Genomic DNA, 131,786 nt, shown 5'->3' with positions numbered 1-131,786 from the left:
GTACAGACCCTCCTGTTTGGAGCACCAAGGACTCTGCTTAGCATTCCAGGGCCAGCAGAGGTTTTCCAGGTTCTAGTGGTCATTCCACATGCTGTGAAGTTCCTTAGACACAGTGGCACTCCTCCCTGCAAACACCAGAGGTTGTTGCTGCCTTTAGAAGGGGATGTCACAGAGCAGCAGATGGAGAATCCAGCAGTGTTACCAACAAAATCCAAACACAGTGTTATCTCTGTGCTTCAGACTCCCTGCTCTGGATGGTTGCAGCCACCTGAACCTTGGGCTCATTGGTATTTTAATATTTTAGTGAGATGGGCAGCAGGAGGCTGCAAGATATCAGCTGTCTTTGAAAAGCAAAGAGGGTCTGGAAGAAGATGATGGATGGGTGGTTGTCTTAATTCAACATTGTAGTGGCAGTGGTAAGATTGACTCCCTCCTGTCTCTTCCCTCTCCCACATGTACTTATCTGAAAGAATCACCAGGGACATCTGCATTCCTGGGCAACACTCAGAGGGTCTTTATCCAGCCTGCACACACAGACAGCACTTGCTCTGTGCTTCACCCATGTCCCAGGTGATGACCAGTTTCCCTCTGCTTCTTGGATGGATAAGGTTCTTCAAAACATCAGCACTGCTGTAATAAATCAGAGAACAGTGCATGTAGTTGTGTAGCTCAGAGGACTTGCTTGAGGTAAGTGACAATTAGATGAAATGCTGCTCTGCTCAGAGCTGGAGCCAGACCTTTTAGGGCACACACACAGGGTCCTTTTAAGAACTCTTCAGTCATCATAGAATTTCACACGTAATATGACAAGAAATTGCATTTAAGATGCTTTTAGTTCTGTTTGGGTCACTTCTAACACTGCTCTTGAGATATGAGTTATTTAACAACAATCTGTTTGTTTCTTTACACAATGCATGAATGCTTAACCAAAAAGCTTTCCTGGTCACTACAGTCTTAAATCTGGGAGAGATCTCTGTGCTCTTTCTTAATTGAACACCTAAACTAAAAAAGGGCTTGGGCTCATAGCATCTTTAGTAGAAGTAAATGTTAGATTTATTTAGCCCTGCTGACTTTTGAAATACAACCACTAATAGCATCTGTTTAAACACTGTCCTCCAAAATGGATAAAAGGTTTTACTGCTCAGCATTAAATCCTCCAGCGGGGCATTTTATACACGTCTCCACCCCTAGCACTGTTTCTCTGGCTGCACCAGCAGCACATTCCTGTGTGAGGGGTAACAGGGCACCCACACAGAAGGCATCTGCAGAGCGTGGCAGGGCAGGCAGAGCAGCAGCCCCGGTGCAGAGTGCTAAGCTGCTGGGCCAGCACAAGGGGCCAGCAGGCACCCACCTCACCCCAGCCAGGATGGGATGTGCCCACAGCTGGCAGTGGGCTGGGCATACTGAGTACCTGCTGGCATTGGGCAAGATGTGATACTCAGGCACCTGCTGGCATTAGGCAGACAGTGAGACCCCGGTACCTGCTGCATGTGGCACTGGGGCTCAGGACATGGGGATAAGGCTGCCCTCCCACATCAGGCAACCTGGCACACCTGTCCACACCAGGCTGTACGTCTGGCTGCAGCAGAGGAAGAGCAGCTTTGTGCTAGCTCTGTGCTGTGTTTCTTACCTGTAGCTGAGCTGACCTGCACAGAAGCATGATGGCCCCATGTGTGACCTTGTCACAGAGCTGCAGGATCTTCCTTTGGTGCTGGCTCTGGTTGCAGAGCGTTTCCTTGTCTCAGCAATATGTTACAGAAATAAGGGTAGCAGTGTGCGGTACTGAAACTGGTGTCAGATACATCTGTGGTAGAAACAACGTCAAAGGCTGCTGATGAACGTAATTCTACAATTACAAGATGTCTGCAGGAGTACCATTTTCCTCTCTGACCAGTTCCAGCCTCAAACTGCTCCGCAGGAAGTGGGAATGGGATTGAAGCACAGAGCTACGCCCCGTTAGGACCCTTCTGCTTTCACCTGAGAATTGCAGTGAATGGTTTTGACATTCTTTTAAATCCAGAATGCATCTGGCATGGCTGAGAGCAGCTGAAGCTGCATTTCCTTTTGCTATGCACAGAGAGGATGGGATGTTTCCCCACCACCAGCTGTTGTTGGCTGATCTGTCAGTGCGGATCTGGGGGCAGGAGGACACGTTTCACACCACAGTGCTGTGCTGGGTGTTAACCTTAAAATCAGCATGTGAGAGGTTGGTGTATGCAGGTGAGTTCACCACAGCTGCACCAGAAGACATTGGGATTCCTCGTCATAATTAGCATTGATTCCCCTTTTGTGTTGGGGCTGCATTGTTTGTGAACTCGTTAGGCTGTGACCCACATGTGAGCCTCACGTTTATGCTCTGCAGAAGTCAGCGCATTTGCAGGGGGTTATTATACTTCTGAGGCTGGAGTTTTTAACGTGCATGATAAGAAAACTGTTTAGAAATATTTCAAGAAAGAACTATAAAAACAGGTCCCAAGGATACTTTTTTTATAGCCAGAATCTGTTCTCCTGCCTAAATGTGACATACTAAAAAGGCAGCACTCTGTTTATGAAACCAGCATGGAATCGCAATGCCAGTGTTCATTGTTCCTGATGAATAGAGGGTAGCAACAGAGCTGATGGAGCTGATTTGGCTCAGTTATTGCTTTCTTCAGGAGGACTTGTCTCTTTTGTGCTGCATTATCTTCCAAGTGATGTAGCCCAATGCAATGCACCTCTGGAAAAAGGAAGAATTTTCACAGTACCGTGTAGGAGCAGTTCTGTTCAGAAGATGGAAGCATTACAGGGAGAAAGGGCTGCATGTCACTGCTGTGCTGTGTCAGGGCTGGCTGGTGGCCATCAGGCTGTGTCCCACCTGTAGCTGTAGCACAGCTTATGGGACAGGTGTGAAAGTACATTCTGTCCAAGCATCCAGCAGGTGTTGGGTTAACAGAGCATCTACTGGAACTGGAGCTTTTCTCCAGGTCTATGAGCAGAACGCTGCTGGGGGGAACAAATACATGAGCATCCTCATGCTTTTCTCTAAGACAAAATTATTTCAGGGGATTCAGAATGAAGGGGACTTTAAGATTCGGAGCATTTCGTTCCTTGTGCTTAAAGGATATAGAAAATGAATAAATAAGAATTAGAAGGGAGAAAAAGGCAGAAAACACAACAGGATCATCTTAGAGCAGCAAAATGGCAATTAGGCAGTTCAAAAGTCTCCCCCTGAAAGCAAATATGATATGAAAGTATAAATGAGTTACACAGAACCATTTCCTAATCCGAAATAATAAGCAGCCCCTATTAAGGAGTGAATCCTCTTGTCCTTACATGTGCTAAGCCCCTGGGATGTGGCTGCCCTGTGTCTTCATTACCCTCATGAACATCTTTATGTATAAGCTTAACTTTCAGAAATGATGCGGTTCCACTGGGACCGTAATTGCATGGTGCTGCAGTGTTCCGTTGTGTCCTCCTATATCCTCTTTCCCCTCTCCTTGTTTCTAACCCTTGGTATTATGTTATTCTAGGATGGGTTTTGTTGTTGTTGTTTGGTTTTTTTTGTTACTTCTTTCTTCTTTCTGCAGAAGTTCTCCGATTTGTTTCAGTTGATGAATCAAAGACTTGAGCTTCCTTTTAAGCACTAATTGGGAATGTGCTTTGTCCTTAAAATGAGAAATGTGCTGTGCATCCCTGTGCTGCTGACTGGGCTGAGGTTATTTACATGACTTACGGTTATATTCCTTTCTGTAGCTGCAGCACAACTTCTGACCTAGTTGCCAGGTATTACACAATTCAGTGCAATTTTAATATAACTAAATAAAGTCCAGCTTTTACTGCAGTTACAGAGCCAGTGTGTGAGCAGTGCCCTGGCAAATCATCCTTTGGCATCAATTCCACCCCAGCTGAGATGTGTGTGGTTCTCATGCTGAGCACGGAGCAGCCCGGGCTGTGAAGAGCCGAGGCCCCGCTTGGCAGTGCCAGGACACAGAGGAGGGGAGGGGTCGTCACAGAAGTGCAGGAAGCCCTTCTCGCTCCCCCTGACCACAAGTGAGCATTGCTGTTTGGTGAGGCACAGTAAGAGCATTGTGGGGGTTTTGTTTTGTTTTGCCTTGTATTTTGGGGGGATGACATTTGAGGCTGAGCATTTTCTAAGCTGGAGATGTCAGAAACACGTGAGTTAATGAGGCCTTCCTTTCAGGCACAAGATGATGCAGGGCTTTAGGGTTTTGGGTGGCCCAGCCCTGTGTGCTGCAGCGGATGGGGCATCATGGAGCTCCCAGCAGAGCACCCCGTGTTCATCAGCTCTCGCCACGGCTCTGAGAGAGCACAGTGCATCTGGTGCTTCTCGTGCCGTCTGGAGCCTTTTTTTATCATTAAAGTCAAAATGGAAATTTCAAAGAGGAAGGCAATTTACTGTCCCCACTCTTTGGCCAGGATTCATCATGGGGCCAATTAAAACAGTGCAGTACTTGTTAACAGTAATTCAGAGTAACTCTTCACTGCAGTGTGTGTTATTTAGCAGGGCACGCTGGGACGTACCCCAATCTTCAAAGCACCAAATGCGTGGTGTGTCCCGGGTGCAGCTCAGATCTTTGCCCTTTCACCATGACTTCCCAGGGCAGCTGAAGGGCAGCCTGGCTGAGTCTGAGTGGAAAAAATGACAGTTTGAGGAGAAGTTACACAGACTTTGTGTATTGTGTCCTAAGTAACTCCTGGGTGCAGAAGTGGAACTTCAGTTGGAATGCTGCTCTGGTTCTGTGCAGTTTGTGGCAGCACCTTTGCATTAGCCATTACTGTACATCAGCAAAGCCATGGCATGATTTAGCACAGAAATGGACATGCATTGTAGGGCTCATAAACTGGTGAAGCTCCAGTGATTTCACTCCTACTGTTAATGAACTGCTGGAATTAATTACAAATTTGATTGATGGTATTAACCTGTGTGTAGCTCTGTTTAACATGCACCCTGAATACAGGCATGTCGTGTATTACTTGTCCTGCCAGGCTCAGCCTGCTGGGGCCCTTGATTGCAAAAAGGGTGCACGTGGGTATGTGTTGAGGAGTTTTCTTAAATGGGGCGTTGTGGGCTGTGCTACGAGAGCCTGTCTCTGTGCACTCACTGTGCTGTATGACTACCTAAAAAATACTGCCATCTTCATACCTGTTACTGAAAATACTTCCCGCCTTCCGTGTGAACTTGTGAAGACTTCATTTTTCTTGAATCTCTTTTTCCTTTTCTTTTCCTTATCTTGAGGATAAGGAGAAGGCTGAAATCCTCAACGCCTTCTTTACATCTGCCTTCAATGGGCAGACCAGTTATCCTCAGGGCACTTTATGCCCTGATCTGGAAGTCTGGGATGGAATGCAAAATACAACCCCAGTGATTCAGGTGGAGACAGTTAAAGAGCTCCTCCTCCACCTGGACTGCCACAAGTCCATGGGACTGGATGGGCTCCACCTTTGGGTGCTGAGGGAGCTGGTGGTGCTGATTGCTGAGCCGCTCTCTACCATCTACCAGCACTCCTGGTTAACTGGAGAGGACCCAGAGGATTGGAGGCTTGCTGCTGTGTCTAGCATCTACAAGAAGGGCTGTAAGGAGGATCCAGGGAACTACAGGCCTGTCAGCCTGACCTCGGTACCAGAGGAAAGTTATGGAACAAATCACCTTGGGTAAGATCAGATGGCATGTGAGTGGCATCCAGCCAGCATGGGTTCATGAAGGGATCATGGTCATGCTTGACCAACTTTATTTCCTTCTGTGACTGGGTTACCAGACTGGTAGATAAGGGAAAGGCTGTTGATGTAGTCTACCTAGACTTTAGCAAAACCTTTGACACAGTCTCTCACAGTATTCTCCTGAGGAATACCTGGGCAGGTATACCCTCCTTTGGGTAAGGAACTGGCTAGAGGGCCATGCCCAACAGATAGTGGTTAATGGAGTTGAGTCCAGCTAGCAACCCATTACAAGTGGTGTCCCCCAGGAGTAGGTACTGGAGCCCATCTTGTTTAATATCTTCATTGATGACCTGGATGAGGGGATTGAGTGCGCCCTCGGTTAAGTTTGCAGATGATCAAGTTGGGAGGTGGTATTGATCTGCCTGAGGGTAGGGAGGCCCTTCAGAGGGATCTGGATAGGCTGAATAGCTGGGCTGAGGTGAATGGGATGAGGTTCAGCAAGGCCAAGTGCCGGGTCCTGCACTTTGGCCACAATAACCCCATGCAGCGCTATAGGCTTGGGGCTGAGTGTCTGGATGACTGTGAAGAGGAAAGGGACCTGGTGGTGGTGGTTGATGATCAGCTGAACATGAGCCGACAGTGTGCCCAGGTGGCCCAGAAGGCCAACAGCATCCTGGCCTGTATAAGAAATAGTGTGGCCAGCAGGAGCAGAGAGGTGACCATCCCTCTGTACTCAGCTCTGGTGAAGCCACATCTCGAGTACTGCGTTCAGTTTTGGGCTCCTCACTACAAGAAAGACATCAAAGCCCTGGAATGTGTCCAAGGAAGAGCAACAAAGCTGGTGAGGGGTCTGGAGCACAAGTCTTATGGGGAGCAGCTCAGGGAGCTGGGATTGTTTAGAGAAGAGGAGGCTCAGGGGAGACCTCATTGCACTCTACAACTTCCTGAAGGATGTTGTGATGAGGAGGGGCTTGGCCTCTTCTGCCAGGCAACAAACAGGACTTGAGGAAGTGGCCACAAGTTGTACCAGAAGAGGTTCAGTGTAGACATCAGAAAGGACTTTTGCTCTCAGAGGGTGGTCAGACACTGGAATGGAATGCCAGGGAGGTGGTGGAGTCACCATTCCTGGCAGTGTTCAAGAGGCGTCTGGATGAGAAGGTACCAGATATGGTTCAGTGGTTTGTTGTAGCTACAGTAATGGGAGGATGGTTGGACTGGATGATCTTGTAGATCCTTTCCAACCTTGTGATTCTATGATTCTATATGTCTGGAAACCCAGGTTTTGTTCAGCTCTGTGGGCAGTGCCAGCAGGGCTGCATTCTCAGTGCATCTGTGCTTCATGAGCTCCAGAAGGACATCTCATAAACTGTGCCATTATGGCACAATAATTGTCTTTAAAAGTGGCTGCAAGTGTGAATTTACTCTACTTATTTCTAATGGCCAGTGAAGCTTTAGACAGCAATTTAATCATTATTATTGCTATGGTACAGCTGCTCTCTGGAGGAGCTTAAAACATGTCAGAAAGGGAACCAACATAATGAGTCTGACAGAATTTCGTAAGGAGCGATTAAATTTAGGATAATGAGTTCCTCTGAATTTTTAATGTTATCACAACAATTCACTCCACTGCAGCCTGTTCATCTCTGGGTTCAAAACCAAAATGTGCAGTTGGGAATTGGGCTGCACAGGTATGTCTTGCTCCGGGTTTATTCCTCTTAATGTATGTATAAAACACAAGACAAAAGAGAGCAGCAGCATCCCCCCTCTCTGTGTGTCAGTCTGAGGGCTGCATTGCTGCTCTCCCCTCTACCCGAATTCAGTGCTTGTGACACATGGGAGCAGTGAGGCTGCAGGGACCTGTCACTCCTTTCCTGTGGTCACAGAGTCCCCAGCCCAGTTTTCAGTTGCATGGATTAGACTGCCTGATATTTGGGGCCTGAATGAGTAAAGGTAAATCAAACTTCATTGGGTTGGCTCTTATTTACAGGTTCTTTGGAAACACATGGGGAGGGGGGGGGGGGGGGGGAGGTGACTGAAACAATCTGCAATGACAGAAGAATAGCACTATTCTATTTGATTTTTATTTTGCTCTGATGCATAGTGGGGTTTCTCATACCCCACTGCAGCTTCTGGAGCTGGCAGCTTTGCAGGGAGAAGCTCCAGTGTCCCAGTCCTTCCCCAACCAAGTGTCAGCCTTGTTGCTTTTGTTGTGCTGCTGTATTCTGCAGGTTACAACCCGGGTAACTGCGCGGGAGTCTTCTGTGTATGCAGTGCAAAATCATTGGTAAGGGATTTTTTTCTGGAGGGCAACAGATATTAAAAGGTGGACTGGTTTTTGTATGCTGACAAGCTGGAAATTAGAGATGTTTTGTGCTGGTGCTATTAAAACAATAATAATAGAAAAGGCTGTCCAGCACATGAACAGACACTGGAACGTGAGGCACTCCTGTTCCGCTCTGAGTTCTGCTGTGTGTTAGGAAAGCTGTTCAGGCTTTGTGCTTCTGCCACTCTCTGCCCACAAAAAAAATGAGTGTCCCCATGGCACATTCCCCTGAACGCAGAGTTCTGACCACAGAAGAACTGACAGAAGGCATCTGACACTGTCAAGCAGTGCTTCTGGTCTCTCCTGATGGGATCTGCATCTATTTGTGTGGCACGGAGTGTAGTAATTCCCGTATCTCAGGTGCTGAATAATGCGACATAATTAATAAAGGTAATGACAGTTTCTTCACTGAATACCAATTGATGCTCTGCCTTCTAAGGGAACAGAGATTGGGAATGGAAAGCAGATGGGATGATGGCACATAAAGAAATTATTTCTTTGATGTAAAAGGCATTAAGGAAGTGCTTCATCCATAGCAGGTTGAAAAATGAATCAGCTTTCATAGAAGCCATAAAAATGTCTTAATCTGTCGCCGTTCCTTCTTTACTGGAGACATGAGGGAACTCAGTTCAACACAAAACTCCCCAGTGCCCGTGACCTTAAATGTCACTGCTTCACTCACAAGTTAACTGTGTTCTGGGGAGGCAGTTGCTCAAACAAGATTTTTTTTCCATCTGAAAAAGATGCACTGGTGAGAAAGGAGAAAGTGCAAACCAGCTCCAATGCAATGCAGTGAAATAGAAAGGACCCCCAGATGAGGCGGTTCCTCTGCCCTGCTCCACAGAGCATGGGTTGCTCAACCCCTCTTTGATATTTGGCATCTGAGTTGTGCTGCTGGGAATGAGCAGCCCATCTAACGGCTACTGCGTCTGGTGTGGGCTTTTTGTTGTTTTTTTCTGGTGTGCTGAAATGCCAGGGTAAAATCTGACCTGCCTCATTGATCAGCTCAGTATTAGGAAAAATAAGGATGCAGTTAGGATTTGGAAAAATTAGATTAAATACCCATTTCCTCATAGAAAGATATTAAGGCTCCTCCTGTTTCACATTAAGCTCCAAACGGGAAGGCAGGCTGGATAGCAGCCCTGTAATTGCTGCAAATGGCACAGGACATGCTTGGAAGCACCTAAAGAGCCCAACTTCAGCTATGTGATTCATAGCTGCAGGAGGGTCACATCTTCTCATGGTTTTACTGCAGACAGAATTGCCTTTGTCCTTGCTCCTTCTTTCCTGTTCAGCCCAGTCCTGCTTCTGGTTTAAATCTTAGCAACTTCTTGCTCAGACACTCTCCACTGCTGCCTCTCCTGCCCTGTGGCATTAAGGTTCTTTTCTATCCCCTCTCTCTGTCACACCTCAAAACTGTTTTATTCTCTGAGATCTCGGTGTGTGAAAAGAACCAGGGGGGCATGTTGATGGGAGATGTGGAATGCTGAGAGAGCCCTTGTGTCCCACGCAGGGCCTGCTGGTCCTGATTGTTTTAAGGATGTTCATCTTGGAGCCCTGATTGCGAGATGCCATCCCATCTGTGGGCAGTGAATTGTGCCATTTGATTCATCCCTGAATGAGCTTGGAAGTGCATGTGGCTGGGATAAACAGGAGTGAGCAGGGGAGTTGTTAGGGTTAGGTTAGCTGGGTCCACTGGTACCACTGACAGCCTATTGATTGCTTCCAAGTAAGGAAATAAAAGAGAACAAACCCAACCACCCGTGTTTCCTGGGATCTGGTGCTACAGCATCCCCTGTTACTCTGCCCATATGGTTTGCTATGAATTACTGATGAATTGGTATCATGATGTCTCACTGACAAAACTTATTTAATAGGTCCCCTCATAAATGGCCTTCCCATAAGGCAAAGCCGCTGTCCCAGACAGCACCCTTAGAAGAACACTTTTTTTCTTGGGGGAAAAAAAAACAACAAAACATATATATATAAAAAAAAATATTATATATATATATACATACTTTCCCCTACATGTCCCCTGACAAATGGAGCACGATGCCGTTGAAAAGCTTTCTTAAGATAAAACTATCAGTATATAAAAACAGTTTCTTAACGGAGGAAGCATTTGTTGGAAAACCTTCATTGGTGGTAGAGTGGGAGTAATTAGGTGCGATGTGATCTAATGACTCAAAACAACAAACAAGCTCTGGCGTAGCTGTGTAAGAACCCAGTCTGAAAGGAGCCGCGTTGCCGAGGAGCGATGGGACGGAGCAGCGCTGCTGCCGGGCACGGCCCGCAGCACGGAGGCACGCTGTGCTCCCTTCGTGCTTCCCTTTCATCTCTCGCAGCCTGTGAGCGCCATGGGGCGGCAGCCCTCAGTCTGCCCTGGTTCTGTGTATAGTTTTTGGATGTAGTAGTTAACCACAGCTCTTGGTATAACTGAAACTAATTCCTGTTTTCCTTTCGTCCTAATCCTTTGTATGCTGCTACGTGTGAATGGCGGTGTTTCTACACTGAACGAAGCAGAAATGAGACAGCCTTTGTGATGCACAGAAACAGGAGCTGCACAGCACACGTGTTCCTGCAGCCAAGGGCTGCTCTGCTGAATCCCGGGGTCAGTCTGTCCTGTGGCGATTTTCAGTACCTCCTGGAGACATCTGAAGATCAGGAGTTAATTTTCACGCCTCTTTTATAACCGCTTTATAATTAATTTCTCTGAACCTGTTTGTTTTTCTGCTGCTAAACACTTCAGTGCTTATATGTAAATTTTCAACATCTGAAGCCTTCTTCCCTTAGAAGAGAATACAGGGCAATCATCAGATAAAAGTCATTACATATTCAGAGCTATTCTGCTCCACCAATAATAAAATATTCTTAGGGGAAGGTGACCTTTCTACAATAGACTTATTAATGTCAGGACTTAAGAATTGTCTTCTCATTACGAGTCTTACAAAAAACATTAAAAAGAGTGAAGTTTGTGATCTTAGAGATATGTCAACGCTCAACCATTGAAGAAATTTTCACAGAATGTTATTTATATAACCTATTTTTTGCATTTTATAGGGCAAGTATTCCGAGTCAGTCTTGTTTAAAGGGAGCTCCACATTTATGACTGCTCTCTATTCCTGACATCAATCCTGCACCCCCAGTAAGGCTTCTGGCTCTAGGTCTGTAGCCTGGAGGTGTCCCACAGCTGTGGGGCTGTGCTCCTATGAGCGCCAGGGCAGATTTTAGATGAGGATATGTGGAACTCTGCCAAGAGAAAACCTGCAAATGCCATTTTGTCATCTGTAAACAAAAGCTGCTGGTCCTGTTATAAACATGGGAAATTCGGGTAATTTCTGCTTATTCACCACCAATTGACAACACCTTTTGTTCATGGACATGGGTGGAAGGAGGGGGATGCATTCATCCAACAAAGGCAGCTGTAGCAGAAATGCTAAATCAGGCTTTGACCAGCGGTGGAGCCCAGCTGCACACAGTGTACCTGAATGACTAGAAGGGCTGGAGTCAGGATCCACCCCTTCCCAGACCTCCATGAAGGGCTGGAAGTGGAGGTGAGGGTATCGTGCTGGGAGATCTGAGGAGATCCTACCTGAAGCCTGAAGGTAAGCAGTCTCTTGTTTGTTTCTGTGCCCACAGCTGTTGTATTTGAGCAAGTCCTCACTTGCTGCAGCCTTGGACCTTGCTACTTGTCTCGTTCCAATTAAGGAGAGAGGCAAGGTTCTTTTGTTAAATTATGCTCGGTGTGAGATTAAGAAGAGAAACATTCAAATGTTGATCCGACCAATTCCGATTAGGAATAACAGACAGCTGAGGGGATGGGGAAGGGAGAGCGGCGAATATCAAAATTAGGGTGATGGGGACGGGAAAGTGGGCGATAGGAAAGGTGGAAAAGGGCAAGAATTACGGAAAAGCGGGGAAAGTCACCTCCTGGATGCAGCAGCGTCCCGTTGCACGTTGTGTCGTTGGTCCAGGGAAAACAAGCGTAGGGGAGAGCAGCAGCAGAGTGGCAGGCCGCAAGCAGCAGCTCGGTGCAGTGCAGAGCAGGAGGTAGAAAAGGCAGCAGGGTCTCGGGGAACAGCGAGGTCTCACGGAGCTGAGTCTCGAGTAGCGAGGTCTCACGGAGCAGGGAGGTCTCACGGGCAGAGTCTCGAGCAGCAAGCCCAGGTGAATCCGTTGGCAGCCGTAGGACGACGTTGGAGGAATCTGAGGCGAGAATCCTAGAAGTTCTTCATGCATGCATCTTCTTCAGCATGCAGGTGTTCACGTAGTGAGGCATCTGATGGCAGAAAACCTAAATCCATGGTTTGTCCATGCTCTTTTTATCCTACTTCTTCCCAGCCTTCGGGACATTTCTGGTAGGCTTGGGTCAGAGTGATGTGAGTACCTCGGAGATGGCCCTCTTCCTTGAGATGGGCCCACACAAAAGACCACTTAAGGGCCATTCATCTGTATCTTATCTCCCTTTTGTAGCTCTCGGACTTGTCCATCTGTCACGTCACCCTTAAACAAAGGGGGTCTGGAACCGTGGTTCAGACTTGCCTGGACTTGTCCTTCTGTGTGTCTCAGACAAAGGGAGTTCTGGAACCTTGGCCAGGCTTCCCTGAACTTGTCCATTTCAGCAGACTTTTGAGACAGTAATGTAAAAAGCATGGCCTCTTACACTACTCTGCTGTCATTGCTGTGCTTTCTATGGTGTTGCAGCAGCTCAGCACCTTCTGCCCTGTGCTATTGCTTAGCCCACAGCCAGGCTGGAGTTGGTGTTAATAGCAAGATCCTATTGCCATTGTTCTCTACGTGCTGGGAGACCACGTCTGCAGAATTAGTCTCAATGAAGCCAGGAGACCTACCAGAGAAAGATGAGCGACAGTGAAAAGCTGTTGCCAAAAGACAGTTTTGAACATTTTAACTGAAATGTGTGACAGGATTTAGCAAAGGAAGAAAAAGAGAAAATGAGGACTTAATTTCCTACAGGCTTTTAGCATTCAGAAAGTTGAAAGGTGAGCCCATTCACCTTGTGGGTTGTGGCAATATATGCGAGTGACAACTTGGTTGATCTCTGCCATCAGGAGACATCTGTGCCAGGAGGACATCAGCTCATTCAAATGTCGTGATGTTTCTGTGCCATCCTGACCCCATGCACCGAGCTCAGGTTCTCTGTTGGAATCCCATCCCGGGACTTCCTGCTGCTGTTCTGCTTTCCACCTGCCCTGCTTTGCCCAGCAGCTCTGCTGACTGCTGTGCCAATGGGAACTCAGCCCCACTGCCTACACATTGGTATCTTTCCAAAATCAATATTTAAAAAAAGTGAAATCATCCTACTGGAATTGTGATTCAGACAATGATGGCATCAATATTAATGCAATAATTGAACTTTTAGTTGCTAAGTAACCCACCATCCCCACCTGAACCAAAACAACTGAAAGTGGAGAAAACCTCACGTGAGAAAGGTGTTACGGTGTGGGGGAGCCTTAGACAGAGGTACAGCTCTGCAGAATGGCCACCCATGGCTCTGCTGGCAGCCGGGTGCTTTGGGCCATGCTGCACTGCCTGAATTTGGTTAGCACAGACAATCAAACACAGTGAGGAATCTGTTTGGTTGTTGGTTTTTTCCCCCATATTTTTGAGACTGACTTTTTATTCCAGCAAATCAGTTTTGTGAGAGAAATCCCAGAGCCCCTTCCCCCGTTTGAAGGCGATCTAATGGGGCTCAGTGCTGTGCAGACCTGGCATTAACAGACTGGAAAGGGGCTTTTTTCAGCAGCTTCTAAACAACAGACTAAGAGCATTTAAAAGAGGGAAGGCTGTGAAAATACTTCCTTTGTACTGTTGTGTTCTTGTTTTTTGTTTTTTTCCCATTAGGTGTTATCTGGAGAAGCCCAAAGAAGTCTGTTTATCTAGGAAATAAGATTTGGTTTTAGCGGCAGAGGCAAGCAGAGGTTGGGAAGGGGTACAGAAGCCAGCTGGTGCAGGAGGGAGGGAGAAAAGAAGTCATTAATTATAGTTTGTCCTCACAGTAGCCAGCAAAGCAGAGGAAGGAACATGTCCTCTGGGATTCTCCAGCTGGCAGGAACATCTTTGCAGGGTGACTTGCAAACACACCAGCAAATGGAAAGAAAAATATCTATTCATTGGAGAACTGCAACTTCATGGATGTTGCTTTAATCTGAAGAGCTGCATAATGATGAGAAGTAGAAGAAAAATAAGATCACAATCTCCTGGAAGCTAGGAGCATGTAGGAGCATATCCAAAGTACTTTTATCTCATTTTCAGGGCTCACCAGAGCTTTCATGCCTTTTCTGTTTCTATTTTGCTCTACTTTTCTCCTCCAAAAAGCCAGTTCTATTTCATCCCGTGTGATCCCAGTGCTGAGCAGATGCCCACTGTGTCTGTGGTGGCTAACAGGATGTTTCTCTGTTTCAAGACAGCAGCTATCTCATTTTTCCACTGTTGTAATTTCCTCCATCTCTGTCATTAGCTCACCTAGTGCAAACAGTATAATGATCTGCTCGCTTCTCTCTCCATGATGATCATCAGCTGCTGAGAGCAGGCTGTGCAGCCCCCACTGTCCACTCCTGTGTTCAGTGTAGGTCAGGTGGGACTCCTCTGACCCGGGGAGATCCCCTGTGCTCACTATTGATCACCCGTGTGCAGACGGTCCCAGCCCAGAATAAGCAGATCTCTGAATCGCATGCTGCCTAAGGGCAGGCATCACCCTGGCAGCCTTTATTTGCACATGAGGTGGAACAGGCAGTTCTGTCACTCCTCCCCAGTCTTTTGACGCTCCTGTAGCATTACTTCTAAACGATTGTAGTCGGTCATCCCTCGGGAACGCTGGCCCAGCCTGAGTGCAGAGGCTCTCTGCAGTTTCCGCTCAGATTTACTGCCGCTAAAAAACGAGATGGTGCCCAGCTCTGCCACGCTGTCGTGTCGTCGCTCGGCTTCGTGGGCAGCTGCCAGAGTCAGGAACGGCCCACTGTGCCTGGGGGCTGCAGGGGCAGCACTGGGGCGGATTCGGCTCCGTGCGGAAGGGGGGAGCAGCGGAGTGCCGGGAGGTGTGGGGGGGACCCCGTGCTGCCGCCTCGTGCTGGGGCTGCTCTGCACGCTGCTGCCTCCCCGCTGGGAGCCGGGAGCGCCCTTAACGCCTCGCGGTGATTTCAGAGCGGCGGGCGCTGCTCGGACTGCCCCATCTCCGCGTTGCGCTGCGGCACTCTGGGAAACGCGCCCGTCTGTCGGTGCGAAGCTGCGTGTGTCCCTGCTGCAGGGCGGCAGCGCGCACCCGTGGATGCTGAATGTGCTGGGACTGAAGTTGAGGGCAAATTGTTCGTGGTGAATGACTTTGATCGCGGTCTCCGTTATTTAGCCTTAATCCCAACTTTGTACCGTAGGGGAAAGAATAAGATTCTCCCACTGCAAATATGTTTGGCTTCCTGCCCCGCAGCCCCTCCAGCATTGCCCCTGGCCCCGACCACCCCCGCCGCAGGGGCAGCGCACTGACTGCAAGCGCACGTTGCTGTTCAGCTGGGGGAAGCTTTGGCTTCATGGGTGATTTGAGCAGCTATTGTCAACGCGAGAACAAAGTCAGAATAACCATTCCTGCCAGGCGCTGTTACAAACAGAGAACATTGCATTCCTTGTTCACAGTTCCTGGCAGTTTATCACGTTCATTTGCTTGTATCCTTATGTGTCAACATTCTGATCAATTTCATTGCAGCTGCCTGTGGCTGGAATATTGCTATGGGTAGTTCTGATTGGGACTTAGGGTTATGAAGAAGTCATTTATAGTGAACATAAGTAAATACTTAAAAATGTTGGGGGAAAAATAGCAGCTGTAGAGCGACATAGTCATTATTTATGTGACAATATTCACTTGTACTCCATGTCAGTGTAACCTGCTGCTTCATGAGCCACAGATACCTCCTCATGCTCTCCTGGTGCCAAGAGACTTGCACATGCTGTGACACCACAGCAACTTCTGGCCAAGCCCACTGTCCTGCTACTCAGCAGCACAGCATCCATGAGCACGAGACAAAACCTGAAAGTAGCTTTTGGGGCATAACAGTGTTGGAAGTGTGCAGAAGGTAGGCACTGGGGGTGAGCCCCAGCACTGCTCAGCACAGCATAGCCCTGTGCTGCGCTCAGACCAATGGCCATTGTGCAACAGAGCACCCAGAGCAGCAGTAACAGCGCCTGGCAGTGGGCTCTGCTCAGCTCCCCAGCCTCACTGCATCATCTTGGGCAGCACTGTCACCTTCAGCCTGTTGCAATTTGTAAGGTCTGTGTGAGGAATGCAAATGAGAGGAAAACAAATTTTGTCCTCAGAATGAAGCAGCAAACAATTTTCATCACACACAACTGGGAGGCATGCAGAGACTCAGTGTGAGTCGCTGGATGTTTTCAGCCTGCAGGCTTTGCTCCAGCTGCTTTGCTGCGGCTGTTTCTGGAACTGCTCATTCATTTCTGCTGCTTCGCACAGTGATGTCTCCATCCATGTAATCACTACATCAAAGCAAGGCCGAAGTGTTGTAAGGGACTTGCACTGGAGGCAGCTGATCCTACCTATCACAAATCCAAGGAGGAAATTGGTATTGCAGTGTTCTCTGGGAGCTGGGCGCATATTGCAGTATCAGTGTTTTGGGGATTTGTTTGTGCTTGTGTTAAGAACAGTGCAACCCAACTGGAAGAACAAATCATTTCAATACTGAAATCCTGGAATAACATTACTGCAAAATGAGCCAGGACAGTAGGGAGGAGCCCTCCTTCCTGGGGGCTGTGCTGCAGGAGGAGCACAACAGTGTCTGCAGGTGCCAAAGGTTAAATTTAGAGCTGTAAATTGCCACAGTAATCATTCAGACCCAGAAGTTACACAAATATCCCTTGCTCAAGTCATTCCGTTGCATCAGTGTTGCTAATGCCTGGCTTTTCTGTGGGATCTTTTCACAGCAGCTCAGAGGACTCTAAAGTTACCTGCGTGTGGCCGTGGCAGCCTGCAGGACGAAGGAGTGCAGCGCAGGTGAGCCCACATCCATGACCTCAGAGCTGCTCCCAGAAGCATGCACCATCACTGTGCTCAGCATTCCTTTGTCCTTAGGATATTGAGCTGCATTATTTCCTGTTAAATGGATACTTTCACAAAGGCAATCATTCTAACCCAGTTCTAGCAGCTTTCCAATTACTTCTCATCGCATTAGTTTTCTCTCCTAAATTGTTTTTTTCTCTGAACATGGAGGCCGTTTAGTGGATGTGGGAAGGGTCTTCTTTTCTTTTCGTGCTCACCTGGGGGCTTTCCTGGTCCAACTCCACTAAGAACCCTGCAGAGAACTGTTAAAAAATAAATGCGCTTTGCTCAGACAGCAGGAATGGTACTCCCATCCTGAGCCTTGGAAACTCACTGATAAATGGCTCTATGTTACAGGAGGCTTTAGCATTTTGGTGTAGGAAAATACTTATGTATACAAACTTCAGATAAATGACAAGCTTCACCTTAATTATTGAAACAGAAAATTATATAAGAAAAGTACTTCATTCAAAGCAGGTATAATATTTAAAAGGGGTCAAAATTTTCACTCATATCTGCTGTTTAAGGTATTTTCTAGAGAGTGAACGATGCTTTTCCTCTGGTCCTTGCACCAGAACATTTCTGAAACCCATTACGTGGGTAAAGACTGCAAAGCTTTGGGATTTCAGTGTCTGATATATTCTTATTCAGTAAAGCAGCCTCGTTGCATAAAGATAGTGGTGTTGGTATGGGAACTGCTGAGTCACAGCCTGAACCACTGATGGAGCACCTGGGGAAAGGACCCGGTCAGCCCTGGGAGAACAGGTGGAGGCAATTCAGCTGTGTGACTGGAGGGGGTGGAGCCTGGCTCCTCTTAGGCCTCATTTAAGGGCTGACTGCCTCTGAAGGTGGGTCTCTTTCTGGAGGTTCCTCTTTTGCGTAGCTTTTCTGGAAGCTTAGATCTTCAGGGATAGGTGAGCATTCCTCTTTTTATAACACCTTCTTGTTGTGCTGGTCCTGCTGTTGCTATGTTATTTAATAGTGCAAATCCCACATGGGTTTCAGGCAGTGGATGGAAATTACATTTTTAATTACCATGTGCTCCATTCCTTCCTGTGCTTGGGGCCAGCAGCTGTGGGGCTGCATGAGGCAGCCTGACCGGCACATGGTGGGGGGAATGTGGCATTGTGAGAGCCTGTTGGAGCTCTGGGGCACTGCCCCACTTCTCTTGGAATTTTTTTGTCCTGAAGCAGACCTGACTGCTCCAGGAGGGGCTGCGCTGTAATAATTGCTGTTAACTGGGGGGTGATGCACTCCACCTAGATGGCTTGGCCTTCCATGTCTTCATTGATGGCAGCTTTCTTTGTGTTGAGGGGTGGAGCGCTGTGGGGTGCCGTGAGGCAGCGATGAATTGCCCACATGTCTGAGTGCTGGTCTTTTCCTCTTATCACAGTGGTGCTGATTCTTCTTTGTTTTTAGATGTGTAGTGGAGGCCAGCTCCCAATATGGCAGCTGGCAGGTAAGCGTGCGACTTGCTTGTTGTTTGTCTGCATCATGCTGTCACTGCTGAAGTTGCTGGGATGATAGAGGCAGCTAGGTCATTAAATGAGGACAGTGCTGCTTGCTGAAGGGCTTTAAGGTGGTAGGTGGGGTATTAGCATGTGTTGCTTATTCCTTTGTAGAAGTCAGAAAAGAAAGTAAAGAAAGATCAAGAATAGAAGAGAGGTTGCATTCCTGGAGAGCTGCAGTAGAGCCCAGGAGATGGGATAGCAGCACTGTGTTGTCCCAGTGATCAGGGAGGAGGATGAATCCACATTATCCCAGCAGCATATGCTGGTGCAGGGGGTTGTTGGTAGCTGTGAAGCACAGTACATCTGGTGTCGCGTTCTCTGGTAGCTGTGGGAGTGATGAAGTTGCTGTGTCAGTTTTCTTCTTCCTGTGCTCTGTACTGTGGGTTTGTGTCCCACACATTTGTGGTGTGGGGGCTGCAATCTCCATCCTATACTTCAGCATCTGTTTCTTTGGAAAACAGACTGCAATTGCAGTTTATACAGAATTGCTCTTTTCAAAAAGAGATGATGGGTCTGATTTGTACTAATTACAAAGTCACTCAACTCTCTGGGGTGTGACAATGCCATTCTTACTGTTTCTCCAGGTCTAATATTTCTGCCAGGCAGGGTGGACACTACAAAGCTTTCTTCCTTGACCTCCCAACCTTAGCAGTACAACAAAGAGCAGAGATAAATTTGTGCCACTGCGGGGGTGCATAGGAGGCAGGCTGGCTTTCTGGATCCTGCAGCAATTGTTTTCTTCGTGCTGCTGTGGAACACAATATGCAACATTGGGTGTGGGGGAGTGGTCATCCCATGGGTGTTGTAACCAGATCCCTGGAAGAAAGTGTTTTTTCTCTTTGAGTTTTTGGCCTAATTTTAATCTTCAGTAAATGTTTTCTCAGGAAAAAGTGGAAGGGAAAACATGAAGCAGAACTTGGCTATGCTTTTCTTGTTTTTGTTGGGAGCACTGCTGTGACCTCAGGAGGAGGAGCACAGAGTGGAGCAGCAGTAGCTGCTGTTTGAATGCTGGGTGCTGGGAGAGGCTCAGGCTGCAGTGTGCAGTCACTCAGCTGGGTGGGTGGAACTGCTGCTGGCATCCATCAGAGCTTCCTCCTGATGTCCCAGCATGCGGTTTCCCCCTGCCCAGGGAGTGCTCCTCACCACAAATGGGTTTGGAGCAAAGCTTTCCATTGGGGAGGTGGAGCAGCGACAGCCTTCCCATCTCTATGTTAACTATTCAGAAATCCTTGTTTAATTCAGGGCAGGTATCCCAGCTGTTCCCAGTGAAAATATGATCCCATCTTTTCCTCTTTCCCAGCAACTACATTTTTCATTTAAAAAAAATGAAATGCACAACATTCAGCAACCCTCTTTAACTAGGCTGGAGTTAATCAAGCTGACTTTATTAAGAAGATCTTTGCAACCAAATGAGCTGATTACCAGCAGGAAGAAACTTGGTTCATTATCTGATTCCAAAAGCTTGAATAATCTCAGCTATTGACTTTATTGTCAGGTGAAAACTATTTCAATTATTATTTCTAATAACTTTAGAGGACATCTTTAAAGTTCTTTGCTATGACTCCTACTTCAAATGCTACTGCAGAGATGAAAGGAACAAGCTTAACCCAATGAATAACTCATAAACCAGAAATATCACTGCCTTGCCTCAGAACATCACAGATCAGAGCTTGTCCCTTGAATATAATCATTGTGTATGCTATCTCTGGCCTTTATTGGAAGCGAAGCTTTTTTATGATATTCTGTCATTTATGGCAGTTCCTCCAGAGAGTTCATTAGGATGAACATTAATGTGGCTGAGTCTGGGAAACTGCTTTTCCTGACATAATGCCAACATATATTACAATGCTGTGCCAATGCAGCAGGGAAGCTTTATGGTTGTTTAATGCGTGTGTGTGTGTGTTGCAAATTGCATCACTTTTTAACTCTCTGTAAAGCAGTATCTTTTTTTTTCCTGAATTGTCACCACTATAAATATATGTAATAGGGCCTGAACAGCTGTTTTGTTCAGCAGTTATCTATGATGATTATGTATTCTTGGGTTAGTTTTCAACACTGGAGAGCTGCAATTAATCTACACTGTGCTTCAAGCCATCAGAGCAGGCAGTTGGATTTCCCCTTCATGTTATTAGTATTTCTTAGTGTTCTGTATACATAACAATCTGTATTAAGAACCTCCTGCATTATGTAGTATTAGTAACTTCAAGTCCCCAGGCAGGTCAGTTGCTGAGTGCAGGGCAGTATGCAAGGCAGTAGTGTTGGTCTATGTAGTGTAGGGTACGTGTAATGAATATATTACATTTATTGTTGCTGTCAGATGATTTAATATATCTTGTAAAGTAAAGCATAGCTGAACATGGTTTGCTGCTTCAGGAAATGGGTTTCCCTTGGCTTCTCTGCCAGCTCTCTGGGCAGTTTCTCCATAGACCTTCAGAACCCATACGGGTGTCAGTCTCTGCAGCTGCTGTGCCAAGTGGGACAAGGTCCCTCCCATCATCCCTTGTCCTTAGCAGTGAGAAGGGCTACAACTTTGGGTGGGTGCATTCTGTTGTGAAGTGGCACAGAGAGGGTCTGGGTGGCTGGAGTGGCTGCCTTGCAATCCAGGGCTGTGCTTCCCTCCTTGGCTCACTGTGCAGAGAGGCACTGGATGAGGATGGCTGTCCCTGCAGGTTGTGACCCACTCAGCAATGCTGCCTCCAGCTGCAGGGCCAGGGGCACATGGCCTGCTATGGGGCTGAGATCAGCCTGGGGTGCAGCATCTGCTGCTGTGTGCTTCCTTTGGCAGACGAATGCTGCAGCTGGAGCCTGCCATGTGCTTCTCCCCATTGTCCTGCTCCGATCTCCTTCCTTGGTCAGTTCCCAGGTATGAGAGCCATGCAATTACATTTTTAATCGTTTTCAGTTTCATCTTCTTGGTCCTCCTGTGCCCATTGTGTGGCACTGTTGTGGGAGGCAGCCAAGCTGTGACTGCCAACAATTAGGGAGTTTGGTGCACTCTCACAGTACTGTACAAATGGCTATTTCCCTGAATAGCCTGGGTGAGCATCACTGCAGCTGATGGGTACACTGATACGGCAGCTTTCAGGTGCTTTCAGGACATGATGGGAAGTTCAGTGCACTTCTAAAAACATTGGAACAGAGTTGCTTTGTGGGGTCTTGGCTGTCACACCAAGGTTTTGTTCTCAACTAGAACACAACAAAAGAAGAATCAGGTTTACAGAGCTATTAGCGTTTCTAAATGGTTTTGCTTTGTTGCACACAAGTCATTCTGCTCAATAAAATCAGAGCTTCCTTCAGTTGTTTTTTATGTGAATATTGATACACTAACAGAACAGAATGCTGTTCAGTGCCATCCCGTGTTCTCTAATGATGTGAATGATAAATAATAGCATAACAAATTTCAAAATAAGGAACTGTTTCAAAGCCAGCCTTATCCCTCAGTTCTGTGCTTAAATAAAGCCAAAGCAGAAGAAGAGGACACATTGAAGATTTTTCTATTTCCAGTCTTCTCAAAATACAGTTATTAATTTCAGCACTGGGTGAAACTGGTTTTGTTTCCAGCAAGGCAGTGCTTTGCAACAGTAAAAACACTGGTTTTGTGACTGATCAACTGCATGTGGGGACTTTGAGCATTGGGGCTCAACCCCATGGGGTGCTGCGTTGGGTGCAGTGCTGGGGCTGTGACCTCCAGTGCCAGTGTGCTGGAAGGAAGGGAGAGAAGAGAATCACAGAATTGCACAGAATCACAGAATTGTAGGGGTTGGAAGGGACCTCTAGAGATCATCAAGTCCAACCCCCCTGCCAAAGCAGCTCCCTACACCACGTCGCACAGGTAGGCGTCCAGGCGGGTCTTGAATATCTCCAGAGAAGGAGACTCCACCACCTCCCTGGGCAGCCTGTTCCAGTGCTCCGTCACCCTCACTGTAAAGAAGTTTTTGCGCACATTCGTGTGGAACTTCCTATGCTGAAGTTTCAGCCCATTTCCCCTAGTCCTGTCCCCACGCACCACTGAAAACAGACCAGCCTCGCCACTATGGCTCCCACTCATCAGGTATTTATAAACCTGGATCAAGTCCCCTCTCAGCCTTCTTTTCTCAAGGCTAAACAGACCCAGTTCCCTAAGTCTCTCCTCATAGGGGAGATGCTCCAGGCCCTTCACCATCTTTGTGGTGATCATATAATATCATAGAACTTCATCAGTTAAATGGTGAAAGTCTGTTTATCTGGCTGCCTTCATTCTGCTAGGAGCCTCCCTCTCTTCCCCTGAGTGCTCTTGCAAGTGAAACTCCTGCAAATAAAGCAGGGGATCTGCTGAATGCACAGTCGTGCATAATGTAGTGCTGTTGGAGCCTCCTGCACAGCTCACCATGGGCATGCAGCCCCATCAGTGCTAACGCCCCATTGTGGGAGCGGGAGTTCTGTGTGCTGCTGCTTTTCGGTGCGATTTGGGCATTAGACAGGAATTAAAAGCTGGTTGTCAGGAAACCTTTTAGTGGGTGCATCACCCAGCAGAGATTCATTTGTGTGTGTATGGTTGAAGTGAAGGAGTGTTGGTGAGCAGGCTGACGTCAGGGGGTGGCATAGATAAATAACAGCAGTTGTGTGTTTCACTCATAAGTCACAAAACTGATTTGGTGCTGGGTGAGGAAAACCCAGCATCCTGAATTCTCAGCAGAAGCATCTCACCAGACTGAATGCTGAGGAGAAATGCACAGCTGAGATCTGCCTGTCCTGGGGGGGAGGGCGTGGAAAATGGTTACAGCCAGTGTTAGTATTTACTTGGATTAATAGAATGTTGTGCAACATTGCCCGAATTAAAATCAAGGTTGTTATTAGTAGGTGGTTCATCCTGCTCTAACAGTGCAGAATAATTAATTCTTCTTTTTCACCCCAGAAACAGTAATTAAAGAGAAATACTAGGTAGCTGCACCTGTTTTTCATTATATGGTTGCCACGGTGAGTAAACCAAATCTTTTATTGATGAGAACAGCCACGAGTTTGAAAACTGAGTGAAGAGCACGAAAAGCCCTTGGAGGCTCCCGGAGACACGCAGGAAATCTGAAATTATGGCAGCATGTGGTGGCACATACTGATCAGTGCAGCCCACCAGCCACGGCTCCTTGTGGGCTTTCAGCTTCAAGTGCTCTCACCCCGATTATTTCTTCTTCTCCATCTTTAAGTAAATCAACAGGAATCAACACAGCACTGCGCAAATACTGCTGGGCACCTTTTCCCATCCATCTTTCCCAGTGCTTTTACTCAATTAGGTTGGTTTCTTTCCTTACTTTTTCATAGCCTGAAAAGCGAGGCGCTTGGAAGAAAGTGGAGCGGCAGGGCGAGGGCTGTTTTCTTCTCCTTATGTTTGACTGGCTGTTCAGGCACGAACCTGACTGATAAAGTAGATGCAGCGGATGGGCTGAGGATAGTCGGTGGCCGTCGGGCGCGGGCGGGACCGACGAGAGCAGCTTTGCGTATGGGAGGGAGGTTGGAGGTGGTGCGGGAAGTGAGGAAGGGGCTGAGGATGCCGCTGCCCTCTGCGGACCGGAGAAGCGCTGCTCGGGAGCGAATCGCGGCGCCGCTCAGCGGAGGGCGCTCAGAGGTGCGGTGTCCGAGCGTTGTGCCCGGCGAGCAGCGCTGCCTCCTGCTGCCCCGTGTTTCTGTAGCGTTCGCTCGCCGCTTTCCCGAGCTGCACGGCAGGTGCTCGGCTCCCCGCGTGTCAGTGGTCCCGTGCAGAGGCTCTGTAGGGATACCTGCACCGGGAACGCAGCACTGTGCCAGACCTGCTGCAATGTTAATGCAGTACTGTGTAGGGCAGCTCTGTGTGGGGAGCACCAGTGCTGCTATATAACTGGTCTGTGGTGGGCACAGAGCACGGGGTTATATACATCAGAGTGTATTTTTGTGTAGGAGGTGAGACCCGGGTGGTGCCAGCTGCAGAGCCTGGCTAAGACTGCTCACAAACAGTGGTTGAGATGTGACCACAGAGCATGGCCCAGCAGAGCCCCTCTGACCGCAGGGACCGTCTGCTGCAGTGGCACATCCTGGAGCAGGTCAGCAGTGCCAATGCTCCATAGCAGTCCTGTCTTCCACAGCAGCAGGGGATGCAGAAGGTCCTGCTCAGTGAGCACGCTGCTGGGTCACTGCATTGACTGCATTGCTGTGCTTGTGCAAAGCCATTGCTGTGCAGCTAATGGTAGCAGTGTTTACACCTGGTACTGTGGCTGAGACCTGAAGTCAGAGTGTGTTTGTGTGTGTCTGGTTGAGATATTTATGCTGTTTGCCAAGTTCTCTAAGTGGAAGGACATATGTGTCACTTGTTGTCCATTATTTATTGCTGTTCTCTTTTTATAGGCACATGAATATTTATTGACATTGATTAATATTTATTTCTAATAAATAATACATCACTTTGGTCCCGTATAGCCCACTGAAAATAGTGCAGAAATACACCAAATGTGTGCAATTAATGTGGCAGTGGTGGCTGCTTGGAGTAATGGGGGGACCTGGGTCTGTGAGTGCTGCAGTTGGAAGCGCTGCTATCAGCAACTGCCCTGTTCCAGTGCTCACTGTTAGCTGGTTTTTTGCTCATTAGGACTTGGAGAGCCCAATTGGGTCTCATGGGCTCATTGTACTGTTTGTAGTGCAGGTAAACAGTGCAAAAACGGAACTCTGAGAGAACCCACTGTCCTGGAATCAGTTAGCTCAGATAAGAGGGAAGAAGGAAACCAACATCAGAGACGAGCACAGCTTCTCTGTGGGCAAAAGTAGGTCATTGTGAGGCAGCAAAGAGCTGAAACAAAAGAAAGAAAAGCAAAAAGAGAGAAGAAAAAAGGACAGATTGCATCGCTGCATCAAAGGAAGGACTGGGGAAGGACAGCCCTGTTGGTGCACAAAGGGGCAGTGCTGTTGTGGGGTCTGTGCTGCAGAACGGGGGGGAGGGAGAAACACAGTGCCCTCAGTACTCCCTGCTCCATGTGGAGGGCTGGACATATTGTGAGGGTCACTTTCAGAGGGACAGCACAGGGACAAATGAGTAAGGGAAGTTTGGATGCATTTTCCCAGGTGCTACTTAGGAGCCAAGCTGAAGATCAGTCAATGTTGATTTTGTTATTATTTCCACAAGAAAGATACATTGGCAGAATTGCTGGTTTTCCTGGGTTATTTCTTGCTTTGCAAATCTACACTGTTATACTTATCTGAGTGGAAGTTTCATTAGGGAAATTGTGAAGGTTTTTCTTTTAATTAACAGGTATAATGCTTATTTGGTCAGACTGCAGCTGCCAATTCCCAGATGTTGTTGTGGCATTTGTTTAATTAAGAGCAGAATTACCTGCATGGTTGGAGATGGGCACCATTGATGTCTTTAAGTGGATGCTACGTGAAGGGCTCAGCCCAGGAGCTATTCCTGGGGACTCTCCTCCTCTCCTGGGGGGGTTCCAAAGGCTGGGAGAGACATGAATGCATTCAAAGTCTTATAACAAGAGGTGAGAAATGTGGAGAAAATGTGCTGCTATAAAGGACTGAGGCCTTTATGTACATTTGGACTGCATTGTACCATCAGCTGTTCCTGTTAATGTGTTTCTTTGCTAATGGCTCTGAGCAAAATACGTTCCCAGAGTAGTTTACAATAAGAATTAGTGCTATCTCTGCCCCATTGCTCTTTTCCCATTGATGATTAAAAGGGAGAAATGCAGAAATCCATTTCTGGGAGGGCTTTTTTCCTTCAACCACTGATCACTGTCCTTCCTTATGAAGAATAAAGCAATTAAAGATCACAGAAATTGCCCGTTTCTGGGAAGTCTGCTTTATTTACTTGCAATTTCAGAAGGTGATTTCTCTTTGTAAAAGGAAAAATGTTCAGAATTGAAAATCACGTCACTCGGAGCCCCTGCAGGAGTTTGCTCACCTGTCAGCTCTGTAAGCACACAGGTATGGTGGCCCTTTTCTGCTGGGAGACTGTCTGATTCTAGCTCTTGTCAGCATGGCTGGTGTGTGGGGTTAGCACAAGCAATGTCTGAGCTCACACCTCATGTGCTGTGCTGAAGGCATCCTGTGAGGAACCTGGTGCACACACAGCTTGCTGGCAGCAACTGACAGAGGGTCTGTGCAGGGAGGTGTGCATATGAGCCATGCAGTGCTGGGCCCTGTCCATCTGTGGGTTGATGCTAGTGCTGGGCCACATCCTGCAGAGAGACCCAAACAGAACCAACGCATTGGGGCTTTTGTTCAGCCCTTCTCACAGTGACAAACAGCACTGAGCGGCATCGCAGCAAACGTCTGTGAGAACTCTGGTAATGGATGTGCTGAGGCTGGGAAAAACCTTATTTTAGATAAGGTAAATAATCTTTTCAATTATCTCTTGCTGAAAATATTGTATTTTTGAAGGCATTCAAGAACATTATGGCACAAAATGCTGGCCTAATTACCATTATCACCTCTATTATGTTAGCAGAAGTATTCTGTGGGGTTGTCACACTGGTGCCTGTGCTGTCGTTGGAGCTGAGCTCCTTTAGACAGCTGTGCTGTGAGGTTTGCTCTGCACACTGCAGGTGGGGAGGGACCAACAGGGCTGTGCAACATCTGTGTTGTACACCCAGGCTGTGGCTCTGCTCCTGCCCTGCCAGCTGTGTGCTCACATCCTGCCGAGCACCCACTGCCCAAACTGTCAGGGAGTGCTGCAGCTGAACAGTCTCATTGGAGCTTTGTCTTTCTTGCAGCTCCTGCAGCAGTCATGTACACAGCTTCTGAAAAGGTTATGCATGCAACATTGTGTGATCTTGATGAGAGGCTGATTTGATACCATTTAAAATTCTACTTGTGCTGATGAGCCAGGATTTTGCTGATGCTGCAGATATTCTGTGGTGCAAATGTCGTTAGGTGTGATACTGCATGGCCTGTGGGAGGTGGGCATGTTGGTGTGTGGTACAGCCAGTCCTGCCCTGCCCCGATGGGGGCTGATGGTGACCAGCACCCACCGCTGGGGCTGCTGCACCCTGCGTGTCTCAGGCCTGTGCTGAATTGCACAGAGGTTTTTCCTTGGAAAAAATAAAACGTGCTCTGAAAGTAATGGCATCCTCTGCAAAACTGAACTACAAAATAAAAGGCAGCCTTATCTGACTTAATTTCCTTTTGCTTTGATAGGTTTTGAAATAAATTACTTATTTAGTGGATAGCACAAAACATCACATGGTGATATTTCAGACGTTCAAATGCCTTGATCATTTAATACTATTTTCCCTTTTTTATTATGCTAAAGGCAGGATTTTAATTAAAATATTTATGCAAATTCTGTTTGTATAATCATATTTGAGAGATGGTGTGGATCAAATTTTCCAGCCAATTTATCTAAATACAAGCTTTAAACTTTCCTTTTATCACTACCGCAAACGCCCTCTCCCTCAATTTGTCCTTAGAGGCATTTTCTGCAGGCTCTGTGCAGTGTTGGCCATGGCTTCCAATGAGGAGTGCTGCACTTTGACTGGGAGGGCTCCGGCCCTGCAGGAGCTCAGCACCTTTCCCCCCTCCTCCACCTGCTGACAGTGGCATGTGTGAATCCTCTGCACCTCGTTGCTGTGACGGTGCTCATTAGCAAATAACTCCGGGGTTGTCTAAATGAGAAAGGCAATTAGGTGGACCTGTGGAAGACAAAACACGTATTGATGAATGTAATGATGACACGTGCGGAATAATTTTGGGAGCAAAGTAGAAATCAAAAGAAAAAAGAAAGCAGGTGTCTTCCAGTTAGGGCATAAATCAACAATTACGAGCTCACTGACTGCTGTCTGAAATGCGCTCTGTGCATAGCACTCCAAAGGATGGAAGCCACCAATATTTTATATAATTAAAGGAAATTATATATCCAATACCTTTTAATATGATTAACAACTATTGGGAGAAGCTGTCTAAGTGCAGTGGTTAAGGGGAATATTAGAGTGCCATTTACACAGAGTTAGACGAGCAGGGCTGTGTGCCCAGCTGTGGGCTGGAAGCATCTGCCTCGGGCTGTTTGGTGTCTGTTTGGTGTTTCCTTGGGTCAGCACTGAGCTCACATGGATCCTCAGCACAGCACAAAGATGCCAGGCTGCACGAGAGGGATGTGATTTTTGCAATGAAAAAATAGATGCACTCCTAAATGCATTATGCAGAAGAGGAAAATTAATGTGGGGTTGAGCTTTTTATGAATTCACGGCTCAGTAGTCTGCACTCATTTTGGAAGCAGTGGAACAGAATGGGCTGTGCAAGGCAGCACTGGTCAGCTGCAGCCTGAGTCCCCTGGAGCAGGGAGAGGTGGGAGGCTGGCAGCAGGGCTACCTACAGCACTTGATGGGAGCAGGGCAGCAGCTGCTTTGGACCCTGCTGGTCACAGCCAGTCCCCAAGCTCGCTCCTGCACAGCTGCAGAAGAGGCACTGCAGTGGCTGGAGGCTCTGGAGGTCGCATTTGTGGCAGCTTGCTGGGTCCAACCCAGGGATGGCTGTGTTCTGTATGGCTCTGGCTGCAGTGGGCAGCTAGAAGAGAATCCAGCGTGGGGGTGCTGTTCCAGTTCTAAGTGGTGTTGATACAGCCGAGGATCCTGAAGGGGACAGAAAGCCAAAAATAAATAAGTAAAATAAATCTTCAGAGCATTGTGAAGGGACAGCAGTAGCAAGGAGGCCAGACCTGGCTCCAGCTGCACACAAACTAATGCTGTAGGCACATGGAAAACACAGTTCAGGGCTGAGCAGTGTTGGCAGCAACACAGGCTGTGCATGGAGTCGTACCTGTGGGGTACAGAGCTGAGCTGGTGGTAGCACAGCCCCACAGTGCCATCCTGTACAACACCAGCTGCCAGTCCCCAGCACAGCTGAGCTTTCCCTCTGGTCTACTTTCCTCTCTCTGGAGCAGGGTGAGTGCTCAGTGCATCTGTAGGATAACGTGGGAGGGTGGGAAAACATGGGAAGAAACACAGCTGCTGTAATCTTTCAGACATCTCTGACTCCTCTGATGTGTCTTAAAGCACTGTGTCTGCTTAATGAGGGTTTGGATCCATCCCACTAAATTACCTTAGCAAACCCCCCACTAGAACATAGTCTGAGAAGATGGAAATCAGTGCCTGGATGGTGGAACTCGCCTGCTCCTCTTATTTCAGGCAGTTAAATGACTGAGTAATAGATCCATAAATGAACATCTTATTAGCCTAATCCTGAATGGAGGAATACACAGATCAGCTGTTTGTTCCATGGGTCTCACACCTGCCATCCATCTTAGTCACAGGAGTGCTGCGTTCAATTTGTCAGTGCTGCAATGAGAGCTCCCTGAGAGGGACAAGGAGGAAGGGCAGCCTGAAGCTCTCCTGCTGCAACCCAGCAGTGCTCTGCAGAGCAGTGGTGCTCACCCAGGGCTTGCTCCAGTGCCACTCTTCAGCCCAGGGCTTGCCACGCTGGCCTGGCTCCACACACTCCTTTCCATGGAAAGGAAGATGAAAAGCATGGGCAGAGCCCAGCAAACAGCAGTATTATTTTATATATTATTCCTGCCATGCAGTCTGGGACGGGTGCACTGGGAGAGCAGCCTGTGCACAGTGCTTCTGTGTGCTGTGGGGCCTCTGCATGTTCAGTGCTTCAGAAACACCCTGCTGCCTCTGCAGCACCAGGCACCGCGCTCTGCACACCCCTGTGCTTCCCACCGCCCCTCTGTCACTTCTTGGCATGCAGGCTCTGTCCTGTTTCAGCTCCGCATACAGCACAGCTCCTTAATGTCACAGCCATGTGATTTAGGCTTTTGATCAGGAGAATATAGTGATCTGGAGCACTTTTAATGAACTGTGTATTTATCTAGGGAGTCATACTGCTTTCATCCTCAACATAGCTAATAACCATAGCTCAAAAGAGGCCACTGGCTCTGCATCTCATTTTCAATTTCTGCCTTTTAAAGGAGATAATGATGGAAAAAAATGGCTCTGGGGAACAGCTCTGCTCCCTGTGTTGCTCACAGGACGGGGAGGGGGCTGTGTGCCCAACCCCTGTGCCCAGGGGATGCTGGCAGTGCGGTAGCAGCTGGAGGTGTTTCCTCTGCACACTGCAGAGGAGCTGCTGGGGCAGAGGGGAAGGGAATGCTGCTTGAGGAAACAGAGGGAGGGTTGGCTGTGTGTGGGGCTGTGCGCAGGGCTGCCCCTGGTGTAACTTCTCCCATAACAAAAGGTAGTTGCACTGCAAAGTAAGTGGAAATTCTGAGGTTTTCGGATTGTGCTGCAGAAGCTGTGTCTGAAAACAAATCTTGAATATTCTTCTTTCCTCCTTTTTTTGTAATAATAAACATCATGTGTCGATTGTTGAGCAGATAACACAGTCTGCTGGGACTTGCCAGAAGGAAAATCTGAGGCAGGTTGTCAACAGTTCAAAGCAGCAGAGAGCATTCAGCAGTGCATCATGGTTTGTGTGGCAGAACTAATGTAATTAACAGCGTAATGCAGACAGCGTTATTACCAGTTCTGATCCAGTGGTGCTAATTACAGAGCAGTGTTAACATGAAAATGCAGTTTTAGTATGGCCCACGTAGCATAAGGAGCTGAAGCAATCCCATTAATGAAGGAGACCATATCACAGGCCAAAGCAGAGCTGTGACCTCAGGGCACTGGCACTGTGCCGCTTCTCCCTTTGTCCTATGAGTAGATGCCCTTATATTTGCAAAGCAGACAAATGATTTTTAAAAGGTGAAAGAGTATTTCTAACTTTGATAGCGTGATTAGCTCAGCTCAGCACAGCGTTACAGCTATCTCGCTCCTCTGTGATAACTCAGAGAAACAATAAATGTCTCCTTACAGCAGACTGACATTCAGTATTGAAATTGGTCTCCTAATCTTTATGTGATTGCTTTCTCTGTGATAGAAATATTGCCTTTTGCAGAGTATTTATTGTCTGCTTCTTTCCAAAGTATTGACTTTATGTAACAGTTTGATATACATCAGATCCTTTATAGATTTAATAAACTCCTCTGGTCAGTCTTCTGTTGTAAACACGTTGAGATTTATGGGCATCTTTGTGCAAAGCCCTTTTTTGCTCGAGTTCTCTCCTTGCAGCCATGGTGGCGGGAGCGCCGTGTTCATCCTGCAGGCGCTGCTCCATGCTGTGATGCCATCCTGGTGTGGGTCGGTGCCCATTGCTGTGTCCCTCCGTGCTGCAGGCTCTGGTGCTGCTGTGCTTCGAAGGTCTGTTCCTTGCAGTGCAGCTCTCGCCCTGGGCTCCCTTGGGGCAGTCCTGCAGTGCTGTAATGTTGAGTAAGAAGCAGCAATAGCTCTCTGTACAGGAATCAACTTTCCAGAAGTGGCCTTCAAGAAATCCAGCAGAGCTTCTAGAATTCACCCATTAAGTGCAAATACTCTCTCCCTTATAATGTATTAACCTTCCTCGGGCAACAGGAAAGCAGCTTTTCATCTTGCTGCTGAGTTATTAAAAGAACATGTGGTGAGAAGCTTTGGAGTGACACAGATCAATACGAATCATGGAACACCACAGACTCCTGTTTTCTTTGTGGGGGGATTATCGTTTATAAATGCATGCTTTATTTTGTGGAGCAGGAGCCAGCAGCTTGCCCTGTGCACAGTGCTGCATGTCAGGACCCACTTCTAGGGCTTCCTCTGGGCAGAATGTCCTGGACCATCTCACAATAAGCCACGGAACTGAGTTAAAGGGACCTTTAAAGGCCATTGGGTTCTACTTCCCCACATTACACAGGGACACCTGCAGCTCAATCAGTGCTCAGATCCCCTTCAACCTCTCCTTGGCTGACTGCAGGATGGGGCACCACCGCCTCTCCAGGCAGCCTCACTACCCTTATTATAAAGAACTTTTTAATATTCAATCTTAATCTCTTTTAGTTTGAAACCATTTCCCCTGGTCCAATGCTCTTGTTCTGGGAGATAGAAAAGGGTGAGTTGAATTTCCATTCCCTTCTGATGGCTTCAACAGATGAAAAAATGTGTTTTGTTCAGCACTGAATGGACTTGATGGATTGTTTTGTGTTGTGTTTTTTTTTGTTGTTGTTTTTTTTCTTTTTTTGTTTGTTTGTTTGTTTGGTTGGTTTTTTATTACTGCCCTTCACATCCTGGCCATGGTGAGAACATTGGTCCTTACATAAACTCAGAGGGCTGTCTTGTGCCTGCAGGGCTTCTCTTGGCGCTGCTTGGCTCTTGGATGAGTAATGCCATGTGGGGGTGGAGCTGCACCAAGTTGGGGAGGCCTCACAGGAGTGATAATGCAGGATTTGGGTGTGATGAAGAAATATCTGGGTCAGGTTTTGTGGTAGGATGAAAACTGGCAGCATGTCAGCATCTCCTACCCCAAGCCTGGTCTTTGGGAATAAAGCATAGTTCAAGTGAATGGCAGTAAGAACAGCCTTACAGCTCTGTGCTGAGGGAAGATCCTTCTGCCTGCATATATTATTCATTACAGCCTGTGTTCTATTTAAGTTTACATTTTAAGTGTTGTGGTTTTTACAGTCATTGCTGTGGGCTCTGCACATTGCATGGTGCTGCTGCCCACTGAGCCTGAATGCTCCCTGTGCTCTGCCCACTGCTGCACAGTGCCCATGGGAAGGTGACTGCCTGCAGATTGCCCGCTCCATTGCAGGCAATATTGCACCTGGCTGGAGCCCCCCTCAAACACGTCAGTTATGGTTTCCAGGATAATTATTGCTCCTAGCTGCCACATTGGCTCCTGCTGTGACACCAGCTTTGTCACCAGCAGAGCACTGAGCAGAGCAGCACGTGGAGCTGCAGTCTCGCAGCATTATTTCCCCCTCCTGATCTATCAAGAAATAACCACTTACAGCGACAGGGATGTATTGTGCTCATGGAGATGGCTTAGCTGGGACACAACCACTCATTTTTCCTCACTGATATTTTATTAATATCCATTAGTAACCTTGATTCTCCTTCCCCATAGTGCTTTATCATCAGCACTAATTAATTCTTCTTGCAGGATCTCAGGATGGGGTGGGCAATGCCTGTGTCCAGGCTTATGCCTGTGGGGCCACCTGGCAGCAGAGTGCTGCTCTGTCCCTTATGGCTGAGCAAACAGGACACCGAGATGATGCCCCAAGAAATACTGGGGATGTTCTCCTCCTTCCCCCAATGCTCCTACATGCAGCCCACAGGCCTGGGGGAGGGCTGGGAGCCCCCAGGCTGCTGCTGGAGCTGGTGCTGCATGCAGCCTGCAGTGCTTTACAGGCATCTCTGCACTCTTCATTCTGAACCAGGCTGTGGTTTGTCTTTGTAGATGCCTCCAATACATTAATACAAATGGTGTAGTAGTAGCAGATGTGTTATAATAAAGCAGTGTGATCTTAGTAATTCTCCTTCAGCAGGTGAACGCTTCCTTCCTCCTTTGTATTCATTGTTTTGATGCTTAACTTGAAAAGTGTGTGTTATGCAGTGTGCTGAAGTCTGTGACAAATGGAAGAACCTGGGCAGGGGATAACAACATCCTCACCATGCAGGGGAGGAGGGGGAGAAGGGTTCTGCAGTGCTGTCCTACATGCAGGGCTATGCATGTTCTCCAGGGGCAGCTCCATTGGTGAACATTTTCAGGAGAAGCTGTGCCTGTCCAACAGTGATGAAGTTCTTGGCTGTCTTGCTTGGCAACAGTGAGGTTTTGCACAAGGACAGAATGCATTCCTCCATCTGCAGGTGCAGGGTGGGTTCCAGCTGGATGCTGGAGGTGGGAATTGCATTGGTTCTGAGTACAAGTGTGGGTTTGGTGCCTGTGTGTCTGCGCATTTTGCCTCGTGGCAGCAGTGGGGCTGTGGCCCAGCGGTTCCTGCAGATCTCTCAGGGCTGTGCTGATGTTCTGCAGTGCCAGGAAGGGCAGAGCTGTGTGGGTCCTGTGCTCAGCACTGAGCTATGGCCATCGTGGGTTTTACTGTGGGGCCGCACCATCACTATTCAGATACTTTTGCTAAATGTGCAGCTATGCTAGAGGAGGTGTTTGCTGCTATTTATAATGACAGATTTATCTTACTGATTTTTCCAACACATTTCTCGAGAGGAAATTAGATGACTACTTGGTTTAACCTGCATCAAGGAGAAACTGTTTCCCTGAGTACCTAACAGCTCATCCAGAGAGGTGAGGAATAGCTTGAGAGGGCTGCCTGCAGGGAGCCGCAGTTCTTGGTGCTGCTGCACCTCTCCAGGAGGAGCTCAGCAACAGGTGACTGGGAGAAAACTTCAGCTATGTAGAAGTCTTGCTTGAGGAACAAGATGAGGCACTCCTTGAAATACCTCAGAATAGGCAAATGGGTTCAAAGTTTGGATTGTGCCAACTGTAAAACCTGCACTGGTTTACATCAGGTCTGGATGCTGGAGCAGCTGGCAAGGTAATGGAAAAGTTCCTAGCAGCTAAAGTTGCAAGGGGAAATAGGGAAATTGCATCCCAGTTGGTCAGAAATGATGCAGGAGCAGCTGGTGAGTAGGACAGGAGTGCAGATGTCCTTCCCAGCCCCAGGAGCTGCTCCTGGTGGTGCTGTCCCTGCTGTGCAACTCAATGCCATCAGCAGAGAGCTGCTGCACAATGGCAATGAGAAGTGCACCTACTGGCCTACCATCCTGTTGCTGTCTCCATTACCAACTCCATCTACTTTCAGAGCAAACTCTGAACTCACGGCTAAGCAAATAAATGATGTCTCACTGTGGGAGCTATCTGAGCCAATCCCCGTGTGCTGGGAAGAGGTTCCCTGTGTCTCTCCTGACATACTGGGTTATTTTTAACCATAATTAAAATCCCAACATGGTGTGTCGCAGAATCCATTCTATTAACTGATGTGCCAGCACATTTTTTATTAAAAAGCCTATAAAAAGTTTTTAATTTTTAGTATTTGGAGTCTTAAAGGAGAGAGCACCCCAACGCTGATGCCCGACGACAGGTAGTCAATGAATTGGGAGCAAAATGCAGTGGTGGTTTTGTCTGTCCGCAGCTCCAGCTGGCACTAAATTACGGAATTAATAGGCTTTTAGAGGAGACTGACACATAGGTGCTGGGGAAAAGACAATTAGATGTGTAAAGCCACTTTTCTCACCGCATTTAATTTTAACTGGAGGCTTTGAGACTCAATAAATCTTCTCCTTATTTCATCCTCAGTTTTTCCACAGGTAGTCAGGCCTTTCAGGGAAACAAAAGGAAAGCAGCACTTAGAAGTGACTCCGTTTGTCCTCCCCTTGTGTCCTCCTGCTGTTGGCAGCCCTTTTTTCCCTCCCCTGTGAGCAGCAGTGTTCCCATTGCTCTCTGTGCTCCTGGAGCTGTGTGCTGTGCAGGGCTGGGTATGGCTGAGAGCTGCACCCTCCGTGGGCTGCCCAAGCTTTGAGCTGTGGATTGTTGGCTTCTCTGAGAGCCAGGAGGCATCAGCATGTGCAGTGAGCATTGGCAGCAAATCCTACACACGGTGCTGGGGATGGTGCATTCTTTGCATCATTTATCAGCAGTACAGGAGGAATTTGCTTGAGAAAATGCTGGAATGAACAAACAGCCCCTTCCTGTTCTGTGTTTGTGGCCCTGTTGTTCTGAGTTCAGCTGCCATCTAGTTAAGCATTTTCCTGTGTGAGTCACTGAGGACATGATTAAATTTTAAGTGGTGGCAGAGGAAGTAAATTTAGAAGTAGCAGGATGAGCCATTCCCGGAGAGATGCCCGAAGGCGTCTGCGTGGAGCCGGCACCCACTGCAGCCTGATCTGCTGCCAGCGTGAGGCCAGCACCCAGCTTGGCCTTTTGTCAGATGTAGAGCAGGATGGAAAGCTGAATTGCGGCTGTGGGATTCCATGGCTGTGCTGCAGGCAGTGCTCCCAGCAGATGGTGGCCATTTACCACTGACACACTTCAGATTCTTTAGAAGACTATTTTTCACCGTTATCATTAATTATTCTTAAAATAAAGTGCTTCCATGCAACATTAATTCAGGAGCAGAAAATGTTAGTTCCATCTTATTCTCTAAGGTTGGTTTTTGCGATGAATTAATGGGAGTTAATTTAGCGCTGCACAACAAACAGAACGGCTGAAGGAATACAAAGTAGCTGCTGCTTCCCAACTTGTTCCTCCTCTCATTAGTGCCCCTTTTTGGTTTTAATTCTGCATGATAGAAAAGGTCTTTGTCGGGCAAGAGGTGAATTTGCTGAAAACATGACTATAAGGGACGCATACCAGGGCATTCCTGCTCCTGTGAGTGCCACCATGAGTGTGGGCACACAGCTCTGCCGACAGCCCATGGCCATGTGGGGGCAGCGGCTGCACTCTGTGCCATCCCTTTTGCACAGTGTGTGCCTTGTCCAGGTCTGGGGGGGGGAAACTGCAGAGAAAATCCTGTCAAGCAATTAAGGAATCAGTGCACCTCAGTGATTAGTTCTGTGCTCACAGGTTGGTTGCTGTGCACAGGGCGTTGCTGTTCTGTACCTGCCACGACAGTGGGAGGCTGTATTCTGCCCAGTGAATCACACCTCCCATTAATCCACATTTTATTGGAAGTTTAAATAACAGGCAAAATTTGATCAGTTAGCTGTGTGATTCCAAGGAGGCAGGGTTAAACCTTAGGCACTCCTGATGCTTCTGGGTGCCCCGTTGGCACCTCCTGGTTTCATAGCATGGGGTTTCAGTGTCTACATACACAACAACAGGGCTTCCCTGCCTGTGTCAGCCCAGGGTGCAGAGTTTTTATTTCTTTTAAAGGTTCTTAAGAAATTATAAAAAAAAGTTAAAATACATTTTTGACACAGTTGTCGCCAGAGCCCACTGCATAGAGGAGGATTTATATAGCACACAGAGGGTTGATATACCCATTTCCAGAGGCAGACAGCTAGGACGTGGCTGGGGCTCCCAGTGCAGGGATAGGCTCTGGCAGAGGAGACAACTGCAGCAATTTATGGGGTTCCTGCAACCCCTGCTTCCCCAGCCCTGTGCTCACCTTGTGCCCACAGGGGACGCACTGGGGGCTGCGACCCAATGGCTGCTGTGAGTCCCTGGATGCTGAGACGTCAGTGTGACAGCGTTAATGCAAGAGAACACAGCTCTGTACCAAGGTATCCTTATCCTAATAAATAGTTTCAGTTAATGGACAGCAAAAGGAAGGTTGCTCAGTAAATCTGATTTTACGAGCCTTTCACTTATTTACTGTGCCTATTAGGTCAGAAGTTGGGTAATGGTGACTATCCATTAGTGCATTAGCTCAGAGATGAGGGAGCTGAATTTTAAATTTAAAAGAAGTGAGAAGAAAGCCCCAGAGCTCTGCCCATGAGCTGAGCCTTCTGCTCCTCAGCAGCCCATCAGCTGTCAGCTCCCACCTGCCCAGGGGCCCACATCCTAGCACGGTGCTGAGACCGGGGCTGCCCCTGCCCTGTAAGGTGGCACTGAGCAAAGGGTCAGCACTGGGCTAGAGGGCATTTGCAAACCAAGCTCATAACAATCAAACTAACCATTGTATGGATAGCCCTTCTTTTACTGATTTCCTTTAAAATTTTTACTGTGCTCAGGCAAATTAGTTTTTAAATGTCTTTTTCTAATTTCCTGGATACTCTGGGATTATTTACACACCCCAGAAAGAGCTGCTGACTGTTCCAAGTAAATCAGTGAACTTGCCTGGAGTTAATACATAGCTCCATTCCAAGCGCTGGCAATTTGCTGATAATTGGAACATTGGCATACCCTGGAAAATCCCCATCTCACAAGGTAGTTTATGCAGTTGTATTATGCAGCATAAAAGCCAAATTTCATCATTTACATGCTAGTAAGGAAACTTGTTGATCGTTAGTGATTAGCAGGCTGTTGGGGTGCAGGAGAGCTGTTGGGATTTGGCAGGGCTGCTCTGGAGGCACAGCGCACTGTTTGTGCACCAACAGCCACGTGGAGCTCCGCTCCATCCTCATGTGCTGCAGCAGAGCTGTGTGCAGAACTGAGCATCTCAGTGGGCATGGAGTGATGTCTGACAGTGGTGTCTATCTCCTCTACAGACACATTTCAGTTTCAATTTGCTGAGTGTGCCCTCTCTGCAGACAAGTAGTGGGTGTAATAGAGACCTTCCTCTGATGCTAATAGAAGGTGATACATAGAAATGAAATCCACTTTGTCTGCCTGTGCTGTCTGCTTGCTGTCCTCATGTGGTTCCTATTATGGGGGTCACTTCGATGCTGGCATTGCACCAGGGGTTTCCAGACAATGAGAACAGCTCTGCTGCAGGCTGAGGGTTTGGGAAGGTGTGCAACATGGAGGGGGCTCAGGGCAGTGGGAGTGGTGGTCCAGCAGTTCCTCCTGCTTCTTTTGCCTCTCCACTTCTTTTTTCCTAACTGAATTTCCTGAACCGACAATCTCCATGGTACAAATCATTTTGATGATTTTCATGTTATGCTTTTGCCCTCTGAAAATTTGTTTACAGCAAAGATTGGGTAAACATCCTGAAAGTAAACAGCTGAGACTGTCAGGCCAGTAGTGCTAGCAAAAAAAAATGAACATATACATCATGAACCATTTCTAAAGAGTTTGGTTTCATTGGGGAACACCATGCCCAGGTCTGCAGGAGGAGCCCTGTGCCTCCACCTGCTCCATCTGCATGGGGCTCAGGGCTGCTTGGTGCTGCATGCAGTGCCCAGAGCTGCCCAGCTGCAGGGTCATGGCATGAAACACAGCTCCACACCCACCCCATGCTGAGCTCTGTCCCCAACCCCACAGCTGTCCTCAGAGGGTGACCAGTGTGTGCATGGGAGCAGGCACAGAACGGGACATATTCTGCAGCATGCTGCCAGAGTGGGCACCACATGGGCTCCGCACCAGGATTAATGTTTGAACAGCACTCATCCTATAAATCTCTCTCTGAGGCTTTCTCAGAACAAACAGCAGAGAACAAGGCATCTGTCTGACACTGACAGAGCTCCAACCTGTGTATCAGGCTGGGAGTGCTGTCAGTGCAGCCCCCACGTGCCGCAGGCACTGCGCCGGGAGCTGCCTACACACTCATGTGCAAGGAGAAAGAGTCATTGAGATTAATTGCAGGATGGCATATGCAACGTGTTAAACAGTTATGTGGAAATGATTGTTTGTGTTTAATTATGACATATGCGCGTGTTTAACAGTCATACATTTTTCATTGGGTTGTATATGCAGATGCAGGCAGTGCAGCGCAATGATGGGATGCAGCAGTTCGGACCGGTCTGGTCCTGCAGCACAGCGTTGCCACTCCTCACCCATATGGAGGCACAGAGCCCAGCATTGCCTGCCCCCACCCACAGCCCTTGGGCGCAGAACTCAGAATTCACAGATTTGCAGCAGAACAGGATTTTTTTCTTCTTTGTGGAAGGGAAATTTCCAACCAATGGAGCTGGTCTTAGTGCTGTGGTCATCTCATGGGTTCTTAAGTGTATGCTGAAACCCAGCACGTTTCCAGCAATGTCCCTTGTCAGTGCTTTTCCAGGTCTCTCTATTTTTTCTTCTGTTTCTCCTCCTTTCCTCATTCCTCTTTCCCTGACACATGTATACAAATGCATGTTGCCCTCGGTGAAAGAAGAAGATGAAAAAGTGCAAGGGAATAGGAGAGGCAGGGAGGATGGGCCAGAGAGAGAAAAGTAGAGTGAAGGTACTGATAAAGAGGAAACTTAATCAGAATGGAAAATTCCCGTGGAAAAAAAGAAGTGCAGTTGCTGGGAGGTGGAGGCAGAGCCCTGGTTTCACTGCTCATTGGAGCACAGGAGTTGTGTTCCCACTGCCGACGCCTGGTGCGGTGGTGGGAGATGAGCAACGCTGTCTGTGTTGCTGAACCAATCCCTCCTGGGACCAAACACATCACTTGGAGAGTTTCATAATGTTTAATTTTGCATTAGGCACAGAATGCACTGTTTCTGTGTTGTGTAATCACACGCTCAGCCTGCCTACGTGCTGCTGAACGATGACATTTTTTTCCCTTTTCTCCATCTGCAAGGCTGCAAAGAATGCTCCATTTTTAGTGAAAATAATAAATGCAAAATGGCTTTTTGACCCAGAAGCCAAAGCATAGGTTTTGAACAAAGGAATAAGGCTGTTCTTTTTGACTCGTCCTCTCAGATGGTCTCGTGTTGGTGCAGCTTTACTCTGTGTACTGCAAAAACATCCATGGGAGATGGGATATGGCTCAGACAGGACAGGGTGCTGCTGCTATGTGTGCTCACACTGCAGCACAGGCATCCCATCGGGCTCCAGCTCATGGCTCTGGTGCAGCGTGAGCACTGAGGGCTGTGGTTAATTAGAACGGGTAATGGCAGAAGACAGTCTGACTCTAAAGGCTGCAGTAATCCTGGGAAAAGTTCATTGTTCTTTATTTTTGCTTTGATAATTAACTACCTGAGTCATAGAAATTATATATAATTACTCTTAAGTGTCACATACATGAGCAGCACACAGCTGCGCCACATGCATGCTGCTGTCAGTGCTGTTCTAAGCACAACCTTAATCCTGGAGCACAGCAAGGACAGCACATCACGGCACGGCACAGCACAGCACTGCACAGCACGGGACAGCCGAGCATGGCATAGCACAGCTGCTGATCGTTTTTTCCAACCAAACCTGCGTGTTGTATAGGTTTTAGTCTGTTTAATGAAGCATGATAATTGAATGGTAATAGCTGTTCTTTGAAAGTCCAGAAAACAGATGGAAGTCTGTTAGGATCAATGTATTGTCTACAGGGAAATAATCCATCTCTGGAAGAAGCCAGTGATTTGTTCTTGTTGTTCTGTGGAATTAGGAAATATTGCTATTTATGAGGCACATTTATAAAACCAGCTCTCGGCTTTTATGGAGTCAACTCGGGGGCATTTCCCACCACCCACATGCAGCCAGTGGGGCTCTGGGTGCCACACAAAGTCAGCTGCAGTGCAGACCAGACCTGAGCAGCAGTGTGGGGGCACAGATGTGCACAGGGAGCACTCACTGCTACCCAAATTCAGGGTGCCATTGTGGCCAGCCTCCTGCATCCCTGCCTCTGTCTGGGAGCATGACAGGAGTGCTGCTGGGTGCTGAGTATCCCCCATGGGAGGCTGTGGCACGGCTGTGTGCAGTGCGGTGCTGGGCACAGTAACTGCAGGCAGTGCAGTGTGGTGTCAGGCAGCACAGCTCACCGTGCACACTATTGAAAATGAGAAAATCAGGCACAGTGTAAGGTTTGGTCTTGATTGATTGTGTGTGCTCAGAGCTCAGCCAGGTCGATTCAAGCCACTGCGTTAAAAAAGCGGCAACTTGACAAGAGTTGCATAGATTGCCAACGTGCTCAGAACTGGTTTTGCTGTTTTACTAAAATAAATGCCTCAGCCCTGCCAAAGAATTAAAGGTGGAAGGAGCCGGCACTGAGGTGCAGAACTGAGGACTGCAAGCTGCAGCTCAGCCATAGCCATGCACTGCAGGGCAGGGGGAAAGGAGACCAGGGATACGTGTCCAGGAGGGGCCTTCCCAGTGCTCCTTTGGTTCCCTGCAGTGTGGTTTCCAGCAGGAGGTCCCTGCTCACCACAACCTGCTTTTTTATCGCTGTAGCTGATGGAGAAATTACATTTGTTCATGTTTTAAACCCGGTCAAAGAATAATGTGTACATTTTCCGCCCCATGGCTTAAAAGCCCTTATCTGCAATTTTTTCTGTACTCACTCTAAGCTGTGTTGACCTTGGCGGTTGATTACTTTAATTTCCCCAGGCAGGCATTCATTATCCCGCACCACTCACATCTTTATGAAATAAGATGTTTGATGTAGCAAAATGACTCCAGTACAATTAACAAGGTATTGTTTCCAAAGGAGCCCCGCACTTGTATGTAGGTAGAAGGGCACTCGGGGCAGTAATTTACAATAAAAGAAGGCACATCACTGGGGATGTGGTCCTTGTCCCATGGTATTTGCCTCTCGACACTGATGATCCCAAGTGTGAGTTGGGCTTCAGGGATATAACCACGGGGCCTCCTTCCATTGGGAGCACTGACAATCCATGCACTGTGCCCTGGGCAAGGTCAGTGCCATGGATCTGAGCCCACAGGGCTGCATGTTGGCTGCTTGGTAAGGAGGAAGAGAGCAGAGAGAAAAACCTTTTACTGTTTGTCTTTCTTTCTGGGAAGAAAAAAAAAAAAAAAAAAAAAAAAAAAAAAAAAAAAAAAAAATTGAATCATGGTGATGCTAAATAGAGAGGCCTATTTTGGGTCTGTTTCATGCAATGATTATAATGTGGTGATGGTGATGGTGACAAGCCATTATCTCTGTGCAGCCCATGGTGAGTAATGGGCAGCACCGTACTGCCTGCAGCCCCCAGCTCAGCCCTCAGTGCCTGGAGATCAGAGCAGCCCCTGCATGGGACGGGCAGCAGAGCGAGGTATGCAGGAGTCAATGGGGCCAAGATGTGCCCCGGCCCCACTGTACCATCCTGCCCAGGAGCTTGCATGTGCTCGGGTGCTCTTTTTTGTGTAAATATCATGATAAAAAGACATGACATTTTCTGGGCCATCTTCAGTATTAATAAGCTTCCAAGTACGGAGTGACCTTTTCACAAAGGATTTGTAAATGCCAAAAAATGCATTAAAAAAAAAAAAAAAAAAAAAAAAAATCACTCCTGCTGAAGCAAGCCGAGGCTTTGTAATTTTGCATTTAGTTCTTAAATGGTGTTTTCTTTCCTTTCCCCTTTGGCTTTTGTCATCTCTTTCTACTGGATGTCCGTGATGAAATCTGAACCTCTGTAACAGCCACAAAGACAATGAGCAAACCCAGCAGTGCGGCAGCCCTTGACCTCAGCTTTCAGCTGCGCTGTCAGAGCCTCTGCCCTGTGACTGTGCTCAGCACTGTTCATCCATCAGTACACCTCCAAGAATCCCACTCCAACACCACCAGATTCCTCCTCCTCTCCCTTGCAATAGCCCAGAGATTTTGGTTGCTGGCATGGAACCAACATTCTCCTAAGCTGCAGCTTGAAAAGATAAATTAACTCTGGATCTGACTCAAATGTAAGCTTCATATTTGAATGTTTTATCACCTCAAAATCTCATCCTCCTTTTAATTTCCTGAGTGGTTCTTGTGCCCAGCTCACCAACTGCTAATGCACTTCAAGAGTTTCCTGCTCAGCTTCCAAAGCTATTCCCACATGCACCTCCACCTCAGTACGATACATACGATGGGAAGGAGTAGAAGAGCAGACTGCAGCCCTGTGCCTGTTGTGTCACCCTCAGATAGCAGGGATCAGTGCAGGAATGGGAACATAGTTGAACAGGAAGCACCACATACACATGAACCCAGCAAAAAGATCACCCAGTACCGCCCAGCTACACAGGGTGCATGGTTTGAACCCCACTGGGTTTCCCAGGGCACACTGTTGAGATCGGCATGGATGCTGCTTACCATGTGTATAATGTAATGGTGCTTGGCAGGTTTAATTTTCTTCTTAAAAGCTCCATATTATGGCAAAAGAAACGCTGCACGGTGGTGACACAAGCTAATTGCTCCGCTCTCAGACAATATAAACATTTGCTCACTGCTTCTCAGAGGCACTAAGGCACTCAGCCCTGCAGCAGCTCCGAGCCTCTCCTGCCCAAAGCTGTGGGGCACCAGCTGCAGTCAGATGGAGTTTCTTTGTACCTGGACCAGGTGAGGGCCAGGCAACGCTCTGAGACACATCCCAGACTACAGCAGTTGCTCTGTGTAGGGCTGCTCCCCATGCTTTGTGAGCAGCTCTGGCCCTACACACAGCCAGGAGCCCCCTGGGCCTCCCAGCAGCCCCACAGACCCCTGGCTCGCACCACACTCCTGCTTAGAACCTTTCCATCACAGCTGCACTGATGCAGTGTGAGCAATTACTTCTCATTCGGTTCTCATTCACTAATTAGAGTAATGGGTCCCTGTCCTCCATATTATGTCCCTCTCAGTATTTGTACAGAGCTATCACAGCTCCCTCTGGTCCCCTTTCCTCTTCACTTAAGAGAGTCCCAGTTCACTTTAATCTGTCCTCCCTGACCCTCGCTCCTACTCCCACTTCATGCATCACATAACCAGGCCTCATTGCTCTGCAGGATCACATCAGGGCGATAACATTCCAGCGGGGGCTGAAAAAGCAGCTGTTTGGGTTCCTGTGGATTCCCTCAGCTGCCCGCAGCATCACAGTGCCTGCACCATAGGGCTGTGTGGCAGTGGTGCACGCAGGGCTGCAGCACTCCTTGTGTGCTCTGCAGCACCAAGATGGGGGTTGGTCTGGATTTAGAAAGTGGAAATGCCAAGCTTCGTTTATGTGCTGGCACCAGCGTTAACTACCTTTCCCCTTTTTAGCACCATTCTTGTGTTCTGCTTCTTACTTAGAGCTGATGATAAGCTGTCTGTCCGTGTAAGCGCTCTGCTGACACAAATAGTGATGGATATGAGCAGTAATAAGAGCACGGCTAATGAGACATGGCTCACAATGAGAGGAAAAATTGAACAGCATTCTTTAATCATCAATGTGCAAAGCCAACCGGAATAGATGTGTTTCAAGAAGGCCTCTTTTCTATTTAAATGTAAAATACACTGAAGTGCTTTAAGAACCACAGAAAATCACGGGTTTCTGAAGCAGCATTATCCTTGTAATCCCAGCCAAAGAGAAAACAAAAAACACAAGCAGCTCTGCAGCGTCACAAAAGGGGCCAATGGCTTCTCCTGCTCAGATCACTTCTGTGCAGAAGTGCAGGAAACCGCAGCTACAAAGAGGTCACTGAAAGCTTTGGTCGCTCATTGCCCTGGGGGACACCACAGACTTGGGGAGTGAGTCTGTGCTGTGCAGCAGCAGCTGTGTGTTGTGTGGCTGTGCCAGGGCACGGGGAGCTCCCTCAGTGTGGGTTTCCTTGCTGGTGGCTGTGCCCACTTCTCTGTGCCGTCAGAAGGCTGTGGAGCTGAATGTGAGGACCATCCCGCTCCACCTGCCCTGCAGGGCTCGTGTTGATGCGCTGTCTGTCCAGCTGTGCCTGGCAGTCAGCACACAGTGAGAGGGCCCTGAGGGCTCCGGAGCTGCGGGGGCACTGAGCTCAGGGAGAGCAAATTGACGGCCTTTTGTATCTCATCCCACCCCTCACCCCCATCTCACTCTGAAGTCTCTCTTAATTGCACCCACCTCACAGTACAACACTATAACTCCCAGCACCACTGTGATGATCCAAATGTTTTTGTGCAGTATTCCAAATGCTGTGATCCCAAAGTGAGCTCTTTATTAGGAAGAATTATGAAATCTAGAGTAATAACGGCAATCTCTGAGAACAAAGAGTCAGATATACAGCTCAGGGGTTTTCCAGTCATACCTAAATGAACTGAGGTGCTGAGCCATGTTCTGTTTGATTCTCCTGCCCCCACATGCCCACACCCACTGCTGGGCAGAGCAAACCCCATTCCCACCTCATGCTGACAGCCCAGTCCCACAGAGCCCTCAATGCAAACAGCTGCTCCCTGTGCATCACCACGTGCTGCACACACACAGCTCCCACAAACCAATTCCTCCCTTCTGCCAAAGACACGAGATTGGATTAAGAAGCATCACACCTTCGAACAGAAATTCACTGAGGGTCTTTGTTTACCTTCTGGAGAGGATTTTTAGAAAATGTTCTGATCTCATTTCCCCCTGCTTAACACACTCATAAAAGCACTGAGGAAAAGAAACCAGGCTCCAGGCCAGCGTCTTCAGCACCTGAGGCATTAATAAGCATCAGATGCTGTGGGAACCCGCTGTGAGATTTTGGATAAGCAGAGTGAAGGAGAAATGGAGGGGGCACGCAGTGCACTGATAGGCACTGTGTAATCACATGGGGAGAGGAGTGACAGCCAGAGGGAAGGATGGCTTTAAGAGGAGCTCAGTTAACAGAGAGGAGCAGCCTCTCTGTGGCTACAAACCCCTCAGCCCAGTGCGCCTTCTGGCTCAGGATGTCCCTAATCTGCTCACTGCCATGACCTGGGGCTCTCATGTTGCATAGCTCTCTTGGTGCCCAGCTCACACAGGATGCCGGCTGTGGTGCCCCAGCTCAGCTGTTGGCTCTGCCCATGTCCCAGCAGCCACCCCAAGCTGCAGCCTCCTGGTTCAGTGCGGGCTGAGCCCTCTTCCTGCTGCATGATGATATTTTAGTATGGTAATAAGGTAACTGCACTGACACAAGTCAAACATGAACATTTGGAGTGTGGGCTGAGAAAAAAAAACACCATCTTTATGCCCGCACACATCAAATGATCCTCTCCAACAAATGGTGCAGCAGCAATGCTTCCCTTGGCAGCGCAGATCACTGCTCCTCCCTCAGCTCCTCCAAAGGCAAACATCTCCTCCACAAATAACAAAAGCAGAGATTTTTCCCCAGCAGACACCCAGCCCTTGTGATTTCAGATGCTTTGTTTTCTTGTTTTATCTTCACAAACAGTTTGAATGGTTTTATAATTTGCCTGCACTTCCACTTTATTGTATCTGTCTTCCATCTGTTATTTTTATGGCTTCTGTTACCATTCTGCTCTCACTAATGCCAACGGCTCTACTGTAAAACTGATGCTGCATCCTACAAACTTATCACCTCACTCCAAAGATACATCTTGTGCATGGTGGCATAAGAACTGCCTGGAGAAGAATGAATGGATCTTTTATTAATGATTTTCTCATAGGAAGAGGCAACATGATGGTTGCCCTTGGTGCAAATGCATCTTCCCACTGCAGCTGCAAAATTCCCCTGAATGATACCAAGCTCATTAAAGTCCTCCCCTATTTGGGGCAGCATGCTTTCTTCCTCCTTGTCTCCAGGCTCAACTGACTCCAGCCTGCTACCGAGGCAAAGGATGGAACTAATGTTTGTTAAAAGGATCTCATTCTGAATACACCAAGTTGCCCATTTCGAGTTCATGGCTCAGGTGAAGCCATGGGATGGAGAGCCTTGCCAAGGCACCAGGATGTGCCCAGTCACCAGTATTCAGAGGCAGAGAGACATCAGCCTCCACCCTGCTGCTAGCTGGGAGGGACGGAGCTGGCGAGCAGCCCACAAATCCAATACATACATGTGTAAATTAGAATGTATTAAAAACATAAAGTGCTCAAACATTAATATTTAAACAGCATCCCCTGCAGTGTCACCACAGATTTTTGCTGGAGAAGTAGATAATGAACATGAAGGTGACAGAGTCTAAATAACTGCCCCAAACACCTTGTTGTCCAAACTCCTGGTGTGGTTTTGAATAGAGCTGCCTTGGGGGCAGATCCAGCCCCAGGGTTCTCTGAGGAGCACCACAGAGGAGCGCTCCTGCCCAGGGGGTGACTCCAGCTCATCTACCCGTAATCCTGGACCAATCCATGTGCTGCCTCCGGTGATTTGCTCCCTCACCAGCTTGTGTTGGAGTGAGCCTGGTGTCAGCTAATGCAGAGGCCATTTGCTGAGTACAATACATTTATCACGGAGTATCTACCTATCTCTATTGTACTGAGCGTGCACATTTTAACTCACTCTATTATACATACCATGAAATTTAACAAGGTATGTCCTATACAGGGCTGTAACATTGCAGCTGTGAGGACTAATTAGATAACACTCATTACTGTTCATTCAATTTGCGTTTGCAGATGCAGGGAGCTGACTGCTGACTGCTCTCACTCTGATTGATTACCCCCACTTTGCATTCATTAGGAAGGTGGCCTCAGCACAGTGGTTTTACAACATGTGTTTGCTCCCACATAGCTGGATGTGCCACTCAGAAGCCCTGACTGTGCCTCTGATTAACAATATTGTGCAAACACGGCACAGGCAGTGCAGTGCGATGGGCAGACAGCAGGGCTGGGTGCTGCAGGGAGAGATGGCCAGAGGGGGGGGACTGGCAACAGTGCAGCCTGTCCAAGGATGGCAGCACCCATTGCTCATCATCTGCTCACATTGGACATGAGTTACAGAAACAAATGGCTTTGCCAGGAGTCTGAGCTGTCAGAAAAATGCCAAACCTGCAGAATGAGGGCAAATGGACCCATCACATCGGCCACTGTACCTCTCCCTTCTGTTCTGTTTCCCCTCAGACCCTGGCCGGTGCAGAGCCACAGGAAGGGCTGTGCTGACCTCAGAGCTCACCTGATACCAGCACTGCAACCAGAACCCATCAGGGAATCCTGTGTGTTCCTATGGGAAACACACAGGATGGGCTGAGAGCCAGCTTAGCCTTGTCTATCCACCAGGCAGGACTGGATTACATGTTGTCCAGGCCCATGGTCAAAATAATAAAGAAACAGGGCAAGAGGCAAATGATACTTTCTACAAATACTGTCCACGTACTGAAGAGAGGCACCAGTCCAACAGCTGGTACTTCTCTTCCCCTGCACTGTACCAATCTGACTGTATTTAAACAACAACAAGCTGTAAGTGCTATTCTTTGCCATCCCCAGAAGTCTGTTTCCACTTCTGACTGCAGTGAAGGCTCCGTGCTACAAATGCAGACATTATAGCTGCTCCTGCAACAAGTCCCATTGTACTACGAAGCAACACTAGCGCTTTTGGCAGATAGTAGTGTTTTCTCAGCCATGCCGAAGCTGTGACACAGTGTTCTGCAATGCAGCACATGCTGCATGCCCCTTGCAGCTACAGCTTTACAGGAGAAGCATCCTGGTATTCAGGGATTGGGTTCAGACCAGTACAGCCCCAGCTCAGAGCCCTCTGAACCAAACCAGAGCCTGTGCACAGTGGTGGGAGAGGGGACTGTGTCCAGCAGGAAAGCACACCTTGCCCCGGAGACCCCATGTGTCCCACTGCCCCAAAACCACAGATGGGCATGTCCAAGGCAGGATGCTGCCATTCAGAGCTGAACTGGTTCCAGGGGATTTTTTCATTACACTCGGTGTTGCCAGGCTGCCAGCACAGCTCTGCTGCCATCATGCTACCAGATGAACTGTTGTTTCAGCTCATTTCGGTGTGAAACACTGTCACTTTTTTCCTCTTTGCTTACACATTTCTCACTGGATAGTTCAGGCCTATGCACAACATATTTATTCAGCAGTAATCATTTCATTTCTGTAAAGGAAATATGTTCCACCACTCCTGCAGCTGACGGGCTCTGGCATACGCTAGAAGCTGAGGCCCCAAAAGGAGGGAGAATATGTTTAAAGGATGAACCGCAGCTGTTTGCAGCACTCTTCTGCCCTAGCAATCGTTTTAATAGGAAGAATTCCTGGAGGGTTATTTGGCTTCTGCACAGTGCATGCTGTGCTCACAGCCTCTGGTTGGGTATTAGAGGAGTGAACCTCCAAAGACACTTCTGTTCCTGCAAAGCATTTCTAACAGAGAGCAGGGTTCTGTTCTGCAGCCTGCTTATGCACCAGAAAACACTTGCTCCCATAAGCGGCACCAGGAATGGTACAAAACCCAGAACATTTACATAATCTGCATTACTGTAGCCCTGCTCTTCATCACGGTGAGCTGCCTTCACCTCCCCGTGTTCAGAACTCTCCATGCAGCCCAAAGGTGTGCAGAGAGGAGAGGCACAGTGCAGGTTTGACTAGCTGTGTGCTGTGGGGTGCTGCTGCAGGGCTCACACTGAGCAGAGAGCGGCCCTGGGCAGCATGATGGTCAGGCTGTGTGCTGGGCTGTGTGCTGGGGTGCAGCCAGGGATGTTGTGCTGCATTTCAATGGTAAACTGAAAATTCAGCAGCACCGTGTGGGTGTGTGGCTGCTATGGCTCAGCAGTCGGCTCTGCCAGGATAGCCCTCAGATTGCTGATCACTGAATACAGCACCCCAACCTGCCTGGGCCATGAGCAGAGCAGTCCACTGCCTTGGCTGGAGCCGTGGGTGCTGTGTCTGTCCCCAGGTTCCTGCATGGCCGCTGAAATGTACTGCAGGTGGCCGGAAGAGGAGATGTGTGCATCCTTCCTGGGTATTTACTTCCAATTCAACTGTCCAAAACGCTGACTATTTGAATTCCTTACAGTTTCGTTATGCTCTCATTTTCATTTCAAGAAACACAATTGTTTCTACTGCATAGGTAATGCACTAGGAGCGCTTCCACCAGGAAGGCTCTGCTCACAAACTTAAGAACAACTAACAGTGACTTTGGTTGGGAAGATTTGTTTAACAGACCCAGTTAAAAACAAAACCAAGGAGCAGCAGAAGGGCAGCACATGGCACAGTATGGCTGAGCAGTCATCCTGGGCTGCACACAGATCTCTCCAATGGGTCAGTCTCAGCCAGCCTCAGCTCCAGCCACAGCCCTGGCTTAACCCCAGTACTTCTGTGTGCCACAGATAGCCACGCAGCAATGCAGTGCTGCACAGACCTGCATGCAGACATGGAGCCACCAAGGCTCTGGGAGACATTTCTAGCTGAAAGAAATGGAAATTGGTGGCCAAACTGAAAGTTAGATGCCTTAATACTTCTGTGGAAAGAGATGTAAGAGACCAACACGTACATGAATAACACCTGCCAAATCACACTTCAGAATGTCAGCCAGAAAAAAAGAAAACCCTAACAAATATCCTGGTACAGGGAAAACAGATAACAGTTTGCTATCACCAAATAATGTTTGTTGCATACAGAAATGCCATCCTTTATCTAGATATTTAGATGGGAACAGAAGTTCAGTGGGTTTGTCAGCGCCATTCATTTCTCTAGAGAGAATTCCGAAGTGCGGCTGCCGACAGAACATCAATAACGGAGATAAATGCTCCAAAGCGTTAATTTTCTCAGTGCTTTGAAATCTGACTCACACACCGTCACCATGCAGCAGGGAGGGGGTAATGCGAGCAGGCACTGCGAACATCCACTGCAAATAAAACAGCATCATTCGAGTGGGAGATGTTAGCAGGCTGGAAGAGGTGTGCTCTGGCCACAGGATGGGGTTTCAGCAGCTCCCAGCAGTGCTGCGGGCCAACACTGCTGCCAGAGCCTGCCCTGTTCACAAAGAGCTCTGCAGGAAACACTGAAGGAGCTGCTGGCAGCATCAGCACAGCCCCATGAACCTGGTGGTGTTCTGAGCACAGAAAAGTGAAGGCAGGAGCAAATGGGGACGCTGAATGTCACTCTGTTAGTATGGGCAGTTACCCTCAAACTCACCCTCGGTTGTCCTGAATGCAGTACCACATCAGAAGGTAATTCTCCCCACATTTCCTGTCTGGGATTCATTTTGCCAGCGCTGGGCAAACACTAAAAACGTTATGCACCAGTGTTCATTAGGACATGTTCATTAGAACATTCCATGTAATTAGTGTGGACCATTTTCTCCCTCCTTTTAGATTCAGTTCCCACAACTTTATTCTACCAGACAGGTTTATGATCACAGTATCCACTGAAGTAGCAAACTGCACGTGATTATTGGAGATAATTCACCAGGAGCAATGTGATAAATTCATTATTAATTCTCATTATGAGCACCACTGTTTGCTGCCTGTGGCTCTGCATTCAGTCCCCAGAGCTGCAGGCACTGTGCCCAACATGGGTAAACCCAGAGCACCTCACTCTTCCTGGTGAGCAGTGCTGCATCAGCCATTCATTTCATTTAGCTGCTTTCGAGGATGGTGTTGTTGAACTAAATTGAATCTGTCTGCTGGCAAATACCCTAGAAACAGGCAGCAGCCCTCTGGAGCGTGTGGGACCACTCCTACACCCAATCCATCTTCTTCCAGTGAAGGTACTGTGCAAGTCAGGCCTGGATGCTTCACTCAGACAGGCAGGACGAGACCTGATAGAGACAGATCAGAGGAACATGCTCTCCCAGCGACCGCATCACTCTCAGGGGAAGACATATGAGTTGCCTCAGGAAATAAATGCTGTAATCCATAAATGTCTGCGGGTGCCCACACAGCACTGCCCTGCACTGTGGGCTGGTGACAGGCGCTGCAATGAGCACTCCTTGCTCCAAACCCGCAGTCTGCTCACTGGTGTTCGTGCTGCGTTCATGCCCATGCTAAATGCCTTGGAAACTAAAGGATTTACACTGAAACTCCATTAAAAAAATCTTTTAGCCTCAAGCTACACCAAAGGCATAAAGCAGGTCTATGAAGTGTTGCTCTTGTTTTCCCAGGCCATCCATGCTGTCAGTGTGCAGGCACAGATCATGGGATGGAACAGGAGCTGCTGCAGTGCTGGGACCCTGTGGTGCCGATGGTAGGGAGATCATCACCACAGCACACTGCTGCTGCTATGGCACTGCTCAGGAGCTGCTGCAGTACTTTCACTGACCTCAGTGACATTCAGTATGAGCACTGAATGGGCCCATTATTTTTTCAGAGTGAAGAGCAATGAGGAATTAATATCATTTCCCTCAGAGCTCACTTTTCTACCATCAAAGAAAAGGCAGATAAAGTACAGGCCAGGAGGAAAATATACATATATATATATATTTTATTATTATTATTATTATTTTTTAATGATATAATGAAGGGGTTTGTATTCTGCATTGAGTTATCCCATTGGCTGGTTATTCCCCTGCCATCTCCTGCCCCAGGCACTGAGCTATTTCTGGTTCAGTTGTGGCCCCGCTGAACAGAGAAGATGTTTCTAACCTTTCTAGGCAATAGCCTTTAATATTTGCAATTCCTGCTGAGGTCAACATAACTTCCAGGCAGGACAAGCTTGCATATTTTAGATCTGGCTTTTACTGACACTAATCTGTAAGTGTAAAAAAAAATTGCACTTCACCACTCCCTAGAGGTAAACTTCAGGAATGGAATGCCATAAGCACTGCCACGGTCAGTTGTTCCATATTTTCCTGATGCTAATCTTCAAATAGAAATGCAGCCTCCTACCTGCTCCTTGGCTGTAACCCTTTACCAGCTGGTTTATGCACTACAGGCTGGCTGTGAGCACAGTAGTGCATCCTATGGCATGGGGTGCTTGGGCTGGGACAGCATTTTCTGACCACTGGCTTTGAGGTCATCTTAGAACCTTGTCTCCAATTTCCAATCAAAGCCCTGAAAAGCAGATGTGAAGCTGCTGGGGAGGGTGAGAAGGGAACAAAGCCCTTGGAGGAGCGGCTCCTAACACACCCATGGACTGCAGTTTGTAAATGGGATCAATATGGTGTATAACTGCTGGGAAAAACACACACACAAATACAACAAAAATGTGCTGTAAAATATGTTGGGGCAGGAAAATGAATGATCTCTCTGTCAGCTATTTAAAAGCAATCCAGTGATGTGAACAATCAGAAGTGAAGAAAAATCAATGTGCTTCTCACAGCGCAGAAATGAAAACAAGCGGGATTTGCTCCTGCAAAATGCAAACAAAAGCCAAGGCATTCATTTTTCTTGCTAGTAACATGGTCATTTCTTCAGAGACAGAGCCATGCTCAGAGCAGCCCTCTCTGTAGATACTGTATGCTGTGTTTATTGATGTCAGTCGTAATATTCCCCACTGGTGTCAGTGGTACACAATCCACTCTTTATACTAATTATCAATTATGAGCAATTGTGGTTTATTCCCATCACGTTTAATTTGTTTAATAAAAAGTCAACTAGAAAGATCTCAAGCAAAGGGAGGACAGAGCGTGCCAAACCCTACTGCTCCGCTCCACTCTGCCTGATGCTCAGGAAGCACAGCAGAGCCAAAACAAAAGTAATGCTGCCCCTATCAGAGAGATCAGACCCTCAGAGGAACAACTGGTGTGTCCCACAGGGCTGCTGCTGCATTACAGACCAAAGCCGACATCTACCTTCAGGTGTCAGAGGGGAAATCGCATCAGGAGGTACAAGGTGAACACGGCTGGAGCAGCACAGAGGTGGGGGGGTATCCAGGAGGAGCTGCAGGGGGCTTTGTAATACAGAGGAAATCAGAGGGGAGAGGAATTAGCGATGCAGAGCAGAAGGCAGCAGGATTGTCGTTTGTGCTGCCTGACACATCATGCAGCCACACAGCTTATCTCAGGACTCAGCATGTGAGCACAGAAGGAAGTACATAGTGGTTTTCCTTTTCAAACTTTCTTATTGGACCTAAGAAATAAAGCCAGAAACATCACAGAAATTAAAGACTGCAGAACTGGCACTAAGACCATGGGAACTGCCAGGCCTCAAGTCAGCTCCTGAACCTTGGCCAGGCCTCTGCTTGTTGTCACAGAGGGACACTATTGTTTGACAGTCTTCCCCCAGTCCACTGAATGGTCGCAGCAGCCAGCCCTGCCAGCAGAGCTAGGGGAGCCTGGGCATGCAGCAGCCCAGGCTGCGTTCCTCATCCTCAGGAGCAGCTTCATGCACCACACCTGAAGGCAGCGCATCCCAGCAGAGCTGCAGCCCCACCTTGAGAGCCAGCAGTTCCCACCCAATCCCAGCACAGCACACTGTGACACCAGCAGCTATTCTGCTCCTGGGCATTGAAGGCGATTTTGATAGTATAGATCAAGTCATGAAAGTGCTTTTGCAAACACGCTGCCCCATCTCCCGCTGCAGCAGGAGAGCAGGAATTACTGCCTCACTTTTCTGTCTGCAGGAGCACAGAGGAGGAATATGCACCAGGAGCACGGTCACCATGGTGACAGCAGGGACACAGTGGGAGCATTCTTTGAAAACATCAGTTTGGATCAGAATTAATGCAGGAAATGAGCAGCTGAAAAACAGCAGAAAAACCTCTTAAATTATTCAGCTGGAATAAATTGTCAGCGGAGCTTGTGAAGCAGATGGTAGCGATGGGGTCCTCCCTGGGAACCACAGGAATGGCACCACCGGAGGGCAGGCAGCGCACAAGCAGCCCAGCCCTGGTTCTGCCTGCATCCCTTTGCTAGTAACACTGCGAAGGCACTGTGAGCATTTCCAGACGCTGGCAGCACACCTCTCCAGAAATGCCAACTGTTACAGGGCTCTGGAGCAGCAGAGTCAGCAAAAACGGCAGCGCTGGTGCTGGAAAACAAAAACACGAGTGGTGTAACAACTGCTTGTTCTGAGCGTGCACCAAACTCCGCGACAACTCATCACTAACAGCTCCTATAGAGCTGCTTAGGACCTGCAAGAATGTGCTACTACAGGAGGAGAAACAGCAGTTATTAAAGCTAAAAAGTTCTGAGCTTAGTCCAGGTGCTGGTGGTGCTGTTGTGTTACCCAGCAGAACATGAAAGCCACGATTTGTCTCTTTCCCCGCTTTGACTCTAAAATTATTCATTTAATCATTATTTCCAATTTTGTTGGGACTTTGTGCAGAAGGACCGATGCCTCAGACCAAGAAAACACAATGCCTACACAAAGTGTATATGAGATAACTGATGCATGGCAAGAGATACATCAAATCACCACTTCAATGTTGCTTATACAAATGCATCGGGAGGTGCTGCTGAGCCGCAGTCCCTTCTGTGCGGCTCGTTCTCCCGAACTTTGCGAGCTATGGCAAATTTCATTGATTCTTCTGCGGAGCTCAGACACGTTCTCAAGCTGCTCCATGACGGTTCCCATCAGTCTTCCTGTTTGTCGTAAAGCCGAGCGCACCGGCCGGGACAAAAACCTCGTCCCGTCACAGCCCGGAGCCGCCGCACCTCACCGGGAGCACCGCGCCCCCCCACCCCGAGAGCTGCGCTTCACCCGCGTGCTGCTGCTGCCACCTGGCGGCCGGAGCTCCAACCTGCAGGCGGAGCAGCGCTGCGATGCGCAGAGCTCTTTGCAGAGCGCCGGGAAGGGGCGGGATGCAGCAGGAGCTGCTCCTCGGGTTTGCAGGTGTTGTTACAGTTCTGTCCGACTGCTCCCAGTCAGGCCCAAATCGCCCGGCTCCGATGCGGTCCTCGTGGTGGTCTGCGGAGATAGCAGCGAGCATTCCCAGCAGCCTATCGTTTACACGATAATGCAGAGCAGTAATCCTTAATAAAATTGTGCCAAGGCTCGGATGTGACAACACTGTCCCACCATAGGCACATAAACAGGAACTCTGAAGTGGGGCATCATCATTAACAACTGCTATGAATCTGTAGCACGGGACAGTTGGAAGGCAGATGTGTGCGAATGCCATTGAGCTGTGCTGTAACGCCATGGGGCAGCAGCAGAAGAGCAAACTGAAGACGAAGCAAAGCAGTAATGCATTGTGCATCACAGGAAATGAAGAATCACTGCCAGGTGAGGAAGTTAGCCAAGCCTATAAGTAGTCCCACATCTAAAGAAAACACGTTAATTCAGTACATAATTTAGTAATAGACTTCTAGCAGATAAATGCTGTAATGACTGTTTTTATTTTCCTCTTATGCTCGGATTCATGTTTGGATTTTCTGTAGTTCTTAAGAAAATGAAGAGCAGCATGGTTTCCAAGTGCCATTCATTGTGCACATCCAAGACACAGAAAATTAGGATCCTGATGTGAACATCTTCAGATGAAAATTATATGGAATAAGGCTGATCCGTAGCAGTTGTGTACACAGCATACCGTAATTGCAGCTACTTCTGGAATAAGTTGTGATGAGTGCCTGAAACATGCAAGGGCTGAGCAGAACGAGGTCCTTCTGCTAAAGCTGAAGGAGTTTCCTGTCCAGAAAACACAGCTCTGAGCTGGAGGTCAGTCTGAGCTAATGCTTTCCTGGGAAAAGGATTTGCTGTTACATTTCACCTGATGAGCAGACTTAGCAGCTGAGTACTCCCAAACACATCATTTATCACATACAGGCTGAGACTGCCTGTACCCCTAAAAGCTAACAATTTACCTTGATTGCTGCCCTCCAAATCCTATGGAACCTGAATTCAGATTTCTGCTCCCACAGCCTTCACACCTCGTTTGATCTGTGAGAAGAGAGGAGGCAGTTCTTGCAGTGAGTTGTTTTGAGGAGTTTTTTTATAGAACCATACAACCATTTGGTTGGAAGGGACCTCAGAGGCCCCCCCTGGCCCCACCCCCACCATGGGCTGAGAGCCCCCCAGATCAGGGCCCCATCCACAGCTTGGGGCTCCCCCAGGGACGAGACAGCACTGCTGCAGCCTCAGAGCTCCCCGAAGTCCTTTGTCTCCCAAGTGTTAAGTCCACATTCTCTGGGTGACTGTTCAGCAGAGGAGGGTGATGGCAGTGCCATCTGCTGGGCCACAAGCTCTATGGAACAACGGAAGACAGCAAGGAAAAATCCTTTCACCCCCTTCTGTTGAGATCTCTGCTCGGAGATGCTGCTCCCTCAGCTGCTAACCCTTACACGAGGGTGAGGAGTGCACTGCTTGCACCTGAGCTCCCCAGGTCAGCTGTGCCTCCTTGCCCGGTGCTCAGCCCTGAGTTGGGCTGTAACACAGCAGGTCATACACAGTAACTTTATAGATCCTGGCTGCAATATTCATCTGTTCATTTCAAAGTCGCCCATCTGTCAGGTTTGTAAATATTTATATTCCTCTTTCAAGGTACATCTTAACTGTTTGTTTATCTTTAAAGCTCAACATTGTCTCACACTACAAAGTTTAACTTAACAACCTCGGGCTGATACTGCTCCATACACCAGGAACTGTCAAGAATTTCACGCTGCATAACAACTACATTTTGTGTCTCACACAGTGAGAACTGCTCACAACCAGCAGCTCTGTTGTGCTGCAGCCTGAGCCCCCCACTGTTCTGTCCTGTGCCATCACCCTGACTGTAAAAATGCCCTCAGCTCTCAGAGCCAGGTGAGCTGCCTGGTGTGCCACTGTGCTCCGAGAGAGAGCTGGGGAGATGCATAGTTCCACTTGGTTCTCATTAGATTAAAATTACTGCATCTTTTCCTCATCCATAGAGTCAAAATAAAGATGTTCCAGTTCACTCATGAGATGCACTTTGATGGCCACAGGCTGGTTTGAAGAAGCAATTAATTCCTCTCCTTGCAAATTCTTAGGGAAAGCATTCTCACCCTGCCCAGCCCCAGCTTCGTACCCAGCAGAGTGGCAGCTCTGCTCAGGGCTGTGCAATGCGGCACAGGCCCTGGGCTGCAGTGCTAGATGGCCACAGAGCAGCTAGGTGCTGGGCACCTTGAGGGGATGGATGTGGCCACACTTGGTGCCAGAAGTTAGCTCTCCTGTATGGACGGGACTCAGCTACAGCTGAAGGCCCTTCCTGGTTTCACTTGTTTTGTACTGGTTACAAGGCAGAGTATTTATGTTGTTTGTACTTGGTGGGGGTACGGGTTGGAGTTGTTTTTTTAACTGTTCAATAAAAGTTTAAGTTTCATTGCTATTATATTATTTTGTTATTGCTGCTCCCAAAGACGCAGGGAAACAAACCCAGAGAGCTCCCTTTTCCAGCAAAGACATCCCTGAGCACGGAGCAGCGGGCGCTCTGCCCCGGGCACGCTCTGCAGCAGCGAATGGCGCTGCGGGGTCCCGCTGGGTCAGATGCAGTTCAGTGTCTGAGCCCTCGGGTGCGGTGAGTGACCGGGCAGCCACTCCTACTGCGCGCCTGCCGAAAGCGAAAGCGAGCAAAAGCGAAAGGGCAGGCGGGGAGCGATGGGCTGCGGAACGTGGCTGGCGGCCGGCTGCCTCCTGAGCGCCAGTACGTGCGGGACGGGGACGGGGAGGAGGGTGGGAAGGGGGATGGCGGCTGGGAAGCGGAGGGGACGCGGGTGGTAGGGAGGAGCACGGAGCTCCGCCGCCGCTCAGCACCTCCCGCATCAACGGGGGGGGATTCCGCGGTCGGGCTCCGGGATCTGACGCGAGAAATGAGGCGGAGTCCGTCAGCTGAGAGTAGCCCGGTGCGGGCGGGCGGTCCCGGAACTCCTGCTCTGTCCTCCGTGACTTTGCCTGCGCTTTGGCCCCGTAAAGCTACTCCCACTCTTCCGTTTCTCAGTTTCACAGCCACTCCGCACTGAGTGCCCTTTCCCCCTTCCTTCTCCCCGCCCTCCCCTCCCCCCCCCCCCCCCCCGTTTCCAGCCCAACCGCCGCCCCCCATCGTTCTGTTCTGAGGGACACAGCTGCAGTGCACGACCATCCTCGTCCGCTGCTCCCCCAGAGAGACCCACAGCAACAGAGGAACACCCAGAAGCGTGGGCGCTCCCAGCGCTCCGTCTGACGCTGCCATGCGGGCTGTACTGAGCCTGTTCCTGAACTCCATAGGAAAACACCACCCTCGCAGCAAAAGGATTCCAGATCTCGCAGCATTCTGCAGTTCCAAGAGACCTCCAGCACTCCACACCGCTCTGCTCAGCCCCAGCACAGACCCCACACCCAAAGGGTTCTGCCATGCAGCACTGCGCCCATTGGGGCACACCCAAATTCTCCCCTTACAACACCTGTAACGTTCTAATGACTGATCTTATTCTAAAGCAACGATTCTTCTATTTAAAGAATTACTTAGAAGTTTGAGTATTACATTTATAGTAAAACAACATGTTCCTTGAAATAAGGAGAGCACCATGGGCAAGCAAAATGGACTCATCACATACAGAAGCTGCAGCTTAGTATCTGTTGTCATTCTTTCAAAATCAACTGCTGACATTTTAAACATAGTTTAGCGTGCATTGTCTCTGTTTTTCAGTAATCACAAGGACCATGAACAGCACTGTTTCTGCAGAGCCAGGGCTCAGGAGGAGCCTACAACTTCCCTGCGTGTTTGAAATGAGAAAAACCATTCCCCTGTCCAATGAAACAGAGACTGTGCTGCTGAACATCAGGCTGCTGCTGCCTGTAGCTGGAGCAGAAGGTGCCCAAAGGCCTCAGACAGAAAGCCTTCCTGCAGACAACCTGCCCTCATTTATTGTACAAGGTGAGTTATTTGCTCAGAGGACCGAGCCTGGCTTGTGGCAAGAAGTGAGCAGATGGGCAGCCCTGCTGTGCTTTAGCTGATGGGGGTACAGCAAATTCAGCATTTCACTCAGCACAACAGCTTCACCTCCCCTGAAGATCTGAACCCAGTGAGACCACTGCTCTGTGAGACCCCAGTGTGGGGTGCTGGGAGAGCTGTTCCCCTCCCACAAAGCAAAGCCAGATGGTTAGCTCCATCCCAGGCCCAGATCCAGCAGTGCTGGGCAGGATGCTGCCCCAACTAAGTGAGATCACTCCTGTTGGAGTGCACTGGGGCGGGACAGAGCAGGGCAGGACCACACCGAGAGCTGTGTGCAGACAGGGGGCTGCTTCTGCTGCCTTTAGGTGTGCTGGGATCATAACGGGTCCGTGTGTGTGTTCATACAGAGCCCTCAGTGAATATTCTGCAGCACACAGATGAGGATATCGACATGCTTGACTGCAGGATCAGCCCTTACTTCACAGCCAACACTCAGATCCTCTGGCCTGGGAGGGAGGTCCAAGCCCATGGCCTGGACACCTGGTTCACTTGCACCATAAAGCACATAGCTGGGAAATATACAGCCACAGCCTTCCTTGTGCAAGGCCACGAGGACAGAGAGCACCAAACTCCTGGACAGCTTCATCAGGGCATTGCTGAGCAGACACACGTGTCAGGTAATGTTATTCTGGGGAACATTGTACATTCCCAATGAAGCAGGGGGTAGAGGAGGGGGGGAGGGCTGGAGCACAACTGTCAGGGCTGCAGGCCATTAAGGTAATTAGCAAGCAACTACCACTGAGCTGTTTCAGCTGTGTCCCAGTCTGCACCCTCCAAGCTTCAAGATGGAGTCATTTTCAGAGGGATTATGTAGAGGGAAAACACCTGTTCCTCTCCAGCTATGCTGGGGTGCTATGAACTCCCAGCCTGGCTTTCTATACCCCACCAGCTGTTGCTTAATGTCACCACCCAGACATTTTGCTGCTGGGCTTACAGACCTCAGACTATTTTTACCAGCCCTCTGAGTTTACAGATAGATCAAGATAACATTTTAACAAGTGTAAGGCAAAATGCTTTAACTGAAAAGCATACGTTCTCCCTTGTGTTGGGGGCACAACACTGCAACTAACTTCTAAATAACTTCTAAGCAGCTTCTCAAAAGCATAACTGTTTTCTGTTTATGTAGTTCTATGCCATTGTCACTAAGAGCCCTAACAGCAAATATACTAGTCACCAAGGCTTTAGCACAGACACAAGTTAAGGCTTTTCAGCAGGCAGAACACTTCCACAGCGTTTGCACAATCCACAGCATGAACTGCTTGCTGAGCAGAGGGAGAAGGCTCCAGAGAAAGAACCGAAACTAATTGGCATCTGCCAGAGGGCTGCAGCCTCATCTATACAAGAAATAGGGCTGCGGGTCCTGCCTGCAGACTGCCGTTACCGAACCGCGCCCTGCCAGGGCCCGCCCTTAGCTAAGCAGAGATAAGCAGCTGCAGTTCTTAAAAATAGGGAGAGCGGGGCTCTCTGGTCCAACAGCGGGACACAGCCACGAGGCGCTACAACAGGGGGCAGCACTGCCTGCTGGAGGTAGCCAAGAACACAGTGCGAGCACTTACACCTCCCGCCCAAATACTCCCCTTACCCCGCATCACCCCCCCCCCCCCCCCTTAAGAAAATCAATTTTTCATGTATTACTCACCCCATCAGAGGGGCTTCTCTGAGACAGCTACATCCAGACAAACCACGCCACCAAGTGACGCACCCCTCCCGAGCTCTCTCTTTCGGCCCCACCGTTCTCCTCCCACCGCAGGTTCAGCTGGGCTCAGCTGGCTCTGATTGCCACCTGGGGGTGCTCCTCCTCATCCCCCTCGCGCTGGGACTGACCGCAGCCCATGCTGAGGTTATGCGGAGCGCTTGGTGCGCGTTCATTCTGCAGCTCTGCAAAGATTCCCAAAGCGGCTCGGGAAGGTGTTGCTTCATTAAATCCAATGTTACGGCAGAAGCTGTGGGGGAATCACCGCATTTCTCGTTCTGTCGTATATAGCGAAGCACAAAGGAGGCTTAGCAATGGCTCAGGGACAGCAATACGAGCAGTTACCGGAGGGCTGGGGCTCTGTCAGCTCGTGCTCTGGACTCGCACCCGGCTGGGGTTGGGCTGAGCCGGCGCGTGCGGCACCGCTCCGCCCGCCTCACCTCCATCCCGACCCGCAGCGGTGCTGGCGGTGCGCACGCGGCTGCCCCACGTCCGTACGGCGCTGGGGACGGACGTGGTGTTGGACTGCTCCTTCACCGCCGACCAGCGGGTGGCCGTGGCAGTGCGGTGGGCGCTGCGGCAGAAGGGACGGCAGGAGAGGCGCATTGCCACCTCCGGAGGCGGCCGCGCAGAGATGTTCCCACAGGAGCCCCGCGGGAATGCATCCCTGCTGCTCCGCCGCGTGGAGCTTGGAGACGAGGGGACTTACATCTGCGCGGTGCAGGCGGCAGCCCTTGTGCTGGAGCAGACGGTCCAGCTGCAGATAATGGGTAAGGGTGCTCTGACACAGTGTGAAGATCTGTGGTCAGTTCAGTTGGGTGATGGAGACAGAACTAATGAGTCAAGAAACCCAACAATGACATAAATCTTTGCTCACCAGAAAAGCCCACGGTGACTGTCAACGTGAACTCCCTGTCCCTGGTGGAGGGGGAGCAGCAGAAGTTGGTCTGTGACATCCGCAACTACTACCCTGCGGACATCCATGTGCAGTGGCTCCGTGAGCCGCTGGGTGCTGGGCTGCTCCCTGACACCGTGCCCAACGTCCTCACCAGCAGCCACCAGCGCAGCAGCAGTGGCACCTACAGCTTCTCCAGGTTCTTCCTGCTGACAGCAACTCTGCGTGATGACGGCTGCACCTACACATGCCGTGTGGAGCACCCCAGCCTGCAGGCACCCATCCGGAGGAGCGTCACTGTGGCAGTGAGAGGTACAGAGCACTGTGCTGGTGCTGTCCAGGCACTGATCCCACGGTGGGCTGGGGGGGGGGAACAGCCCACTCACCCATTCCTGCTCTCAACTTTGCCTTCTACTGCTTTGAATAAAACAAGCAAAACAAACAACAACAACAAAACAGGCTGGTTTTGGCCCTCACTTGTCCCTGTCCTTCTCCTTTTGATTCGGCTGCAGAAGCAAACTCCACCACCTGGCTGCTGCTGCTGCTGCTTGGCCTCGCGGTGTGCCTTGTGGCCTCACTCCACTACCTCCACAAAGGTGAGAACAGCCTCAGGTGGGAGGCGTTTGTGGTGGGGGTGAGAGGGCTATACCATGCTGTGCCATGCCAGTGCCATGCTTGGAGGCAAAGATATCCCTGAGGAGCATCATGGCTGTGCTGGGCTGCAGAGCCTGCCTGCTGTCCTTCTTTTATTCACAGCCTCTTTTCTTTTTTTTCCTGTTTTTCTTCTGTCCACCCTAGCAAGGAGCACAACTAAGGTGGGTGTGCTTCACGTTCCTGTTTCTCCTACATGACTGTTAGTGCTCTCCCTCGTGCTCAGCACTAAATGTCCTCCTCTCTGCCCCCAGCCCAAACCTTACTAGGCACAGTGCCCCACTGCCCGGTGAGGAGCAGACACAGCCCACAATGAACTTCAGATGCAGTCAACACTGCTGGGTGTTCCAGGAGGCTGGGGCAGGCTGAAGGCAACAGCTGTTGCTGAATACCAGCATGGATGAAACAGTCCTCCCAGTTACTGGCAAAGGGGAAAGCTGCAAGAATAACTTTTGTAATAAAGGTTGATTTAGAGAACCCAAACTTCGTAGGTTTGGTTTTGTTCTTCCTTGGCCCCTCTGCTGCAGACACTGTCCCAAAAAATGAAAGCATTTTGTAGCATTCTGGGAGGGAAAGAGCTGGGAATGACAGCATGTCCTCACAGTGCTCAGCTAAGGCTGTTGTTTCATGGACGTGTGCAACATAGTACACATATGGACACAAAATATGTTATTTATTGTGAATTTTGCAAAGACACATTTAAGCAACAAAATATACATTTGTGAACCTTTAGTTTTATACATAACAAATACAGTCTGCTACCATAGTAATAAATTAAATGTACATTATTTACAACAGACATAGGCCACCAGGAACTACAAAGCACCGCCTCTCCACATAAAAAATAAACTTCTGTCAGATACATTTTTTTCAAGATCTTTTTTCACTCTATAAACTCTCTTCACATTCTAATTATATAAATCCAGCATTTTCCTTTGCAGGATATACGCAGTGCTACATTCATTCAAACAATGAAGCATGCTCTAAGGTTCTGAGGTAAGCACATCCCAGCTGCACGTGGCCCAGGCAGTGCAACGTGCCCTGTGGGGATCGGGGCAATGTGGCACCCTGCCACTGACTGCCCCTGCAGCAGCAGCAGCTGAGGAACCCCAGGGTCGCAGCCTCCATTGGGGTTACTGCTCCCACCAGTGCCGAGGAAACAACCCGGCCTTGCATCTGCCATCACCAAAGAACCCAAAACTCCAGAAAGAAACTGAGTCTGTGCTTGGCACGGTCCCTTTTTAACCAGGGAAAAAGAAAAAAAAAAGCACTTCCATTTGTATATAGGTGTGTACAAGTGTGCGTGTGTCACGTAGAAGCACAAAACGTTTTGCGATATATATGCAGGAACGCCCTCACCAACCGCTGAAGCACACAACCCCCCCGCGCTCCGGCAGCGCACGGCCGCGCTCCACACGGTCACACCAGGCAGAGCGGCGGGGCCGCACTGCAGCCCACGACACCCCACGTATCGCTTCAGCCCCGGGGCCGCAGCCCTCCCAGAGCCCTCCGACAACAGCAATCCGCTCCGGGTCAGAAGGAACCTCACAGCTTCAAGTAATAACAGTAACAAAACAATGACCCGAAAACAAAAGCCCGGACGAGAGCAACCACTGCATCTTCTGCTGAAAGATCTCACGGAGATCAACACGCGCGCAAACAACGACACCACAGAACCACACAACTCCTCGGGAAAGGCGCACCGAGCCTCCGGCACGCAGCCACCCTGCAGCACAGGTCTCCGTGGGCGGGCGGGGATTCGGTGCTCCCGGAGCGCAGCAAAGTGAGGGGAACCATCTCCGGCAAAGAGCGGCTCGAGATTTAAATGCGGTTTAAAAGCAATTTACGGACCTCAGGAAGGAGCGCCCAGCGCCTGTCGGGAATCCTTTGCGTTCTCTGCAACGCGATTCCTTGGTTAATCGGATCCCTCTCCTACTGGACCGCAGCCCTTCCTTCAGACGGGGGCGAGCGGCACCGCGCAGAACCACCAGGGCCCTCCGGGCAGCTGCAGCCGCGCGCAGACGGCTTTGACACTCCCAGCTGTGAGTCGTTAGGAATCATGAACTCAGAACCAGTTTCCATTTAAATGAAGAACATCACTTCTGGCGGCTAGTTTTGCAAAGGTGACGGGCTGTGGCGAGATGCAATGCTGCAAAAGTGGATGGGGGAAATCTGTGATCACCCTGAACGTAGTGGACAGACTTCAGCGAACCTTAGACAAAGCTCTCTAAGGGCAGAGGGATTTCTGCGTGGTCAGAGGCATCTTCTGCAGGGCGGCACAGGGAGGTTACTTTGCAGAGCCATAACTGCCCTCTTCCAGAGCACACTCGGAGGCGGGGGCTGATGCTGCAAAGGGTGCCCAATGCCATTCCAGCCACCGGTGGATGGAGCAGCCCCAGGACAAGGCAGAGCCCACAGGCTCAGAGTGCTCCGAGCACCAGTTCAGGATTCAGTTACACTGCAACTTTGGATTTGGTCTGTCTGTCCCAAGCCCACGCTGGAGTTCTGGGCAGGGAAGAAGAACTGAAGCCACGCAGAGAAGGTGGATGGCCTGATGCTATCTGTGCCAGCACCCAACGGGGGCACAGGGCTGCACGGCCCCAGGTGTTTTGCATCCCAAGAGCTGGGGGTGGAGTCAGTAGGGGCAGCACCTGAGCCCCAGTCCCACACCACTGCCACACCAGCTCCAAAACTGGAGAACCAGACCTGCCCGTGCCTGCTAACAGGAAGAATACCTACAGGAGTGTGTGCAAGGATGGTGCAAGCATGGGAGGGACACTGCAAACCTCTCCAGTGCTCACCCAGCTCCACACCCACTGGGGAGCACTGGGAGGGCTGGGATTGCTGGGGCCGGGAGGGAGGTGATGTCCTCTGGTGGGCACAGGGTTGGCTGCAGCAGGGAGGGCACTGTGCTGGCATGTGAGGTGTGTGCGTTCCCACGGGGTGGTGAAGTTTTCCCTTTGTTGAAACAAAAAATCTCTGGAAAAAGAAAAAAAAAAAAAAAAAAGAAAAAAAAAAAAAAAGAGGATGAACATGTCAGGGGGACTCTCAAGAAAAAGAGAAAGAAAATGCAGCACTTTGTAGCAGCACTGATCGGCACCAACTGCTCCACCATTAATTGCTACCGTTTTTCTTGCTCAGTGCTGCCCCCATCTTACAAAAGCATTTAGAATGCCTAAAGGTCTGGTATTGACCACAAATTTAATAATAAACACTGCAATTGGCTGCTGCATGCTGTTGTTAAAGGATATGCATTTGACCACAGATCAGATGAATCATTTCACACAACAGCGTTACAAACACTCACCGCTGAAAAGTTCTTGACTTCCTTTTTTCCTGCTAGTGACTCTAAATGAGAAACCAGAATTCAGGTTGGATTGCAGACAAAGGCACAACGACACACACAGCAGCACTGCCCCACAGCCCTGCACTGTGCCCTGCAGGACATCCCCACGCTGCATACCGTGCTGGAGCTGCTGTGGCTGAGCTTATCGAAGCGGAACTTCAGGTTTGACCTCGGGGAGTTTCTGTTCTTTATGTCTGCTGGAGGGTGGAGAAAAGCAAAGTGAAGTAATAACCCATGAGCAGAAGCAATTGCTGAAGCAGGAGGCAGCCAGGAGCTTTAATATTTTGTCATCAGTGTTACCAATATTTAGTCTATCTTGACTGAACGTTTGGCAAAATCTGTACATTAAGTGTTTTTGATGGAATAAATTGAGGCTTAATTACATCTCACAGTGTTTCTACTGGAAATGCCACTGAAAAGGCTGCAGCAAATGACTGATCTATGTAAGTAGGGGTGGATTTCAATGCTCTTGGCAGGAAAATGCAAAATAAACACTTTAAACATTAAAACGCTGTTTTGTTCATTCTGAAAATTGCTAATAAAACAGGAAGGACTGGTGGGGTGCTGATAATAAGGAAGGAGAGCCAGGCTGCACTTCCAGCTCTGTCCTTCTCCGGAGTTGCTCCCAATTATTGAGCTGTTCCCAATTACTGAGCTGTTAGTGGCGGATTTGTAGCTCTCCGGCTGTTCTGCAAAGAGCTCCTGAGTTCCTAATATGTGCTTTCATTTGAATCATGGCTCCTTCCAGCAGGACTGCACCGCACGGGGAAACTGCAGAGCTGCAATGCATGGGGAGCGGGCGCCCGCTCGGCCCATTTGGCTCATGTTGACTCGTACCTCACTTTGCTAATTGGCTCCAACAGATGGAATTAGTGCAGAGTTGGTTAGCAGGAGGGGTAATAGAGCCAGGCCCGAGGAGAGCTGCATGGTTATTAAATAACTCCTGAGTCACAGCTCATTCCTTGGAGACAGCGAGTTTCCAAGGCTACTGCAATTGTCCATCAGGAGAGCAGAGAAAGCAGGGCCTCAGCAGAAGCCCCCCCCCCCCATGCTGGTTTACAGCTCGGTGTTGCAGTATGAGTGAGCTGGGCAAGCTGTAAGCAGCTGGGGTGCATCCTGTGGCTGCCCCAGTGCCTTTTCCAGAGCTGCACCCACCCCAGGCTGCCCAAGAACCCACCTGTGGGGCTCCGGCTCATGATGACTGGAGTGGCTGCAGCCCCCATGCTCGGGCTATCACTGCTGGGTGATGCGCTGTAGATGAACACGTCCTGCTTGAAGGGCGATGCGGTGGATGGCTGGCTGCCCTGCACAGATAGAGTGGGACATGACTCCACTCCCTGCAGTGAGCTGCCACCCTGTGCTCTGCGCATGGCTGGCACTGCTGCTCTCCGTGGCACAGCATTGCACAGAACAGCAAAACATGGCACAGCATGGCTCAGCATGGAACAGCTGCCTTCATCCTTCAAGAAGGTTCATCCCAGAGAAACCAACCCAAGTGGACAAATGCACCTCCCATTGCCCTCCACCCTGCCAGGAGGACACTGGCACCCACAGGGAGCATCTGGGGGCATGAGGCTGTGGCATCCTCCCGCGGAGCCCACAGAGGTGCAGCAAAACCCCCCAGAGCTGCAGTGCAGAACTGGGTTCCTACCACACTGTCGTACTCCTCCAGTGTCTCGCTCTCCCCTGCCGTGCTGCTGAAGCTGCTGGTGCTCGAGGAGGAGCGTGAGATGTTGGACCGGCCATTCTCCTTCAGCTTGACGAAGGGCCTACGAGGTGATGAGGCACTTAAGGAAAGCACGTAGTCGCTGCACCAAGCACCAAGCTGAGCACTGTGGATGAGCTCCTCTGTAATGGAGTTGGGGCACTGCTGGGAGCATTCCCCTCCAAAGGAGGGACACAGCAGCTGGCAGCTGTGGGAACATGCACGGGGAGTTTGCTCCAGGTGCCTACCCCCACCACGGTTTGGAACCTCCTGCCAATATGGCTCCTTGCAGCTGCTCTTTTCTGAAGATGGCTATTATTTTTAGTTCATTAAGGAGCAGTGCATGTCAATCACCAGAACCTCTGTTTTACTCCCTCAGTATCCAACTTGTTCATAGCAGAACCTGGAGATGTTATTTTTGATGGCCCCTTGTGCTCTGGCTGTTGGCTGCAGGGACTGCGGCAGTTTGGTTCTGTGCTGCTCACCTGTCTTTGTTGGGGCATATTTCAGGGGAGCTGGGATTGGATGAGGTCTCAGATTTCATCTCCTGGGATGAATGTCCAACATCTGGTGTCTTCTGTGCTCCAGAACTACTGTCACTGAGAGCACAAAAAAGCTGTGTGAGTTACACAGGAGACTTAAAATGAGTGGTCAAATTATACTCCTAGCACCAAGTGCTAAAACTCAGAGTAACAGATGCTCTCCGGATACCACATCTTTGATTTAAGTCAGAGGAGAGGCACCCAAGAGGCCCCAGCTTTGAATGTGGCAGAAGCAGCCCTGATGCAGAACAGGGAGGTTCTGGCACCACAGCCACACTGCAGGGCTGCCAGCACCTTCAGCACCAGGGATGCCATGCTTACCATCGCACCCTGCTGTCCGCCTGGCTCTCTGACCCCGTGTGCAGGCGTGGGAACAGCCCTGAGCGGCGCTTGATGGGACTTCTTGACTGGTTCTTGGCTGTGGCTGCCGAGACAGGGGGCTGAAAGAACCACACAGCCCGAGCTTGAGGAGTGCACAGCCCCCATATGAGAAACCCCCACAGCACCCCACCAGGATGGGAGGGAGTGGACACACAGACAGACAGCAGGACAGGGGGCCACGGGGCTGTGCTCACCGAGAAGGTGGTCTTGGTCACCTCGCCGCTGTTGTGCGTGATGCCCCCACTCAGGCTTCCTGGGATGCCACCGGCATGCTGCTTCCTCTGGCTGCCCACCATCGTCTCCATGGAGTGGCTGCGCACGCGGATGGCTCTCTGTGGCCATGAGGGACAGGGGACAGTGGTCACCAATGCCCCAGGACTGTTGCCACCCACAGCTCCAGAGCCCCAGGCCCTGCTCTGCAGAACCCCCATAGGAGTGATAGCACAACCCAGCAGTAAAGCAGCATCCAACCACACACTGCAGCACCACTCCCTGGGTTTGCAGGAAGGCTCCGCAAGGAGCCCCCCTCCTGCCCCTGCACTGCTGACAGCTCCCATGCAGCAACAGCAACTCACAGCCTGCTGCCAGCTGCCCTGAGCTGTCTGTGCCACTTTCAGTGCACACTGCTTCCTATGAAAGAGCAGTCCCTGGGATATTCAGTACTGCCTGACTGCCTGACCTCTGCGCACTAGAGGGGCTGTGGTGCCCCTCACTCTAACAGCACTGGGGGCCATCCTGCTGACAGAGATCACAGTGGTGCTGCAGGGAGGGAGCATGGAGCAGCCCCTGTAGAGCAGCCCAGGGGTGCAGAGAAAGAAGCAAAAGCACAGCTCTGAGCAGGATCCGAACACGTGGGGGCTGAGGACGACTTCAATGTGTTTTGACTCAAACTGTTAGAACCAGAGCTGTGCATGCGGGAGGCAGAGACCTTTTGCAAATCTTAATATCCATTTTGGATGCTTGAACAGGACTTGAACTATTTTTAAAGCCTTCCCTCAGTTGTTGTCCCATGCGCTCACAAATAAGACCACGAGATCTTTTGGAAGTCTGGCACACACCATGAAGAGCAGCAGGGAAATGTGCAAGTTAAAAAAATCTGTACGCATATTTTAATTACTGTGATCACCATAGCAACCAGAGCCCAAACTGGATCGTGATACCGGTGTGTCAATTACAGGAAAGTTTCCCTTTGCAGCTATTGCCTCCTCAATTTCTGCTGTGCTACCTGGCAGGCCACAGCTACATCCTCCTCCAGACCATTAAAGCACAGCTCAGGACACAGAGGTGTTGGAGGAAACAAACCTCCAAAGGCCATGTTTCTGAAGGCTTCCAGTACTGCATCCACAATGCACGGGCACCGCTCTGCTACTAGCTTCAGGCCCCATGTAAAACACCCCATTACTGACCCACGCTGCACCCTGCAGCACCCGACCACACAGAGACCACAGTGTCCTTTCCTGCCCCTTGAGTAATGAGCTGCAAGCAAGCATCCATCAGACTGGATTTATTGGGATCAGTAAATGGTACAAACTGATGGTGTCTGTGGGTGGGAGCAGCAGGTCACTTTGCTGCCAGCTCTGGCACTGTGCAGGCAGGAGGGTCTCCTCCTGGCACTGCCAGCAGCCCAGCCCAGCATTCATGCATGGCATGTCCCCTACCTGTGAGATGAGTGCCTGCAGAGCCAGCAGGAGAAAGGGGCCGAGAGCTCATTGGCATGATGCAAGGGGCAGAAGGACATCCCCCCTGCTCTAGCCCACAGTGCTCAGAGCACACAGCGCAGGAGGAACGCCAGCACACAGCCCAGCAGCATGGCCCCAAGGCGGCGGGGCAGGAAGATGCCAGCTCCACCTGTTGGGCGCACCACGCGGACCAGGGCGCCCTGCAATACCAAGAGCTGAGTCTGTCCCTCGTGCACAACAGTGCAGAGAGAACAATCAGTGTCTCAGATCGTGAATATGCTGCTGGACAGCTGCATCATGCCTCAATTTCTGCATCTCATACCCCAGCAGGATGCAGCTGAGCCTCCACCCACCCTGACAGCATGAGACCAGCAACATGGGGACCCTCTTCTGCCTTCAGGGTCACTCATGCCCAGAACCCCATCTGCACCTTCCAAAAAGATACCTTCCAGCCCTGGGCACATGTTATCTTTACTGCTGGGGAGAGACTGAGGTTTACCTTGAAAGACTCCAGGAAGCCCCCATGCCCTCCATTCTCCAGCTTGTCCTCCTCGGGCCCCAGCCCCAGCATGGTCTGTGTGTGCCCGTGGAGCTCATCATGGAGGTTGTCCAGCAGGGCAGCACGTGTCCGGTCCTGGGGAGCAACACCAGGCTCAGTGCGACGACCCCAGGTGCGAGGACACGAGGAAGCTCACACTGCTGGTACCTGAGCTTGTCCCAGAGCTGACCCAGCTCAGAGCAAGGAGTGGTTCTGAGGCAGTGTGGGGGTGGTGTGGAGCAGTAGGGGGCAGAAGGCAGCAAGCCGTACCTCCAGCTTTGCAAACTTGTCCGACTTGCAGCAGGCGTTCTCGGCATTGATGAGCTTGGTGAGCAGGAACTCCCGGAACTCAGGGCTCTGGGGAGCGAGAGTGGGGGGTTGGACATCTGCACTGCCCTGCTGTTGGTAGTACTGCATCATGACCCTACAGACCTCACACCCATCTCTGCCCCCAGGTGTGCCCTGAGGAATCCTGGACTCAAACCCACACACAGTTCCCAGCTTGGCATGCACTTTCAGCCCTGTCTCACCTTCTGAAACACCGGCGGGCTTGGCAGCGGTGGGCCAAAGGAGGGGACGTCTTCCCGGGCTGTGACAGAGACCTGTGAGGACAGGGGCAGTGGTGAGGGCAGTGTGCAGCAAGGAGCCCACTTGGGGTGATGCCCCTAGCCCCAGCCCCAGCCTGCAGCCCACCTGTGCCCATGGAATAACAGCACACATCTACTTCTCACAAACCATTTTCACTCGTTGCCCTAAGCAGTGTGCTTTCAGTGTGAGAAACTGTCCTGCTGCACCTCCTGATGGAAGGGTGATGATGCTACCTACACTTGGGCTCTGTGTTTAGGTGGTATGAGCTGTTCTGGGGCTCATTACAACATCTGTGGCATCGAAAATCCTTCTTAAATGAACATAATGCTACATGGGTAAGTTTTGTACACATATGTATATATACACACACACCGTAACAGTGCAAACACAAATGTATGTATTCATGTACACACATATGCTTGATATACACATTCTCCAGTTATGTAGATGCCTGAGCACACTGAGCAAACTGAGCAAATGTGTGTTTTGGAGATGCAGCTCATCCTGCATGTGACTATGCAAAGACAGAGCAAAATGCAACGTGTGCGAGCTGGGATCCCCTACCTTGTAGGACGCGGTGTCTGCATCGGGGTTCTCCACCTGCACCACAATGTAGGCGTGCAAGAAATTGGAGGCAATCATGTCTGGGACGAATGGCGTGTTCTCTTCTTGAAAGATAATTGCCACAATGTCATTGCCAATGTGTCTCTTCCTCTGAAGCTGGGTGGAAAAGGAAAGTGTGGTTGGTACAGACAGGTGGCCCTGCCCTATGGGTGCTCCAAGCTCATCCCTCACCTGCTGGGTGTCCCCTTCCGTGAAAGGCAGCTTGGTAGAGACATGGAACATGATCTCCCTGTCCCGGAACATGGTGTACACGGACTCAACCCCCGTCTGCCCATGGCTGACATCCAGGCCTCCTCGGAAACTGGAAATGAGGGGAGAGTCAGAGATAAAGGGAAAAACATTCATTGACAGCTTACCAGAGCCCACAGGCGGCTGTCAGGGGACGAGGTGACAGAACAAGCCATCTCATTTGTCTTTATCTAGCAGCTAGCAAATGGAAAAGAACAAACCATGCACCATGTAATGCAATGCAGCCTGAAGCCTGGGGTGTGTGGCACAGTCACAACACCAGGCATGATGTGGACCCCCATGGCACCACCACACTCCCATGGGCCCCTCCTCTACAGCCAAGCTGCAGCAGTCTGCCTCACAGCCTCGGAGCCGCAGGGATGGAAGTTCTGCTGTTGGCAGTTCCATCTCCTCTGTAAACTCCCTCAGCTGTGATCCACAAGCCAGAGCTGTATTTGCTCTGCTCTGTGCTGCTCATGAATGAGCTGACTTCTGCTCTTGCACGATAGATGCTTTACAGACTATATGGCTTCTAGCTAAATTCACATATAAAATCAGTCTTTCCTATGTACCCTTTAAAGTCCTGCAGTGTTATGGTGTCTCCCAGCAAATTTAAGAAGTTCCTGAAGGCAGCGCTCTCCTCGTTGTTGCCGAACAGCTCTTCCTCCTGGGTCTGCAAAAACACAGATGCATCTTGGGAGAGAAATGGGCAGCCAACCTGAATCTTTCATGTATGTATTTCAAAACAATGAAACCTTAATAATGGTCTTCTGTGAGTTATTCGATCCAAAATAAAATGCAATACGTAAAGACGGTGCCTGTCAGAATAATCTATGGCAAATTATACAACCCAGCTGTGCCCATGTTCTGCAGCCAGTGCCCCAGGCTAATGGAAGCACTCACAGGCAGGTCTGCACGGCATGCAGCTCCCACCAATGCACCACTCTGCACTGTCTGAACACACACCATGGCTGCTACAGTGCATTTCCACACCCATTTCTCCCTACAATTGATTTTCATATTGATTATTCTTCAGTCACATCATAGTTTAATGACTCAGGGCCTTATCCAAGTCACCAGAGACTTGCTGTTGGTAAGGACACCAGCTGCAGCATGTGCTGCACATGGCACTCATTCACCTGCAGGGCCAACCCCGGTGCAGAGCTGAGGGCACAGCAATGCTTCACACTTGCAGCACTCACTCACCTGCCTGAACTTCTGGTAGATGACACCAAACTTGAACGTGTTGTTGACCTCGTGCTCATCGTAAGCCACTATCATCTGGGAGGCCTGCAGTGAAACAAGGCACAGCTGGGAGTCCATGGCAGCTGATGAGTGGGACCTGGGGTCACTGTCCTGTGTGGGCAGCGGCTGCTCTCAGGTTCCCAGTGACGGATGGCGGCAAGATGGTAATGAGAACGGGTGAATAAAAATGCCATGATTGGGCTACATCAAAGGGCAATGCACTGCTAAGCCTGCTGCATGTCTGACACATAACAAGTGGCAGAAGATTATGGATATGCTGTAAAATTTTCCCATAATATGCTAGTAAGGCAGCTCAAGAACTTGCAGTGCTCCAGTGATCCTGGAGCAGGGAACAAATGAGTCCCAGCCCCATCATAGTGAGGACAGGCTCAGCCCTACTGGGCTTCCAGCTAAACTGCAGGCACCAAACCCAGACTAGGGCTGGTTCATATCTCACAGCCTGTGTGTCCTTTCCTCACACACAGGAACCACCATAGGATCACAGAATGGTTGGGTTGGAAGGGACCCTACAGATCACCTTGTTCCAATCCCACAGTGGGCTGGGTAGCCCCAAACCAGAGCAGGCTCTGCAGGGCCCCTTCCACCCTGGCCTTGGGCATTTCCAGGGATGGGACACCCACAGCTTTGGGCAGCCTGTGTCTCACTACCCTAATCCGATAATAGCAAGCCCTAAGGAAAAGATGCCCTGCATCTGTACAGAGCACCAAGGAGATCTTTCTGCTAGCTCTGCACAAGTTCCTGTAACCAAGCTACTGGATTGTGGGGGAAAAAGGCAGAATTATCCCAACCTGATCTCTACTGAATGCAAGGTAAGTTCCTCACCTTGGGATACAGAACTGGATTAAACTTCAGTCCAGAGGCATCATCACAGAAGGCCTGGGAGCAAGGGAAAGTGCTGTGAGCATCAGTGGGCACCCCAGTCTTGGGGCTCTGGCAGCATGACTACAGACATCAGAGAGACACACCCAGCCCTGGGCTACAGGAGCTCCCCCAGCATCCCATCCTGCTGTGAAGCCCGTGCCCAGCTGGTGCTGAACAGAGATGCAGTAGGGAAGTCCCTGGCTGCAGCTTTCTCTCCCCCCGTGGGGCAGCTTCCTCCTCCCCTTCCCTGAGCTCACCCAGCAACCCACCTGGAACAGCCCCATGTAGGTTACCTTAGCAATCTGTGGGATGCTGGGCAGCTTGCTAAATCCTGCCAGAGGAATCCTTTCATGCAATGTCTTCACTTTGGACCTAGCAAGGAAAAAGAAACGAACAGAAGCTGGAGAGGATCCCATGCAGCCTGAGGCACTGCAGCCTCCCTGCCCACCAGCAGCACAGTTCTGTGGTGTGCACGCTGCAGAGGCTCTGTGCCATGCACACTGCAGGAGCTGCTGCAACATGGTGTTCTGCAGGGCTTGGCCAGTTACCAAGGGCTCGTTATTCTCTTCTCTGCATCTCTTAAAATATTTATTATTTGGAAGAGAATTGAGGCAATGGTTCAGGCACCCTGGCCAGGATACGGGAAAGATAGCAGCAGATATGACAGTGGATCACGAGGAGTTCCATATGTGATTTCAGCAGTGGATCAAAGCTCTGTGTTCCCACCAGTGGTCAGGCAGCCCCAGCACAGAGCAGTATAGGGACAGTGACTCTGGCTTCTGCCTCATCCTAAACCCCTTGAGCCCCTACACACAGTGGCAACGTGCACGCTGCAGCCCAATTGCTGTATTTACAGAGAAACATAGAGTCTTTCAAGAAGATATTTTGTTAAACACTGCACTTTTTTTTCCCTCTGTACCTGAGTATAATCCTTAAATATTCGGTGCCATCCACCTCCTCACACTTAATGGACAGGATCAGGTTTCCCAGGCTGCTGGCTGTGCAGTAAAAGTTTAAGTGGTCCTGCAGAGAGAAACAGCAGGTGGGTGATAGAGCTCAGCAGGTGGGCAGTGGGGCTCAGCACATTGCAGGATGATGCTCCCACCCCCCCCCAGGTCCCACAGGCTCTGGGCACAGCATCCAGCACTGTGAGCCAAAAGCCCTGCTGCCCCTGCCCAGAGGAAGGCTGCAGCGCTTGCCCTTTCCACTCATAACTGTGGGATTTATTTTTTTCTCCCGGCTGGGAGAAATGTCCAGCCATTCCCTTGCCCTCTCCTCACCCACCTTCCCCAGGAAGTGCTTCCTGTAGGCTCTGGCCTCTCCTTTGCACTCCAGCTTGTACCCGTAGGGGCTGGGGCTGAAGTTCTCCTCCTCCTCCTCGCAGACACTGCTGTCAGATGAGGTGGGCGTGCCGAGGTTCTCTGGGTCCTCAATCCAGTACCCCCCAAACTGGGGTAGGATAACCAGCGGGTAGGGGCTGCCCTTTTCCAGGATCTGGGGAGGAACAGGATGATGGGCTGCCTCACACCGCAGGGTAGGTTCCACCCCTCTGCAGCACCCTACTCTTCTGTGGGGGAGCAGGTATGGCACTGCAGAGTTGGGCAGGAGCAATGTGCCTCACAGCTCCTGCTGGAAGCAAGAGTGCCACACACTTCTGGAAGGGCACGGCCCTGGGGGTACAGAAGCATGTTGCAGAGCACCTACCTCATCAATGCTGGGGTATGGAATGTAGTCCTCCTGCAAAGGGAATCACAGAACTGCACACAACTGCTTGTTTCCCAGGTTCTATCTGTCCCTGAACCCCAAACTCAATTTCACACACTAAAGGTTCAGCCCTGGCTCTGCTCTGCTCTGCCCACGGCACCACCCGCCCTGCACCCAAGCCAGCTCCTGCACAGCACCACAGAACCAGTCAGCACACATCACTCGACAGTAAGATGCACTGGTTTGGACACAAAGCTGGATTAGGGATTTACATGCTCCACTCTCTTATCTTCACAATTCAATCAGTGCCTTGCTTTTAGATAACTCCTATATCCCTTTTAGTCCTTTAAGCAACTGCCTTTGCCTACACACATTAAAGCCCTGATTTCTAGAGATAACAGGGAGTGCTTGGAAAGATCCATGCAAGAAATAAAATCCAACAAACCTTATGTTTTTGGCTTCCAGCTTTCTGATCTTCAAGTTTTGGTGCCTGTTTGGAACAAAGTGAACAGATTGAACAACGAAGAAGCTGCCACCACACAGATGCCAGCAGGACATCTCGTGCCAGTGCCGCCCGGCACCGCACTGCAGCTCACCTGCATTTTCTCCAACATCTCGAAGAATTCTGCAGACTGAAAAAGAAAAGAGAACTATGTTGTCCAACCGAGCATCAGGGGCTGCTGACATGGGCTGCGATGCTGAGCAGAACAGCTCAGCCATCCTGCAGGCCTGGGCTGAGAAGGAGCTGCATACTATGCTGCACACTATGGATGCAGCACTTCCTCATGCCCAGTGCTGCATGGTGCCATAGATCAGGTGGGCACAAAGCCTGGGCTGCTGCTGAGAGCTCCACACAGAAGCCAGCAGTAAAAGCTCTGCTCTGGGGCTGGGCCTGGCCAGGCATGGGCTGACTTATGCTCTGTGGTGAGCAGTGGCTCCTGAATGCATGGCACCTGCATGCTGACCCTTGGCAGGACACCGCTGAGATGTCAGTGGCACAGTCACCTGCATGGCTCCCACATGGCTCCCACCTCCTGCTCCCACATACAAGCAAATAAATTATCCAGCATCCTCCAGATGTCAATACTGGGGCACTCCCAGTAAACCAATACATGACTTTGCCAGGGATATGATGAAGAGCTTCTTTCTCCTCTCCCTAATCCTCCCCCACCCACAGCCTTTAATCCATGTTCATTGCAGGACAGCTGCAAAGAGCCATGGTACTGCTGGCTTCAAGCAGTGGTTGCAGAAAGGGAACACAGGACACGGGGCAGGGGCTCACAGCACCATGCCAAAGAGCACAGCACCAGAGTATGTTCTGGCGAGCCCTAGAACCAACTGAGTTCCTTAAAAGACAGAGAGAAAAATCAGAGGGGGAGATGAAGAAACAAAAATCATTCCGAGACCAAAGGCGCCTCACACAAGTTATCTCACCCACAGATGCAGCAGAGGCGAGGTGTTCTGCAGCAGCCACCAGCCACCACTCCCACAGCGCAGCGGAAGGCGCTGCCCGACGGCCGGGCACCAGCACAGCCCACAGCCCTGGCCACAGTCCTGCCCTTAGACTATGACCCCTCTTTATCTCTGCACCTGCAGCAGGAGAAACGCACCTAGGGTTCAGAAGAGCTCTGTGCCCAAACTGGGAGCACTTGAAAAATGCTTTGCCTTATCTTAAGCTCCTTTCAGGTTCCTGCTTATGCCCAGATGTCTGCAATAGATGTATGCTCCTTGAGACAATGAAAACAGTTGTCACCCCACTGCCAGCAGCCAGGGCAGACAGGCAGAACAGCAGAGCAGAACCTGATCCACCTTCCCAAGGGAGCTCCAGTAGAACACGTGTACACATTTAATAAAGCAAAGAGCAGTCTGTAGCCATTAGAAATTTACGCAGACTAGAAGCCAAGCTTTACCAGGCCACAAATATTTTGGTAAATATAGTTAGGACAATTATACCTTTGTGCTGCTCAGTCAGAAGCAGCGTCACCTGCAGTGGTTCAGCCACCAGTTTGTCCTCACTGAGCTGAGTCACCAAGCCTGGCTGCTCCTGCAGCTGCTTTACAAATGCAACCAAAGGCACCACCAACACAGAAAGCCATTCCCTTCCTCCACAGGCAGGACAGACCTATCCCAGAGCTTGTAGCAATGACCTTAGAAATGCAAAATAACCAAGCCAAAAATAATACTGCTGTTGTTTTCTTCCTAAGCTCATATATCCACGCTACCTCACAGCTAAAAGCATTCTCCTGACAGTAGAGAAAACATCACAGCATCACCTCCAGCATCCCGGCCCCCATTTGGTGGAGTTGGTGCTGCTGAGCCCACAGCACATGTGAGCACAATGCAGAGAGCGGATGAGGAGCAACCAGGATCAGAAGTAGCAGCACAGCCACAAAGTGCCCATATTGGAGGTTTCCAAAGAAAACAACACCCAGAAAGAAAACCTCACCAAGAGTGTGCAGCTAAGGGCCACGCACCCGGAGGTGCCCGCAGCCAACCTGTGCCCGCAGCCCCCCCCACGTGGCACTCACCAGCAGCCCCCGCAGGAAATCCATCTCATCCCCGCACTGCCCGCAGCCCTCAGCCTCACCTGCGGGAGCTGCTGCGGCCACTGCACGTCCTCCCGGGAGCGCAGAGCTGAGCGGCCCAGCGTCAGACGGGCCACCATCCCCACCGACACCTCCCTTCGTTAATGTTTCTCCAGCCAGAGGCATGGCAGGGCTGCTGCTTTGTTATTTAAAAGGGTGGCTCCACGGGAAGTGCCCCAAACAGGTTGGGCAGGAAGCGGGCAAGAGTTCGCACGTGGCTGAGGTCGGTTCTCAGACATCTACGCGAGTGGTGGCACAGAGAGATGAATGGGGCGGGAGGCAAGGGAGGGAAAGGGGCTTGGTTCCAGCGAGCACATCCCCATCTCCCAGCCGCATCCGCGCAGCGCAGCAAAGAACCCGGCATAGCCGGCACAGGCAGCGCCTTGCCCCAGCCGCAACCACGGGGTCGCCTGTCATTGCCATGGGCAACCCTTCCAGCCTGCCTTCAACCTGGCTGCTCTCCGCAAGCCAGTCAGAAAGCCTGCGCCACGCCAGGTCCAGGTCTGGCTGTGCTACGCTGTGCCCACCTGTCCCCCATCTGGAAGTGCCTGCCACGGCCGTGGGCAGAGGAGAGGTGGCTGCGGGGCCATGTCTGCCTCTGGAGCCGTGTCCCTGCCGGCACCCGCTGCCTCCTCTTCTCCCCTTGAGTTTCCAGGGCTGACATAGCAGAGCAGCAGGGGAGCCCAGGAGCAGACAGATGGCTTTGCCCCGTGGCTGCTCGGCTCTGCACACTTCTGGCTCCGTCTGCCGCTCTGTTCCTGCACAGCGATGCCCATTAAAAGTGGCAGACAAATTCCTCCTGCTGAGGGCTGGTAGGAAGCAAGCCTCACTGTGGAATTACACCAGCTAAAAAGATTTTTGCAATTGTAGTTTACCTCCTTCAAGGAATTTGAGTTACACCGGGAAAACACATTTTTGCTGGCATGGCTTGCGTGCTCTTAGAAGGAGTTTGCTCACACAGCTGAATTAGGAATGGGCTGTGCTGCAAGAAACCAGCGCCTCCAGCAAGCTGTCTGCAGCCTGTGCCCAGAAATAAGCAGAAAGCACAGAGTGCACACAGGGATGAACCTCCTCACACTTTGCAGCTCAGCTGTGAGCCCCTGGCTGGGGGCTGCTGCAAGGCAGGAGTGAGCGAGCTGTGCTGAGCAGGACTCACAGCCAGCTCCATGTCTCCCCCTATCCCACCTCCCTCAGCCCCAGCCCCCCACAGCCCCTGCCATACACCAGTGTGCTCTGTCAGCTCACTCCTGCTTTGTGCACCCAGGCCACCAGCGTAAGTGCAAATGAGCCAAAACTTGAGAAACCGCACTAATAAACACCAACTCAATTCTTCCCCAGCCCCCCTGCCCTTAACAACCATTTAACCAAGTTCTCAGCTGTCTTGTAAGCTTCTCTTCGATCTCATCTTCGCCAGTTTAATGAGTAATCTCCCGAGTGGCAACGTATCGAATGCTTTGCAGCTACCCAGGGGGAAGAGCTGCCATTTCCTTTGTCTGGAAGCTCCACTTGCACTAATTGCTCGAGTTACTTGGATGAGAGCAGAGGACCTACGCTCCTCGAAGGCTTATGCTGGGGCCAAAGAGCAGGTGCCAACAGGCATGCGGGTGGGTCCTGGGCGGCTGCTGGGGCAGCACAGGGAGTTGGGGCTGATGAGGACAGCAGCACCATGTTCTGCACCCACCTGGCACTGCCGCTCGGCATTGTGTAATGTGGCAACAGCAGAGCAGGGCCCACTGGCACCCGCACCGCACTGTAGCTGATGGTGTCTGAACATACTGCCGGCTGCTCTCCAGAAACCACCTACTCTGCTCCGCTCAGAATGGCCCCGGCTGCTACAGTCGCTGCGTTGGAAGTGCCGCTCCTCGTCAGCTTCATTTCCAAAAGCAGCACCCGGACCGGACTGCACGCCCACGGCCCACAGCCCTGGCACAGGGTGCTCAGCCCCTCAGTGCAGCACTCACCTTCATGGTGGGGGGGGCAGTGAGCGGGGGGGACAGCGGCCGCTCCGGGAGGGTCACATCCGTGCTGCTCAGCAGCTCCTGCTTCCTGCAAAACAGAACAGGCACCATCAGCAACCCCTGCGCCCCAGTCCAGGAGGCAGGAGAGAAGGAACACTGCTGACTGGTCTCTTTTTGTTGAACCGGCCTCATGTCTCAGCACCACGGTCCCACAGAGCTCAGTATGGCGGTGCTGCATGAACTGCCCAGACCCCACCAGACTGGGCTTTGGCAAGGGCCAACCACATGGATCCCCATAGCAGAGTGGCACTGACACTGCTCTCTGGGGCGGTCTTGTGGGGATGTGACACTGGAAAGCAGGGGAGAAAGAGCTGTACCAAGAACCTGCCAAGAAATGCAACCCCAAACCCTCCTCAGCCTTAAGAAGCTGCACCCAAAGGCTTCCACTGATGATTTGATAAAAACACACTGTGCCTTTTTAAAAAAAAATCCCTTCCCATGCAGACAATCCAATCGTCACACGCAGCAGTACTGCCAGATGCTACTCTGGGAGTCAGAAAATCTGAGATTTAATTTTGTTTCCTCTCGTTCCTGCCAGGTTAGTCCTGAAGAAATGGGGCCAAAATGTCCAACTGTTTATCACGCAGTAACAAGGTTTGCTCCCATGGCAGCCTGCCTGGGATGGCACAGAACAGCATGAGGCTGTGTATGGAGAGCCAAGCAGCAGTGTGCACCACAGACCCCCAGACTGTGGTAGGTGCCTGCAGCCAACCGGGCAGAACTGCACCGCAGGAAAAGCGGCTGCACCAATACAGAATGTGCCCGTGGTGCTTCATAAGCCACATCACCTTTTGTGCAGACCTGGTTTTCTATGAGACCACTGTGGTAAAAGAAGAACCCCACTGCTACCATGCAAGGCAAAGAATGGCTGTGCATGGGTGTCCCTGCAATGAGAGGCTGAGCCAGATCCTAACAGGGCTTCCCACTGCTCCTCCCGCCTTCCTGCTCATATTTACCATTGCTTCTGCTAACAGACGTCTCCTGGTCTTGATGGACTTTGACTCCATCTGTTGAGACACACACATGTATGCGCTCACATACCCGGCTGAGCATGTAGGACAGAGTGGTATGGAGCTCCTGCCTTGCCTGATCCCCAGCCCTTGGCTGGCCACAGAAAGCAGAGCCAAGGGGCTGCAGCTCAGTGCTGAGAGCAGGGGGAAGGGGCTAACAGGACACAGATTGATAGCTAATAACCATGGAATGGGAATTCATGGACTCAAATTATCCACGGAGCCAGCGGTGGGTCACAAGGGCAATGCAGGACTCAGGTCCCTGTCCAAAGCCTTGACCCAAGGCCAACACCCAATAAAAGAATGGAAATGCTATAAGACTGCATATGGGCAGTAGCAGAAGCCATGCACTGACCGCCCGTGTTGGCCACTGAGTTCTCTCCCTTCCTACTCCCCACAAACTCACCACAGCTCTGCTGCTGAGAAGGTGCCTGGATGGCAATTTGCATTCTTTGCTCTACAATTTCCTGGGGTAGTGCAGGCAGCCGGACCTGGAGGCAAGCACCCACCTTTGCTTTCTTCCTTTCAACCCTCTTTCTGGCTGACTGCACCAATCTGCAGAGCGGACTCAAAGGCACAGACCTCCAAAGATGAAAGTTATGAGGATGCATACGAATAATTCTATTTGATCTGGGATTTGTAACAGGTTGCCATAGCATCACGTTCTAAGTATTATAAAATCACTCGCACAACTTAACAACGTGTTCTGCTATCACATGTTGATTTCTTCTTTGGGGCCAAACTGCTGGAGCTGCGATCTCTCTTCAAGGTAAGCACGCAGAACACATTCACCAGCAGACAGCCCTGGTGCTGGCACCACACTACGCTGACCTGCATCACTGAGCACAGTCCTCTGTCAGTGCCGGGGTCAAGGGCCCCACCAGCCCAACTCCCAGCAGTCTGCCCTCGTGGGATGACGAATGACTCAGGGGAAGGTCAGTGTGTCTCCACCTGCAGAGGGCACAGCAGCCCTGGGAGCTCACCTGAAGCTCACAACAGAGACTGCAGTGCCAACAGCACAGGGAACTGGGCATGCATCCGGCACAGCCCTGTGCCACCTCAGGCACCTCACAGCACAGCACAGCCCACAGCCACCAACTTGGCCCTGAGCACACCCATGGCTGCAGTGGGGCAAAAAGCAAAGGGGATGGGGAGATGGGGGAATGGAGGCTGGGCTATCTCTCACTGCACCCTGCAGGGCCAGGGCAAACCAGGCATGGCAGAGGCTTCCCGGAAAGCAGCGCAGACATCACTTAGGTAATGTTATTTCTTCATTTTCCTCATTAGGCAAATTAAGAAAGAAGGAAAAAAAAAAAAAAAAAAAAAAAAAAAAAAGAATTAGAATCCTACATACTTAGTAAATCTAATTAAGGAAATACCTTAATGCAGTTACCAGGCCCAGCCGCAGGGTTTTCTGAAGGGGAGTGGGAACCAACACACTGCCCAGCACTGCAGCACTGTCCCATTCTGAGCACGGGCACCAGGAACCCACAAAGCAGGAAGGATAGGTAGAGTCTCACTGATACTCAGAGCACTTCTGGTCACAACCCAGAAGCACTTACAGATTCAGGTCCTGAACCTGGCAGACCGTGTTGGTGTGCTGAAATGCTGCTCAAAATGTGCTGCTGGATGCGGAGCATGCCCTCACTGTGCTGCATTGCTGAATGTACTGCTGCACCATGAGCTCTCTGGCAATCAGGAAATCAGGAGTATGGACAAGAGGTCCCACACCAGCCGCCCTGCTAATGACAGCCCCAGCACCACGTATATGGTCCCAGCTTGGGGGGCTTGCTCTTTGCCAGCCTGGGACACCACCAGAATTCCAACAGAATCACACCAGGGATAGGTTTGTTTGCCTTTAAAAACCCATTTTGGGGATCTTTGTGTGAAGGAAGGTGGCCACTTCCACCCACCAGCAACCACATTGGTCCACCACCTCCGGCTGTGCCATCCCAGCTCCACCTGGCAGCTGGGCATCAACCACCCACCAATCCTCCCGCAACCTCCCAGGACTTCTCTGGGCACAGACTGCAACCAAACTGCAGTCCTGCAAGGCATGGTATGGCTGTGAGGACACAAGCAAGGACACAAGCACCTTGCACAGAGCTCTCAGCTGCACCTTTCCTCCTATCTTCTCACTAACATCAAACAAAAGACTTCTGCATGTATTCTGCCTTTTTGTTTATTCGTCTGATTTACCAAGCAGGCTCTAACCTGACAGTGCATTGATACAAATTGCGCGTGGGAAGGGGAGATGTCAACATATTATGCGACGCCGTGGTGTTTTGCAGCGAGCAGTAGGCACTGCCTTTTGTTATGCTGTGTCAATTAAGTGCTCGGAGCATCACAGGTTACATTTATGCCTTTGCTTAATTCTGCTGATGAAACCTGGCCCATGGAGGTGTTAATCCCTCACAGCACACCCATCTGCAACAAGTTCAGCTGTCGGGATGCTTTATCCTTGCAAAGGACAGTAAAGATGTTCTGTAAATTAACAGCCTCTATTTTTGGAACTGTCATTTTTTGTCCTTGATGGGCCTCACCTTGCCAGCTGCTCCCTCTCATTTATTTAACATTCAGTGCCCAACATCTGAAGTTTGCCCAGAGGCTGACTCCCTGCCCGTACAGCCATGGACCCACAGCCACTCCTGGGCTCACCCAGACAGAGCCCACGGGCAGCACCAGCCCCATGCAGTCCCGTGCCCTGGGGGGATGGTCATGGGCACACACTTCAGGGCTGCCCAGCTCTGGCCTCAAAGCTGCAGGTGCACAGCAGCTTAGGGCAGGTGTGGGCAGAGCCCCAGCAGTGCAACATTTTCCCCAATAACCTGATTTACCTTGGTTACCTATTGCTTTTCTGCACTGAAGCCTAAAAGTCAGCAAAGAAAGAGAACAATATTTTCTGGTCTAGATCGTTTGCAATAAATTTTGTGTTTCCAGACTACCAGCCTGCATCTTGTGCATAGAGCCACCCTGACTGCACAGCACGCACAAGCAAAGAACCAAAGCCCTGCTCAGAGCAAGGTGACATTTAACTGCAAATGAGTTTAGCTTTAATTACTCCCCTGAACCACAAATAACTGTAGTTGGAGCAGTTCAGGACATCCTGCACTCATGCAGGCATTGCTGCCTTGTTTCAGGAGGGCATGGCACGTTCAACGCCTGCCCGTCCCACTCATGCAGCTGCCTGCAGCTGGATGGGAGCTGGAGCCCTTCCAGCCCACCAAGGACTTCCCACTTTGTCTTGGTAGGAGAGTACAGCTGGCTCTGCAAATAATGCTGGAAAGAGATTTTTATCGCTCACAGATTTTGTTCTCTGGTCTCACTTCCAAGAGCAGAGAGGAAGCAATGATTTCCAGCAGCACTTGGATAAATCAGCCAAGGAACTCATGGACCATTTAATACCAGAAGGATTGTCTGATCCGATTCCTGAAAAAACATGAGCCAAGGAACCTCAGGCAGCCGCTTCTGATCTGATTCAATAATTTGTAAATTAAACAGAACAGCTCCCAGAAACCAGAGCTTCCGACCGCATGAGGAACAGCACCGGGCAGAGGGATGCTGCCTCTGTCTGGCACCTGGGCAGTGGGGCAGGGGAACAGGAGCACTTTCAATGGTGGGGAGGGACCAGCTGGGGAGGCTGCCTTAGTGAGCATAATCCTTGATCCCACTGAAACAAATGGGAATGTTTAAATCTACTTCAGCAAAGATTTCACCCCAGTGACTTCAGCAAGGTGTGCACCAGCTGTTGGCGCAGGGTGCTGCTTCTCTGCCTCAGCCTGAGTACAGGACAGGCACAGACCTATGCAGTACCCAGGTGAGCATTGCCTTGCTCCTGTAACGGGAGCCTGCCAAAGTCCATTTGTTGTTCTGTACTTTGCTGGTTGCTAATAAGACAGGGACGTGGGCCACCAGGGACTCTGCAGCTGCCACTGATCCTGCCAGACTTGCATATGGCTCATGGAAAGCAAAATTCAATTGCAAATGCAGAACAAAGCCTGAATGTAGGAGGAAAAAAAGAAAATAGGAGCAGGTGGAGGAACAGAGTCCCTTTTGACTACACCGCTAACAGTCCCTTCCTTTTCCTGCAGATTATGTCACTTTGATGGCCCTGGCAGCTTGCATAAGATGAAGCAGCCACAGTAAAGTACTGCCTGAATTCTCGCTATTGCTCCCATGAAGGCTCCTCACACCACAGCAGACTGGAGAAAAAATTCCTCAGGGTCTGGTTCTCTCCTTGAGGTGTCTGCATGACTCTCAGTGCTCTGAATTAACCCTGCAGTCCGAGCACCACTGGGAGGGTTTCTGCTCAGCGTGATGGGGAACAAAATGTAAAAAATCAGGCTCCTGTGTTACGGGGCAGATTCCATGAGAGTTTGGAGCCAGAATTTTTTCTCAGTCTTCAGGTGTCTTTCTGAGCTCATTCATAGAAATCTGGCACCCCATGGGAAGGAGTCACTTTGGGAGCCTCGATGCTCTACCTGAAGCCCCAGCAAAGGAGAAGAAAACATCCCAGAGCAGCAGCAGCAGTATGAGCTACACAGAAAGCACCCCTAAAATCCTGCTGCCCAGCACACCCACTGCCCATACAAAGCACCTCCAGCAGCAGAACACAGGACCCCATGACCCAAAACTTTGGGGCGAGGGCAGAAGGAACTCCCAAGGGTTGGTGTGCTGGGTTGTGTAGTTACAAGAAAGACTCCAAATGATCGGTTCTTCATTCATTCGTTTTTGTTTAAAAATCACCATTTCATCAACAGCACAAAAAGGAAACCATCAATCTGCAGCAGTGCCCATGCTGCTCCCACCCCGAATCGGAGGTATGCACACCACTGGGATTGGGATGCATATTTCGGACTATTTTTAACAACAGAGTTGCCAGAGCAGCACAGTCCTGGAGGAGAAAACTCCCTGACCGAGGCCGCACAAATAAATCAGAGCGTGGAGAGGCTTTGAAGCAAAAAGCAATTCGCACTAATAAGTGGGGGGATGCGGGAGCCGTGCAGAGCAGATGCCAGCTCACACAATATTGCAAAGAGGCTATTTCCTCAGTATACAGAGTTGAACATCAAGTACAATCCGTGACTAGTCAATGAAAGATGAAACCATTTGTCAGCTGTTCCTCAGCGAGAAGACAAAGCTGTTCTCCGAGTTAAAGCAGTTCCATGGGCACCGAAAGTGGTCCTTAATGTTTTCATGCCATAGAATCGGGCCCGGGCTCGCCCTGCACAGCAGCGCACGCAGCCGGCACCGCGAGTGGCTGCACCCCCCGATCCCGTTGCCCTGCGGTACCCCCATCCGCCGGTACCGACCCAGCAACATCGCAGCGATGGCCCGGCGGGCACCGGGGACACGAAGCACACCGCTCCCCCGGCTCGGAGATCGCACTCGGGCTACTCAGCGGCAAGGATAGATTTCTTTTTAACCCTTCAATAAAGAGAGAAGAAAAAGAACGAACTTGCGCTCTACCTTTTCTCCTTGTTCTGCTTCCTGGACTTGTGCAGCAGCCCGATGAGCACCACGGCCGCGCGGATGCCGGCCCGCCGGGAGTGCATCCTACCGGCATCCGCCCGGGACATCGCCGCTCTGCGGCCCCGCGCCCGCCCGGCCCCAGCGCGGCACCGACACCTGCGGCGGCGGCGCGCCCGCGTTCCTCGCGCCTCCCCGCGCGCTCCCGCCTGCCGCGCCGCCCCTGCGCGCACAGACGCGGCCACGCCGGGCTCTGGGTAAGGCTGCGGGCGGGGCGCGGCAGTTGCCGGGCGCTGCTCCGCTTCGTTTTCCCCCTTTCCCCTCTCGGGCCCGCGGCGGCGACGCGAAGAGCGCAGACGAGCGCCCAAAGCAGCGCAGCGGGGCCGCGCGGGGCGAGCGGGAGCTGCCCGGGGGTTGCGCTCCTCGCGGCTGTCGCTGCGCGCTGCCGGGGTTAGCGGGGTTCCGAAGGCACCGCGCGCACGGAGAGCCGGGCTGCGCTGAGCTCCCGCGGCATCGCATGGCTCCGCTATTCTCACGCCGAGGTTTTAACGAGAACGTCCCGCGAGTCCCCCGGACAGCGGGACTTGTCAGCACCCGAGGGGATGGGATGAAGTTCGGTTACAGCAGCCTTACATCCGAACGGGGGAAGGACTTTTTCCCATCTTGCAACCATTTCCTTCTGCCTTTGGCAGACATTGCAAAACCCCTCCCGCGCGGGAAAGCCCGAGGCTGCTCCATGCAAGGCTCTGGATGTGCCAGAGGTCCCAAAGTCCCCTCATCCCCACCTTCTGCGGCAGCCAGGCCAAAGCAGCGTGAGCCCCAGGCTCGGCCCCTAACCAGGAGCTGAGCTAGCACACAGCTTGTTCCTGGCAACAGATATTTTTTTTTTATTAAGTAAACTGTCAGTGATTTACTCCACGAGCTCAGCACCCTTCCCTGGATGTCGATGTTGCCACGGCAATAGAATGACCGAGTCCCTCTACTCCCCCCCAACTTTCTCTGTGCCCCCAAATGCCCACAGGAACATGGAGGGGCTGCACTGTGCTGACTGCACTCTGAGTTGGAAGGGCCATCGGGTCCCACTGCCCCACAACAAACAGGGACAGCCACAACTCCATCAGTGCTCAGAGACCCTCCAGCTTCACCTCGGCTGTCTGCAGGGATGGGGCACCACCCCCTCTGTGAGTAACCTGTGCAGTGCCTCATCGCCCCTGCACAATCCCTAACCAAACATGTTCTCTAAGTTAAACAAAGAGCCCATCATCTTCATTGCGTTTTCTTTATGGATTCCACCCTAAGTCAGACAGAAATGCATGAAATGTTTCTGTCCACATCCCACACTGATTCAGCTCGAGGACAACCTGACTGCAGCACAGCCATGGCTGCTCCACCTGTGTTCGCCAGCACAGCACACACACGACCCCTGAAACATTTGAGATTTAGACTTCTATTATAGACTTATATTATTAGACTTACATTAATATTAATATTAAACAGCTCTTTAGTGGATCCCTGGGAACGCTGGGGCAGAGCAGCCCCTGCGCAGCAGCCAAAGTCACTGCAACACATGAGCACAAAACAAAGAACCCAACCAGCTCACAAAGCACCCGATATGTGTTTGTACCTCCCCAGGACAACATCAGATGATATGAAACTGCTCACAGTGGGCAAGAAGATGCAAGCGGACAGGAGGAAAAGCTACATTGAGCCTGGATGCTGCCCTCACTCTCACCAACTCACACTGTAAAATCTTTTAATGAAGTTTTGGTTGGACCAGCAAATCAGTTTGTTCCTGTGGAAATACCCAGCTGCTTCTAAGCAGAAATCATCAGTCTGACCAATTTCTGAGGCATAGCAAAAATAAATAAATAAATAAATAAAATAAAAAAGAAAAGAGAGAAAGAAAACAGAGCCCATCTCAATGCCAAATGGTATCAGTTCTGCAGCACCTCATTAGCTTTCATTTAATGGAGGGGGAGGGGTTTCAATTTTAAACCTTTTACTTCTCACATTAAACAGGAGGCTTCAGATCTCATCCAGTCTCTCTTTGTCTCTGGAGACGTCTTCCACTGTCTCTCCCTGCTTCCAGACAAGTTAAGTATTAATCTTCCCTTGTTTTATGCTGAAGTAGCTTTGTATTGATTTTTAAAGATGTTCAATTCTCTCATATTTGGAAATAGAGAATCACTTTATGCAGACACACTTAGCCCTATTCTCCTCTCCACTCAAATACTGCAAATAAGTCTTTGCTGTAATCAATTTCTTCTGGACTTCATTTGCACCAGATATACAATTCATAGCAGGAGGGTGGGGTGATGATGCTGAGGGGCAGAGGGATCCATCTCCCAGAACTGCTCCTGCTCAGGGCTGAGCCACCAAGATCTGCAGTGAGCATCTTCAGGTGTCCTTGGGAGCATCTTCAGGAGTCCTTGGGAGCGTGGCCAGAGGCAGCATGTGCTGTAGGAAAGGATGCAGGCAGTAAGAGGGCAAGTGGAAGCTCCAGGCTCTGCTTTGCTCTGGCCTGTTGTTGTTCCCCACAGGGTACATCGCGTTTCACCTTCACAGGGGTCATCAGCTGGGAGTGCCCCCCCAGCCAACTATGGGGGTTCTCTGAATCTTCATCCTTCCTGAGAGCCACAGCATTACCTTTGCAGTGCCTAAATAACCTCTGAGCTGAGCAGCTGCCACTGCTTTATGAAGAAATAAGTCTTGAATAGCCCAGACGGTTCTGCTTCGGAGAAAACAGCTTTTGCAGTGAACTACAAAACTGAGTCCTGAGGGGGTTGGGGGAACTCATTTCAGGTTGGAACAATTACAACTATGATTAATAGATCACCTGGGCTGCTGGATTGTTTGTGCAGTGCTTGGCATTTCCTACTGGACATTTTGCTAAGAAAGACAGATCTGAAAATGCCATACTGTGACAAGAGCAAATCTTCATCCCCGACACTGTACAATCTCCCCCAGATAAACAATGTGGTTAATACTGAAAATTTACGGTTTGGCTCTGGCTTTTGTGTTAGTACATCAGTGAGATCGAGCTGCTTGCTGCTGCCCATGGCACAGCCCAGCCCCGCATTCTACCATGGCACACAGCTGGGGTCCCAATGGATGGAACGGGTGCTGCAGCTCTGCCCATACCAGAGGAGAGAAGCAGGAGGGGAGCAGCACAGAGCACAGGCAGAAACAGCGACCGGTTCTCTGCAGGAGCAGCCACATCCCTGTGCTCCTGGCATAGGAAGAAAAGGATTTGGGAGCTTGCAAATGAAGAAAGTGATTACAGCATTTAAAAATGTGCTGCGGGATGAGGATAGGAGTACATCCAGTTTTAAGCATCACGAGAAACTGAGCTTTAGATTATGTTACATCCAGCCCCAAGTAATCTTATTAGAGCTGTATGTTATGGCTTCAGTGGCTTTCTGACACAGAAAAAATATTGAGGAAGCACGAGGCAGATGAGGTTTTTCCCTTCAGATGAAACATGCCTCAGCCCCAGGAGCTGACAGCCTCCAGAGCATTGACTCCAGCACTGCTGCATCATTAAGAGAAGGAAAAGGTGACTTTGAGACAGCTTAATCACCTTTCATATTACAGATGGTTACAGAGAACCCAACAACAACACAAGGAAACTTCCAACCTGCTTCTGCTCTGGGCACAGTCCCTGCCATTCTGCTGTTCAGGAACAACATCCTCATCAAACAACACACGTCCTTACATGAGAGCCAAGGTCACAGAAGACCATGGCTCACTGCAGCAGCCTCAGACTGGCTATATACTTCACGCAGATCCCAAATCTTTAAAAGCACAGCTCTGGGATCTGCAGTGGCCCAGGAGGCAGCAGTGCCCCTCTGCATGGAAGCCTGGCTCAGGCCACCGCTTCCTGTCAGCGGGGCAGCAATGTGCCCTGGCCCCTGGTGGAGCTGAGACACAGCTGTTGTGCAGGTGAGGGTCTCAGGCTCAGCCCACACCTCTGACAGAGCCCAAGGGCAGCTGGGGGAGTGGTCTTGTGTGCAGCACAGCTGGTCTGCAGGCAGCTGGTGCACAGAATGCTGCAAGCAGAGTCTGCACTGCTCCTTGCTTGCAGGGTGGAGGTTGCTGTGCCCACATTCAGCTCGCTGCCTTCTCCATATTGAGAGATTTAATAAGGGCAGAAAACTCAATTCAATTGTTTTCTCAATAGAAGGTCATTTGTTTAGCAGCCAGCAAACAAAGCGAGGAGGGAGGAGCAATGCTCCCTGCTTTCTGCTCCCTGCCCATGAAGGTGAGCAACCTGCTGCCTGTGGCTGCAGGAAATGTAGGACTGAAGGCACTGGGCCTGGTTCTCCCCAGCATAGTGCAGGACAAGGGCAGTGTGCCTCCAGCAGTTGCAGCACCTCAGCCACAAAGACAGCAGGCTTGGCGTCCCATTGCACTCAGGCAACATCAAGCATGCACCTCAGAACACAGACAGCCCAGCCATGGCAGCCCTGCACACAAAGCAGGCTCTGGTGTGACCCTGTGCTGCCACAGAACATGGAACTGCCACCATGGGGACAACACATGCACCCGAGCAGCTGCACCAAGAGCCCAGAGCATGCCTTGAGCTTCTGCCTGCCCCCAGTGGAGTGGGGCCCACAGTATTCCATCTCCACAAAGCAATTATCAGCCTGCCCAGGCAACAAACAGGAAAAGCAATCAAAGCTGCAATGAAAGAGAAAAAATTCATTACAAACAGACAACCTTTCATCTCACAGGGAAGCCAAAGTGCAGGTAGATATCAGTACCCATTAAAAATGGAACAGGTCCCCTGTGAGAGTGGCAGCAGTGTTTGCAGATCAACAGAACCTCAGATAAGCTGTGCTGCTGGGGAGCAGCAGATGGGCACAGAGCAATGCTAGGGCACAGGACCTGTTGGTGGGTATGGGAGCAGTGCACGGCCACGCCAGCAGCACCCCCAGATTGCACACATGGACTCCTTTGCATCCTGTGAAAGAGTTCAGGAGCAATCTGAGCTTCAGCAAAAGATAGAAACACCACTCAATTAACTCCAGTGGTGCAAATTGCTTCTCTCTGGGAACCCGGACCTTCAGCCCTGCTGGAACTACTGCCCATGTTTCTGCTCCTCAGAAAAGAGCCGGACGAATCACTCAGCGCATGTATTGCTCAGCACGATCAGCTGTTTTCTGCTGCTTGCAAACAGACCCCTGTTCCTACAGACCATGCAACCATTACTGAGTGACAGGTAATGCATTACAGGTGCAGGAGTGGCAGCAGCTCTGCCCTGCACTGTCCCTCTGTGCACTGCAGTGCCCATAGAATTGTGCAGAGCAGCTCATCACTGCAGCACACAGAGGATTAGCAGCATTGTACCGCTGCTGCCACATTCATGCAGTTAATCTGACTTTAAAACCCACCTGAAGCAGCTGTGTCTGCCAGAGCACTCAGACTGAGACCATCAGAACTGTAGGAAAGCATCAGCTGAGAGGGGCAATGGGGTGCATGGGGGTGAAGGAGATGGGACCATGGGCTACCCTGGGGTTGGGAGGTGCTGCCAGCATGGACTGGGCATCACAGAGCCCTGACAGGTGCCTTCCTGCCAGGTGAGCCTATGAGCCCTCTCATGTCACTGTGCATCACAACAGCAAGCATAATGCAAACTCTACGCATGTTAGCACAGTGATAATAAATGAATTTGTACTATCCCCTTGGAGCAACCTTAAAGCACAAAGGACAGAAAGTGAATTTCAGTGCAGCTAGTTGTGTTTCAGCAATGCAGTCTGCACCAGTGGGTGATGGGGCTGTGCGATGCCCGCAGCATCCTCTGCCCTTTGCCATCAGCTGCCTGGCACAAGCGGAGGCGTGCAGCACTGACCTGGCAGGATCCCGACTTGGCAGCCATCTGCTCTGGGGCCAAATCTGTGCCTGCTGCTCCAGCGCCAGCCACAAGATGCCTGAGCAAGATGGTGTCATGCCTTACGGGAGAATTATCTATGTTACAGCTATGGCTTGCAAAGAAACCTTGGAGACGGAGAGAGGCCAAGCAAAGAGGGCAGAACCCTTCACCCTAGATGCCGCTGTGACACCCCCAGACCCAAATAGCAGAAGGAAGCACTCTGCTCTCTGTCTTCAGCACAAAGCCATCACTGGTAGCCCAGGGGCTGCAGCCACTTTTATGTCAGAAGATCTGTAGACAACCATCTACGTATCTACAGATACCTATCTTATATTTCTGTACATCCACAGATTCTCATGGTGTTATTTTTGTAACTGTTCCCTCTTCCACAGTTGCCCCACACACTCAGCTCTGCTGAAAGCTCTCAGAAAGGTCCCTGGGCAGCACACATAGGAGGAACATGCCCTGGTGCCTGGCCCTGCTACGCCTTGCAGTGCCAGTGCACACACAACACACCAAAGGCCTTCAGAGGGCATGGAAACAGCAGCATGGGGAGAGGAAGCGAAGTGCTGCAGGGCAGGCAGAGGAGCAGGGGCAAAGAGAAGATAAGATCAGGGTACAGCACCAGGTGCCAGGGATGAGCCCCTGGGCAGCTCCAACCTGGCTGCCCCGTTTCATTTGATGGAACGCAGCACAGAGTCACCATGTCTATGGCAGCAGCATAATTAAATGGAAATCATATGCCTGATAACTTGGAGTATTTTTTGCTATGAATCAAGGCTTTCTGAAGAAACAATTTTCAAGATTTCAGCATTAAATTAAATTAGATCAAATCAGCAGAGGAAATAAGTCTTTACAGTAGGAGCAGTTCCTTTGAAATTCACCAGCAAATCGGTGAGCTAAATGCCATCATCTATCATTAGCATCATTAATAAAGTCAGTCTAGGATGCGCAGCAAATCAACACCAGAGATGTGCCCAGTGCTCCCAGAGCCAGCAGCAGGATGAGCCTGTCCTGCAGCTGTTCTCCAGCCTGGCCATGGGACCCACAGCAGGCCGTGGAGAGAGGAGTGCTCTCCTCCTCCCTGGGACCCAGAGGACCTACTACCCTGCTCTACCCCACACTGCTGGCACCGGTGTGCACTGCAGTGCCCCAGCGACATGGGAACGAGGCACTGAGCTGCACTCCTCCAGAGCAGCTCCCTTACTGTCTCCCTCTGACACCTTGTTTGATGCAAGCAAGTGAAAAGGCTTAATTTGTTGAGCTAAAACATGGGTATTATCTCGGTGACACATCCCCACAATAGGGAGTGTGCTCAAGTCAATCACATTCAGTAATGGGTTTCCATTGTTCTACAGCCTTTCCCTTGCCTCCTGCTCTCGATTAAAAGATACAAAGACAGTAGGTAGTGTTGGCAAACGGGCATTTTCTTCTTTCAGTGCCTCATGCTACATGGCCTAACCAAGCAGGAGCAGGGCTGAGCAGCCCAGCACAACCATGGGCAGAGCAGGAATGCTGTGCACAGCACAGCTGCTTAGAGCAGTGCTGCTTCCTGTTCACAATGGAGAGCAACAGCGGCACTGCCACGCTCCATTTCTCAGCCCTGAGTACTGCCAGGGAGAGGACAACGCAGTCCCCAGCTCAGTCATCTATCACTATCCTTGTTTCTTCCACCTTACAGCAGATCTCCCCATCTTCTGTTTAACATGCAAGCAAAGTGCAAACCCTTCAGTTCCTGCAGCTGCACTGATTGCTGGAGCTCTGCTGAAGATCCATTGGGAGTTGTTCCCCCCTCTCACAACCCATTTGAACTGGGGCTGCTCATTATTATCAGGATGTCACTGAGTCACAAAATCCACATTATCCCAGTGAAAAGAACATCGAACACAGCTTTCCAAATTGAAGAGGATTAGCAATGAACTGCTTGTGTGAGGAAGGAGCTGTCATGGTCCCTGGTGCGTGACACCAGTAACATTTGAGAGAAATCAGAGAGGACTGTATCTGAGAGGAGTGACCTTTTTCACAGTACAGCCCCAACCTATCCAAGCACCGATCAAACCTCCCCACCTCTCTCCCAGATAGGAATCCAAGATGCTCCAGCCTTTTACAACTGACTTTACCGACACGGGGTTCTCAGCTGATCACTGCCTGCCATTTGCTAACCAAGCACAACGCTGCACATTATGAGTGCCACTGGAAATAAAGCTCTGGAGATGGAGAGCCCATTTCCAGGTGCATTGGCCATAGTGCTGGGCCCCATTGGCTGCCAAAACCCAGCTCGGTGCAAGAAACAACAACCATGGGAGCAGCACAGCAACGTCAAATCATTGCCAGGCATCAGCCATGGGCTCTGGCACAGTTCATGCACTCCCACACCTGGTGCTGCTGTGCCCCTCTGCAGGTGCTGCTCCCAAAGCGCATCACCCCGCAGCTGCATGGCCTGAGCCAGGAACTGCCTGCAGCAGCAGGTGGGAAGGGAGGGCCCCCCTGCCCAGGGAGTGCCGGGCAGCTCATGGCCGCCACGGAACACCCTGTGCTTGTGCAAACCAGGACATGCGGTAGCACACATCTGCGGCCAGATGGTGCCTTTATCAGTGCAGCCATTAAGCATCCCTACCCCGTTACAACAATATTTGCTTTTGGAGGGCTGGTATTCTTTCAGGTGGCCTCCTTTTGATGGTCTGCAAACAGCTCCTATTTTCACAAGGCATAAATACAGCAGAAGGGAAGAAATATACAAACCAACGCAGTTTATTGCTTCTGAAACAGAGCTAAAAATAGCCCCACGTGGCTGCTGAGTACTCTGGGCAGATGTAATTGTGGATAATCTGGCTTTAAACATGTGAAAGCTGCTCTGATAGGAACGACAACATTTCAACATATGGGATTCAGCATCAGCACACACCACAGTGCCATGTCCGATGTCTCCTGGGAGCAGCGCACAAATTGCTGGATCACAGCAAACTGCCTCCATGTCATACATTGGGGTTCTGTGTTAAATAAACCCCCAAATAACCCCGAGCACCTATGGCAAGCCACCGAGAGGAAAGAGTCTAACAAAAACCAAGCCAAGTCCCAAGAGCATCAGTGGGGGTCTGCTGGGTTCCCCCCAGAGGATCTGCCCCCAGCATTTATGTAAGTTAAGCTTACCAGGCAGAATGGCTGGAACAGTCCCTGGTCCTTGGGGCCACAGCTGATCCCTCTCTGGGAGGGAGCTCCTCCATCCCATGCACACTGTAAGATGTGCTTTGAGGATTGCTGCAGGGCACAGGACTGGGTGGCTCTGGAGGAGGCAGCAGTGATAACCGCCTTTCCTGGAAACAGCAGACAGCCACGTGCTCACCACAGATAGGGGAGCAGTGCTGGGACAGCTGGATTGGGAAATCCTCAGCCAGCTGCTGAGCCCCACAAGGCTGGGTTAAGTCCCACCACTGCCACGCACAGGGTGGACACCACCCTCCCTGCAGATCCAACCCCCACCACTCACCCCTTCATAGAATCATAGAATTACCCAGGTTGGAAAAGACCTTGAAGATCATCAAGTCCAACCACAGCCTAACCTAACCATACTACCCTAACTCTAACAACCTTCTGCTAAATCATATCCTTGAGCACCACATCCAAACGGCTCTCAAACACATCCAGGGATGGCGACTCAACCACCTCCCTGGGGAGCCTATTCCAGTGCTTAACTACCCGTTCTGTAAAGAAGTGTTTCCTAACATCCAACCTAAACTTACCTTGGCGCAACTTGAGGCCATTTCCCCTCATCCTGTCACTTGTTACCAGTGAGAAGAGACTTGTCCCACTCTCACTGTAAGCACCTTCCAGATACTGGAAGAGAGCAATAAGGTCTCCCCTCAGCCTCCTTTTCCCCAGCTTCCTCAGCCTCTCCTCATAGGGCTGATTCTCCAAGCCCTTCACGAGCCTCGTTGCCCTTCTCTGGACCTGCTCCAGTACCTCCATGTCTTTCTTGTGCTGAGGTGCCCAAAACTGGACACAGTACTCGAGGTGAGGCCTCACCAATGCTGAGTACAGGGGCAGGATGACTTCCCTAGTCCTGCTCACCACACCATTCTTAATACAAGCCAGGATGCCATTGACCCTCTTGGCCACCTGGGCACACTGCTGGCTCATATTCAGCTGACTGCTGTCCATCAGCACACCAAGGTCCCTTTCCATTCATGGCACTGAAAGCACTGCCACCAGCACGGGCTGTCCTGCAATACAATATGCAGCAGGCAGCCCCAGCCCAAAAGGTAACCAACCACTCTGGCTCACCCCTGCCCTACAGGTGCCACAAGCCCATTTGCTCCTGCTTGGCAGGACCATGCCAAAGACCCGCAGATCCTTCCAGACTTTTCTTCTTCAATTATATAATACCACAGGAAAATAAAATAAAATAAAATAAAATAAAATAAAATAAAATAAAATAAAATAAAATAAAATAAAATAAAATAAAATAAAATAAAATAAAATAAAATAAAATTAGCAGTTTTGTGGCCATTTGTGACAGCCATTTATGTCCATAAAGAAAATAGGATATCGATGATCTCTAAGGTCCCTTCCAACTCGCACAATACTATGATACTATGATGATGATATCATTAATCATTAAGGCTCCCATCTTCCAAGTTCTTTTTTTCCCCCTCTAAAAAATGGATGTGATTTGTGGCAGCTGTTCTGCTCACACACACAGCATCAACCAATGTGCCCCAAGTGCTGCATGCAGATGGCTCTGCCCAGGACTGCACTGCTGCCTGCAGCTGCCCTGCCTGCTTCAGTCCAGAGGTGACAGTGCTGGGATATCCATAAAAGGTCAAGTGTTGCCTGCTATAGCAGCCCAGGAAGGCTAGCAGGAAGGCAGTACAATAGCAGCGTGTGACCCCCAGCACCCTCTTGCTGTCCCATCTGTTTGCGGGTGATCTGGGCCCAGCAGCAGCAGCAGAGCACCCCTGTACTGCTGTGGGAAGGGCAGGGCAGGGCCATCCCTATCTCAGCCCCACAGCAGCACTGCCACGAGGCAGAGCGCAGATTTCAGAGAAGCACAACGCTATGGAACTGGCAGCCACTACCCACAGCGGCCCAGCACAGCACTGCCCTGTCCTGGTCCACAGCCCAGCAACCCAAACCAGAGAGGAAAACACAGCCGACATCAACCTCTTTGCATATGGAGCAAATAAAGCAGTAGCAGTGAGAGTTGGCTGATGATTCATCTCAGACACCAGATGCACTACCCTACTTTCACCCTCCTTTCACTGCTTTATACATTCCTCCCTTTAAATTACTGACTCCCACCTCCGCATCCCTGCACTGCACAGGGCTCTGTGCCTTCAGAACTGCATGCATTCAGGTACAGCCCTCCTGCAGGGCTGCACCCCCAGCAGCAAATGCAGCACAGAGACAAGCCATATCTGCGTGCCCACTGCTGGTCATGTGTGAGAAGTAGGGAAATGCTCCACGTGTGCTATCTCCTCCCAGAGCAGGAGGATTGAGTCATGCTGCTGGACGTGAGCCCAAGCCCACCCAGAGTGGAGGGTTTTTAGTGTTTGTTTGTTTGGGTTTTAATGCTTATGTGTTTGCTTGTTTGTTTGTTTAAAGCACTCTGATTGCCAGAAGGACTCAGACCTCCATGCAGCATCCCAGGCAGCGTTCCCCTCTGCCACATATCTCAGATCCAACAGCAGCCACAGAAAGCAACAGCACTGCATTCCCCCAACACTTCTTTGCACTGACATTCTTGAGGGATCATTCCATTTCAGAGTGAATTCTGCTTCTCCTCCCCTCCCTGCCACATGAAACACTGTGAGAACCAACCCAAACGAGAGCAATGGGAAGCAGCTGATTTATGGGCCCATCACAGATGGTTAGCTTTCCAGCAAAACTTTACAAAAAAGCAGGGATGAGATTACAGTCGGGGGACCAACAAAGACAGCATGGGAAAAGCTCCGAAGAATTTGTTTTGATGAGATGAGCCACATGAACATCCATAAAAATCAATACGGCTGACAACAGAAGCGTCAGAAATGAAGAAGTGTTTCCCAAGGGTGAGAAGGGCGTCCTATAGCCGGACGGGATGACGCACAGTAAGTCACCCTCATCCCAGCTGGGTACCCATAATCCCTCCTCCGTGCGCCGCGCCGCGATTCTGCCCCGCACTCGACTGGGAAGCGTCACGGGCTCGTCTATGTGCTTATTTCCTGCCCCAAAAGCCCAAAGCACAAACTTTAATTCGAATCTCCGGTGTTCCCTGCATGGCACCAGCACCGCATCTCGCAGCGCCGCCTCGCACGTTCCTCCTTCCTCGGGGCGGTCCCCGACTTCATCCTCCCGTGAGCCTTCATTTTCATCCTCATCCTCCTCATCCGGCGGCAGCACAGCGCCACCTGGTGGGCAGTGTGAGCACAGCGCCTCCGCGACTCTCCTCGCCCCGAGGCCGTTCCGCAGCTCCGGCCGTCCCGCAGCGCCGCACACCGACCTCCCCAGGGCACAGCCGGGTGCTGTAGGTACGCTGTTTGCGTGCAACCCGCACGCTGGCCCCACACAAGTAGTTTTTCTCTCGCATTTCTTTACTAATTAATTTCATCAGCTGCCGGGCTGGGGAGGGAATCACTTCTGGAAGCTTCAGGTGGCAGATCCCACAGCCCAGAAGATCCACAATCACACACCCAGACAAGGCATGAACCCTGCTGCCCCACTGCTCACAGCCCAGCTGGAATGTACGCACCACTGCAGCCAGAGGGCAACTGCAAATATGCATTTACACACAATTATCCATTTTCACAGATGGTAATAAAATCAAAGGAATTTTCTCAGACAATCTTCTGTCCAGACCTTGTCCTAGCAGGACCTGTGCACACGACAACAGCAGCCAGCCCTGCAGCTCCCAGCAGGAAGCCAATTCATTGCCCTCCCCTCAGCACAGCTCTGATCCAAGAGTACTGAAGAGCCTCGGGCCTGAGTGCAGCTCACCTCACTCAGCCTCGCACTGCCAGGTGAGCACCATGCATTCATCTGTGGGAAGGTGAGCTGTGCACACCCCAACCTGCAGTAGTTGGTGCACAGAACTCTTCTGTTCCATAGAGACACAATTTCATCCCCCTGTTGGCAGCATCCCACCATCTCACACTCCCCAGCACTGGCACCAGCCAGCCCCTAGCAGGGCTGCATGCAGACAGACAGCACTTGGTGGCTCCTCCCAAGGGCAGTCCATGGCCACACAAACACCTGAATCTGCAGAGCAACCTATGGCACCACACATTAGAACTTCAGCGCTCCCCTTCTGAGTGCCCCAGCACCTTCAGAGCCTTTGCTGCATGCTTTGCAGCAGCAGAACCGCTGAACAAAGCAGAGCTCTGCATGCACTGCCAGCTGCAAAGCCAGAGCAGGCTGGGCACGGGGCACAGCCAGACCTGCACTCACCAGAGCTTCCTGGGCATTTTGGAGGCCAAGCCTAAGGGCAGCAGCTCAGCAGCAGCTCCTGAACAGCACAGAGACGCTTGGAACTCTGCAGTGCATTTGCTCGCTGTCTGCACCTGCAAGTGTGTCCTGATGCCTCCCGGAACAGAATAAGACCGAGCACACCCTGACCACAATGTCAGGACCGCCAATCTCCCTCCTCCGGTGCTCCCCCTCTGCAGCATCCACTTATTCTCTCCAGTCTCCAGTCCCTCAGACATATTCATGGTTACCATAGGAACTAATGAAAGCCAAATTAAAAAAAGAAAAAGGAGAGACAGACAGAGGGAAAAACTGCTTTGAAGCTCTGGTGCCACCTGTGTGTTTGTGTTCAGCCCGCTGCATTCTGCAGCTCCGCATAAGTGGGACCCAGCTCTGCCCCCACACAGCCACCCCAGGGTCCCTCTGCAGCTGAGAGCTCCAGGCCCCAGCAGCACTCACTGCTCTCCTCTGCCAGATTCCTGCAGGTCACTGTTGATGTCTGCAGTGAACGAGGCTTCTTGAAGCACTCTGGCACGGATGCAGCAGCTCATCTTTTTGTTAACAAGTTATACAGCGGAGCAAATTGGCTATGCCTGGTATCCCAGCCAGAAGGTTGCAGCAATAAGAAGAGACTTTAGCAAACCAGAACAGCTTTTACAAATACCTAATGTGGCTCTGGATGGGCCCCAATTACAGAAACATTTTGCGAGGCAATCTGTGCACAAAGCAGAAGCACTAAGAGGTTGCAGAAAGCATCATCACAAATAGATGGATGGAACAACTACAGGGACACGCAGCTGTGTGAACACCTCGGAGCCACATGTGATGTTGTGTGGCCACAGCCCCCTGTTGCACTGTGAGCAGAGCACCCCAGGGCCCTGCAGCACCCAGCATCATGCTGGGGCCATCATGGCACTGCTGCAGTGTGACAGAGACTGATAACAGTGGAAAGAGCTTCTGCTCCATGGAAAAGCACATTGCTTGAAAAGGTCACTGCAGGCACTGCTCCCATAGCTGCAGCTCAGCAGCTCCGGCTGCATTTCATGAGTTCTTGAAGTCACCTCCCAAAAAGCAGTTTTCATTCCCCTACTGCACTTTTGCAGACATGCACACGTATCAGGAAACACATCTCAGCAGCAAAGATGCTTTGCTATCACCTCATGCTTTAAGTAGGGAGGGAAAAGAAAAGAAGAAAAAAAAGAAGAAGAAATCAAAAGCAACATCTGCTCCCAAATCAGGCAGGTGGTGCAGAGGAGCACAGCAGATGAGCACCCCAAGGTTGTGGAGTCACAGCCCTACCCAGCACCCAGCTGCAGCCCCCCATGTGCACACCACAGTCACCACCCCTCAGCCAAGCATGCAGGCATGTGAAGGCACACAGTGTCCATGGTGGGCACAGAAGGTCAAACAGTATTTTTGCCTCAGAATAGTTACAAAGGCCTGAAAAAAAAAATAAAAAGCAGGGCACAGCACAGCATGGTGTACAAGGCACAGAAAAAGAAAACGCACCAGAGCTGTAAACGTTGACTTAAACTTCTCATTAGTTCACCAAAAACCTGAGCGGTGAGCTTAGCAGTGGCACTTCTGTTGTGCTGTTTGCAAAGGGCATTTCACAGGCTCCTGCACTCAGCAGGTTCCCCAAAGGCTCTCTGTATATTTTTCCATTAATGAATAATTAGCACAAGTAATGATTATAAAGAGAAACCACATGAGCAGTTACCCATCCATGTTACTTTGAGCCCAAGAGAGGCTCGATCAGAAGATTTCTGTGCTAGCACACTGCAATGCTAACAGAGCTGGGAACAGCAGGAGCACTCATGGTGGAAAATCCCCAACCTGGGAAGTGCTACAGGGGAGAGACAGGGGCTGACACAGGGTGTCCCTGGAGCTGGGGTTGGCTTTGTCGGTGAGACATCCAAGAGAACCACGGCCACGCGGACATATTCCCAGTGAAGCCTGCTGCAATGCCCAGAGCTGTCTGGGTGCAGCAGGCTCCATCCCTGCGCTCTGAGCCAATGCCATCATCACACCAAAACACCTCACCCCACCTCACTGCAGATGCAGGATGCTCCCGTTGGTCTCCCAGGCAGTGCACAACAGGGCAGCCCATGGAGCAGCACCAGAAGGAGGGGGCTGGGGCTGGGAACAAACCCTCCCCACTCAAAGCCAGCCCAGCCCACCATGCATAGGACAATTATAAGAGAAGAGTGCAGTACTCACTTCATCTTCAGGCTGGCCAGCATCGTCTTGTCAATCCTGGGGAGAGAGCAGAGCAGTGTCATTGTGGGCACAGAGCTGTGCCTGCGCCACCATGGATCCTGCTGGACCGTTCAGCCTGAGGACCCGAGGTACAAACCCTGCCCACACACAGCCCAGCTCATTCCTGTACTTCCCTCTTGGCTCTTCCATATGGGTTCAGCTCTCCCACCATGCTCCCAAATCCACTTACCCATGCTCAAGCTCCCCCCATGCTCCACTCCCCAGCCCCCATTCAGTCTGTGTGTGATGAGGACAGAGCTGAGACACCTCTGTGCAGTGCACCAGGACCCACAGCCCTGCAGGAAGCCCAGGACGTGGTAAGGACCCACAATGCAGCAGGGCCAGACACGGCGGTGCAGCATTCATTGCTTTGATACTGGTGATAAATGATAAATCCCCACAGGATTATTGTAGTTAAAGTCATATTAATATTAATTGATACAAATCATTATAATGTCTCAAAATGCACAATGATGTCTTTTGGCAGTAATTGCAAGTATTACGATATCTGCCACGTGAGTTAGTTCCCTATCTTTACAAGCAGCAATAACAAAAAGCCAAAAGAAGTAATTCCGAAAGCCCAGCTGTGTGCTCTGCAACCACAGTGCTGCAGGAGCACAGCTTCCACCCTTCAGTGCTGCACTTCCCCACGAGGCCACAGCAGCAACAATGCAGGGCTGTATCCCCACAGTGCTGTGCTGCAGCCCAAGCTGTGCCACCATGGGGATGCTCCTGCTGCTTCATGGGGGGGGAAGGGAAATAAAAGTGTGAGAAAGAACACTCTCTGCTCCACAGCTGCACATTAAGGGAGCATGGTGCTCAGTGCAGGGCAGCTGGTCTGGTGGCACCACGCTCCAGCTGCAGCTCAGCTGGCAGCATGCATGTGGTGCATGACAGCACTGCAGCGCCCCATCCCTGGGGTGTGCAGTGCTGCATCTGAGCACAGGGAGCCCCGTGTGGGCACGCTGCTCCCATGTCCGTGGAAACGGATGTGGCCGATAGAGAAAAAAAAAAAACAACCAAGTGCTGTTAGCACAGTGCTGTGAATAGCAGCTGCAGCCCGGGCAGGGCGGGGGTGTGCCGGCCAGTTCTGGGGCTGACTCCCTGCGCTGCCACAGGAAGGGCGTGCAGCTGTGAGAAGCAAGCAGCCAGGCTGCTTCTCACTGTGCAGAAACTGATCCCCATATTAAAAGGTAAGAAAAATTGATGCTGCTCCCTGATCAGCCCACACCCAGCTCTCCAGCAGCACGCAGCCATTCAAGGACAGCACACGATGCTTTTCCTGTGCTGCTCACTGCTTGGCTGTTATCTCTTCCCTGCAACTGTCGAAGCAAGGAAGAAGAACTGAGCAAAGCCCGATTGCCCCACGTGCCCTGCGGGGTGGAAGGCGGCGGGCTCCACCCGTACTTGTGCCACCTGACTGCTCGTGGGATGAGCTCAGCACTGCCACAAACAGCAGCTGGAAGGCAAAGCTGCAATTCCTTCCCACTGCAAAACAAGCCCAAATGTCACAAAACTTATTTACAAATAAGTTAATCGTGGTGCTTCCTTATAATTCATATATATATATAAAACAACATGCAGCACAACACCTGACTCCAGAAGGCTTTGTCAACCCTTGGCAAGTTTGCTGCCGTCCCGCACCACATCTCAGTTACTCAGCACTTCTCAGGGGCCCAGGCAGCACAGCAGCCACCAGCACTCCTCCCCAAACCACTGCTGCCTATCAGGCAGCCCAGCTCCGGGCAGTGGGAAGCAGCCACTTCCAGCCCTGGGAGGACACCCTGCTGTGTGCCAACAGAGCTGCCAAGCTGTCAGCTCAGCCATCAGCTCCCTGGGCCTGACCATAAACACAGCACGGCCCTGAAATGGCATAAAACAACAAGAAAAGGAGGAGAAAGGGCAGAGAAAAAAAGTGCTGTTTTCTTACAGCCTTTCCCTATGGAACAACACAACACTTAGAAAAGGGACACAAGAAATACAGCATTCCACTGAGATCAGTGCACAGGTGGCAGCCACAGTGCTCTGTGCAAGGACAGTGGGTGCAGGGAGGCATCAATAGCTTCAAGCCAGGTGGGAGCACCTAGTTTGCTCCCAAGACTTCTGCAAGCATCACTGTCTGGGCAGTACCCATGGGGTGAGCAGGGAGCTGACAGTCACAGGGTGCCCCACAGGTGCTGTGCCATGGGAGCTTTGCACCAGGACAGCAGCAGCAGGAGCAGCACACCCTCCCCAGCATCCCTGCACTCCCAGAGTGGTGAGGCTGTACCGTGAGCTCCCAAAGGGGGAAGAAAAGCCGTGAACAAGCAGGCACTGAAGCAAAAGCCACCCACCAGCCATAGCCACCGAAGGAGATGCTGCGCTTCCTCTGGAACATGGTGGCTGCTCGGCGCTGCCGCAGTGCTGTGGCCGAGGGACATGGTGGCTGTGCTGGCAGCATGCTGCACGGCGCTCACAAGGGGCTGCTGCTTCCTGCCAAGGTGGGGGACCCCGAGGCTGCCAGGCTGGCTGCCCCACGCTTCACTGCGAGGCTCGTGCACACGCACACACCCACCAGGAAGTCATTTCCTTTTTTTGCTGTGCGGTTTTGTTTTGTTTTTGTGACCTCAGGCTTTTTACAGCCTTGTGCACAAACATTGCATTTCTCCTAACAGCTGGAGCCACGCAGCACCACAGCAGCAACTGGCACCAGAGAACAGTGGAGTCACACTGGAGGTAAAACCAGCAGCTGCGTCACAGGCACTGCAACACAGCCCTGCCGTGTCGTGCCAGCAGTGACACCACCTTCCCAGCAGCTTCTTGGGGCTCACATCTCACTTCTGGGAGGTTCTGGAATCCCAAATGTGCTTCCAAAACTCCCAGCACTGCAGAAGCCAAAGCAAACCCAGTGCACCCTATGGGCTATGGGACAGCAGCACACCGAGTGCTGCACAGGGACACTCAAATTCTCACAGATATGGGGAAGGAGGAGGAAATAGAGGACTACAGAGAGAAACCACATATAGGGCAAAAGCCCAGACTGTAATACAGCTACTCCAGCTCTCACTTTTCTGCTCACATTAACCTCTCCTTAAAGGAAAAGATATATGATGAAAATCCTTTGTATTGTAAAGCTCTTGAGGACATTTGTTCCAAAATACAAAATCCAAAGCATGCTGATGGTTTGGAAGCTGCAGCCCAGGCACCACAAAGCACCTGGAGCACACAGTCCATAGCAGACATTCCTCCCCAGCCTCCTGCTCCACATGAACCTTTGCTGCTGCAGCAACACAATGCACTCACTTCACTCTCCCGCGGTCATGCTTGGCTGACACACACCAGCTGATCCCTGCCCACAGCTGCTCACCATTTCCACGCCTGAACACAGCAGCGGGAGCTTCCCCACATGGCTGAGCTCTGCACTGCATCAAAACAACGCGGCTGCAGCAGCTCCCGCAAACCCTGCAAACACTGGCATGGCAGAGGTAGCCATGGGAAGCCTCAATCCACGGCTGGCATCACATCAGAAGCAACTCTGAGAGCAAAGGAAAACAGGAGCTCTCCTTGTAGAAATGTGCTTTTACAGTGCTGTAAGCACCAATTACTGCATCTCATTCTGCCACCTCAGTCCTTGTGTGAACTCACTGGTTTGGAGCTGCAGGAGGCATCAGGCGAACAGTGAGGGCTGCAGGAAGCAGAGCAGCGAGCACCCAGCCCCAGAGCCCCATGAAAAACACAAAGTGAAAGGCAGCATATGGGCTGAGCAAAGCCTAGAGTTATCCTGACATGGCAGCCCAAGCTCTGCAGGGCTCTGCCTGCTGCCCTGTGCCCATCAGCATCAGTTCAGCCCAACGGGCACCTCCCTGATGTGCTCAGGGCAGCACCTGCCTAGGCAGCCACACGTTACAGCACAGCCAGGAGTTTGCCTGCAAGGACACATTCCTGCTTTGCTCCTTCCCTCCAAGGTAGCTCACATGGCTGGGCACAACAAACAGAGGCAAAAAGCCTCCTCCTTTCAGAGCAGGTGCAGCCATATCAGAAATGATCAGCCAGATCCAGGAAAAAAAAGCCTAGGGGAAGATGCCTCCATGGTGCCATCTGCATGACACAACATTACAGTCTCCCAGGGGATCTCCAGCAGAACCAGCAGAGCACATTGCCCAGCTCACCACACGGCCCCAACCTGCTCTTCTCCAAGCACAGGGCAGAGCAACCAATTGTTAACAAGCAAACAAATACAGTCAAGCCCTGCTGGAGCTGTGGGGCCTAGCAGGCAGGGGTTGTCCAGGTTTTCAGGCAGCTCCATGGTGGCACAGCAAAGGGAGGCAACAAAGGAGCAAGACTGAAGGGAGGAGAGGCCACAGTAATAACAGTGTGCTGACAACTATGTGCCATTAAAGCTTAATGAGTACAAACTACTAGGCTGATCCTGTTTACAAAGGGAAGCACACTGCCAGCCCATGCTGGGGCTGTGGCTGCTGGGCAGCCCTGCTGGGGATGGAGCTGGGGTGGTGGGGCTGCCTCCAGCACCTCCCCCGTGCCCAGCTGCACCGCAGAGTAATGCAGTAGGGTGAGCTGCACGGAAGGTAATCCAGAGGGGCTCCAGCTGTGACCGCACCAGCCACCCTCAGAAACCACCACCAGCATCTGCATGGAGATTGTGGCTCCGAGAACTCCTGGGGCAGCTGCACGATTCCATGGCCCTGCACAGCTCCTGGCAGCGCAAAGTGCTCGATGCAGTGATAGCACCTGAGCATGGAGTCTGCACAGCACAAAGGGCCCCCATGGCAGAGCCAGGTTCTGTCCAGGAAGGGCAGCGCAATTCTTTCTTCTGCTGTGTGGGCTGAGGGAGATGGATTGCATCATTAGTGCTTTAATATTGCATGTGGTGCACTGAGGGCATTCATCTTTCCATTATGGTTCTAAGGAAGGTTGTGGGCACCCAGAAATATTAGATTTTGTCCTGGCAGGAAGAACACACTGCGCATATCAGCATCTTCACAGCAAAGAAAAGGAGTCAGAATTACTTCTGACTCAGTACATGGAATGTTTTTAACGGCAGTGCTGATGGAGTAAGATGAAGTGAGGATCTCAGTGACTCAAGCAGCAGTGTCCCACAGAGGCCAGGGCTGCAAACATAGCTCTCCAAGGCAGCCATTCCTCACCCGGCAGCACCACAGTACACAAGCAGTGCCACGGCTCTCACCAGCAGTGAGTGGGGCAGCTGCCTGCCCCAGCAAAGGGCATCATGGCACTGACAGCCACACACCCACCAGGCACCCGCCTGGTATGGGGAATCCAAGGGCCTCTGCCAGATGGAGCTACTCTGCTCCTTGGGAGCAGAAGGAACTGAGCTGTGCCGGCTGTTTATCTAAAGCCTGCTTGTTAAACTCATTAGAGAAGGCTCATTACATCCGAGGTTTAACTGGGAGGATCAGCCTGAAACATAGAGCAACAATTGCACACACATCCAGACAGAAATGGAGAGGTAATTCCCAGCAAAATACTCAACTGGCCAGAAAATAGTGAGGAAGTTAAACACGTACATTATCAGCAGCCTGCAAAGCATTTAAGAGAGGCAGCCTTACCCCAGGTGCTCCTACCCAAGGAGCAGACAGCAGTGGGAAAACTCCTGCTAGAGGAGGGCAAAAGCAAACAAACTGTGAGTTCTGCTGCTTCCCCTGAGGTGGGCAGCAGCACCTGCAGCTCCAGAGCTGCACCCAGGGGAGCAGGGAGTGCATGGCCCAATTCCTGCAGCAAGCAGATGGGGATGCGACCACAGCCTACAAAGAAACTCTGGCAAGACAGAAAAAGAACTGCTTAAGCTGCAAAGCAGGGCTGGCACAACGTGGGGGAGGAAAGCGCAGGTATTAGACGGGAGCGCATTTGGGCCAGAAATCAGGAGTTTATAAGCTTTAATACAAACAGCCCCTGGGATCGCTCACTAAGCAGAACCATAAGGAAGAAGCCATCCATGCAGTCCTGCATGCCTGCAGCCCTCCTCCTGCACAGCACACTCAGGGACACCCGCACCCACTCCCCCTAAGGCCCACGAGCAGATGGCTGAGACTTGGCTGCCTGCAGCCAGGAGTGCTGCTGTGAGATTGGGAGTAGGCAGCAATTGGCACTCGGACTCAAGGCCAAACTTGCATATGGCTCCATCCAACACTGCAAAGCAGGATACACCAGGTTAGGATACAAGCTTGTCAAGACCTTGCTAGACCTTGCCAACATCACCTGGATTTTTCCACCATTTGGGGCAGGTTTGCAAGATCTGGGCTAGATCCAAATCAGAATGAAGAAACAGCCTTCTGATTGGCACCCAACTTGGAGGCAGATGTTAAGTGTAAGCAGGGATTCATCTGCCCCCATGAAATTGGAAAGAGGTCTGGGGAGGATGAGCTGTTTTTAGCTCCTGGAAAAAATGCCTCATGGTAATGTTGCTGCTGAAGTCCTGTTCCTGTTTCCACAGCAGCCACTAAGGATGCGCAGAGCAGCCTGACTGCAGGTGGAGGGCGGCAGCAGCAGCAGATGGGCTCTGAGCACCCCCAGACCCACTGCCACACAGCACTCACAGGGACAGGGGGGAGGATGGAGGATGCCACGTCTCAAAGAGAAGAGCGCTGCTGCTGTGGTTGTCACGAGCTGCCCTTTGGGAGGAACTCGCAGCAAAGAGAGAGGGGAATGTTTGCTGGAAGCAGCACACACAGGGAGGCTGCCTGCCGTCTGGAAGCGCAGCTCTTGTTGAATCCGAATTTAGACTCGCTGGCTTGTTTCCAACTCTTGATAAATCACACCATGGGGACAGATATTATATCCCTTGTGTTCCTAAAGCAACAAGCAGCTTTAAATAAAACAGTAGAGCCTGGAGTATGCAAAAGATGAGGAAGTAAGGCAGCACACAGCAGGCTCCATCTCACACCCGTGCACAAGGATGCCAACAACACACAGCCCTTACAGCCCCACGCCAGGCACCACTACTCTGCAGGGATGAGCAGCACAAAGGAAGGACTTCACGGGCATGGTGCCTCCACCCCGGCACAGGGAGCAGTGTGGGGTGAGGATGCCTGGGTACACAGCACAGCAGTCTCTTTCCTTGTCCTATTTCTGTCAAATAGAAGCTCTGCGGGCTCCCTGGCAGCAAGGTGCCCTGCTACAGGCAGGACGGTACCCCCCAGCCCCACCAAGAGCTGCTGAAAGCCCCCACCAGCCACCCCCGTCCCCATGAGCAGAGCACCAAGAAGCCCCTCTGAAGTCGCGTCCTTTGAATTTTCAGCGTTTAACATAAGCACCGGCAGTCACTACACCAAGAGATCATCACACAGAGGGCACGTTCCTGGTGAGCAGGAGGTGCCCCTGTTCCCATCCCCAACACAGAACAGCCACATGCCTCCAGTGCTCACTGCATCATTTAAATGCAAACGGAATTGTGAAGAATTTCAACAATAGCTTTCCCAGCTGCGCCTCACACTGACATCCAGCCGAGCCCATCCCGGATCAAAACAAGGAGCAACGCAGACCTGAATATTTCCTGTCAGAGGCTTACCGTACAGATCTGCATCCCAGTCTCCACATGCTATTTAAATCCTTCCATGTACTGTGATTGCAGTTCAGATCTGGAAGGACTCGGAGCACCTTACCTTGATTTTCCGGCTGCTCCCTCTATGCACAATTAGCCCTGCAAGCATCAGCGTCGGATGAGCGCAGAGAAGCAGATTTCTCCGCCCCGCGGCAGCCCGGGAAGCAGCTGCAGCTATGGCACCGTGGCTGGGGGTGCTCTGCTGACAGAGGCATCGGCACGGGGGAGGGGGCACAGCATCTCTCCGCAGTCCCACAGCCCTCTTATTGCATCGCACCACTCACTGGGGGCCGGGAAAGAGATGCTCCAGGCAGTGCATGTGGCTGCTGCTCGTGGGGCTCTGCAGCATCGCCGGGTGACCCCAGCAGCACAGCTGGGGGCTGTGCCCACAGACCTCCCTGCAGCTGTCAGAGCTGAGGGACCGGTTGGTAAAGAGAGGCAGGGAAAAATGAAAAAAAGAAAAAAAAAAAAAAGGAAAAGAAGAGAGAGAAAGAAGCCCCACCATGCTAGAAGATGGAGCACAAACCTGTGAATTCCACTGTCAAGCACATTTCAGCCTCATGTGAGCCCCTCCATCTGCCAGACACAGACTGCATCCAGGCAAAAAAAGAGTTTCCGGGGCCAAACTCTGAACCCAGAGGAATGAAAGTCAAAAATCCTGTTCCTTCCGATGGGGACAAGTTTGGAGACACCTCTCCTAGTTTATGGGACTTGCCCCAGATTCTTCTGAGAATGCAGATATTCACAGACACAGCAGAAATCCCATCGAAATTAAATGAGTTTGTTAAAAAAATGGCTGAAGTTACAGGTGTGCACCAGTGGGATTGGAGGCCAGTCTTTGAGCTCAGATGTGGAACAAAGAGCACTGGTGTACGTGGAACTGCATCGGGCTCCATGTCCCCATCCTTCTGTAAGTGCTGCTCAGGTGAGATTGATGAGCACTATGGCATGTGTCAGTAACAAAGCTAATAGAACATCCACTGCCCCAACCGCCCATGTGATTGCCCACCATCCTGCTCAGCTTGTCACCATCACACAAAGAAAGACCTCTTGGACCTCCTGCCCACTGCCCTCTGGTGCAGAACCTCCCCTTGGTACCCCCCAACACAACTCCATGCCATTCCCTCAGGCCCTGCCACATCCCTAGAGAGAAGAGCCCAGCACAGCCCTGCACAGCCTGGTTGATCACTGTGGGTCACCTCCCAGCCCACTGAGAAATCAAATCAATCCCATGGAATTAACTCCAGCAGCACTTAGTGCTAATTATAAATTACATTACAAGCATTTAAGTTCCACATGATATATGTGCCTGGATGCTGAGATTAATGCAAACTTTGATGGCAATTTGCAAAACTCATTTAAAAAAATCAATAGCTATCACAGTGATTTTGACTGTCCCCACAAAGCCTCTCTGGTGGCAGAGGAATCCCCATCTCGGGAAGCAGATCATGCTCCAGCCCTTCCTCTTCCTCCTCCTCCCAGTCCTGCTGGGACAGGTGGGCAACCCCCACCTATGGGCAGGTGTGCTGCAGGGATCTGGGGGGCTCAGCTGGCAGGGGAAAGGCTTTCAGCACACAGCCACCCAGAAAGGGGCTGCCCAGTGCTCCTAATGAGCAGAAACATGGACCCAGTGCTACATGCTCCTTCAGGCCCACGAGGCTTTTATGTGAATGATGTTTTACCACCACTCAGATCTAATCCAACAACAGCGCACGTGGCACCAGAGGCAGACAGAGCCCTCCTGCATACTACCAACAGTGTGGTTTCATGATGCATTTCCAAGGAGTTCTGAAGGAAGGACTTCAAGCACTGAACAAAATGACTGTGTCAGAATATACACTCTCCCAGAGGGATCACTTACAGCTGCACCATAGCTGTGCAGCCTCCAGGTCCCAATGCATTTGCTCAGCAAAGCTGGAGCCGGCTGTGTGCAATGGGGTGAAGCAAGGCACAGGGGAACCGGGTGCCATTACCTGCTGGGTGAGCCCAGGTCAGCACGGCTGATGATGCGATGCTGCTGGGGAGAGTACAGCCACTGGAAGGCTGTCAGCGTCCTCTCCTCGATGCGGAACCGGCCCTCCCTCACGTACCTAAAAATAACAGTGAGAAAGGCTGAAATATTTATTAGCACGGTGCTGTCGAGAGAAGGAGATGCAGGGTACAGGGAGCGGCTGGCCCAGAAACTGCTTGAAGTTGCAAGTCAGGCAGTAATAATAGCAGCACATTCACTAGTGAAAGCAGCAAAATTACAAAGCCAGTGCCCCAGCTGGGCCCAGCCCAGAGCCTCACAGTGTCCCCACAGCCCCAGCCAGGTGCCACCCCTGAAGCAGCACCCCCTGGTGTCCCCCAGCAGCCCCCTGACATCCCACTGCAGCTCTTCATGCACAGAAAGGCAAACAATGAACAGTTGCAGAGTGGTGGGGGACATTTCCCCAGGAGGCTGAGGCACGGCAATGCTGCCCAGCACCCCTCAGCCCGAGCTGACAGCCAGCACTCCAGCACTGTACATCCCCACTGCCCTGTTCACATGCAGGTGTGCTGAGCCCCAGCACCAGTATTGACTGTGGGAGTAGACAGATGCCTTCCTAACCTTGTTTTGAATGCCAGGCCGATGTTGAAGCTTAATGATAATCAAGTTATGAATCATTGTTTATTATTTTGATTAAAGCAGAACATGCTCTCTGTCCTGTGAGCAAGATGCCCATGCCTGCCGTTGTTCCCATCTTCTAGCACAAAATTCTGCTGCCTGCATCTCAGCTGTGCTTCATACTCCCTCCTCTGAACGTGAAATTTCATCAGCAATTCATTAATTATTTAAAGCCTCCGTAGCATTAGCTGGGGATGCACTTATATACACACACACCTGGAATTTCGATTCCTGTGCCCATTATTTGGAACAAACGGAAGCCAAGAGGGAAGAGGAGCCTGGAGGCACTGCCTGGGAATGGCACAGGGCAGTTGCTCCGGGCAGAAGTAAGCTGGGGAGGATCCCGGAGAGCCCCGGACAAACTGAATTGCTGATTTTTCCTGGAAGATGGGAGCGAGAGCTCTACACCCCTCGTGCTCTCGGACAGCTCCTGCGTGTGATAGATACTGTGGCAAAAAGCAGCAACACGCAAAGCAAAACGTCTTTTGGGAAAGAAGGAGAGGGTGAAGAGGGATGGCAGAACAGCCAGGTCAAGCAGCCATCACAGCATTTTGGGTCTAAGTTTGCAAGAAAAGGTGCAAACTCAGTCTGACAAGAAGGAAAAAGCAATCCACAGATGATTCCCTTCCGCGACGGCTGTCAGACAGCCCCGGCCCCAGCCGCGGTCCCCGGCCGTGGGGCAGTCCCTGGGCCGCTCCCAGCTCTGCGTCACCCCCCGGAGCCTCTCCGTTCGCATCCTGGCACGGCTACAGCTCCCTGCTCAAAAGTCACACGCCTCTAACATCACAAACTACACAATTAAAGATACAAAGATATAGAGAAACCTCGTTCCCAATGTCAGCCTGTCCCAGCGGCTCCGGCCGCTGCCATCACCCCACGGACGGAAGGAAACAGCGGGTAACCATGCTCTACCGCTGCTCAGGCACCCCTGGCTCCCTCCCAAGAGCCACAATGTCCCCGAAGCATCCGTGCCTGTCCGCGAGACTTTTCTGGTGCAGCCACAACAGCCAAGTACTCGGGAAGCAGAACGCTGCCACCCGCTGCCAATGCTTCTCTCGCGCAGGACGAGGCAGCTCCCCGAACCACAAAGCTCTGGGACGGGGAAGGCCTCCGATCCTCTCCCGCCTCCGCGGCACCGCAGATGCTGAACGCCGCCCGAGCAGCCGCAGCTGTGAGCTGTACCGCCCGCGCGGGGCCGCGCCGTGAGTCCGGTGCGCCGCAGGAGCTCGGTGTCCGACTGCCGGGGCTGCGCGCACACACAAAGCGCCCGGAGCTCCCGCGGAGCCGGGATTCCCCTCCTGGCACCCAGACAGCCCCACAGCTCAGGACCCCGCGCAAAGCGACTCCCGAACCGACCCTACGAAACCCCTCCCGGCTGCTTCCGCGGCCACAAGACCCGCACCCACCAGCGCACCAGCTCCCAGCGCCGCTCCCCCGCCGCTTTGCCCGAGGCCATACCGCCTCCGGGCGGCCTCGCCGCTCTCGGAACCCCGAACCGCAGGGTGAGGTGAGGCGGGGCGGCCGTGCGGGAGGCGCGGATCCCCCCCACCCCCCAGGTGCGCGCGGTCGGCGCGAGGCCACTCCGGTTACGCAAAGAGTTACGCAACGCCCGCGCAGGACATCGGTGCGAGCCGCACAGCGCGCAGCGCCATTTCCGTAGGAGCCCCCGTTTGCAGACCGAACTTTGCGAGGCAGCGCTGCATCCCAACGCACAGCTGTGCCTGCGGGGCAACGCGCCGCCACAGCTCCGGAGCGCGTGGAGCGCTGAGCACCGCGAGTCCTTGGGATCCGCGGAACTCAACCGGAGTTTTCTGCCAGAACCAACGGGAACCGATGTCCGTCTGTAGGAGCTGGTTTCTCTCCTGCGGACCCCGGAGCTGCTGTCGGGGTCGGTCGGCCCGTGGTGCTTAGGGAACAAATGGGGCATCGTTCCGAAAAGGTTCAATTCGCTCTCAGAGCGGTTTCTCCAAAGGGATGTCCTGGCCCCAGATCTCTGATCTGTAAGAACAGGCCTGGGATACCGAGAGAAGAACCCCAAAGGGGAGGCTGGTCCCAGCCCTTCCCACCCATCGGGGTTCCCCAATGCTGGGTCTGCCCAGAGCTCCTCTTGACAGTGGAGGAGCAGCTGTTGGCGGAATGGCTGCTCCAGCAGACACCTCGCAGTTGAGATACGATCAGACCCCATTATAAACGTTAAGTTGATAATAAACTTACTCAAACTCTCAAGCTTTCAGCCCTCCATTGCTTTAAGAAGCTTAGTTTCTCGAAGCAGCTAGCAGGCGCACACACACATCGCTCCAATTCAGCTGAAAAGCAGTATGAGAGGTTAAGTTAAACTCGAGTTTTTAAATGAAATACATTCAAAATTCTCCCAGTAATTTACCCGTGGCTGAGGGCCGGCACTGCGCCGAGCCGCCGGGGGGCAGTGCAGGCACGAAGCTGCGGAGCCGCGCCCTGGACAACGCCCGCAGAGCCCCGCAGCAGAGCTCCGCTCCCCGCGGGTGCTGCGGGGCGGGCCGGTTATCCGGACCGGTCGGATAACAGCCAGAGAGGGCGGGGGGCAGCAGGAGGCCGAGTGGTGCCGCGCTCCCGTTGGAAGGCGTCTCGGTGGGCCGATTTGGGTGTTCGTCACGGATGGTGGCACCAACCGCCGCTGTGCGGGTCACAAAGCGCCCGGCCCGCAGGAGCAGTAGACCCAGCGTCGGAGCGAGGCACAGCTGGGAGGGGCGCGGGGTGACCGCGGGTGGGTGATGCTGCACTGGGACACGGCCGAGGGGACCGCCCCGGCTCATCCCGGCCTTGACACCAGCTCAGTACAGGAGGGGAGAACGTGGGAGAGCTCATTAGAAGTATTAACAGCCTGCATGCGTCGTGCATATACCTTGCCTTCTTCTAAACTCGTTGTTCCTTTTCTGTTTCTTCACTGGACCCATATCATCCCATCTAGTGTGCCTCCGGTGGCGCAGCGGTAGAATTCCCGTTTGCAACACCAGGGGGCCCGGGTTCGAATCCCCCCCTGTGGAGCAGGGGGTAGAAGTGCCGCTCTGCTACACAGAGGGCTCGAATCCCGGGAGTTGGACTCGATGATCTCTAAGGTCCCTTCCAACTCGCACAATACTATGATACTATGATCTTAGTTAAAGCTGTGGCCTCATCATCGAATTATGGCTTCAGAAGTGTATTTGAACACTTACTGCTGCTCCCAGTTCTGTCTTGCCCTTAAACCTTCATTTCTTCCAGTCATAAAGTGAACATACTATACTTTTCTTGGCGCTGCTGCCAACTTCCATAACACACTCATCACATCCCCTCGTTTTTGTTGTTTCTTCATTTCACAGAGCCACAGAACTAGAGGGGCTCACAGGAACCTCTGGAGACCCCCCAGCCCAACTGCTCCTGTGGGCTAGTGGCTGCAGGGCAGCTGCTTGGCCACACGCCTGCTGGATGCTGAGCACTGCTGCTGCCCTCACACGCTGGCACGGCTGTGTCCTGGAGCAATGATCTCATTCAGAGGCAGCTGTCTGTCCCCAAACGCCTGACCTTGATTGTCTGCAGGCTCGTGTTTTATTCATTGGAAAATCAATGAAAACTGTACAGATCTGGTGAAACATGATGCACTCCAAAACCACCCTCCCCCATCCTGCCTGTAATTCACTTCTGCTAAAGCAAACACATGAGTTAGGGAAAGCTGCAGGGAGGCACTGAAAAGCCATGCTCCCACACACAGCACGGACTGGGATGGGCAAAGGACAGCCTGGCAGTACTGACCCCGTGGTTACAAATGGGTGAGGGATCACCCAGTGAGACAACATGTCTCTGAATAAGAAAGCCCAATTCACACAAATATCCCTCACCTCATAACAACTTGTCCTGGCAGGAAGAAGGCATGTTTTAAGAGAGAAGGGCCATATCAGAGTCTGTGTGAACAGGGGAGCATTAGGAGGCACCGAGGTTCTCAATTGCTCTGGCTGTGGTCTCGAGTACCACTGTCCGAATAATTCATTGCAAATCCATCTCCCTCAAAGCATGGGATGTTACAGATCCACTGTGTAGAACTGTGCCTGCCCACCTGCAGGCAGAATGCAGAACTGCTTCCCATGGCAGAATCCAATTGTTGTGTACAGAGCAGGCATTCAGACAGGGTCTCAGACATCCAGGAAGGAGACTGAACAGGGGATGACGAAATGACACCACAAGCTATATCCAGTGGGCTGCCTGACAACACGCTTATGTGCTGTTTGTGAACAGGGGGGCAATACGCTGAAGTCTCCCCTATGCAGAACAGCACAGCTTTAAGGTGAGGACGGCAGCCCAGCCCCATGAGCGCCTGCCTGGGAACGCTGCACTCTGCAGCAGCTTTCAGAGCAGGGAGCAGATCAGCAGGCTGTCAGCTGACGGGAGGACTCTACCATCTCTCTATTCCTACAGAGCCATGTGACATGGAACAGGCCACATTTCAGCTTCCCCTGTGGTAAGAGAGACACAATGAATGCCGTTTTCTTTGCAAGTGGAGCCCCAGCTGCTCAGGACGACACAAATGAAAGGGCGTAAAGAATTACCAACCATATGAGTAAACCTTTTCACATCATCCCTCTGACCACAGATTCAAGGAAGCTCTTTTTTGACAGTGTTTCCACACCGATTTTCTTACTGAAGTCACTGCCACCCCACATTTGACATCCCCACACACACCTTGAATGGTATTAACACTAACAAGTCGGGGGGAAGCACGAACACGGCAAGCTTTCCATCAGCTCCTCGGCTCCTGGCCTGCTGCGAAACGGCTCCGTGGACTCCGAGCAGCGCGGGAGGGGCTGCGGGAAGCGGGGAGCTGCTGCAGGGCACACTCGGGCCGGGGGTCCCCGCAGAAAGCGCGGGGCAGAGCGCGGGGCGCCGTCAGCACCGCGGACAGCGGCGGCGGGATCGGAGCGGAGCGGAGCTGGGAGCGGAGCGCGCAGGGGATGCTGCCGGCGCTGGGGCTGCCCCCGACAGGCCTCGCCGCGCCCCGCTGCTGCCGGAGCCGCCTTGCCCCGCGGGTGCCTGGAGCGGCACGGAGCGGCGCGGCCCTGCGCAGCTCGGTTCGGTTCGGCGCCGCGCGGTTCGATTTGGCCCGGCCCTTCCCGACCGCGGCCCGGCGCGGCGCCCCGGCGGAGCTCCCCAGTTCCGGTCACGTTGCCGCCTGTTTACGGCGCGGCTGCCAGCGGGCGGCGGGGCCGGGCCGGGCCGGGCGAGGCGGGGCCGCCGCAGGCAGCGCGGGCAGCGCGGGAGCCCGGCGCGGCCCCGGCCCCGGCCCGGCCCGGCCTGGCGTGGCCGCTCCATGACTCCCAGCGGGCGCCCCGCGGGGCCCCGCCGCTCCCCCCAGGTAACGCGGCGCGGTGACGGGGCGGGGACCGGGCGCTGCCCGCGGGCGGTACGGCTGCAGCCGGGGCTCGGCGAGATCCGCTCCCGCGCGACCCGCAGCCGACGGGAGGGCGGGCGGCGGCCGGCTGAGCGCCGCGGGCGCCGAGCGGAGCGGCGGCGCCGGGGAGACGGGCGGCACCGGGCTGTGGAGCGAGGAGGGAGCGTCCCGGCGAGGGCTGCGGGGGGAACTCCTCCGCCCGAAGTTGCCCGCTGCCCTCTCCGCGTCTGTTCTAGAAGTTGCGCCCCGAGCGCGGCCGTCCGTCGCGTCGCTCCTTCCGAAGGCGATTGCCGCAGAAAAGCGGACCGGAACGCCGCCGGGGTCGGCCCCCTCCGTGGGGTTAAGGCCGCGGGAGGACTCGAGGGTCCCCAAAGCGCTGCTGCGAAATTCTCCAAGTGCGGAATCGCGCCGCAGGGATCGCTCAGTACAGATCGCGATCGACTCCCAGCACTCATTGAGGGCCGCGTACTGCCCCGAGCTGAGCCCCGTCCGCGGCTCCTTCCCTGCGGGCAGCGGCAGAGCACGGCCTGACCGCCGCCGTCTGCCACCCAGAGACAGCCCCCAGCTGTGGCTGTCAGACCGGCAGCGGCGTGCAAGGAATTGCTGGAAAGCACAATAATTTATAATCAACGTTCCTCCTATTGATTTTATCATTGAATAGATACTGTTAGATAATGAATAGCAAACGGGAGAGTAATTCTGCACTGCTCAGATCAAGGAAGGCTCCCGCTGACTTTCCCAAGGCCAGGATTTCACCTCTAGTTTCTATTCCTGGCACCGTCACTGCCTCTGTGACCTTCTCAAGGCTCCCAGATTCCCTTTGCCATAGATTCCCTACATTTAAAGATGCACTTGCTTCATGACATTGCCGCAGAGTTCAATGTGCTCAAATTCTTTGTGATCATGAAGAACAGAATGAATTTCTGGTATGTATCGGTGTTCGTTCTTGAGCATGTTTTTATGTGATGCTGAGAGGAACCACAGCAGGGGGATTTATCAACCTGTTCCTGCAAACCTTGATTGTGCCATCTTACTCCCAAGGCCAAGTGATGACATGAACAAGGACTGGATCTTGGTTTGACACTTGTTGTGCTGGGATATGCAGACATGCAGTATGTACACATCTGCCTTTGAAATGCACCATCGGGAACCAAGGTTGTTTCCTTAGGTCAAAGTTCTGGGATCCCAGTTAACATAAACAGACTTCTGTACAGTTTTGCCTCAGAAGCAAATCTGCAGACAAGATGTCCCTATGATGGAAATCAGCCTGAGCAGACCTGCAACTAAATCAGTCATTGCAGTTACTGCAGGAAGTTGCTTCAGTCCTTTTCTTTTGCGAGTTCATTGGAGCCAGAGTGCAAGAGCAATCCAGAAACCTTCCTTAACTCACCGGGTGCTTAAGTCATTTTTAACACTAAATGTCTGGTTCCAAGTGCCCTGCAGAAGGCTCTCTGTGGCTCCAAGGAGTCTGGGAGTCCTGTGTTCAAAGCCTTGTGGGGGCAGCATTCCTGGAAGGTGGTCTGTGATGGAATGAAGTCCTTTGGATGTCCAGTGATGTTTGAATGCCAAAGTGCAGCACGTCTTGTGTGGCACACACCACCCTGAGGTGCTGCAAAACCCAGGAACTCTTGGCTGTAGAGGGCCCTTTGCGCATCCAGGGGCTGTCTGAAAAGCACCACCAGCCCTAACCCCATGAGACTATCCTGCCCTCCTAGCACAGTCATTTTTGGTGCAGTCCTAGGCATGAGCAGAGCTGATGCCTGCAGCAGAACATGGCATCAGTGCAGGCAGAGCTGTAGGAAGGGAGCAGCTCAGGCTGCAGGTGTCCCCTCTGGGAGGAGCACAAACCATCCTCAGTGGGCTACTGCCTCCTTCCTGGCCCTGTGTGTGTGTGTGCAGCTACCAGCAACAAGGGCACAGAGCATCCTTCAAACCGAAGGGGAGTATCACTTACCCTTGGCTTTTATGCCGCATGACATCACCTCCCAAAGCTGCATGCTCTCACTCGTCTCCCCAGGGCCATGCAGTACGTGGTTCTGTGCAATCTTCCACTGCCGCTCATGGTGTCAACCTGCGAATCTGAAAATGCAAAGACAGAGCCACAGTGGTGAGGGAGGGATGGGAGCAGGACCTCTTACAGCCCCTCCACTGTTCAGTGCAGACTGGTGCCATCCCCCAGGGCAGCAGCACTCACCGTGCCCTGACTCCTGCCCTGCTCCAGCATGCGGGAACTGCTCTGCAGCACCTGCTGGGGGCTGTGAAGCCATCAGCACAGATGTATGGGCACTGCTCACTGGAAGGCACAACAGCTCCAGGAGGTGTCATTAAGCCAGCAGCACATCATCCTTATTAGCTCTCAACATCTCCCAAGTGATTTTGCTTTGTGCAGTGACCAAAGAAACTGCTTCAAACTGAACGCTCAAAATGCTGTTGCAATCTCTGCTTAACTTCAAAAGCAGTGATGGGAAAACAATGGCTGCTGAGAATTGGATTCAGAAATTCTTTAGGGTAATGTGTGCAGAAACTCCAGCAGGGCAATAGCTCATTCATTCCCTTCTGATAACATTAGAAATGCTCAAACAGCTTACAGATGCTGTTGTGACTCCATGACATCATTAACAGTGAGTGGCTCTTACATCATTACCTGTTGCAGAGGTGTCAGGGATTCCATGCGCACATACCCCATTGCGCCCCCACAGCTCCTCTCAGCCATCAGAAGAGCAGCATGCAGGCGGCTGCCAGGAGACCCCTGCCCAAGGTGTGAACAGCTCTGTGGGTGCAGAAATCAATCCCACGGAATGAGGGTCTCAGGACCCACAGTGGCAAACCACAGTTTGGCTTTTGTTTGGGTTTTTATGTTTGCTTGTTCGTTTTTGTTTTTGAACACACAGGTCAACTACATGGATCTTTTGTCTTTCAAACCAGACGAAGCAGACCTTAACTCCTTAGCTCCCCAAAAACTTTTTTTGTTTGTTTGTCTTTAAATCAATTTATTACTTAGCTATTGGTTTTAAGGAGAAAAAAATCATTGTTATGAAAAGGATAATTTTCCACTTAAAGGAGGGGAGGGAAAGTTCAGCGGCAGAACTCAAGCCATTTTGACTGAGTACCTCTCAAGCAGATAGAACAAAGTACTTGAAAATAGCAGCACATGTCCTCCGGGGCTCTGCCCAACCTACTTTCTAACCACCCAGAGATGAAGTCCCACCATTTCCATAAAGGAGCTGCTCCAAAGCCATTCATGGCCCTCCTACTGCCCCTCCCCATCCCCAGGGCTGGGGGAGGATCAAGGTGTGCTCCTGGGCTGCAGGCACCAGGGAACTCCTGCTCTGCCCCAGCTGGCTCTGGGCACCCTGCCCATGCCCCATCCACACCCCCCTGCTGGGGGCTTTGCTGCAGCACCGCAGCAGCAGATGGAGCAGCAGCGCCTGAGTGGAAAGCCCAGCCAGCAAGAGGCACAGAACCCCACAGGCAGAGCCTCCCCCACCGTGCAGCACCCCAGTGTGCTGTGGAGTTTTGTATCAGGGCTGGAAGGAGAGGGCTAATAGTTCTCCCTGTCTGTCACAGTGGTCGTAGTTGTGCAGGATGTGCCAGCAGAGCACCTGAATCCATGTCAGGATGGGTCCAGCAGTGGCCCAGTGCTGGGGCTGCAGTGGGCCAATGGCCACAGCAGAAGTGAGCCCCAAGTGCTTGGGCACTGGGACCTGAATGCATCCCCTCCTCCTTGTGAAATGCAGAGTATATGGAGCCCCGATTTCAAGGTTTTCACAGATGTGTAGATGCTTTGGCAAGAATAAAGCTTTGAGCCAGAGCTGCTGCCAAAATTGCTTACTTTGGAGTCAAGCTTAAATGGAGTTTGATTTGATATAGGTTGTGGGAATTAGCTTAAGATGTCTTGCATTAAAGGGCTGGGCATGCTGTAAATGCAAGCTGAACATTTACTTAGTTCTGAAGTTATGCAGAAAGGAATGGAAAATCAGGAGCAAATGAATGTGGAATGGCTTCCCAGCAGCAGGACAGTGCGTGCTGTGCTGTGGCTTTCCTGGCAAAACCCATCCTGACCTCTGCAATGGATTGCTGTCAGTTCCCTCCTGAGCTTGGTGCATGGCACAGGGACAGGTTCCACATCTGCACAGTGATATTTCCAAGATCTAAGGGTCCTTCAGAGGTTTATTTTTCCTTCCCTGTGCAGGTAGGCAGCACACAACACTGTGCAGCGCTGAACTTTGTGCCCTGGGGCCGACCCTCCCAGCGTGAGGCAGCGCTGAGCTTCTGCCATGTAATGCTGATCGGGTTGGACAGACCGTATTGCATTTTTCATGCTCTGGATCTCTTTTGCAGTTGCTGGTTTGCAATGTGGAGATCATCAAGCAGCTGAAATCGCCTCTGTACAGCTTCTAGTGGCGATCCTGCCCCAGGTGTAACCCTGCTCAGTGAAGAAACAGATTTCCTAGGGCCAAATTTAAAACAGAAATGAGCCCATTCAATATGAGGGTCTATATGGTGCATTTTCTGTTCTCATAGTGCTGGAGCTCTCAGCCTGAGCCTGCAACAAAAGGCAGTGGGGCCAAGCAGGGGCACGGGGTGCTGTCCTGGAGCCCTGCGGGGGCATGTTTGGAGCTGCTGTGCTGCAGCCACGTCCCTGTGGAGCACAGGGAGCAGAGTGGGTGTCCCGTGGGGAATGGGGATGGTGCTACTCCTGTGGTGACCCACCAGGCTGTGCTCTAACTGTGAGCCCTCTCTTCTTCCTCAGGCGTGGGCTGAAAATTCAGTTGCAATGGAGACTGTGTCCCTGGAGCACCAGATCCAGAGTGTGCAGAGGCACATCGCTTTCCTGAAGAAGGAGCAGATGGAGCTGCTCCATGGCCTGCACCTGGAGATCCTCCGCCTGCAGAAGCACTGCTCAGGTGAGCACTATGGCACGGGGAGCCCAGTATAGCCCATCCTGCCCTCAAAGACAGACCTATTATTGAAACATAGAGCTGGTTCTCCCACAGAATCCCAGAATGACCTGGGTTGGAAGGGACTTCAAGGACCATGAAGCCCCAACCCCCATGCCTGGCAGGGCCACCAAACTTCCACATTTACTAGATCGGGCTGCCCAGGGCCCCATCCAACCTGGCCTTGAACACCTGCAGGGACGTTCTCCCAGATGCCATTTGTGCAAGGGAAGGAAAATGGCTGAACTCCAACGATGATGGGGTGAGCGGGCATGGGGCTGCACTGAGGTCCCTCTCAGAACTGGAGGAATGTGGGTTCCTGGCTGGGGCAGATTCCCCTGTCCTACTGCCCACCCCTGGAATCCACCCCAGTGGCTCTCATCTATAATTCAGCCTCGCCAATTACTCATTGTCTTCCAGCTCTTCATCATCACTGACTCCTGGGAAACAGACAAGAAGGCATTTCTAAAATTGACCCCCTCCCCCACCACCCCAATCTTTTCTGTGCTTTTGCTGCTCCGTTTCACTGTTCTAATAGCCCCAACCTGCAGCCTCTCCAGATACGTGAGGCCAGGGGACCCTCAGGCATAAATCATGCAGAGAGGTTCTGAGCTGCCCTGGCAGCAATGGCCCTGCCCCATTTGCTGTTTGCAACAAACGCTGTGCTCCATTCACAAGGCATGCAGCTCTGCATCTGCAGGGCGTGATGGGTCGAAGCTCCAATGTAGGTCTGGGGTGACTTTGGATGTGTTTGCAGTGCCACTGCCTGCTGTGCAGTTTGCAAGAGGGAGGTAGATGGGTCAGTCAACAGTTCCCTGCCTGGTCCAGGCGTGTAGCTCGCTGCTGCACCTGGATGTGCTGCTGTGACCTTGGGTTGTTGCATCATGACCTTGGTGTCTCGGTGGCCTCACTGCCAGCAGCTCCTGTCCTTGTGCAGCTCTGCTCCACAGCTGTGCACTGACGGAGTGCTGGCAGCTGGGGAGGGACTGCAGCACCCACTGAGCCCCCTGCTGCACCGCCAGCATGGGACAGTGGAACAGCAATCCCACAGCTTCACCATGGGGTCAGGGGAAGCCAAACCCAGCAATGCCCTGCAGTGCAACATCCTCGGTTGGAGGCTTTGCAGGAAGACAAATGCAGCGATGCACAGTGCAGTGTGATTCATCTGCTGGAAGGATCCTTGCATTACAGCAGTGCTGGCTCCCCTCCCACTCCCGTTTTATTTGCAAAGTATAAACACAGCAGAAATAGCAATGATTCTTTCAGACTCTTCTGTTTCCCCTTTTACTGGAAGATGAGCTCAGCTGCTGTGGCAATAATTAGCACGTTCCCAGCGTTAGCAGAGCAGTGAGAGGAGAGCTGCGCTGCCAGGAGGGGCTGTGGTGACAGAGTGAGGGCTCCACGTGCTGCTGGGCTTTGGGGATCTGTGCTGTGGGGCCCAACAATGGCCTCTGCTGGAACAACACAGTGCAGTGAGGGCATCACAGCCACTGCTGTGTCTGCCTGCAGCACCAGTGGGGACACTGGAGCCTGACCCACCCGTAGGAAGGGGGGCACATGTGGGGCCAGCCATGGGAGTGGCAAAGGGAGGGATTCTGAGGCATCGGCACCTCTGCACAGAAGCAGGGACCCCATCCCGAGTGTCACCGTGCAGGCAGCCACAGCTTTAGGTTTCCTTTGGAATCTCTCTGAGACTCCAAATCCATTATTTGAAGTTCAGTAAGATAACACAGCTGCCACTGATCTTTGCTGGGGCAGGCAGGAGCACTGAAAGCTTTCCAGAAACTGCATTACGTTCTCTGTTACTCTGCATTCTCACCACAGATTTGTTTTCCAAGACAGACAGCAGAGCAGCCTCAGCCAAGAGCTCCATTTCAGGGTGGCAGTGATGGGGATTAGAGTCAACACAAAAGCAGATTAAAAGAAAAATGTAGGGCAGAGATTAACCATTTAAATTCATACTCAGAAGGAAAAAAAAAGCCTCAGGATAACTAGGATAACCAAATGCTGCTGTTGTCCCTCTGCTCCTCCTCTGTTTGCTGGTTTTTTGGTGGTATATGAGAAACTGTGTAGGGTCTGTGGGGTTGTGGTTGCTGTGCGACTGCTTGCACCATGTGCAAAGGCAGAGATTGCTCTGCGGGCAGTAAATGATGAAATACTTCAGGTGGCAGTCTATGCTCTGGTCTATTTTCAGTCCATTGCTCTGCTCTTTGTCCTGGTTTAAAGTGCCAAAAATGGTTCAACAGAGAAAAAGCTGCAGAGCAGTCCCAGCACCGAGCACTGCTGTGCTGCCTGGTGCTGCTGCCTGCATTGCTGCTCTATGGGCGCTCACGGTGGCACTGAAGCAGTGCTGCGCTGTGTCTCACTGCCGTCTGGTTTCTCTTCCAGAGCTGACCCATGACCTTGAGATGAAGGAGCTGGAGGCCCGCCAGCAAGGTGAGAGATGTAAGCATGCGGGGGGACGGCTGCAGTGCTACAACAGGGTGGGGGGAAGGGGGCTCAGTGAGCCGATGTGGCCCCCAGCCTGAAGGATCGCTGGGGCTCTGAGCTCACTTAAGAGGTTCCCAACTGCCTGTCCTGATGCCCCAGGGAGTGTTTGCATGTGAAAGCAAGCATCCCCCAGATTTGCTTTGCTAATCCCCTTACACAAAGCACACAGGGGCACTGCAGACCCCTGGGGAGTGACTCAAAGCTTGCAGACCCCTGAGCCCTGGGAGAAAGCAAACACAAAGGTCGGTGACCCCGTGCTCCCCCAACCCCTGTGCACTGTCCTGGGCAATCAGAGGATGATTCAGAACCTCTCTCAGTGCCACTATGTAACATTGCATCCCATGGAAAAACTCTGCGCTCCAAGAAATGGTGCAGAAAGGTCCTGGCAAGCTCAGCATGGCTGCAGGCTGCAGGAATGAAGATGGCAAGCTGCATGGCACTGAGCCCTCATCCAGTCCCTCCTTTGTGTCTGGGCCCAGCACTGCCCAGCTGCTGTGCCCAGTAGAGGATGTAGAGGGAGCAGCTTCTCCTCCTCTCTGGGATGAAGCCAAATCCCATCCCTTTTCTGTTCCAGCATGATGCCATGGCCACATGCCAAGGGCTCAGCTTCTCTCCCTGCCTGCCCACTGTCAGCAGTGCAAGTGCATGGCAGCGACCATTGCCTGCAGAGCACCACCTGCAGGGCGCTGCACATCAGGCTGCCTACACAGCTCCAAGAGTACAATCCCATTTTTTACATTTATGGGGCAACAACCTAAATTAAGATGCCATCAAATGATCACTCTTCAAATACCACTCATGCAATAATTACCGTGTGCAGCTGCCTCCCTTTAGATCTCACTGTAAAGCATTTCTCCTTTGCAGAAAGCACTTAAAAGCCGAAGCTGTAAAACGGTTGCAACTTGTATCACAACGGGCAGAGCTTTCTGCAGGCTGTGGGATCATGCCTGGGCACGCTGTGTGCTGTGCATGGCTGTGCATCCACCCCTCCGGCTGTGCTTGAGCAGCCGCCTTCCACCACATCCCCCTGCCCCACATTGCTCACATCTCCACACTTCCTCTGATGGCAGAGCGCAGGGAATGTGGTGCGGTGCTGTGTCCCTGGAGGCCCTGCACCAACAGTGTCTTTCCTTGTAGAGCTGGGAACGCTCTTTATTGAAAGGCAGCAGCCTGAGGCCACAACCCCCTGCACCCAGCCCCTCCTGGGGGTTAGAAGGGGCTCAGGCCAATGTGGGGCACCTGGCCTGGTGCTGAGCTCGTGCTCACATTCCACAGAGGGCATTTGCATGTACAGGATGGTGGGATGGGTAGATGGGAGCTGGTGCCATCCTGCGGGCAGCAGGAGCTGCAGTGGATCAGGGCGGTGCGGAATGTGCAGGAGATACACGCAGGGCTTGTGTGAAATCACCTATCTCCAGGTGTTGCTGGGTGACTCAGGAGGGCTGGGGCAGGGAGGGCACGGTCCCCACTCCTGGCTGGGAGTTGTGGGGAAGTGCTGCTTGCTGCAGCACCACTGCTTGAACATGTCCTGCCAGGGCCCGTGCCTGGCAGTGAGAGCTGCAGAGCAGAAAGAAGCCGAACAGGTTGGGTGTTAGGTGCAGGGAGGCAGCACGGGGAGCACATTGAGGCTGGCAGAGCCTGTGCAGAAGAGCTCAGGTCCCTCCTGCACACTCAGCACGGAGTAGCAAGGAAAGTAGCTTCAGATGTATGGGCTCCCATGTCCTCACACATATACACACGTGCATATGTGCCCCCAGAAAAACAGCCACACACGTGCACACATTTATGCTGAGGTGCTCAGCTGAGCCTGGCCCAACTGCTCAGTAATCCCAGATTAGCATTTTCTGTCCTCTAATCTGGCAGAAGGGCAGCAACACCCAATGTGCTGGGCTGACGGTGTTACTGCTGGGCTGTTCTCTGTACTCCCAGACTGAAACCGTCCCCATGCAGAGGGGACCAAGGGGTACAGGGAGGATCTGTGTATACTGGGAGGGAACCACGACTCCCAGCAGCACACAGCACCCTGTGGCACAGCTGGGACGTGCCAACACCCTGCGTGGCCACCTCTGTGCTGGGAACCACGCACAGAGCAAAGCTCCCCTAACTTCTGCCTCCCCACAGACGCGCTGGACCGAGAACTGGAAGAGAAGTGCCGGGCAATGGAGGCTCAGCTGCAGGAGAAGGAGAAGGACAACCTGGAGCTGCGCAAGGAGCTGCGGCACAAGGAGACGCTGGTGGCCGCGCTGCGCTCCAGCCTCCGCAGCAAGGAGCGGCACTTCCTGGAGGAGCTGAAGCGGCGCAGCCACCGTGTCACCATCCTCGACACGGAGCTGCAGAAGCAGACGGAAGCAGCCGCCTACCTCTCCCTGCAGCTGCACGCCACCGCCCAGCGCCTGCCGGGCCCCCGCAGCAGTGGGCGGCCGCCCCCCGAGCAGCCCCCGGCCGAGGGCAGGCCGCAGCGCCGCGGCCATCGGGTACACCAGCGGCGCCCACCTGGGGTCGGCACCCGGCCCAGGGACCCCGTGCGTGAGGAGCACGACGCCATGCCCGACCCGGCCCTCTTCCTCTATACAGCACAGCCGCCCGCCCCGCGGCGCCCATCGCCGCTGGAGTCCCCCGCGGAGCCCCGGGGCTCGGCCACGACCCCCCGGGCACAACGGCTGCCCCAACCGCGGCCACAGGAGCACACAGCCAGGGCTCGGCCGGCCAAAGGTGAGCCCGGCAAGCAGCTGGGGCCTGGGCCCCACGGAGCCCGCACCCGAGAGTAGGCATTGAGGCAGGCACGGCCTGAGTGGCTGGGAAGGCGCTGACCCCGAAGCACCGCGGTGAGCACCAGCCGAGGTTGCTGTCCTCGTCCCCCAGCATGGGAAGGGGGCAGCGGAAGGCAGTGCTCTGCTCACAGCCCAGGACTGAGCCCGCAGGGCTGGGCCACGTAGAGCGTGGTGGGGCAGTGCTGCACGAGGCTTGGCAAAGGGCAATAAAGGAACAAGGCTGGGACAAGGCTGCTGCAGGGGGCCCCCAAACTGAAAGGTGCCCGCCTGCAGCACCCAACGCTGCTCCCTGCACATTGCTGGAGCACGGCTGTGACAAACATCACCCGCACAGGGTGGGCTCTGTCCATACGCCAGCACAGTGTTCCTCATTGGCACCTACAGTCAGCACAGTGTTCCTCATTGGCACCTACAGTCAGCTGCTGTTCTCTCACCACAGACTGAGTCACATCAGCAAGGCACTGGCAAAATGGGGTCTGGTGCACTCTACCCATGGGGCAGAGCTGGCCACAGTGCAGCCCCATGAGGAGCAGAGGCTGCAGATAATGCTTTGCCCACAACGTTCGAACCATTGGAGCCCACCTGCTTCACTCTCAGTTTGAAGCCCTGGGAAAGCATCACCTTCCCTCCAAACCATCACCTGCTTCCAGCCTGCAGAGTGCCCGTGCAGCCAGAGGTCTCTATTTTTGTTTATACAGTGTTTATACCTTACAATGCTTTTATGAGACTCAGTAGCAGTTCCAGGCCAGCTTTCCAGATAGTAAAATCAAACACCAAAGTACGATTGGCTCTGCAGGAGGTGGGCAGCTTTTGTGCTGCCCTTTGGCTGTGATGGGCAGCCACTGGGATGTCCACCACCAGTGGTAGGTCCCCTTGTGCCCCAGCAGCATCTGGCTGCACTGCCAGGAGGGCGCTGCATGGCAGCGGGTGAGGCACAACCTGGCATCCCACAGGTGAAGTCCCTCCCGGCCTTGGGACAGGGCTGCTTTTCCAGGGCTCTGAGTGCTTCTGCTGAGAACACTTCCCAGTGTTCTTTTAATGTGAGAGAGGGTAAAACATCTCTGTGTGTCCCTATGCTGTGATTTGCACAGCCCGTTCCCTGTCGTTCCCAGACAATCCTGATACACAGAGTGTGTTGCATTTTTATTATAAAGTTATTGATAAAATCATGTTGTTTATGACTGACCTACGCATTAGAAAGGGGAGGGTGTATAAGTACCCTCCTGTTCTCTGTAAATATCTTCCTAACAATCAGCATTTTTAGTGCCTAGTATGTAAATGAAGCAACCCTGTGGGAGCTGCAAGACCCTTCCCCCTCCACAGCCATCAGCTGCGCTCTGCGCTCGAGGGGCACATCCCACCTCAGTGCCTCGTGGCTTCTGCCGGCCCCATGGCAGCCTGCATGGGCAGGAAGGCAGCAGGGCCATGAGAGTCTGGGGCCAGCCCTGTGCTGGGAAGGGCCGGCCTCACGCACTGCACTGCGGTCACTGCTGTTCCTGAATGGGGGGAAGCTCTATAGTACAATATATACGCACTTATATATATGTATACACAACGCACTTGCTTTGAAGGGAAAACACTGTATGATTGTATTAGAAATGATGTTGAAATAAATTATTTTAATCTTTGTATTTATATAAAACGCTCAGCGAGATCTAAATGATCCAAAAACCCAGCAAGGCAGTGCTCCTGTGTTTAACCTGTGGGATGCTGCTGGGAGCACTGATCCCATGGAGCAGCAGGGAGCCCCAAGCAGCACCTGCAGTGCCTACGTGTGCCGGGGGCCCAGCTGCCCCCAGCCCCTGCTGCAGTGCAGAGCAGTGCCCTATCACTGGGTTGCTCAGAGCTGCTCAGCTCTGCGTGAGTCAGAGCGGTTAACGTAGCTGTACATTGTGCTGCAGAGCTCTGTATCTGGACACATACAGACTGCCAGGAGCGTAACTGCTGACACCTACGTGCTCTGTATGTAACAAGCAATGTGTAACGTTGACACATAAAGCTTAATAATTAGACTGGAAATGGATGCATAGCAATAACGCTCCACTGTTAAACATAACACTGTTAAACATAACATAATTTGCTTAGGAAACATTAATGTCCATAAATCCATGGGACCTGATGGGGTGCACCCGCGGGTGCTGAGAGAGCTGGCGGAGGTTATTGCTAAGCCGCTCTGTAATTTTTCAAAGGTCTTGGAGAACTGGGGAGGTGCCTGAAGACTGGAGGATGGCCAATGTCACCCCAGTCTTCAAAAAGGGCAAGAAGGATGACCCGGGTAATTATAGGCCAGTCAGCCTCACCTCTGTCCCAGGGAAGGTGATGGAACAGCTTGTGCTGGATGCCATCTCCAGACAACTGGGAGAAAAGGAGGTTATCAGGAGTACTCAGCATGGGTTCACCAAGGGGAGGTCGTGCTCGACCAACCTGGTGGCCTTTTATGAAGAT

The 131,786-nt window shown here is 51.5% G+C and overlaps 3 protein-coding genes and 1 long non-coding RNA gene across 19 annotated transcripts; 2 read left to right on the top strand and 2 right to left on the bottom strand.

Annotated features, from left to right (window-relative positions):
• Nucleotides 1-25,963: 25,963 nt before the first annotated feature.
• Nucleotides 25,964-62,474, bottom strand: LOC140260945 (uncharacterized). Its single transcript, XR_011905633.1, has 3 exons — nucleotides 61,823-62,474; nucleotides 28,866-29,121; nucleotides 25,964-28,185 (listed from the first exon to the last, which is right to left on the bottom strand). It is a non-coding gene; the product is annotated as an uncharacterized lncRNA (long non-coding RNA).
• LOC140260944 (tapasin-related protein-like) lies at nucleotides 58,827-63,902 on the top strand. 3 transcript variants are annotated; one of them, XM_072353775.1, is made up of 8 exons: nucleotides 58,830-58,896; nucleotides 59,878-60,105; nucleotides 60,531-60,800; nucleotides 62,335-62,646; nucleotides 62,757-63,083; nucleotides 63,284-63,367; nucleotides 63,570-63,586; nucleotides 63,677-63,836. In XM_072353775.1, the coding sequence occupies exons 1-8, from the start codon at nucleotides 58,851-58,853 to the stop codon at nucleotides 63,689-63,691; spliced, it is 1,299 nt and encodes a 432-aa protein (XP_072209876.1). In that variant the 5' UTR covers nucleotides 58,830-58,850; the 3' UTR covers nucleotides 63,692-63,836. The 3 variants fall into 3 exon arrangements, with proteins under 3 accessions (XP_072209874.1, XP_072209876.1, XP_072209875.1); XM_072353773.1 differs by lacking the exon at nucleotides 63,570-63,586 and having other exon boundaries at nucleotides 58,827-58,896; nucleotides 63,284-63,383; nucleotides 63,677-63,902; XM_072353774.1 differs by lacking the exon at nucleotides 63,570-63,586 and having other exon boundaries at nucleotides 63,677-63,861.
• Nucleotides 63,903-64,076: 174 nt separating this feature from the next.
• On the bottom strand, nucleotides 64,077-115,416 carry RAP1GAP2 (RAP1 GTPase activating protein 2). 9 transcript variants are annotated; one of them, XM_072353888.1, is made up of 26 exons: nucleotides 115,149-115,416; nucleotides 113,069-113,185; nucleotides 103,499-103,534; nucleotides 81,431-81,515; nucleotides 77,481-77,516; nucleotides 77,330-77,374; nucleotides 76,885-76,917; nucleotides 76,465-76,674; nucleotides 76,100-76,203; nucleotides 75,474-75,552; nucleotides 75,142-75,195; nucleotides 74,260-74,343; nucleotides 73,626-73,726; nucleotides 72,997-73,126; nucleotides 72,766-72,921; nucleotides 72,144-72,215; nucleotides 71,884-71,970; nucleotides 71,575-71,709; nucleotides 69,591-69,728; nucleotides 69,337-69,455; nucleotides 68,959-69,072; nucleotides 68,420-68,537; nucleotides 67,946-68,072; nucleotides 66,886-66,962; nucleotides 66,730-66,770; nucleotides 64,077-66,401 (listed from the first exon to the last, which is right to left on the bottom strand). In XM_072353888.1, the coding sequence occupies exons 1-25, from the start codon at nucleotides 115,196-115,198 to the stop codon at nucleotides 66,762-66,764; spliced, it is 2,316 nt and encodes a 771-aa protein (XP_072209989.1). In that variant the 5' UTR covers nucleotides 115,199-115,416; the 3' UTR covers nucleotides 64,077-66,401; nucleotides 66,730-66,761. The 9 variants fall into 9 exon arrangements, with proteins under 9 accessions (XP_072209989.1, XP_072209988.1, XP_072209994.1 ...); XM_072353887.1 differs by having other exon boundaries at nucleotides 66,886-66,965; nucleotides 115,149-115,415; XM_072353893.1 differs by having other exon boundaries at nucleotides 66,886-66,965; nucleotides 114,567-115,271.
• A 2,779-nt stretch (nucleotides 115,417-118,195) lies between these two features.
• CCDC92B (coiled-coil domain containing 92B) lies at nucleotides 118,196-129,341 on the top strand. Of its 6 annotated transcripts, none has more exons than XM_072353902.1 (4): nucleotides 118,196-118,213; nucleotides 123,894-124,047; nucleotides 126,469-126,516; nucleotides 128,692-129,341. In XM_072353902.1, the coding sequence occupies exons 2-4, from the start codon at nucleotides 123,918-123,920 to the stop codon at nucleotides 129,336-129,338; spliced, it is 825 nt and encodes a 274-aa protein (XP_072210003.1). In that variant the 5' UTR covers nucleotides 118,196-118,213; nucleotides 123,894-123,917; the 3' UTR covers nucleotides 129,339-129,341. The 6 variants fall into 6 exon arrangements, with proteins under 6 accessions (XP_072210003.1, XP_072209999.1, XP_072210001.1 ...); XM_072353898.1 differs by lacking the exon at nucleotides 118,196-118,213 and adding an exon at nucleotides 118,977-119,104; XM_072353900.1 differs by lacking the exon at nucleotides 118,196-118,213 and adding an exon at nucleotides 119,134-120,066.
• Nucleotides 129,342-131,786: the final 2,445 nt, after the last annotated feature.

Source organism: Excalfactoria chinensis, chromosome 19 (genome assembly GCF_039878825.1).
Source record: "Excalfactoria chinensis isolate bCotChi1 chromosome 19, bCotChi1.hap2, whole genome shotgun sequence".
In the NCBI taxonomy this organism is placed as follows: Eukaryota; Metazoa; Chordata; class Aves; order Galliformes; family Phasianidae; genus Excalfactoria; species Excalfactoria chinensis.
The sequence above is the reverse complement of the archived record's forward strand: the minus strand, read 5'-3'. Positions and strand labels throughout refer to the sequence as shown.

Coding starts and splice junctions, on each gene's coding strand:
- LOC140260944 (XM_072353773.1), top strand. CDS start 58,851: ATGGGCTGCGGAACGTGGCTGGCGGCCGGCTGCCTCCTGAGCGCCA. Junction 60,801..62,334: donor TGAGCAGACACACGTGTCAG/GTAATGTTATTC, acceptor CCCGACCCGCAG/CGGTGCTGGCGGTGCGCACG. Junction 63,384..63,676: donor AAAGGTGAGAACAGCCTCAG/GTGGGAGGCGTT, acceptor CTCTGCCCCCAG/CCCAAACCTTACTAGGCACA.
- RAP1GAP2 (XM_072353887.1), bottom strand. CDS start 115,198: ATGGCCTCGGGCAAAGCGGCGGGGGAGCGGCGCTGGGAGCTGGTGCGC. Junction 76,204..76,464: donor GGAAGCACTTCCTGGGGAAG/GTGGGTGAGGAG, acceptor TTCTCTCTGCAG/GACCACTTAAACTTTTACTG. Junction 73,127..73,625: donor ACACTGCAGGACTTTAAAGG/GTACATAGGAAA, acceptor CCTCATTTCCAG/TTTCCGAGGAGGCCTGGATG.
- CCDC92B (XM_072353897.1), top strand. CDS start 121,565: ATGCTGTTGCAATCTCTGCTTAACTTCAAAAGCAGTGATGGGAAAACA. Junction 121,649..123,893: donor GGATTCAGAAATTCTTTAGG/GTAATGTGTGCA, acceptor CTTCTTCCTCAG/GCGTGGGCTGAAAATTCAGT. Junction 124,048..126,468: donor CCTGCAGAAGCACTGCTCAG/GTGAGCACTATG, acceptor TTTCTCTTCCAG/AGCTGACCCATGACCTTGAG.